The following is a 144,179-nucleotide window of genomic DNA, read 5'->3' on the forward strand; positions in this document are numbered from 1 at the left end:
ATCTGTCAACAAATGTCCTCAAGCTAAATATGAGGTCGAGTAGCAGTCTCTGGATCACAATCCGCACTCAAAAGAATACAGCAAGGTAGTATCAGTACAACCACTATGTACCGGTAGATATCATAGGCCGACTAAGATTAGTATCATGCATGAATCATAAAATCAATAAAATAAACAGACCAGTCAACAACACATAATCAGATAGCCCTCACCAAGTCAATCAATTATATTAACAATCAAGTCAACGGAAGCAAACAATGGAATAAACCTCCCAACAACCTCTTCACTTACTCAGCCACTGAGCACTCATGTACATACAGGTTAATTGGTGTCTTTTCCCAATAGCTATGACCTGCAGGGGACCTAGGGTGTCCATGTACCACTCATTCCGGAATGAACCTCGGACCACGAGCTCAAAATCTGGGTCACATCCTCACCCTCTGTCAAATGTATCCATAATCTAGGTCGCATCTTCACCCCCTGTCAAATGTGCCTTTTCATATATATATATATATATATATATATATATATATATATATATATATATATATATATATTGTCACATCACTTTCAATGATAGATTATCAAGTAGTATCTCATTTTCATCAAGATGATCATATTAACTTCTCACCACAATTGTCATGAAAAATATAGATCACAACACATCGAATAATGGCATTAAGCCCACATTATCACTCAATTAATAGCATAATAGGAATTCCAACCATACATTATGCCCGGAGACTAGACATGCTTTCTCCTATCAATCTCATAACGCATACAATCAACAAATCAAAGTCTAAATCAAGTAGACCGTAACCTACCTCAACTGCAGAGCTGGAACAATGCAAATCACTCCTCTATAGCCTTTCCCTTCCGTAATGCCTTGGAACGCTCAAAGTCTAGCAATTAAGATGCTAAATAAGTCACAATCACTTTAGTCAACAAAATCAATTCAACGAACACCCTTCCACTTTACCCCCTTCTAATAGGTGAATGCTTACTAGGTGTAAATCATCTTAACATTGGCCTTAGCAACCATAAACTATCAATTCATAAGGTTATTCAATTAAGTTATCTCTTATAAGCAATTTCTATGGTCAAGCTACCATCTTTATGAAACCCTAAGTCTTAATTCACTCAATTCATGTCTCTAATGGTTCAATTCTTGATTAGAAAGTGATAACCCAAGCCTTTAGATGATAATCACACAATAATGTCCATAACCCACCAACTATTAAAGGCCTATTAAGTTCTAGGGTTTCTAGTCTCAATTTACCATTGCAAATCCATTAGAATAATGATAGTCTTAGAGATAAAAGCGTAATGAAAGAAGGAATGGTTGAGACTTACCTCTCAAGATATTCTTACCCTAGCCTTAGAATTTCGCCATAGGTGCTCCTTGGAAACTGTGTTAGGGTTTTATGAATAAAGAATTCGGAACTAAGTGTTTAAAACCCGAAATTCTTTCCCCGTCGACCGCTGCGACAGTCGATCTGTTGTTGCAGCGGTCCCGCTATAGCGGGCAAGGGCCTGTTGTAGCAGACCTCCAACCTTCATCCACCTCCGCCATGGCAAGCATGGACCCGCCCATAGCGCAATCGCTACAGCGGTCCATTGTCCGCCATAGCGGACATCCCCGTTCCTTTAAGTCAATCGCCACGAGAGATCTGCCGCTACAGCGGCCTCGCCGCAGCGGTGCCACTGAACCAGTAAGGTCACTAATTTCCACAGTTTTTCACTCTACCACACAACACTTCATCCAAGGCCTCACAAACAAAAACAAAGCACGCACATTAATGTAAAAAAACCATACAGACTCGGCCACGGCCTCGGAATCCCCAACAGAGGCCTAATCTCCTACATCCCCCCCCCCCCTCCCAATGGACTCAACACAACTAAACAATAATCATAAACAAGCCAAGTTTTCAGTTCTTAGACATCTACATTTGAGTTTTCATTAGCTCGTTCTAACCTTGGAAGGGGTTCTATTTCGTCAGGTGATCCTAGGTTTTCCATAACGATTGGGAGGGTTGTTACACCATATCAGTCACTCCGCACACAGCCCAAAGATGACTCAATATCCAATATGTCTCGGAAGAAAATCAGGAACTCCACACACAGCCCAGAGTTGACTCAATATCCAATATGTCTCGGAAGAACACCATTCACTCTGCACACAGCCTAGAGATGACTCGTATCGATATGTCTTAATCATCTGTATTCCCTTCTCATTTTCCATTATCAGTACCATTTCAAAGAAATATCAATATATTATGGAAATGAGTATCAATACTATGCAAGTATAATATCAATAAACCAAATCAATCTCAAACAGTACCACACATGGGCACACAAGTAATATCATCAATAAGGCTATACAATAAGCCACAACAGATTCACAGCTCTCATCTCAATATCAACACGGTAAGGTGCCACAATATCATAATCATGATATATAACTAATCATCAATACCCAATATCTCAACATGGCGACGAACCAACAAGTACATAGAACAAATAGGTCAACAACGCAAGGGGGTGGCTAGCCCCCAAATCATCCAACAAGGCCCAACCTAAGACAATATCCAACCCAACTTCATACCCGAGCGTTTACATGCATTCTCCGACAATATCATCTAAACATACGCTTCACTAATCGAAGTCTCACCATAAGGTAAACCGTAACCTACCTGGAAAGCCGAACAGTAAACTCGAACGTTCAAACCTTAGTCTTGCCCTTCCTTTGTGCCTCGTGATAATGAAAGTCTAATCATATCCTAATTAGGGGATTAGAATCAAGAAGAATCATTATTTAAACCTTACTCTAATTCAAGACCCAAATCCCAACCTATGGAATAGGGTTTATGAACTAAAAAGAGAAAATTAGGAATCTATAAGTCTCAACATGGAATTAATACTCTAGGTGAGCAATTCCCATCAATTAGAAGCTAGATTAACTCATGGAATACTCAAATTCATATTCTAAGTGAAACCACCAATTTTGGTATAAACCCTAACTTTAAACCTCACAAATTGGTCACTAATAATGAAGGAATAATTCACCAACAAATTAAGGTTTTATAATTAACAACTTATTCAAGAAAGAAACCCAAAAATCCTCTCTTATTCTTCCAAGTTCTATGGATTTACTACCATGAATCCTTACTTAGAAAAGGTAAATGAAAGATATTAAGATTAGGGAACTTACCCTCATGAGAATCTGACCAAACCCTCCTCAAATCGCCTCCAAGATGCTAAGGAAATGTAATATAAGGAATGGGAGGAATAAGTGTTTTTATAAGGCTTTTAAATAAGAATCTGGTCCGCAGCCGCTTCCGCGATCAAGCCACCGCTATAGCGATCACCAGACACTAGAGATTTCTGGTCTCTTCCAAACTTGGAATCGACACCCAGAACCATGCTTCCTTGAACCTCCCGAACACAAACCAAATATGCAGATATACATAAAAGAAAAGAAAAAAGCGCTACGAACGCACTCATGGCCTCGAAATTCCCATCTGAAGTCTCGTTGACCAAGTCAACCCTCGATATCACAAAACTAACTTTTCAACCCAAGTCCCAAAATGCACCCAAGTGCATTGGAAACCGAACTGAATATACACACGAGTTCTAAACAACCATCCTGACCTCTCAGAATCGATGAATTTTCGATAAAGGTTCGTTTACTCAAAAGTCAACTTTGAGTCAACTCTTTTCACTTTAAGCCCAAATTTCCCACAAACTCACCCAAATCACGTCCAATGACCTCGAGAAGCGTGTCAACAGTCGTTTCGTGTTAAATGTGAGATAATCAAGCTCGGGAAAGGATCAAGAGCATCCAAAAGTAATAATGACCAAACGGGTCGTTACATTTGCACAAAAAGTCTGAATGCTTCCAAGCCTCGATAACCACGAAGCTCTCGTTGTTTGGTACTCCTTCTTTAGGAACTGGAGCATCTTCCCTTATGAAATTTTGCAAACTCAGGGTGGTCAAATAGAAAAACATTCTCTGTTGCCATCCTTTAAAATTAATTCCAGCAAATTTTCCGGGTTTCTTCGCCGGTTGCGGTGCCGGAGCAAAATGGCTAGAACTAGCAACATTGCTCGTAGAGCCAATGACCAGGGTTGTTGTGCCAGTACCGGTAGCAGACACACTTGCAGTTTGGTCTCCCATATTTGTTTGAAAAAACATAAACAGAATTAAAAAATCGGTAAAGTTTTTATATCATCAAACCGAATGCACAAACTTATATATACTCGATGAAGTTTTAATATATTCTACTCGAGTAAACAATTGAGTAGAAAGTTACGAAAACTTTAATCTCAATACCGGAGTAGAAAATCCGAAGATTTAATCTCCAAATGAGTAGAAAGTTACGAAAACTCTAATCTCAAAACCGGAGTAGAAAATCTAAAGATTTTAATCTCCAAGAAAGTAACTTTTATTCCTGAAAAAGTAGGGTTTTTTTTCCCCTTTCAGAATAGAGTACTTTTATTTCTGAAAAGAAAATACTGTTCTATCTTACAAACGACGAGAACCAGTGAAGAATTTATTTGTTCAAACCTACACAATTTCCTAACTTTGGCAAAGTTTTGATATTCTTTAAATCGAATTTATTAACTCGACAAAGTTTTTATATTCTTTAAATCGAACAATAACTTAGGAGTAGAAATTAACACAGAAAATATATAACTTAAAGTCCTTAAGATTGTTATCCAAACCTGTGTTCAAAATCAGAAACCAAAAACCAGAAAACGGAAATGAAAAATCAGAGTAAACCAGAAACGGAAAACGATAAGAAAATTTAGAAAGTAAATATCCGAGTCTACAGAATTCACTGTTTGTCCTGAAGGAATTTAATCCCTTCAAGTACCTGAGGTTAAGGATTACTTCCTCCCAGGATAGAACGGATAAACCTGTCAAAAGAGTAGCGGTACCTCAAACGCCTTTGACTTCACACGAACTCAAAGATGGCAACAAATCACACACGACACTAACTCAGTTTTTGTTTTGTAAAAATATGCAGAATGTAGAAAGTATGCAGAGAGTATTTTCAGAATTTCAGAATGCCGGAAAATGAGTCATTGCCTCTGTTTTTATAGCCACGAAATACTATTCTGTGGTGTCTGTTCGGAAAGGCACGGTGTCTATTCGGTAAGGTCATGCCTTTTCTGAAAATAAAAATATCTGAAAATAGAAATGTCTATTGGGAATTATTCCGCGAATTTCTAAATTAATTTTAGCGCAAAAATTTCAGAAATGGAAAAATGAACAAAAATAAATTGGGTCTAAAAAAATTATCAGTCAATCAGATCATTTGACTGAATCTGAGTGACGACGACGGCGCGAGGGGAGTCTCTCTTCTCAGCTCTTTAAAGAAGTGATTCTCTATTTAAGCACATTTACTTTCATTTCCACCACCTACGGTGGGACAAAGCTCCTTTCCAAAATGAACATGGGCTGAGATATCCCGCGGGACTAAAGAATCACAACAATAATTAATAACACGACCAAATGCGTATGCCGGGAGTTGAACCCGGGTCTATTGCTTGGAAGGCAAGTATCCTAACCGTTGGACTACAAATGCTTATTGGTGTCTTTTGCCAAGTTTTTTACTATTTGTGTTGCCCAAGTCCTCCTTTTTTCCTTGTGCATTGAATTATTATACAACTGCTCTTTCATCTTAGTTAGGATTCTTGCTTAATGAAAAGGTGAGAAAATTCTATTGTGATTTTCCTTTTCGCTTTGGACCTTTAAATTATATGTCATACTAAATTTGTTGATTTTTGCATATGACGCAATATTCTTTTCAAATTGTCAAGTCTGATTCTGATAACAGTTACTTCTTGTTTAGCTCGTAGAGCTAGTGTAACTCACTAGTTACTGAAATATCTCTTGTATAATCTACAAAAAGAAAATGCTCGAGGCATGATTTGATGATAGTATATTAAAAAAGATGCTATTTTCGTTTCTCATTCAGAATCAATTGGATTGCTTTGTATTAGTTATGGCTCCTTCAAAATTGGGTCATGACAAAAACTTGTATGTCCTTATGTGTTTAAGTCTTAACATCAGAACTGTAAATTCTGATTTTCATTTATCATGAAATGGTGATATACAGAACCTAATGCATTCACACGTTCTTTTAACTTCCAACAGGATCTTGCGCAAGCCTTGAGGTTTCACGCAAACACGTTTTCTATTTATCATATGAGACTGATTCTGTGAACATTTCTTGAATTAATAATAACCAAGAGAACTTGGGAGCTAGAGCAAAACATTTGTAACGAATAAAGAACAATTCAAAGTTCCCCACAACTAATTTATCAGACATTGCTATGCCTTCAAGTCATGGACGATCAATGGGAGTGACCTTTGCTGCGAAATACCTACGGAGGATTAAACTCAACTAGAAAGCTTAAAGCTAAAAACACTATCAAACTTTAATAAAACCACTTTGAGAAATCAAAATAGAGTCCTGACCTCATAGAAAATTACACGAACACTCATTGAAAAGTGTTAAAAAAATAATTATCTTACCTCTACAGAGCTTATACGACAGTGATTGTCCTTGTAAAGGGACAAGAATTATCGAGGAAGCAGATCATTTTCCTTTCTACTACTAACAAAAAAAATATAGGACCAAAGGGAGAAAAAAAAGAGTTAAACAATGTTTGCGGAAAAATGATAAATGCACCCTAACTGTCATTGGTTTCACCATCTCTTCACAGCATCTCAATGAGGTTTCAGGGGAACAACGGAAAGAAAAGAAGTATCACATGCCTGATTACATGCTTCATTCCATAGCATTCGCTCACACCACCGTAGCAGAAAGAACTATAAGTTCGTAGAAGGCTCGCGGCATATAAAGCAGTTAGCAGGACCACCTGCACAGAAATCAATAGGTGTGTGCACTTGCATCATAGGAAGTAGTCGGGTGTTCTTCGGGTTACATCTGGCTCCCCTCTCCTAGGAGCTGGTTCAAACTGCAAAAGAATATTTTTAGGCTTCATGACAGTACACTAATTAGCAAAATTACTTGCCTGACCTTGAAAAAAGAAGCTTGTACCAGGATGGGGAAAGAAAGACCAACAACAAAGAAAAGAAACGAGCAGAGACCTGAATGAATGTACGGTCCCTGGAATCATCCACTTCCAAGATGGAAGCCATATTACCGCAGCGGTAACAATAATTAGGTGCACTAAAGATGGTAACCACCTTTTGATCCTGCAAAGAGAGAATCACTCATGAATCCTTCTCTTGGATCAAACTAGCACATAAAGGAGGAGGATTTTAAAGATTAATTACATGGGCCCAATTGAATCCCTCCATAACCAGCTGGTGTGCTCTTGCAATTAGCTTCAAGTTGTTGGTGTGGTTAAATTGCTCAGAAATATCCTGTTGTGATTCAATTAACAAGATAGCGAAGCTTCATTTGCTGACAGGAACAAATACAAACTACTCATATACATCAAAAGAAAATGAAGGTGTAAGCAATATACAAGTTACCTGGCCAAACGTATATCCAGCACCCCTAGGTGAGATACCCCAACCACAACGATCATCAGGATCAGACCATAAAAGATCACACATGGCACCCTCATGTGGAACTTCTTGTACACGGTCGAAATTGCGTATATTATCAAGAGTTTCAATAGACGGAGACAAACCCCCATGGAGGCAAAATATTTCTGATTCAACCTTCAAAAAATCCCAAAAGAACCCATTAAGACTAGAATTCCATACCAAAGGCAACAATCGAAAATATTAACAAATCAGAAAATGCATTTAAGGCAGATTTTCCAGTTCTAGGAAATTATAAAGCAAGGTAACATCTGGTAATCCACACGGCTTTGAAAAGAATCACCAAGGTCTGAAGCTTGCTTCCTAATATACCCAACATTTTTTTGCTTATGTGGAATCACGTACACAGCCTTTAGGAACTCCGCACCATTACTCAAGGTTGCACAAAGAGTAGCTCTGATACCATATGTAACAATCCAACCCACAGAAATATAGTCCGTTTGAACTTAGGCCTATACGCCACTAAAACAAGCACTAGGGTCTAAGACTTGCTTCCTTACATAATCAAAGTTGTCTACCTAAACGACGACCAAATATAATAGCAGCAATAATGGTGATTCTTTAACATATTAATGGCTATGCTTTTTTTCTTTTATATATATACTAGATGGCTTATGCCCGTGCTGCGCACGGGCCCAACACTTCCGATTATAGTGTATCTATGTATATGTAGTTGTGTTTAGATAGTGATAATATATATATATATATACTATGTTCAAAATACGATTAATACAACATTTTAGTTTGTGCTCCGTATCTAAAACTTTATTTTATTTAAAAGTGTAAAATACTTATTATTTTTTATCAAATTTTGTTTTGGATAATTCTAATTCAAATTATTAAATTAATTTTACAGGTTTGAAATGAAACAAAGTAGAAATTAATTTTCTATTTAAACGAAGAAATGCTATTTTTTATTTTTTGGTAAATATTCTCGGTTTAACTCATTTTACTTGTCATGTTGTCTTTTGCATGGTTTTTTAAGGAAACGTGAATTAGAATTATAATTTGACTAATTTACCTTATTCATTATTTGATCTTCATTTGATATTAATCTCTTTTCACATTTATTAGAGTAAGAATAAAAATAAAAAAGTAATTAAATTTTATCTTATTTTTTAAATATATATATTTTAAGTATATTTATTTTAGTAAACATAACAAATAAATGACATGGCGGAATAGCAAATACAACAATTAAATATTTTGAAGAAAAGTAATAATATGAGGTCCATGTTTTTTGTTGTGCAATAATTTCATTTGCTCTCACTAATGGATTAATATGCATGTGGCAATGAATCCACTATTATTAACTTGATGGGGATACTTTGGGAATTACATGAATATTGTTTGATTTTTTAGTATATGGGGTGCACGTTTTTTTTTTTTTTTGACGTTGCCTTTTTCTTTTTTTTTTTCAATATTGGGTCCGTCTTTTTTTTTTTCATGGGTTTGGAGAGGGTGGGGTCCACTTTTTTTTCATGAGTTTGGGGAGGGTGGGGTCCAGTTTTTTTTTTTTTTTTTAAGAGTGACTGTCGACGAAGCATGGGTAAACTGATGCTTCTATATAGTAGAAAAATAGAAATATAATAAAGTATTTCTATCTACTTTTTAGAAGAGTTGGTAATATAAAGTATAAAACGTCATTTTTTTGCCCTTAAATAAAAAAGTGGGTGGGACCACAAAGGATTTTTTTTACTCTTAAATAAAAAAGTAGAACCGAACACGGACGACGATCTTGCCTTTATAAACCGGTTCTTCTATATAGTAGTAATAGTGAAGTAATACATATAATTTTTTTATCAAATTTTGATTTGGATAATTCTAATTCAAATTATTATATTAATTTTACATGTTTAAGATGGAACAAAGTAGAAATTTGATTTTTTATCTAAATGAAGAACTTCCATTTTTTAATTTTTAGTAAATATTTTTTGTTTAACTCATTTTACTTGTCATGTTGTTTTTTACACGATTTTTTAAGAAAATGTCAATTAGAATTATAATTTTACTAATTTAGCTTATTAATTATTTGATCTCCATTTAATATTATTTTTTCTTTTATGACATTAATCTCTTTTCACATTTATTAGAGTAAGAAAAAACTGAAAAAGTAATTAAATTCTATCTTATTTTAATATATAAGTATTTTAAGCAATTGTTGGATGTGGTGGGTTCCACTTTTTTTTTTTTTAATACTGGTTGGTGTTTAATATGGGGCCATGAAGAACTTCTATTTTTTAATTTTTAGTAAATATTTTTTGTTTATCTCATTTTACTTGTCATGTTGTTTTTTACACGGTTTTTTAAGGAAACATCAATTAGAATTATAATTTCACTAATTTAGCTTATTAATTATTTGATCTCCATTTAATATTATTTTTTGTTTTATGACATTAATCTCTTTTCACATTTATTAGAGTAAGGAAAAAATGAAAAAATAATTAAATTCTATCTTATTTTAATATATAAGTATTTTAAGTATGTTGTTGTACAATAATTTCATTTGCTCCCACTAATGGGTTGATACGCATGTGGCAATGAGTCCATCATTATTGATTTAATTATTTGATTTTCTAAGCATTTGCTTTTTAACATTGTTTGTTTTATTAATATGGGATTCAATTTTTTTTTTAATATTGCTTGATTCTGTTAATATGGGGTTCACTTTTTTTTTCCGTGAGTTTGGATGTGGTGGGTTCCACTTTTTTTTTCGTCTTTTTTTTTAATACTGGTTGGTGTTTAATATGGGGCCCACAATTTGTTTTTTAATATTATTTGTTTTTTTAATATGGGATTCACTTTTTTATTAATATTGCTTGATTTTGTTAATATGGGGTCCACTTTTTTTTCCCGTGAGTTTGGATGTGGTGGGTCCACTTTTTTTTTTTAATACTGGTTGGTGTTTAATATAGGGCCCACATTTTTTTTTAATATTAGTTGTTGTTTAATATATATGGGGCCCACAATTTTTTTTGCTTGATTCTGTTAATATGGGGTTCAAATTTTTTTTTTAACATTGTTTGTTTTTTTAATATGGGATTCACTTTTTTTTAATATTGCTTGATTTTGTTAATATGGGGTCCATTTATTTTCTTAATACTGGTTGATGTTTAATATGGGGCCCACATTTTTTTTTAAGAGTGACTGTCGACGAAGCATGGGTAAACCGATGCTTCTATATAGTAGAAAAATAGAAATATAATAAAGTATTTCTATCTACTTTTTAGAAGAGTTGGTAATATATAGTATAAAACGTCATTTTTTTGCCCTTAAATAAAATAGTGGGTGGGACCACAAAGAATTTTTTTACTCTTAAATAAAAAAGTAGGACCGAACACGGACGACGATCTTGCCTCTATAAACCGGCTCTTCTATATAGTAGTAATAGTGAAGTAATACATATAATTTTTTTATCAAATTTTGATTTAGATAATTCTAATTCAAATTCAAATTATTATATTAATTTTACATGTTTAAGATGAAACAAAGTAGAAATTTGATTTTTTATCTAAATGAAGAACTTCTATTTTTTAATTTTTAGTAAATATTTTTTGTTTAACTCATTTTACTTGTCATGTTTTTTTTACACTGTTTTTTAAGGAAACGTCAATTAGAATTATAATTTCACTAATTTAGCTTATTAATTATTTGATCTCCATTTAATATTATTTTTTCTTTTATGACATTAATCTCTTTTCACATTTATTAGAGTAAGGAAAAAATGAAAAAGTAATTAAATTCTATCTTATTTTAATATATAAGTATTTTAAGTATGTTGCTGTACAATAATTTCATTTGCTCCCACTAATGGATTGATACGCATGTGGCAATGAATCCATCATTATTGATTTAATTGTTTGATTTTTTAAGCATTTGTTTTTTAACATTGTTTGTTTTATTAATATGGGATTCATTTTTTTTTAATATTGCTTGATTCTGTTAATATGAGGTCCACTTTTTTTTCCCGTGAGTTTGGATGTGGTGGTTCCACTTTTTTTTTTTTAATACTGGTTGGTGTTTAATATGGGGCCCACAATTTTTTTTTTAACATTGTTTGTTTTTTTAATATGGGATTCACTTTTTTTTTTTTTAATATTGCTTGTTTTTGTTAATATGGGGTCCACTTTTTTTTCCCGTGAGTTTGGATGTGGTGGGTTCCACTTTTTTTTTTTAATACTGGTTGGTGTTTGATATGGGGTCCACAATTGTTTTTTTAATATTAGTTGTTGTTTAATATATTTGGGGCCCACAATTTTTTTTACTTGATTCTGTTAATATGGGGTTCAAATTTTTTTTTTTAACATTGTTTGTTTTTTTAATATGGGATTCACTTTTTTTTTTTTTTAAATATTGCTTGATTTTGTTAATATGAGATCCACTTTTTTTTTTTAATACTGGTTGGTGTTTAATATGAAGCCCACAATTTTTTTTAATATTAGTTGTTGTTTAATATATATGGGGCCCACATTTTTTTATGAGCCTGTTTAATATGGGGACCATATTAAGCAGGATCGTCGTCATCCTTCCAAGGGTAATTTCGGAATTGTATGATTTTCGTGCCTTCAGAATATTGTAATTAACTGCTTTATTAGGTGTACTTTTACCATTTTTGGACATAAAAACCGCCCATTATTTTGTTTTCAACTTTTTTGTCCAATGAAAAAGCTGCACCTTACTTCAACTTCCTATGCTATGGGGCCCATCTTCTTTTCCTATTTTCACGGCTCTTTGGTTCCTTACATTTTCTATAACATCAGTGGACCCACCTCTTTATTTTTAAAATGGAACGGACGACGAAAAAGGCTTGGAACGGACGACGAAAGGGAGCCAAACTGGCTCTTCTAAATAGTTAGAATTAATGGCTTTTTTCTATTAGATATAAGTATATTAGCGGCTATGCTAGCAAATTTAGAATTTTATGTCAAAGTGTAAGGTCAAATACAACAGTAACCTCCCTTTTCCCTTTAACCCCACCACCAGATAGATAGGAACATAAATCTCTGTCCCCCACACCGTGTCTCTCTGTGCAATTAGCCGCTGCCCGTTTGGCAACACTATGGACAAACCAGATTTCAATGTGAACTTAAAAAATGGCAATATGAAATTTTACGTTCACAAACCATAAGCCTAACAGGATTATTATTATTATAAACAATAGCCAGAAAAATATCCAAGTTGTAGCATTGAAAAAAGATTATTCTGATACACATATTTGATTCCAAGTCCAATGAAATCATGTTTGCACAAAAGCAACTTGATAAAGCTTCTAAGTGAACATGAGTGATTTAGTTATGCAAATTCTTTAAATCACTTTTTCACAATGATCAACAACACTTTAAACCACATCGAGTTCCAACTTTAATTCTGGGTTTTGCAAATATTCCCGCACAGGGTTTTCAGCATTGAGCACAAGTCCACTTGACACAATTTATGAAGTATTCAATATGTTACCCCTAGCATAAAGAGCTCTCTAGAGTCAGAATCTCAATACATTTTGGGTCCATTTTTAAAACATAAAGCATCAGCGCATTAAGCAAAAAGGAAGAACGAATCACATCATCAAAAGGAAAGGACTTGAATAACATCAGCAATATAAATATTTAAAGAAATAATTTTAAAAGACAAAGAAACATGTGTTACAGATAACGATCAATCAAAAAAAGAAAGGAAGAAACTAATTGCACAACATGTAATAAGTGATCCGCTAAAGACGGTTAAAAAGGAAGATATCATACTAACCAAAGCAGTCAGAGGAAAGTAGTCAAACAGATCCGTGAAAGTCTTCCACACATTGGCATTACCATATCTGTGAATTGTAAATACAGAAAATCACCAAACATTTGTTGCTATAAAACTTAATAATAAGATGAGTTAGAAGAGCATCCAAAGCAAGACCCAAAGTATGACAGAACAAGGGTGTTCAAGATGAGCTACTAATGCAAAATTATAAAAAAGTCAAAAGCGTTCTAACCTTTTCCTTTTGGAATAAATTAAATTCTAAGTTGCAAGTTTCAATAGTTGCTCTGCTGCGTGATTAATATTAAGGTTTCAGATTTGGGAGCTCTAGTTTAAAATTTATATAATTCATGAACATCAACATATGCTACATCGTTGACTTCTAACACAACTTACTCCAAGTGACTGCTTTTATGAACGACAGTACATCACACAGCTTGTGCCACTAATGTCAATAGGACCCAAAAACTTATGAAGTATCTCTTTATGTTCTGTCCTAGTTTAGCTAACTCCTAAATTAGAACTATTCCTCACGCCAAGAACTCTAATTAGTAAAACAAATATAGCTCCATATTGTGATTTCCATTGTACATGCCTTTTTTTAGGTAGGTAAAAGTTTTTATTAACATGGTCCAAGATGGTACAGGACCAAGTACAAAAAGTTACAACATCTCCACATGTACATGTCTTCATCTACCTGACCACTTTTGCACATTTCAACAATTACTTTAAGCACATACACCAATAACTCCAATAATATTTTGTCATTTTCAATCTTCGTACTATCCAACTGGATCATCTTAATAGGTAAAGAGGGAATATTGTTCTGAGTTACAAAATTAATCCGTCAGTATCATATAGGATTTGAGACATAGCTTTTTACTTTCTAAACTCATATTGACTCTGTAGGTTCACATGATAAGTTATATCATACATCATATGCATAGAGGAAATTGGGCACTATCCCATTAAAGAAACTGTAGCAACTACAACTTTAAAGAAGTTCAAATGACAAAAATGTTGATTATAACTTGAAAAGGTACTACCATCGTGTGAGACATAGCTTTTTACTTTCTAAACTCATATTGACTCTGTATGTTCACATGATAAGTTATATCATACATCATATGCATAGAGGAAATTGGGCACTATCCCATTAAAGAAACTCTAGCAGCTGCAACTTTAAAGAAGTTCAAATGGCAAAAATGTTGATTATAACTTGAAAAAGTACTACCATTGTGTGTATCTCTGGAACCTATCTATACGCATTGTGGAAACTTACATATAGTGAAATACGAAATCAAGGAATTTGTTTAATCCAGATATCCAAACACACCTCTCCCGGCTCCCCCAAGACCAAAGAAAAGAAAACAATGACACAAATGTAATCTACAAGAAGTAAGAATTAGGAGGACTTACTTTCGTAGACATTCATCATAAAACCCATAAACCTGAGTAATCTGCATGATACAGAGCCACAATCAATGTTCACCATCCAAATCTAAGCAAGATTATAATTCATACTGGAACAAAGGAATAAATACTTTTAACTCACTGAATGAAGGGATCCATTTCATGTGGTCTATGTAAAACGTAGAGAGATCAGATATTTAGTTCAGGAATGAAGTATACCTGGCGACTCTCATGATTTCCCCTCAGGATTGTAATTCGTTGGGGATAGCGCACTTTGAGAGCCACCAAAAGCTGGAAACGCGAAAACCAGATGAGATTAATGTCAAAATGAGACCATCACTAGCAACAGCTACACAACAGTAAGACAACAATAATCAAAAGCTCTTTCTTATGTCTGTAACTATGTAAACTCATGGTTTCAGACTTACAGGTTTCATACATTCCAGCATACCAAATTGCAAATCCAACAATGCCCCCATAATAATATCAAATAAGCCAAACCAGCCCATGTCAATTTTCATAAGTGAACTTTTTTTTTTAGGGTTCAATTTTTCATAGGTGAAGTATCATAGTAATGAAAAGCTTTGCACACTTCAGATAGCGAAGCACATAAGATATTTCTACAAGTCTAAGAGATCACAAAAGAGTGCTGTCCTGAAAAGGTGTAACACGAGAAGTACAGAAAGAGAGGCATTCAGGAGATGGGAAAGATTACAGCTTTTGCATGACTTGTCATAAACAACTGATATATCATTACTGCATCTACTTGTTTTAGAGGTAGAGGAGCTAAAATCTTACCGTAACTGTTTCGACAGAATAGTATCCACGATCCACATAATCTCCCATGAATAAATAATTAGTGTCAGGACACTGCCAATAAAACAAAAATAAGGATATGTAAGAATAACAAATCTGATGCCAATCACTTTCCCGGAAACGTTAGAACTACATGTTTGCATGTAAACATAGGAAAAAAATTTCACATTAATTGTCACAAGAAGCATGCATTATCTAGCTCATGTCCTTAACAATTAAGAGGTCCTCGGAGCTTGTTAATCAAGTGATTAAATATACCATACACCATTTCTGAATATTTCTTCTTTCCTTTTCTTTCAATTTCATATTGGTTTTGGTTGGCTCTATCGCAATTAAAAGAAGCGACATCTCTACCTCTCTTGAGTTAGTGAAATGGCTTATATCTAAATTGTATTGTGTTCACTTTCAGAATATTAACACAGCTTCAATAACAGCAACAAAACTATCATCAGTTGGATAACATTATATGCAGCGTTGCATATAGCTTCTAGAAGCATATTAAGAACAAATTCTCCTCCTTTCTGAAGAAGAGAGGAAGTCTTCCCCAACCAAAGGAGTAACCAAATGATTAATATATTCTGAAAATGTTAATTGCAACCACAAATGGATGTGACAAAAGACAATTAAGCAGTTCATCTTCCAGCAACAACAAATCCGTAAAGGAGAAAGAAAAGCATAAAAAAGTGTGATACCTTCCCACCAATTCGAAAAAGCTCAGCAAGATCATGGAACTGCCCATGAATATCACCACATATAGTCACAGGGCTTTTCACAGGCTGCAAAAGGAAAGTGGAAAGCAAATCAGACCTCCAATAATCAATCTATCCATGAAGTTGGAAATATTCACATCTAACATATTCAAACTGAATAATTCTGCAAAAGCTCTCACGGTCACTAAATAATATTCCAATTATTTAACATATTCCATCATAAAAGAAAAATTTTACTTCAGTACAGGCTATCATACACTGAATCAGTTCGTCTCTTACAAAGTACAGGCTATCATACACTAAATCAGTTCAAGTCTTACACTACCTTCTCATAGTAGAAGTTCTAAATTGAGTCCTCAGGGGAATGCTCTAGTGGCTGTGGCATGGGAAGAACAACCTAAAATCCCAGGTTTGAATCCCAGCTACGACTATTGGTACAGAGCAGGATTGCCCTGGCAACCTGTGCGTGTGGGTTGGACAGGCTGCTCAGTAAATCAGTGTAGGTACATGTACGCTGCCTCAGACATTATTGATATATAAAAAGGGAATTGACTACGCAAAGATTAATACATCCATAACTCTTTGTGGGAAAAAAGAAATTTATTAGATTGATATGTAGAGAAGTCCTCCCAAGACCTCACCTGTGAGATTACATTAGGTATGTTGTTATATATTGGTAGAGAAGTGTCAATTATAAGGATTTGAATTGTGAAAAGTAAAGAAATTAGTGGCAAAAATGCTTCATCAAATTGAAATAATATAATACTGGTAGATTTTGGATGCAAGGAATTGCCACTTATTTAAAGAGGTCAGCTTTTTCCCAATAGACCAGACAGACGATAGTTCAACTTTTAGGGACCTGGCGGAGTAATGAAGTGATTCATATTAACGTATGAGTACTGTAGCAAGTACAAAGTTGGCAGTATAAGTTTCAACAGCATGAAAAAAGGTATCATCAAAAGGATAAAGCATGGTAGGCCACCTATTTTTAAAAAAGAATTGTCTAGAATCAAACTACTTAACTATACCTGTTTTTTAAACTACACCTCATAATAGATAGCTATAAAAAGAATAAACAATCATAATAAAATATGGGTAAATTCATCCCACATCATTGGCATCCAAGCAGAAGAAAGATCACCCCATAATTGTCACAGTTCTAATTTCATTGAAAACTGATCAAGAACTTTTCACAGAAAAAGGGAAAAACATTGTTTCAACTAAAGCAAACAGTTTTTTTCTCTGTAGTAATAATCGAAATATACCCGCGGGCTAGTGGTGCACGGTTCAAAACTAGGTGAATAATGAGCCCGTCCGTCTACTCTTCTCCACTAAATACTAGGTTTTTGTCTGCGCCAGGATCCGAATACATGACGTGCCCCTAAACCCACACATCACATGTTGCACTCTTACCACCTATGTTGCTCGGATTCTTCAAAAATGTCAACGTTTGCTTGTCGGATTCTCCAAAAGTAGTGTATTTTTGGAGAATCCGACACGGGTGTGGCATCGAAAGTGAAGAGTCCCCGCATCTTTGCTTACCACTACATCAAAGTCTGGGGCAACTGAAGCAAACAGTTTATCTTCTTAACAAATTTAAATTAGATCAAAACGAAGTATTTCGTACATATGAAGAAGTCCTGACCAGGTAAGCCTCTACCTACCCTCCCAAAATGGAAAGAAATAAATAAATAATATTTTAAAATGAAAAAAACGGCCAGAAAACATAACCAACCATCAAGTAATCATACCTGCACATTGCTCTCTTCCATTAGAATCTCCTTTGCTTTCTCGCATAGTCCTCTTACCTATACAGCAAGCACCTTTATCAGGTAAGTAATTCCTTTACTAATACATGTGGGAGAATAAAACACGCGCACCATAACAAAATAGCCACATGAAGCAAGGCTACAAATAAGAGCCTAACATATGTTCAGACCTAAAACAACTTCAGTAGAGGACCCAAAGTATCGATAATATAGACCTGTTCTTTCTTTCTTATAAGCTTATTGACCACATCTTTCCCTGTATACAAGCTTCCTGTAATATATATACCACAACATTCTCAAAACGGTAACTTCCACTAGCTACCTTCTTGCCTATTGAAATTCATGTGAATGATCGTGACAGCTCTTCAAATAATATTTCAGTGGAGAAAAAAGTGATTCCATTTTATTTTTGGTTTCTTTTCTCATAGGAGGATGGGGAAACCCATTTATAACTCTGCAATCAGCCAATACCAATCCTTTCATGGATTCCATTTCTAATACTCCCTCCGTTTCAATATGTTTGTCTTAGTTTGACTCGGCATGGAGTTTAAGAAAATAAAGAAGACTTCTGAATTTTGTGGTCTTAAACTAAAGATGTGTGTAATGTACCAAAATGTCCTTTGAATTTTGCGGTCTTAGATATGCCATGTTGGATGTTGGGTCCAAAGAGTTGCTAAGTATAGAAAATGGCATTCGTTCTGAACCAGACTAAAAATGAAAGTGAGACAAAAAAATTGAAACTGCAGGAGTAACTATTACGAGGGTATTAGCAGATTCAATTACAAGCTCATTAACGATGAAGGAAGAGAGATGGAATGCCATCAAAAGACTAGGTTACCTAGTACAAACTAGTAAAAGATTCATAATACAATCGTTAGTGAACAAATTCCTGAAATGCACTCTTAGAGTTTGAGAACGATAGCAAGTCAGCTACTGAACCAAGGGGCAAAGCGGGGGTAAAATATGATATCACATCCAACTTGATTGAACTCACGGATTCAATAGACAATTCCATATGACAGCACATAATCTGAATTCCCGGAGCAGCCGAAAAACTACAAACTCATGAAGGAAGACAGGAATCCATTGATTATACTAGATGTCATAAACAAATTCAACTTCTTTTTCTTCAGCACATAATCTGAATTCCCAGAGCAGCCGAAAAACTACAAACTCGTGAAGGAAGACAGGAATCCATTGATTATACTAGATGTCATAAACAAATTCAACTTCTTTTTCTTCTAAAGTGGTCATCAGTAGCCCTTTTACACAAATCCCTAGGTTGGATGGAGGTCCTCAAATGTAGAAACAAGTTCGAGTTTTTAACTTAAAAAGATCAAGACTTCACTAATTTTCATTGGATCTTGGAATTTTTTGGAAAAAAAAAAAGGAAATGAAGACAACTAAAAGTAAAAATAACAGTAAGTGTACTGCATGTCTGCCTCACTACAACAATTCATAGGAAAATGATACTAAAGAAACACTAAGATGAACTTTTCCATGTTTTCCCTACATCCAAACTGAAAAGAAACTTGAAAACATTTCAAATCTTGAATTCAAGTGACCTATTTATATATTATATATATATATATATATATATATACACGCGTTTCCCTTCTTCTACCCATCTAATTTACTAAGAAGACATGGATCTGATCCCCACAAACTTGGCAAAGTACCCATAAATTTCGGAGCAGAAACTCATTAATCTGGAACTGAATCAAGAAAATGGCAGGAAATTTAAAAGAACACATACAAGACCAGCAAATCCAGATCCGTAAAAAGAAAAACGAAAAGAGAAATAGTAAGTACCTCGTGTTCGGACAAGGGTTTGCATTGCATAAGCTGAGCAATTTGTTCATCAAGATTTCCATTACCTGCACTCGATGGCACCATCGGATCCATACTGTTTCTGGAACTTTCTTCAACCTGATGCAGTGTAGAAGAATTACAGCTAGGAAATAAAAACTATACTATGTTAGAGAGAAAAGTCCATAAATAGTCCTCAACTATACAGTTATGACTTTTAGGCCTCTCACTGTCCAAAAACTTATCAAATTTAATTTCCATCTATTATTTCATGAGATTAATCCTTAAATCATTCCTCACACCTATATTTCACTCTTTATGCTTCTTTTTCCTCAAGTTCATTCTTTAACCTTCACTTTTTTCTTCAAGTTCTCTGTCGCGTTTTGTAACCGATGGAAAACCGACCCATTCCGTGTCGTTTTTTTTTTTAGAAAAACCGACGGTCTCACGTCGATTTTTTTTTTTTTTGAAAATTAAAGAATGAAATATAGGAACTTAGAATTGAACCCGGGTATGTTCCTTGGCATTAAAGAGCTTTACCACTAGACCACTGATATTTTTTGTTCATATACTTACATTGATCTAATTTATACTGTTTTTTCGCTCTAAAAACTAACGGAGTCTATCTCTGTCGGTTTTTTTAATAAAAAACCGACGGACTCCATCGGTTTATTTTAAAAAATAATATAAAAAATAATTATATTTTTTCGCACATTTTTGTGCAAAAAATTACCAACGCTTTCTTAAAAAACAGATTTAAAAAAATTATTGAAAAAACCGACGGAATCCGTCGGTCTTTCCGTCGGTTTTTTCCAGCGATTTTTTTCCGTCGGTTTTTACCAGTTTTTTAGTAGTGTTTATTTTATTTTATTTTTAGTAGTGTTTGAGAAGAATGGTTACAGAAATTTTGTGCCTGATATGTCTTTTCGAATTTTAGAGACTCGAGAGGGACACCAGTGCCAGAATGCTCTTTTTTTTTTAACAAGAGGAACTTGAGGAAAAAGAAGCAGGGAGAGAGAAATATAGGTCTCAGGAATGGTTTAACGATTAATCTTACGAAGGTTTATGAGTTTGTACGCTGTTTGTATAAAAAAATAGACGGAGACCAAATTTGATAAGTTTTTGGATAGTTAAAGGACTAAAACCGGTAAATGTATAGTTAAGGGACCATTTTAGACCTACTTCCATAGATAAAGGACTATTTATGGCCTTTTCTCCTATGCTAGAGATAACAATAATTTCATTGTCCCCTTGTGAATAAGACTGGTTATAGTATTTATCCTTGCCACTTAGCTAGAGGACAAAACTGTATAACTAACTCTTAGGGACTGAAAAACAAATAACAAAAGTAATATGGTAAAGACTAGGGATCTAACTGTGTATTCCAGAGTGGACCCCTATTAATTATACCTTTAACTAAATGACTACCAAGTACAAGAATACTCTAGCCTTGGTACAATCCTGTTAAGCAACTCTCCTTTAATTCGTATCAATCCTTCCCCCTTAAGAGCTTCCTTTTCCTCAAGGCATAAAAGAAGGGAACCTGATCAGCAAGGCTTGGTAATCTTCCCAGGTGGCCTGTTCCTCTGGTAACTGCTCCCACTGTACCTTCACTTGTGTGATTGCCTTGTTACCCTTTTGGATCATTCTTCTCTCAAGAATCTTGTTGGGTTTAGGGCAGTAAGGACTAGCTAGAGAGAGAACAGGAGGGTGAGAGATAGTGCTTGGTACTTGGTGGCAGGGTTTAAGTTGTGAGACATGGAAGGTAGGGTGCAATAGCAACTGTGCTGGTAGGGACAACTTATAGGCTACAACTCCTATTTTCTGAAGGACTTGATAGGGGTCTTAGTACTTAGCAGATAATTTAGTAAAATTGGCCCCAGACATTGTAACTTGTCTATATGGCTGAATTTTCAAATACACCCAATCTCCTTCTTGGAATTTCCTGTCAGATCTATGCTCGTTGGCTTGCCCCTCCATTCTTTGTTGTGCTCTCTATGATACTGCAACAACTGAAATTTGAATTCTCTAGTAATCAAGCTCCTATCAACTTCTTCAATAGCAGACTCCCCATATACATAAGGCAGGTGCAAAGGAGGTGGCTGGCCATAAAGGGCTTCATATGGGGTAGTTTGAATACAGTTGTGGAAAGTGGTGTTGTACCACCACTCAGCAGCAGCTAAGTAAGAAAACCAGTCACCTTGAGAGTCAGAACAAAAGCACCTCCAATAAGTCTTTAGACATCTGTTTACCACTTCTGTTTGGCCATCAGATTGGGGGTGGTAAGCAGTTGATGTATTAAGAGTGACACCCAATATTCCAAACAGCTCCTGCCACATTTTGCTAGTGAATATAGGGTCTCTGTCACTTACAATGTCTTCTGGAATACCATGGAGTTTGTAAATATTCTCCAAGAATAATTTGGCCACCTCAGCTGCTGAATAAGGATGTGATAAACCTACAAAATGAGCATATTTGGTTAGTCTGTCCACTACCACCCAAATGACAGCTTTCCCTTTTGACTTAGGAAGTCCTTCTATGAAGTCCATGCTTATGCTTCCCCAAGCAAATTCGGGAATTTTCAAGGGTTGTATTAATCCTGGATATGGAGCATTGTCATACTTATGCCTTTGACAAGTGTCACATTCCTTCACATGCTTCTGCACATCTTCTCTTAACTTCTTCCAGTAGAACAAGGAAGATAGCTTCCTGAATGTGTGGTCTATTCCACAGTGACCTCCCACTGGTGAATTGTGCCACAACTGCATAATTTCCTTTCTCAGTTGCTCATCAGGGCCTACAACCAACTTCCCATTTTTTCTAAGATGTTCATGAATGAAAGTGTATCCCTTGCCTTCATACTCTCCTGTTTTGATACTGATTATCATTTCCTTTAACTCAGGGTCTAAATCCCAACTTTTCATAATCAATTCCAACAAATCAGTTTTGATTGTAGAAAGGGTCATAGCAGCTAACTCTACTAATGGCATTCTAGATAGTGCATCAGCTGCCTTGTTTTCCTTCCCCTTTTTGTATTCTATGCAGAAATCATACTGCATAAGTTTAGTAATCCACTTCAGTTGAGTACCAGTATGCAACTTTTGTTCTAAAAGGAACTTGAGTGCCTTTTGATCAGTTTTGACAACAAAAGTTCTTCCGGTTAGATATTGAGCCCATTTGCCAATTGCCATCACCAATGCTAGCAGTTTTTGGTCATAAACTGACAACAATTGATGTTGAGTTGAGAGTCCCTTGCTAAGATAGGCAACAGGTTGCCCTTTTTGCATTAATACTGCTCCAACCCCCATATTGCAAGCATCAGTCTCTACCACAAATGTCACTGTAAAATCAGGAAGAATCAAGACTGGTGTTGTTGTGAGTGCCACTTTCAGCTTGTCAAAAGCTTCATTGGCTTTCTGATTCCATCCAAATCCATCCTTCTTTAACAGATCAGTTAGGGGTTTGCTTATGAGCCCATACCCCTTAATGAATCTTCTGTAATACCCTGTCAACCCGAGAAACCCTCTCAACTGCTTAATTGAGGTTGGTTCTTGCCATTTCCGCACAGCTTCAATTTTCTTTGGATCAGTTGCTACACCTTCTACTGAGATATAGAGCCCTAAATATTCTACTCTTGATGCAGCAAATACACATTTGCTCTTTTTAGCTAAGAGTTGGTTGTGTACTATCAATTCAAAGGTGATTCTTAAATGAACTAAGTGTTCCTCCAAGCTTTTACTATAAATTAGGATATCATCAAAGAAAACTAAAATAAATTTTCTAAGATGATTCTGAAATATGTGATTCATGAGACTTTGAAAGCTTGATGGGGCATTGGTTAACCCAAAGGGCATCACCAAATATTCATAATGCCCAGAGTGTGTCTTGAAAGCAGTTTTAGGGATATCAGCAGGTGTTATTCTAATCTGATGATAACTAGCTCTCAAGTCTATTTTTGAATATACCTTAGACCTCCCAAGTTCATCCAAGAGTTCCTCTATGATTGGAATTGGGAATTTGTCCTTCACAGTCACCTTGTTGAGAGCTCTGTAATCCACACACAATCTCCATGATCCATCCCTCTTTCCCACCAACACCACAGGTGAAGCATAAGGGCTAGAGTTATATTGAATTATACCCTGAGATAACATTTCCTGCACCATTTCTTCAATTACATCTTTTTGAATTGGAGAATACCTGTATGGCCTGGCATTTACAAGAGTGACTCCATCCAGTAGTGGGATATGATGATCAAACACACCTCTGGATGGGGGTAATGTCTTAGGTTCCCCAAAAATCCCGTGATATTCTGGCAAGAGCTCTTTCACTTCTACAGGCTCTGGTTCCTTCTCACCTTCTAGTTCCACCTCTGCACTTCTCACCTTAACCATAAAGAATTGGGAAGTGATCACATTCATCTTGCTAATGGCCTTGGGTTCTACAGTTTTAAACTTGGGTTGAATGCCATGTAGGGTCAACATTTTTCCCTGATATTCAAATTCCATCTCCAACTTCCTGAATTTGAATCTAATATCCTCTAAGGGATACAACCATTGGACCCCAAGTACCATATCACTTTTTCCTATTGGAAATATCAAGAAATCCCCTTCAAATACAGCTCCTTGCATTAGCCATTTGAAGCCTTTGCACATCTTGTCAGTCGGGATTTCTCTGCCATCAGCTACTTGCACCAGCTGAGGTTTAATTTGAATCACTTCACATTTTAGTCTTACTGCTGTACTTTCATCAATGAAGTTGTGTGTTGATCCAGATTCAATGAAGACTTCTACGGGACTTTGTTCGCTGAATCCCTTCAGCCTCAAAGTTCTGTATCCAGCTGTACCATTTAGGGCCTGTAATGATATAGCACAACTTTCCATGGTTTCCTTCAATACTTCCCCTGTCTCTTCCTTCAATTGCAATTCTTCCCCAATAACCTCCTCTTCAATTTGTTCTTTAATATTTTCCAGTTCTAAAGAGAACAATTGCCTCTTAGCATTTTTACATTTGTGCCCTGGGAAAAACTTCTCATCACAGAAAAAACACAATCCTTTAGCCCTTTTTTCATCCATCTCTGTTGGAGTCAAATTCCTTCTCTTAGAGCTGTCCATCCTAGCAGTAACAGGTGCAGCATTCCTGTATCCACCTGTGTTTCCCTTATAGACAGTATTAGAACCAGTTCCACCTACATTTCTGGGGTGAATTTGCCAGTTCCAGCATAACTCTTCATGGCCTTGCTTTGGGCAACAAAGTTAGATTCATGCAATCTTGCTAGGTAGTATTCTTGAGGCAAATTGCAAGGATTGCCTATCCTCACAGCATCACTAAGTTCAGGTTTGAGATTGTTCAAAAAAATACTGATAGCATGATCTGTAGATAAATTAATTGTAGTCGTCACACTGTCAAATGCAGCCTGATAATCCTTAACAGTTCCAGTGTGTTTGACTCTCACCAATTCAGTCATAGGGTCTGAATACTCAGCCCCGAATCTATCAGCCAAGGCACACAAATATTCTTCCCAAGTTGGAAGGGGCAAATGAGATCTGTTTCTCATATATCCCTGATGCCATTGCAAAGCATCCCCATCAAAGTGTATGGCTACCAACTTCAATCTTTGGTTCAAGGTTATCTCTTCTACCGAGAAAAATTGTTCCACCTTGTATAACCAAGTCCTTAAATCAGCACCATTAAATTTTGGGAACTCAATCTTTGTATATTTGGTAAAGGATGGGATATGTAAGGTCATATTGTTGTTGCTGTGGTTTTGTTGGTTCTGGAAATTATAATTAGGACTTTGGTTTTGGAATGATGGCTGAATATAGGGGTTTTGCACATAAGGGTTTTGGTGATATAAGGGTGGTGGAATATGAGTAGTTGGAGCTCCATATACATTATAGTACTGGTTACTTGGTGCAGAATAACTTGGCATGGTCCTTACCCCAAATGGAGAGGGGTGATAAGAGGGAAATTGAGTGGGTTGATATTGTGAAGCTTGGGAGTTTGAATTGAAATTAATTGGGGGAATTTGGTTTAACAGACTCGGGTTCAGGTGAGATTGGGGAAATGAATGCTGGAATGTAGGGGTTTGAAGGTTTTGGGGAGGGTTTATAGGTTGTGAGGTCACCGGAGCAAACATGGATGAAGATTGTGGGTACTGTGTTAGGTTAATTGAACTATTAACTGTGCTAATGACAGGTGTTTGTGATTGAATATTGCTATGCAAGACTTGTGATTGAAGATTACCTGCTCCATTACCCCATTGAGAATTAGGGATTTGTATTGAAGTTTCCCTAATTCGCAGAGGAGTGTCCGAAGGTGAGTACAACTCCTCCTCCGACACCGCGATACCCTTATCTCTTTCAAATCGCCTTTCACCAGTGACAACCTCTCGTATTTGTTGCACAGCTAATTCCTGTTCCCTTCTCGTTCGTTCTTGCCTTTCTTCCAACTGTGTTTGCCTACTCTGAAAATTTACCATATCTGCCGAAATTTTTTGCAGCAAACCCATCATCTCGGAATTAGAAGCCATTTTTCCACAGAGCCAAATCGTTGCTCTGATACCACTGATGCAGTGTAGAAGAATTACAGCTAGGAAGATAAAAACTATACTATGCTAGAGATAACAATAATTTCATTGTCCCCTTGTGAATAAGACTGGTTACAGTATTTATCCTTGCCACTTAGCTAGAGGACAAAACTGTATAACTAACTCTTAGGGACTGAAAAGCAAATAACAAAAGTAATATGGTAAAGACTAGGGATCTAACTATGTATTCCAGAGTGGACCCCTATTAATTCTACCTTTAACTAAATGACTACCAAGTACAAGCATACACTAGCCTTGGTACAATCCTGTTAAGCAACTCTCCTTTAATTCGTATCACAACCCTAGATTTTGTTGAGAGCGAAAAAGGGGGGACGAAAGAGAATCAAAATGGAGGTTTGGTTTGATTTGATTATTCCCTCAGCTCCGCACGGAGAGAGAGAGAGAGAGAAAGTGAAGGGAGTGGTGGTGGTGAAACCAAAGACGAGGAAAGAGAGGGGGCCAAATTGGAATAACTCACTCTTTTTGTCTTATTTTCAACACTTCTTCTCCTTTGTTTTCTTTTTCTTGTCCTTTATTTTGGGAAAATTACTGCTCATTGTCTATTTATTTTTTAAATATTTATGCCATTTAATCTATACTTTGTGTATAAATATTTCATTTTTAATGTATTTGTATATAAACATCTTTTATACATTATTATACACAATGTACAAGATTGATACATTATGTATAATGCTTTTTCTCAAATATAATAATATTGTATATTGGCACGTGAAGTAATAATTTATGTTGGGTCCTGTTATAAAATAATAAAGCAAGAACAAGAATATTTGTAGAGAAGGAGAGAAGAGAGCAATTCTTTTATTTCTCTTGTTAGGGATTCTATACAATGAGGAGAACATCTCTATTTATAGGAGAAAGTTAATTTAGTGTCAAAGTCACAAACCCTAAAGTTTCTCCTAAAGATAGACATCCATAATTAAATAATATTTATAACACTCCCCCCTTGGATGTCTATTTGGTAGATAATGCGTCTCGTTAAAACCTTACTAGAAAAAACCCAGTGGGAAAAAATCTAGTGAAGGAAAAAGAGTACACATTTCTAATAATACGTTATTTGGTTGCCTCATTAAAAACCTTACCAGGAAAACTCAATTGGGACAAAATCTTGGCTAAGGGAAAAAGAGTACAACGCATATTAACTCCCCCTGATGGGTACATCACTCCAAAACTTGAATCTTCGCATTCCAATCTTGTGCACCATCTTCTTGAAAGTTGTAGTTTGTAGAGACTTGGTGAATAAATCAGTCATATTATCGCTCGAACAAATCTCTTACACGTTGATATCACCATTCTTCTGGAGCTTGTGTGAGAAGAACAACTTTTGTGAAATAAGCTTTGTGCTTTTATGAATCCTCTCTTTAGTTGGGCTATGTATGCTGCTGCATCTTCAGTCTTTGAATAAAGTTGTATTGTTGAAATCACTCCAAGTGCATTCCTAACTTGCTTTATGAACAATCTTTATATGATTTGACTGTCATGTAGAACAACATCGTATGACAATAATCCCTCATAGTCATAGCAAAATATATAAATGCATCAATTGCATAAAGATATGGCACTTCAGGACCTAAAAATTCTGCAAGTTTCTCATTTCAACTTCTTGCAGCAGATAATCTATTTCTTTTGAAAACTCTTCAAGAGTTTCAATAATTCTCAAGTAATCAACTTGCACCAACAATATGACAGATTTTGATTACCACAATGGCGTAAGGATAAATAGAGTCATTTGTGCCCTTAGTCAGTAAATAATCATTGAGGTGATAAAATCGTGTTCACCTTGCTTAATTTAATTCATATAAAAATTATGAACAAATTTCTACAACTTGTATATGCTTCAGGCATTTAAAATTCTTCAGGAATTTTCATATAATTTTGTCAAGAAATTCATGTAGGCTGTGACAACATCTATTTCTTTTTAAATATGTGACATCTTCCGGTGTCTGGACAACAGGTCCAATAAGCTTTACGCCTACCAAGATGCGTCATTTTACTTGATAATAATTTTTACGTTAGCATGCTTTAATAGACGTAGAATTTAGATCCTCATAATCTTTTACAATATTGCGCTATATTGTACCAAAGATATCGTCGACGATATATTATCTTGTATCGGTTTGCAATAGGACATAACTTATTGAGATCTCATCACTTCCATTATTTTTAGGTACCTAACCTCTCATAAGGTTTCATGAAGTGTTATGTCGTAGGCTCTTCAAGAGCACACTGCCTCCTTATAATGATCATTGATCATTTGCTCCTCTTTCTTTTCAATGATTATTGCATTTGGAACCGATTAGTCTACCACGCTTCATGCATGCTATAGACTCTGTCCTTCAGGGACATGAATTTAATAGGAGCATTTTGCAGCTGAAATTAGAAATTAATTTTGGGTCAGCAAATGCTTCTAGCATTTGAGTTGAATTATCCTTTAAATGAGGATCATACTAATGATAATTCATAACATATTCCTCAGCTGCTTATTCTCTCCTCCTTATGTTAGAAAAATTAACATATATTCCATCTTCTTTGGGGGAATCCATCTTTGTGTATCATGGTAGATTAATTAATCATACACCACACATAAAAAACTGTTAGATGGAAATATTTGGTTCCTAACCCTGTACCAATTGTGAGGAGAGAATTTATCATAATTTGTTGGTCTGAAGCATACAAGTGATGTTGTATACAATACATCATATCTTAGACCGGCATATGAAGCTTTGTTCTCATAAGCAATGGTTTTGCTATTTATCGGAGGCATTCAACGCCAAACCAGCTTGGTATAAACTAGCATTAACAAGATTAATTATCTTGATTACATAATTTGAAAATTGCGCCTCAACTCAATCATTTTTTAGCAAGTAACTTTGCATATATCAAACTACAGGTTGACAATAAACACACATGTGACTGTCTTATCGATGCATCTATTTAAGATATCACATAACAGGTGAACGAGCCCATATTCACCTTTTATATTTTTTCAGAATTTAGGGAATTCAATCCCAACATAAGCCAGTATATTCAACTTATCATGAGAACAAGCAACAAAGATAAATTCTTGAAGAATCTTCTAGTTCTTCAATATATGTCAAATGCTCAATCATATTTGAATTGGAATGGCCGAACCGCTCATGCCGACTAATAAAATTATTTATACTAGTAAACTTCAAGTTTACCATGCCATGTGCTATTTGTTTTAGTAAACTTCTAGTTTACTATGACATAAATTATTATTTTTTGTACCAATAAACTTCTGGTTTACCGTAACATGTGATTTTATCATCGTTATATTTGCGTGGTACAATTTGGAGAATAAAGAGGGTAACCATTCACATACATATCTCTTACCCAATATGGCTTTGAAGATATTTAATACTCCAATCATTTATAGCTTCAATATGATAGCCATTTACTATAGTAAACTTCGGGTTTACTACAACTTGTGTTTCGATCATAACAACTTCGTATACTACAATCTAGAAAGAATGACACAATACTATATAAGCTCTTCAGGAGCCTTTAATTTATTCTCCATAATCACATATTTTTTGGACACCAACTAATGTCATGATCCTTGTAGAGAAATAGTTAGCTCTTCTGGAGCCTTGATTAATTTTGTACTACTAAGAATTGCTTAAATACTGCTGGTATCATAAAAGAAATTTTAGTTAAACACTGCTGGTGTCATGAGATAAACAATAGTAGACTTCAAAATTGCTACTTCGGGAGCAGATTTCTGAGTTTGCTACTTCGGGAGCAGATTTCTAGGTTTACTACTTCAGGAGTAAATTTCAGTTCTTACTACTTCGGGAGAAGAGTATTTAGAATATTTCTTCTCAATTATTCTATCTCTTCAGGAGGTGAGACGCGATATTTTCATAACCAATAGTATGTCTGTATTTATAATCTTTACTAAATATATCAGATTCACTTCTGGGAATGAATCTGTATTTGTAACATTTATAAAAAATTCTCATTCTTCGAGAATGGAACGTAATCATCGGAACATGTCTTAAGCATATCAAATTGTGATAGCATAGAACCTCTTTCGTGATATTGCTACTTCAGGAGCAAATCAAGACATACATATAATCTAGAGAATTTTCTCTAACATATCTTCTCAATTCATTGTGACCACTATATGTCTATATAAATATTAATACTTATCGTGATCATAAACATAAATAAATCTGTTATGATTAGACTAGGAACACATAGTAACTCTAGCGGTCAAATATCGTTTTATGCAAAATCTACTGAAACTTTGAGTGCTCCTTTCATTTAAAATACACTATAATATACGTATAGTAAAACGATACAAAGTAAATAGATTGATAGTGAAGCCAACACCTGCAATGTTTGCCACATAACAACTTACCAAAGCTACAAACCTCATGAAGAAGTGTAAACATACCTCTGTAATAATAAATTAATAGGATTTGTTTGATAGAAGATCCTAGCCCATAACTAACTTAGCATCACTTAATTCATTATCACTTAATTCCTTATCACTTAAAAAAAAACCGTCAACAAAAGAAAGTCTCTTTTCTTTGCTCTTTGTTGCTAAATATAGAATTTCATTCACTAAAACAATTAAGTTATCGCATGGAAATTCTAATCTAGTTAGTATAATATTATATACCATGAGAAAGTAAGGCTCATTAGATCATAACAGTCAGAATACATACCGTTAGTTTTCTTTGGAAGCAAAAGCACTTCGCATGTACCTTAAATTTTCTTTTCTCATCAAGGCAACCATCTTTAAAAATATGCATGATTATTCTTCAACCTTCTTATTTTCATATTGATATGGCAGACGAAATACCCAGGTTTCCATTGGCTCAACATAATGAATTCGAAGGTTGTCGGCTCACGTAGAAAAGATTAAAATATAACTCAGTTTTTTTCTTTTTCTAGATTTACTGCTTCAGGAGTAAATGTTAGATTTACTACTTCAAGAGTATTTCAAAATTTTACTATTTCAAGAGTATATTTCAAAGTTTACTACTTCAGGAGTAAATTTTAGCATTTACTACTTCGAGAGTAAAGTTTAGAGTATTCAGAATACTTTCCCAATTATTCTACCTCTTCTGGAGGTGAGACATGATATCTTCATGATCAAGTACATGTTCATGTTTATAGGCTTTATTAAATATCATTCACATTCACTTCAGGGAATGGATCTATATTTATAATATTGATAAAAAAAATTCTCATTCTTCAAAAATGGAACATAATCTTTTGAACGTGTCTTTATCATATAAAATTATGATAGCTTATAACCTTCTTAAGATATTATCACTTCAGAAGCAAATCGAGGCATGAATATAATATAAAGATTTTTCTCACCTGTATCTTCAATTCTAACCACAAAATCTAAGCCTATGCAAAGACCATCACTTTTGTTGATTCATGAATATAAATTTTAGTGATAACAAGACGTGATAAATATCAATGCTTCTGGTGGTCATTAGGAAGACAAGAACCAGAATAACAAACTGCATACCAATACATAAACGTAGCATGTAACGTTAACTAGTGAAATAAAAATATTGAACCAACAAATAAGCAAAAGGTTCAAATCACTTTACCTGAATGGCCACCAGTCCACCACAATCGTTTATCAAAATTTACTAAAGCTAGATTCTCATGAAAAATTGAACATACTTAATTACATGAATTGTTCTCAGTTTTACCATTATTTTCCCTCTTAATTTCGGATAAGCCACTGACGACACCGTCAAGCTTCCGATGACGGTAGTATTAACATGGACTAAACCCTACTAAAAGGTTAGAAACTCGTGCTGATAACGTGTTATAAAATAATAAAGCAAGAACAAGAATATTTGTAGAGAAGGAGAGAAGAGAGCAATTCTTTTATTTCTCTTGTTAGGGATTCTATACAATGAGGAGAACATCTCTATTTATAGGAGAAAGTTAAGTTGGTGCCAAAGTCACAAACCCTAAAGTTTCTCCTAAAGATAGACATCCATAATTAAATAATATTTATAACAGGTCCTATATTTTTGAAGATTTCCCCTTTATTTTTGCTTCTACTGCATTCTCTTTTTCTTTTCTCTCTTGATTTCTCATTTCTTTTCTTTTCTCTTTCTTTGAGGAAATGATAAAAAATGTTCTCTTATATTTGGAGGTGGGTCTAAAAAATTCTCTTTACGACAATAACATACCCAGTGTAATCTCACAAGTAGAGTCTGTAAAGGGTAAAATTAGGACCGACTCAATCATAAGGTTAGTAAAGCAATGGGTTGGGGCCCCAACTTTTTGAGGGCCCCATTTTTCCTAAAAAATTATCATGTAGTATATGTTATTAAATTTTAATTTCATCATTTTTACTATTCTTGTTATTAAATATTAAATATTAAATATTCTAATTCCGTACTATTTTAATATGTTTTTCCTTGCGTCGAGGGTCTACGAGAAATAACCTTTCTACCTCCCAAGGTAGGGGTAAGGTCTGAGTACACACTATCCTCCCCAAATCCCATTTACATATATTAAAAGCACGAATAATTTTGGCTAAATGTTGAACGATGATTATATCCTTTAAATGTTGATCGACTTTTATGTCCTTAAAAATTTATATAATAGTGGATACAATTGTCCCAAATATATAAAATTATTTTTGCAAGATGGCATTTCGATTGGACTTAATATTGGCTTGTACCCTAATTTGTTGGTATCCTGATTCATTTAGAGGAGTTTTAGACGATTATGCTAATTCATTTTTGACATCAATTCTTTTTCAGTTTCGATGGGAAATTCTCATAAAATTAGGACATGACTTTATGTCTAATTAAAACTATACCAGTTCTATATGGAGAAGAACACTTTGACTTGCTAAAGGATTTCATTGGCACAAATCTACTATTCTGAGATATACTTGAGTCGTCGATGATATGGGTATGTTAATCTCTTAACACTGGATTTGTTTTTTATTATTATTATTATTCATGTAGAGACAATATGGTTACATAATTTCTTTCGCAATTTCATCTTTTCAATTGTAAAGAGATTCTTGATTTTTACATTAGTAAATCATCTTACTACGAAACAAAAGATGTTAGAAGCAAGAAGTCATTTGACACTTGAATTTCAAGCTCTCAAAAATTAAGAAAATTGTTAATGGCCTCAAATAAGATTATGTTCTCTTTAACATTGGGTGTCCTTATCTATCTTTTCTAATATTTCTTCCTTGACGAGATGGTTTTCTTTCTTGCAATAATTACTTTGGTTCCCTTTCTCAATCTTTTTGTCCAGGCATATTTCTGTCATCGTGTGCTTCACTACTTTGCGATCTTTTGAGAGTAGCACAGCTCTTGACAAGAAATTACATTGAATTTCAAGATTTCAAGAAAATTACCATCAAGCTTAGAAGGGATTCCTTTTGGCTAGAATTTTCTCCATAAGGTAAGTTCTCTAATCCAATCTTAAGGTAATGCTAGATAGAAATTACGAGAGCTAGACTTCCATTAATGCTATAAAGATTAAAAATTGAACATAAACGAGGACTCTTGAAGGTTGAAAGAAGTATTTGTTGTTGATGTCATATTCACAGCCGATGCTCTTATTATGAAAATTAATTTATGAAAGCTAAGAGTTTTGTAATTAGTTAATGTAAAAACCTAAATTATTTGTTCTCAACATAAACAAAAAAAAATTGTTGATTCGATTCTTAGTATTAACTCATCCCAAGTGCCACATATTTAAGTTTAATCAATATAGTCGATAACAATTCTATTATAAGAAGATAACAGTTGAACTCGAAAATTAAAATAAATAACAACCAAATAGAGAATATTAAGAAACGAGAGAAATTAAATATGTTATGTGGAACAACAATGAATAAAACAGTGAAAAGTAGTGTAATGTTCCGCACAGACAAAAAATGCGTTATAGACAAAAATGTGTTTAATATACAAATGTTATTTGATTTCAATACAACTCTTGGTTTAACTGCACAGATAGCGGTGTCATGTGTTGAATTTTCTTTGTATGGTAAGATTTCCTTCAAAAAGATATCCTAATTCAACTAAAAGCATTTGCTATTGCGTGCATTTTCTAGTAAGATTGAATTCTATTTAAATACTACCGCGTGATTTGATGCCTAAACAAAGACTGACCACTAATTATCTATTCTACATGCTTGTTGTTACATGGAGTTTCTCCCCATTATGGCTGCTTGGGGTTAGATTATGTTAAATTAGATATTGGGTGATCACACCACATGCAGGTACAATTTATTAATTTAACATAAATGTTATCATAATCGATATGGGATATACATAGAGACTAGCACGAATGGGAAAACGCAAAATATTGAACAACGAAAATATCCTCTAAATATTGATCGAGTTTTATACCTTTACATATTTGTATGATTTAAGGATATAATTGCAAATCACCAAGGATGTAATTCTTTTCTAATTTAAACTACACCTAAGTCAACCCTACAAAGTTGATATTGCGTACAATTCTTTTAGGATATAATTGTTTGTGACTGTTACTCACTGCCACTATGCATGGCTTAGTTTTGGACAACAATATGCGCGGTTCATATATTTGATTCTGCAATTTGTATGTGATTTAGATTTGTTCGCTGAATCCAAGTAGAAAAAGAATAAGTGAAATATTACTATAAAAGAAGCCATTGTTCAACATATTTTATCTTAACTTTTTAGGGTTGGACGTAAATTGTGATTTTGCTATAGGAAAAAGCAAAGTTTTCCAAAGGTATTATTAGTTCGCTTATTTTTCCTTTTTCCAAAATTGAGTGATGCTTGGTTTAAGTCATATATATGAATTCGTCGAGGTGCGCCCAAGTTGGTCCAGACATCACACTTATAAAGAAAAGGTAAAATAGGCATTTAAAAAAGTTAATTCACATATGAGAGGAAAAATATCTATTGTTCAAAGTTGAGGGGGGATTTGATTTTTAAAAAGCAAAATTGAGGGGCGTAAATGATTTTCACACCTATTAGAATAATATGCTATTACAGTTGTACTATGTGATACTTGACTTAAGATATTCGTGCAATGCACGAGTGGAAAAAAACTAGTTACTGTAATATTCTAATTTCAAAAAGAGAATGTTTTTTTTTTTTTGAAGAATTAATAAAAATCCCAAAAAGGAGCTCTTGATAGCTATATTATCAATTGAAAAGGATTTGTGAGAACAAATGTATTATAAAACAGTAGTTGATGACTTCACATCTAAAACACCTAGAAACTGTAACACCCCGTACCTTTAACGAAAGTTTTGATCACGATCCTAGACTTAGAACATCAGATAAAGAATGTGGAAATTGAAATTTTTCTGTTCAGTTGTGATATGGTGGTTTACGCCCATGAACAGTGACCGTATTTCAATTTACGACCATGAACAGTGCCCGTAAACTGAAACCAAGAATTTCTGAACATTCTGGAATTTGACATTTTGAGGTCATATGGTTAAATACGGACCGTATTTCACTTTACGGCCCGTATTTCAAAACGTATTTCGAATTTGGGAAAACTTCCTTGATGAAAGTTGTAGAGCATTGAAATACCTTTCCAACGGTATCTTACGGGGGTCAAACGGACATCTGTGCAAGGAGTTATGGCCATTTTACTGAAGCGACACAGTGCAGTCCAAAGTGCAGAATACGGTCCGTAAATCAATTTACGGCCCGTAAACTGACTTTACGACCAGCAGTGTTCAGGTCGTAAATTTCACTTTCACAGAACAATATATATTCGTCCATATCAGTTCAACTCATTATTTTTCATTCCTTCAAACCCTAGAACGACCTCCTACTCTCCTCCAACATCAAGAACACCAAGGTAAGTCCATTCTAATTATTCCAACTCAATTCTAACATATATCCTTGTAATCTAAACAATAAATCATCATTCCTAATATAGGGTTTTCAAGAAAACCCATCTCAAGATTCAAGAATCAAGATTTGGGAAATCTTCTCCAAAATTCAAGTCTTTAATTCAGGTTTTGGAGCAATTAAGGGTTTGCAACATATTTCCTTCCAAAGTGATTCAAGCTAGGTTTTGGGTGTTCTTCAATAGAAAAGTGAATTGTTAAATCTTGTTTAACAAATTAAGGTATGCCTCTTTTGAACATACTCTTTTGATCGATTTTTTTTATAAACTCTTTGATTTTGATTCGTATGTCTCTTTTGAAAAATCTTATTTTGGAATGCATGACTTCTTTTCTTGAAGGTTCTTTATTGAATAGAAAGGGTGAACTTCTCATACAAAACCCTAATGTATGTCTAAGATTTTAATAATGTTCTTACCCTTATGATTGATAGATTTGACGGGTTAGAATAGAGAAAATGGCATTGAAAGCTCGGTTATGATTTTTGGATATCAAATGATTTGTGGGCTGTTTTGGTATGATTAAATGGATAGAATTAGTTGGATATTGATATAAAATAATTGTTGTGATTGTTGTTGATGTTGTTGTTCTTGAATTTGGAAGTATAAATATTATTCAAGATCCTTTAATGAATGAAAGGAAAAGAAATCTTTTCATGTTCCTTGAACTCTAATTCATGTTTAAATGGTGGTTAATGTGTGTGAGGGGACAAACCCACATTAAACCTAGATTGTAACAAACCCTATATATGTATGTGATATTATGAATGTTTTCCTCTATAAGATATGTTTAATAATGATGGTTAAGGGTTGGTAATGATATTCTCATTGATGATTTAAGACATGGAAATCTTTCGTAAAGAAGTTATACGTTTTCAATCATTGGTCGGAATAACTTATCCTTTCAATATGGCATAATGCTCCGTAATGATAATTTGACTACAAAGATGATTTCTTTTAGACAAGGTCATGCGTGTGTAGGGTCAAGCCCGCATCGAACCTTACACGAACTATACTACTTTGTGAAACTCGCTTTTCCCCATTATTGGATGATTGAACTTAAATCTTCTAAAGGTTAGACCTTCAACTTGTTTTGTTGTAAAATGGGTTTCTTAAACTTGAAATTTGAATAAGATATTTGAATAAGATTCTCAATCGGTGGTAACTTGAAATGCCTCTATTTGGGATGATGACTTGAGAAGTGAGGTTCGGCCCTAAGCCATAATTGATAATTTAGTAATATGACATTATTTGTATTTTTGTTTGTGTTTTTGTAACTGTATGGTAAAGTTGTGTTTGTCCAGAGGACGATTAGCCTCCGTGGTTTCCTAACCAGGAGTATCGATTGATTGATTAGTTTGCCTATGAGTGGCTTGCTTTCTATCTTGTTTCCTGTGAGTGGCTTGTAGTGATATAGAATTCGTAAGTGAAATTCTTGGCATGGTAAATGGTAAAGAGTTAAATTGATATGCCTTTCGTTGATCGATATGTGTAATGAACTTAAATGTTATTGACGGTATGACTGCTTTGAGACAATTGGTGAATCGGCTTCTATGCCATGGACTTTGTTGTTCTGTTTGCCTTGCTATTCGGGAGGAGGAGTAGCCACTATGGATCCTAGTGTATTAATTGCCTTGCCATTCGGGAGGAGGAGTGGCCACTCCCGGGTTCGCTACCTGGGGTGCATTAATGGCCTTGCTATTCGGGAGGAAGAGTAGCCACCGTGAATCTATATTTCGGTGTATTGCGCAGTGTGCCTAGCCATTCGGGAGGATGAGTGGTTACCGGGGATTTCATATCCCGGTGTGTTTATGCCTAGCCATTCGGGAGGATGAGTGGTCACCGAGACTTTATAATTCGGTGTGGTGAGTTGTGACAAGGGAACCCTACGGTCATTCCCTCGATGTGATTGATTCTTGGGCTTGTGTCAGTATGTAAAATATTCGTATATGTGTAATATTCGTAATCTCTCATGGAACCGTTGTTGACAATCATGATCAATTTGAAAGGCATAATTAAAAGTTGTAACTTAACAAAAGACTTCATAATCGATTTTTGATAATTCTTATGGAGATACACATGTTGAATACTTGTTTCTATATTGATTAATGGATTTGTAAACTGTTTAACAAATGATATTGAGAATCACAAAGTGGAATGGCTGTTTTTATGCTATCTTTTTCAGAACTGATTTCTTTATATATTATTATATTTTATTTTCATAATACTTGTTGTCCCCGAGGCACTCACTGAGTACAAAAGTACTCAGGCATACCATTGTTGTCTTTGATGGTATGTTAGGTAACGAAGAAGAGCAGATTCGTGATACTTTCGACGCTTAATAGGACTTGCTACTGCTGTGGATTTGGTGAGCCCACATCCTTGTTCGTGGGACACTTTCCGTTTCATTTATTATTCTAGATTTCCGGGCTGCGTCCCGAAGTTTGACGATTGTTATGTCTCTTAGAAGCTCCATAGATAGTTGTCAGAATTGTTGGTAGATTGTCAAAAGTCTCGTACGACTTAATGGGTGTTTGCCACGTTGATGGCCATTGCTTATAAAGACTTCCGCTGATTTAATTCATGTGTTACATTTAATTTATAAATTGTTGGAGGCGAATATTGAACCTGGCGGGTTCAAGTATTATTATTATGTCGTTTAGGTTCTTCCGATGTTGTTCATGACGTCGGATGCCGGTCACGTCTAGGGTGGGTTTTGGGGCGTGACAAGCTTGGTATCAGAGCCTAGGTTTAAATGTGTCCTAGGAGTTTTCTGTGTCTGTGGAGCTGTGTCTAGTGGAGTCTTCCTTGTGCAGCCTGATCACCTGCATGATCGAAACACTACCAGGGCATTTATAGGTGTTTCTCACTCCTCTTTTTTCTAGATTGTGCTATAGAGCCTGAACTTCCTTTAGGATCATTCTGACGTGTCCAATAATTCGTGCCCCGCAGAAATGGCTTTAACTCCTGCGAGGACTGGTAATCAGGGAAACAATGGTGCTTCTAAATCATCGCCTGGCGGACGAGCCACCAGGGTCACTAACCATACCACTGCTGGGGTCAAGAACGGTAATTCCTTGGTTGGGTTTGCCGAGCAACAAGAGAATTGGAAGGGAGAAGAGCGGCTAGACAGGGAACAAAGTAAGAAGGCCCGATCTGTGGGTGGTTTCACTGGTTCGTATGATGGAGGGCAACAAAAAGGAAATTATGCACCTCAACAGTTTGGTTCTCAGTCTAATATAGGCGTTCCATCTGGTGGACAAGGTCAGAGGAACAATGATCAGAACAGATATTCGCAAGGTAGTAACCGACAAACATTTAGATGGGAGGATCGTGTTTGTCACCATTGTGGGATTAGGGGTCATATCAAGAAATATTGTAGGAAGTGGATTCGTGAAATGGCTAACTCTTCAGGCCAAAGGAATAATCCGTCTGATGGTAATGCTAACAACACCCCTAATGCTCGTGGTAATAGGGCTGGTAAAACGGTTTCTAACACCGCTAATAGGGGACAAACTCGACATTATAGTTTGATTCGTAGGGATACGGCAGAAGATCCTGAAGCCGGGGCCACAGGTATTCTTACTATATGTTCTTTTAAAGCGTATTAGCTGATCAATTCGAGTTCGACTCTTTCTTATATAACTCAAAATCTTGCCCTTGATTTTGTGTGGAAGTCGAACAATGGTTGACACCCTTTTTCTATGAATACCCCTGCGTGCTTGTTATCGCTTTTATAATGTATAGAGACTGTGTCATTGTAGTTAAGGGTTGTGAGATTACTTTTAATGTGTTTGAATTAGAAATGATGAACTGTGATGTGATTTTTGGGGATGGACTAGCTTTCCGAGTGTTATGAAACTCTGGATTGTCAATCAGAAATGGTTAGGCTTGAATTTGCTGATGGACCCGTTATAGAGTGAAAAAATGATATTGTTAAAAATTCGGAGTAGACTTATGTCGTATCTTAAGACTTGCGGGGTGAAATAAAAAAGGGCTTAGTTCTATCTAGTTGTTGTGGTATTACTCAAGCCGTGTTACCTTGAATATTATTCCCTACTATAGGTATGTGTTGAACCTTTCGGATGTGTTTTCCTGTGAAAGTTTAGAGTGAAGTATAAATCTCACAATTGTGTTTAGGCCTTAATGATGCATTCGTTATATGGTTAGTCGTATATTATCTCTAAGGATGTTTCACCTTGCTAGAAGAATTCTTGAAAATTTGAAATTTGAGGTTTAGTGAAGAATCTTAAGCCACGACTTTCATTCGAGGACGAATGATCTTAAGGGGGGGATAATGTAACACCCAGTACCTTTAACGAAAGTTTTGATCACGATCCTAGACTTAGAACATCAGATAAATAATGTGGAAATTGAAATTTTTCTGTTCAGTTGTGATATGGTGGTTTACGCCCATGAACATTGACCGTATTTCAATTTACGACCATGAACAGTGCCCGTAAACTGAAACCAAGAATTTCTGAACATTCTGGAATTTGACATTTTGAGGTCATATGGTTAAATACGGACCGTATTTCACTTTACGGCCCGTATTTCAAAACGTATTTCGAATTTGGGAAAACTTCCTTGATGAAAGTTGTAGAGCATTGAAATACCTTTCCAACGGTATCTTACGGGGGTAAACGGACATCTGTGCAAGGAGTTCCTTATAAGAATAACGGGAAAATTCTTCTCCCTTTCATTCATCATAATGACTTTCTTATATACAAGTAAGGTCCTCCTTACCCTAGTCTAATAAGGTAACCCTATTCCAATAGAATTACAAATCCTATATTACTATAATTACAATTTCACCATAAATAAGACCAAACCTATTACAATTAGACTAGAATAGGGTTCCCACCGACTTAGGAATTTACCGATTTAACCAACGTGGCCGGACAAACTAGTTCGATCACACCCGGTCCTAATACCCCCCCCCCCCCCACCTCAAGTTGGAGCATGAGGGTCACGAATGCCCAATTTGGCCAGCAAATATTGATGCTACAATTTTCCCAAGGCCTTTTTAAACACATCAACCAATTGCTCATTGGTTGACACATGACTGGGAAGTATTATACTGGATTGTAGCGCGTCCCTGATGTAATGACAATCGACTTCAATGTGTTTAGTTCGTTCACGAAACACCAGATTTCACGCAATATATAACACCATTTGACTATCACAGTACATTTTCACTGGAGATTTATGCTCAACGTCCAGACTATGCAAAATTTCCTTCAACCATTTCAATTCACAGACTATCATTGCCATTAATCGGCATTCCGCCTTCGCTGACGAGCGAAAGACAATGTGCTGCTTCTTGGTTTTCCATGATACGGGTGAATTCCCGAGGGAGATAAACCAACCAGTAAGGGATTTTCGAGTCAACGGACATCCGGCTTAGTCCGAATCATATCATCCGTACAACTGGAGATCACAATCTCTTCTCGTTACAATGCCTTGTCTTGGGTTGTTCTTCAAGTAGCGCACCACACAGAGAGCCACCTTCCAGTGTGCTTCCTTCGGTTGTTGCATTAATTGGGATAAAACATGCACGCCATGTGACAACTCTGGTCGTGTAAAACTGAGGTATATTAATCTACCGACCAAACATCGGTATGATTCCGGATCTCCCAAATTGGCTCATTTGGCCAATGCCAAACTGTGTTTCTGTTCCATGGGTGTATTGATCTGTTTAGCTCCCAGTAACCTGGACTCAAAGATTATATCCGAGGTATATTTCCGTTGATAGAGAAATAGCTCAGTTGGTCTTCGTGCAACTTCAACCCCCAGAACTAGTAGAGTGCTAGGTTGCTTTGGCTAAGAATTTTCATGTATTTATGATCAAATTAAAGAACAAAGGCGCAATATATATGTCACGACCCAACCGGATGGCCATGACGGGCACCCAGAGCTGACCTACCGAGCACCTTAACATGCTTCTCATTATCATTCTAGGCGGACCATGCAAGATAAATTATGAATATTATAATCTATAAGGGCATGAGTTCACAATGGCTCACTTATATGATCATCATCAACTATGCCTATATATATATATATATATATATATATATATATATATATATATAAGCCGACAAGGCCTGCCAGAAATGATGTACAGAAATATGAACCGATAATGTTATGGGACATCTAACTATATACATCTGTCTACAAGCCTCTACAAGGAGTGCATAACATCATAAAGACGAGACAGGACCCCGTCGTACCCAAATATGTACACAAAAGAATATTACCGCTAGACTGCAGCTCCGAAGCAAGTGGAGCGCTCCTGAGAAACCGCTGATGAAGCACTTATGGGTCTGATTGGTCTCCCTACCTACCTGCGGGCATGAACGTAACGTCCACAAGCAAAAAGACGTCATTACGAATAATGCACTGAGTATGTAAGACATGAATAACAACATAATAAAGATATAGAAAATAACATGAGATAAGAGAGATCTGGATGCCTCTTAAGGCGGATGTCATGCATGCTTAGCTTTAAAAAAAAACATTTTTCATACATATATATATATATTGCTGTGGAACGTGCAACCCGATCCATATATCATATCATCCCGCGCCCGGGGCATCCCGCATACGGGGTAACATCATAATCTGCCCACTGCAGTGGTGTGCACATCTACGTGCCTGCCCAGCCGACTATAGCGCGGCACGGTGTGAGAAAATACATATATATATATATATATATATATATATATATATATATATATATATACATACATATATATATACATACATAATGTATATATATATAGCATGCATGAGAGCCCAAATAAAACCTATAAATCTGTTGGAGTGACATAAGGTCGGTAAACCTCCAATTTCTATTATGGAATCATTATCATCGCTATATCCCACCTTGAAAGAACAACTACCATAAGGCGAGATCAACAACAATGAATAAACTCAATAATCATAGAACAAGCTCAATAATATCATGAAAACATTAAGAACTATAAGCTTTGATATCTTTAGGAATGGAATCATCATCATCATCATCATCATGAAGAACTTTTATCAACAATACCATAAGAACCTTGAATATCATGAGTTTCTATCATTTCTAGGAAATAGGACATTAGGTTTATCATGTATGGGTTCACAATAAGAGAATCATGCCTTTAGGAAGAAAGAGACCTTAACATACCTTCACGTCTCCTTAATTACAGTACTTAACGTTCTCCTCCTAAGCCCGCAATCTACATTCAAGAGGATTTATACTAAAGTTAAGTCTTGAAAACACCCTTAAGTTCAAACTAGATTAATTAGCGAGCTAACGAAATTTGGGCAACACTTCCCCTATTTTATCGACTTCTACCAAACTCCAAAACAACTCCCAAACATCATTAATAACATCAACAATACCATAATCAAGGAATTATATTCAATTCAATCTCAAATTAATCCAAAATCCCCTTTCAAATTCACTTCATGATCATCAACTTCAATTCAACACTTTATGACTTCTCCACTTTAATTCTTTTCCTTTCCAAGAGTTACTTGTCACGACCCGACTAGGGGCCATAACGGGTACCCGGGGTTGGCCACCAAGAACCACTCATACTACTACTTATCATACTCATCCTGCGTTCATTCATTATTCTCATGCTTCTAATAATAGGGAAAACCATTTTCACTTTGAAACATTTTTACCTTTATATATACGAGCCCTTCGACTATCAAAATAACAATATATATATACACAATGAGGAAATCGTGAGACCATACTACCCACACATACGTATCTACGAGCCTCTACTAGAGTACTAGACATATAGACGGGACAGGACCCCGTCGTGCCCAAAATGTATGTACACAAAATAATAGATCAAATAGTGGTGCCCTCGTAAGTCTGCTGATCAGCTTCTATGAATCTAGGTTGCCTTCCTGTCTACCTGTGGGCACGAACACAGCGTCCAAAAAGAAAGGACGTTAGTACGAACATTACACTAAGTATGTAAGGCATGAATGAAATTAGCATAAAAAGAAATCATGAAACACAAGGTGAAGATATAACCTGCTTATGTTACGCCCCTTGTTTCCGTCATAGTAAGACTTATGATTTCCTAGTTGAGAGTGCCTTGGGAAGCGAGACTCGAGCCTGAGTTTTGGAGATAGAAAGTGTTTTACCCCGTGTGCAATGGTACCAGCAGGCATTCCTGGTGATTTACAGGATTAGGAGTCGAGCGAATTGAATCGACGTGATCTGAACTGAACCAGAAAAACTGCAGGACACCAGTCGTGATTGATGGGTCGTCGAACCTGTCGACGGGCTGTCATTGTGCGACGTCGACAGGGTTCCGCAGCCATACATTTTGCAGGCGCAGGACGACGAGCACGTCGACGGACCGTCAACACGTCGACAGGTCGTCGACCCGCTCGTCGAACCGGACTACTGAAACAGTTAATTCTCCGAGTATAAATACGTGGTCCAAGACTTTAAGTCTTATTTTCTCTCATTCCCAGATCAGAAAACCCTAATATTTTTCTCTCCCAACATTTATGGCATAGTAGTGAAGATTTGACAAGACCCGGACCCCGTAAACCCGAGCTTGTGAAGAAGAAGGTTGTTTCTAGGGTTTCTCCAAGAATGAGAAGCTTAGGGAGTTGAAGTTAAAGTGATTATTGGGATTCTTGACCCCTCAAGGTATGTAAATGATTCCTACCTTTATATTTAAGTTGACTACCGAGAGTTTGAGTGATTGTAGGTAAAGATAAGGTATTTGTAAGAGTGATAGATTGATTAAGGGCAAAGTAGTGACATGAGGCTACTTTAAGAAATGATTAGGAATGGATTTACATGTATTTTGATATGTATAGTTGTCATCATTGTATTGTGGGTATTGTAGTTGATATTGGATCGAATGAGAAGTTGAAGAGTGGTAAGCTTATAAAGGGGATGGTTGTCTATAGTTCTTTAAGCTTTATATGTGCTTGAGGATGATTAGTAAGCAAGGCAAGTAGCCTAATTAAGACTTATGTTACCTTAATTGTAGACTTACAAGTTCAAGAGATATGAGTTGGGCGACTTGATATACGTCAAGGTATGTTAAGGCTTTTCCTTTCTTTCACTTGGCATGATCCTATGATATGAACCAATAAACGAGTCAGAGAGTTTCCATATTACTCTATTCTTGTAAGCATTAAGAGAAATACAGTTTTAATGTTTCCATATCCCGGTTATGGTATTTCCCCATGTACAGATCTTGTGATTTTCTGGCCTAGTAGTACGAGTTCAGTAAGGCCCATGAAAGACCAATTGTCATTATATTGTTTGAAAATCCTTTTGTTCAGCTTTATTTGTGCTATGCCTTCACTTTTAGTTCTCAGGGTACATGAGAAAGGCACACTTGACAGGGGGTGAAGGTGTGACCTGTGATATTATATTTCATATGTGAAAGGCATGCTTGACAGGGGGTGAAAGTGTGGCCTATGAGTGGTCCATGAGTGGCCTATGATGTAGGAGTATATACATGAGAAAGGCACACTTGACAAGGGGTGAAGGTGTGGCCTGTGATGTGACAATGAGGCGTGTACCTACTATATATATATATATATATATATATATGCATGTCTATACTTATCCGACATACAGATTCGGTCAGTTGCAGACAAATACTAGTTCATACAGATTCATGCAAATAGTCATTTCAGCTTATGAGTCAGATCTTATTCATGATTTCTATATATATGTTCATACTTGTTGTCTTTATGCCTTACATATTCGGTACACTATCCGTACTGACTCCCCGTTGCTCGGGGGGCTGCGTTCATGGCCGCAGGTACATGTCACGCCCCGAACCATGGCCTGACGTAACACGGCACTCGGTGCCTGACTGCATGTGACCGAGCGAACCACATGGCTTGCTGAACTATCATGAGGCATACATGAGCGGAAATATAATGTGAATGCATAATGAGCCTTTATAAAACATGGTAAGTCATAATACTTAATAAAATACTTGTTTAAACATGAGTGAGCCAAAATGGCTATACGACTCCAAATGTCTGACATGACATAACTGACTTGCCTAGTCTATGAAACCTCTATCATGAATCTAACTGGAAAACATACTTACTGGGACAAGGCCCCCAGCATACCTTTACATGCAAAACTAAATAGAGAATACAATGCTTAAAACCCCGAATGAGATGGGGCTCACCAATAAGCTGGTACGAGTAAATCCTAATGATCAGAAGCGTCGTCCTGTAACTCCGTACCTGCATCGTGAAATACAGGCCCCCGGGCAATAAAAGGGGACGTCAGCACATTGAATGTACTGGTATGTAAAGCAACCGGAAGAAACAACATGGGACATGGAAGAACATGATAAGAGCTGAAATTGAAAACTTGGACATGAACATGAACATGAGCATGAGTACATATACATATATAACATGAGTAAAACATGATAAGTAGGGAGAGCATTTCATAAACCGACATATCATATCATAACATATCACCACGCGGTTACGTGGAGTCTGGTACCTCGCCGGACCAGCAGAGCCCCTATACCTTGCCAGGGTATAAGGTAGTAATTTACCACGTGGGTACGTGGAGTCTGGTACCTCGCCGGACCAGCAGAGCCCTCATACCTTGCCTGAGGTAGTAAGGTACCTGATGGATCCATTCAGTGTAAAATTAAGGTATCGTCTTATCCGGGCGGAGCGATCCTTGTCCTACGGTGGCTCCGTAGTTTCAGGCTATCTGAGCCTTCTCGGTAATTTGTGTAACTCCCAAAAACATGAACATAATATAGTTGGCTAAGAAGCCCATGATTTTCGTGAATTAACTTGTACTTGTCTTGAAATCATGATTTCACGAAATGACTTGTAAATATGGTTTCATGCAATAATCTTGTAAACATGTTCTTGATTCATAAGTAATACAATAGTTCAAAATCATATATTTGTAGTTGACTTGAAAACATGTTTATAACTTACAAAACAACTCATACAGTTTCATATGAACATAACGAGAAAACATGAGGAAGAATTCATGATTCATGGATAAAGCTAGGGTTCCTAATAACCGTAATGGAAGATTAGGAATACAATAACGAATATAGATACAAAATTCATGTACATAAATACGGGCTACCAATATGTTGGGTTTAATGCCCTAAGATTTGAACTTCATGGTTATCAAGGAAACAAAGCATGGGGAAGAACATAGAGATTCCCACATGTGGATGGAAGTTCTACATACCTTAATTGTTCCAAAACTTGAATTAAAGACTTGAGTTTTGAAGAAGATTTCCTAAATCTTGATTCTTGAATCTTGAGATGGGTTTTCTTGAAAACCCTAGATTAGGAATGATTATTTCTTGTTTAGATTACAAGGATATATGTTAGAATTGAGTTGGAATAATTGGAATGGACTTACCTTGGTGTTCTTGATGTTGGAGGAGAGTAGGAGGTCGTTCTAGGGTTTGAGGGAATGAAAAATAATGACTTGAACTGATATAAATGAACATATAATGTTCTGGAAAATGCAGTTTACGTCCAGCACTGTGCTGGCCGTATTTCAAGTTTACGGGCCGTAAACTGCAATACGGTTCGTATTCTGCCATATGGACTGCACTGCCTCTCTTCAGTAAAATGGCCATAACTCTTTGCACAGATGTCCGTTTGACCCCCATAAGATACCGTTGGAAAGGTATTTCAATGTTCTACAACTTTTATCAAGGAAGTTTTCCCAAATTCCAAACAAGTTTTGAAATACGGGCCGTATTTAACCATATGACCTCAAAATGTCAAATTCCAGAATGTTCAGAAATTTTTGGTTTCAGTTTACGGGCACTGTTCATGGTCATAAATTACAATACGACCACTGTTCATGGGCGTAAACCACCATATCACAACTTAACGGAAAAATTTCAATTCCCACATTCTTTATCTGATGTTCTAAGTCTAGGATCGTGGTCAAAACTTTCATTAAAGGTACGGGATGTTACAGTACAGGTAGACAAGGAGGTGGTCCAGCTTAGTAGGACCTTTATCCAGCAGAGATCAGCGCACTCCATTCGATCCGGAGTTGCAGTCTATTTTTGGTAGGGCAGCCTTTTGAGATGTATATAGATGGGTATGACGGGGCCCTGTCCCATCCTTTCTACAGCTTTCATTCCAGTAGAGGTTTGTAGACAGTTGTATGTAACAGTCAGACGATGTAGCCTTGTCGGCTTATATTTTTTTGTGTACAGTATATATAGCAGCCTAGCCGGCTTGCACTGTTCTTCCGCATGTTGTGTATATATATATGCAGGTTGTACAGAGTTCTGATGTTTCCTCTTATAAGATTAGTTTGTGCCATTTATGGGCTATTGATGTTCAGCATGTTTCGGATAAGTGTTTAGGGGTGTTTGGTCGCTAGAGGTCAGACTCCCGTCACGGCCCATCGGTTTGGGTCGTGACAGCTTAGCCTTTAAGAGTAAATGCATTTTATACTTATCACGTATATCAACGTCTCACATATACCATCGTCGTTAACCCGCGTCCGGGTAATCATCATACGCCGCCCACTAGTGGTGGTCATGTCCGGCCTTCTAGGTGCGGTGGAATCGTAAGCAGCTCGCATTAGCGGTGGTCATGTCCGGCCTTCTAGGCGCGGTGGAATCGTATCATTATATACATCTCATAGGCCTATTATAACCTTATCATCATCATACATTCATCATGAGACATGCATTAGAACTCATGGATTGTCTATAACTATGTTGGGGTGATGTAAGGTCGAGAAGCCCCGATTCCATTATGGGAAAATCATAATCATCATACCTCACCTTAAAGGAACTAGCATTGTAAGGTAGGTCTAGCAATAAATCAATAACATTAAAGGGGTAGTATAAGGATCATTAGCTTCGTAAGAGTATCGTATCATAAGCTTTAGGATCTCTAGGCTTTAAACTCATTATCATCATTATCATATTCATGACGTATTTCTCATCTTTATATCATAAAAAGCTCTTTATCAACATTGACTCATAGTTCATGGAACGTAAGAAAGTCATGGAGAATAAGGATAGTCATATCATAAGAATCATGCCTTAGAAGGAAGGGACTAGTCTTACATACCTTTTCGTTTAGCTACTCTATCGCTTGAACGTTCTCCTTCAATGCTCACGTTTCTACCTTTAATAGAGTTTGTACTAACATTAGCTAATCGATAGCTTAGCATACTTGACTAAAACTAGAGAAATTTTGGCAGCATTTCCTTTGTCTATAAAACTCTCTCCATATCATATATCAACTCCCAAACGTCTATAATAACGTTCACAACATTATACACAATAATCTTTATTCACCTACATTATCCATATTTCCCAATTTCACTTCAAATCATCCATAACCATGGTCATAGTACAATATTACATTCATCCTTATATAATGTTTATCCCGTGTTCCTAATGTCATTTATAACATATTTATAATCACAATATGTCAAGAATCAGGATTTATTCTAAGCTACTACTCAAGCATACCATTATTCTCATATTCATGATCCATTTTCTATCTTCTTCTACAATCTAAATCTTTTAACCTCTCAATATTTTAAACAACATGGAATGATCATAACACTTACCTTTGATAGTGTGGGAATGAGCTTTAAGTGGAAATACTTCACTTGAGCAAAACCCTAGTTCCACTTCCAATGAGATTCCTTGCCTTAGATGAACCCTGCTGAGTTTCTTGCACTTGTTTCTCTTGGTTGATGAAGTATGTAAAACACTCTAGAAGCCTTGAGAGAGATGGAGAAGTGGAAAGAATGAGAAAATGAGAGTGGGAACACATATTTATACTTACAACTTATTCAGCCCGTCGGGCATTATACGAACCACTTATAGGGTCCGTATAAAATTGTACGGTCCGTATAAGTGTCCGTGGTTCACCATCGGAGAAAACATTTCTTCTGTTGGGTTATACGACCCCTTATACGGACCGCATAATGTTATACGGACCGTATAAGTTGGTCGTATAACTCCATTTCCCTGAAACGATCTCCGTCATTCGTTTGATCTCCAATCCTTCTTAACACTTGTTTAACACTTCATTAACAATCTAAGGGACGTTATAACCCTTCTTCTAAGACATCATTAAACCATCATTAACTTGGTACTTTGTAAATCTTTTCCGATACACAACGTATATCTCGCCCTTCTTGATGGACTTTCTTCTCTTACTTGATGGACTTTCTTCTCTTACATCGAATGCCTTTGAAATCTCAATTAGAATCATTAAATACTATCTCTTACTTATTGAATCTCCGTACACTTCGTGCCCTTTGTTAGTCTATCCACTGTGCATCAACATGAAATTTTTCCGAGGTGTAACATTACTATACCTTTAAATCAACTCAATCATATAAATAAGATGAAGAACATTCCTTATAATAGAAGGACATCACCTCACTCAACTTCTCTCAAGACCAAGTTCATCACAACTTTGAAGAGAAGCAAGAGCGTCATCTTCCATGGATTAATTTTGAGGTTTTGATGTTTGATCTTCCCTTTTAATGGTGTGGAACGTTTTGGAATGTTGAAGAACTCTAAATAACTCTCTAGAAATGTGGGGAAATAAGTGTGGAAGGTTAATGTGAAAAATGGGGTCTTTTGGGATTAAAAAAGGTTTTAAAATCATCCACCAACTTGAGCTTGGGGCTGAGATGTGGCCTAGCATACTCAGTATGCGACCGCATCTCACTCAGCATAGTGAGGATGGTGTTGAGGCAGTGTGCACCTCAAAATGGGTTAGTTTTTGGCCAGTATACGGCTCAACATATTAAGAATGTGGCCACATATTGCCTCCTTTTCCCCGATTTTGCGAAAATGCGTTCTTTTCGATTTGTTTGACCTCCAATCCTTATGGAACCTTCTTGGTACTTGTATAAAACTTCATTAACCATCGAAGGGGATATATATCTCCCTCTCAAGGTGATTCTAAGCAATGTATAGCTCAAATGATACGCAATCGTCCCAAAACATGACCCTGATTCCAATTTCTTTAACGAACTTACTTCCACCGATTCATTTGACTCCAAAAACTTAAGGTACATAGTTAAAATTATTAAATACCTTCCTTAACCTTGTAATAGCTTCATGTACATTTTAGGATTGCGTTAGTTTACTCATAATGTAAACGACACGAAATTTCCAAAGTGTAACAATATATAATTTTTCAAACTTAAGGGCCAAATATTTTACCATTTTGAGACCTCACGGGTCAAAGTTAATAAATAAGTAATAATTACGCGCATATACAAAAATACTCAGCTTTATCTCAACTCTAAACGATTTCTAAAGCTTTAATCTGCTAAATCCGAGTGAGCTCTATTGCTAACGAATTGTGGGTCTGCTGGTTGGTGTCTAATTGGACTCTTTATTGTTGCGAATTGGAACTAACTTATTCTCAAATTCAAGTGCCAAACTAATAGCCCTGTAAATTATTTTTGGCTTGTGAATCCTAACATCAGATTTAAGTCCCTCCTTTAGCCCATTTAGAAATACCCCTAAGAGATAGTGATTTGGCCAGTTTGTGACCCTATACGAACATTTTGCAAATTCTTGACGATACTCCGCATAGAACCTGTTTGCTTAATGCTACAAAGATGCTCGTCCGGATTTTGCAATTCCGCTGGACCATAATTTTTTCCTGTAATGCTTTAACAAGCTCTTTCCAATAAAATAAAGTTTGCTAACAATTTATCCAAGAGAAGAGATCAAGAGCATCGCCTTCCAGATACATCGCTGCAATGTCAACTTTGTGTTTCTCTGAAGTTTGATAGTAGCAATTTTTTTTCTGCTTTCAAAATCCATCCCCTGGGATCACCTCCTTAAAATCCGGGGAATTCTATCTTTGTGTGTGGCCTTTGGGATGTGCAAAGTTATGGACAAGTAAAAGTGAACGGAGGGAGTATTAATTTATGGGGAAATTTCATAAATATACAATTTTCTCACTTACATTGCAAAAAAATAGCCCAAAACTTACATTGCAAAGCTTTAACCGAAAAGCACTTTTATACAATATTATACACTTATATACAAAAGACAAGTACATTATGTATTTGTTTGAAGGTGTATACATATTTATACGCCTATATACATAAACACCCATATACACCCGTATACAACATTATACAATATTATAACCCATATACACCCATATACACCCATAAACACCCATATACACTCATATAACCATATACACCCATCTACACCCATATATAATATTATAACCCATATACACTCATATATCCATACACACCCATAAACAATATTATACGTTCACTACCCCTGCCCCTCCCGATTTCTCCATTGCCAACCTCAACCACCTCCAGCGAACCCCACCATCATCACCTGCACTCCACAACCACCTCGATGAGTTTTTCGATAGGTCACAGATATAGATTTCTAATCAGACCTGAGCCACTGCAGGGAGGAGGCGGCCAGATCTGAGCCACCGGAAAATCGTTGTCGTCGGAGAAAGAGAGAGGAAGCGCGGTAGAGAGAGAAGAAGAGCGGTAGAGAGAGAGAAGAGGAGGAGGGCAGGAGAGAGAGCGAGAGAGGGAAGGGTGGCAAATTCTCTCTCTCTCTCTCTTTTCCGATGATGCCGACCGCCGGAGCCGTCGTCGGGATAGCGACGAAGCGAAGAAGAGAGAGGGAGGAGGAGGATGGAGTGGATGAAGAGATAGAGAGAGAGGAGGGGAAGAGGAGGGAGTGGGCCATTTTTTGAAAGGCAATTTTGGTAGCATTGCTACCCTAATTGACATAGGGTGTAATTTACTCTTAATTTATCTGTTAATACTATAAGTATCTTTTAACAAATTTTTATAAAGTATGTATTCTCTTATCTTTTGATATTTATTAAAAACATTTATTCTAATAAAAATTATTTACTCTTACTTCTTTAATAATTATCTTTTAACATTTTTTTTATCCTCTTGTTCATTGACTTGTTGTCCTTTTTTCTTAATTAATATTTGTTTTTGCCAATTCTAAAAAAAAATCGAAACTAAGATCTATTTACCGACAAAAGACATAATTTTTATTATCATTGACGGTTAATTACATTAAATACTAATGTAATAAGAATTAATTCGAGGTCCATAGCTTGTATTTTAAGATCGAACATTTACACCGCTTATACTATGAAAATCCTATCTTTGATTTAAACTACAAGGGTGTATCTCAAATTAATTCTTATTACATGAGTATTTAATGGAAAGATAACTAGAATTTTAACGTATTTTGAAAAAAAAAAATCTAAAAAAACTCAATTATAGTGTTGTATTCCCAAATTTTGAAACAAAAAATTCAACTTCTTAAGAAATCCTACATAGATAAATTTTTTATTGGAATAAGTAAATCTAAAATAATTTTAAATCGGAAGAATAAATAAAGAAACTAAAGATGAGGAATTCTTATATAATAAAATATTATAATTAAATAAAACTAAAATGACTTGCTTGCTTAATGTGTGAGAAAGCTAATAACAATATTTGGCATATTTTATTAAGTAATTTGTGTTATTTATAATTGTAATTTATTTTTAATAAATATATTTAGTTACGACTATACCCCATAGAGAGTGTATGTGCATGATTCTCATAGTATAAGTGACGTAAATGTTTGATCTTAAAAGACAAGGGATGTATCTCAAATTAGTTCTTATTACATGAGTATTTAAAATAATTAACCCTCAATTATAATAGAAAGTTATTTACTTTTGCCGGTAGTAAATATAGATCATAGACACGATTGTTTTTAGAGTTAGCTAAGCAAGTCAATGAACAAGAGGATAAATTTTTGGTTAAAAGATAATTATCAAAAAATAAGAGAATAAATACTTTTTATAAGAATGAATATTTTTTCATAAATATCAAAAGATAAGAGGATATAAATTTTTGATAAAAAATGTTGAAAGATTCTTATAGTATCAGAACAATAAATTAATATTAGAGATATTTTAGAAAAGAAATTAATATTATAAATATTTTAGAAAGTTTAAATTTGTTACCAATAAAAAATATTTTAGAAAATGGAAACTTTTGCATAGTTATGAAATGGATACATTTGGACTTAATTTCAAAAAGTTGCACTGGACTCCAAAAGAAGATAAATGTATCCTTTAAATCATTAAATGTGACTTTCCGTAATATCTTTTTTTTTCTTCATAATTTTCATCAAATCAAATAGACCTCTTCGATAAATATATTTAATGAAGACTTAAAAATATTACTAACTGTTAGCAAACTTAAATGATAAAAAATGTTCAGTGCATTAAGGGACTATTTTAAATCTAGCATCAAACATAAGTGACTATTTTTGTCATTTTCCCAAATTCTAGTGCTCATACATTTCCAGGAAAAGCCGCCTCCTCAAAGCATTTTCTCTTTTCTCAGCAATCGCTGTTTCAGAAATCAATCAATAAAGAATGGCCCAAGTATTGAAGAGTTTTAGGGTGCCACCAAACTCAGCCAGTTTAGAAGAAGCTCGGACTCGTACCTTTGAATTCTTCAGGACATGCTGCAGATCCATTCCACATGTGATGGATGTCTATAACTTGCACGACGTCGTTACCCCATCGCAACTCCGTTCTGCCGCCGCCGCCGAACTTCGCAAAAATGCCACTGTCACTAACCCTAAGGTATCAATCGAAATATGAATCTGTATTGACTACTTTTATGCTTGCCGTCAACATAGTGTAACCTGTTCCTTTTCGGATTTGTGACCCACTGTGCTGTGCAAACCTAGGTGGGGGAATTAGGTGCAGAGGCGAATCTAGTATTTCTATAACATGGGTGTACCACTAAAAAAAGGAGAAAAAAGAAAGTATCAAGTGTGAATTATTGATCCATATTCCTCTGAGTAAATAACTAAGCATTCAATCAAGTGCATTATTTAGCCTTTTTGTAGCATGGGTGCCAACTGATAATATTACATCAAATTTAGGGAATTTCGCAAAAATGCCATATCACTAACCCTAATGTATCAGTCTTCTATATTTGTCCAACCCTATGATGGTAACTAAAGTTGATACCTTTAACATCTAGTTTGATTTGTTAGTCAAAGATTGCATCTTTTTTCATAACATTGTGCCTCTATGCGGAGTATAGGGTAAAGGGTAAGTTTTGATTATGTTTTTTTCTTTTTTGTTTAATAGCATACTGATAGAGAAATGAGCTAATGATTTGATTTTGAGAAATGGGTTCTTGTTTCTTGTTGAGTATTTAAATTTACTCACTGAACTGCGTTGAATATTTTGGATATTGGGGAAATTGAGGTTTATTGATTTTGCATGTAATTTTTTTTTTTCCATTCATTTCCAAGCTATAGGAGATTTATTATAGTGCTCTGTCCAGTTACTTGATTTCGCCGAAGTTCTCAAGAATGACGGTTGACGACTTCTATAACCTATTGTAACCTGTTCCTTTTCGGATTTGTGACCTACTATACTGTGCGAACATAGGTGGTGGAGTTAGGCGATATCCGATTCAATTAGAGAAGATTTTGTTTGTTGTGAATTGGGTGTATAGAAATGGCCCGCTACTTGATTAGTTGATTTCGAGAAAGTTATTGCTGATGACTGATGGAGAGATATATAATATGATGCTTTCATTGGGTGATTGATTTGGTTGTGATAAGGCATTGCTTTACATTTTTATACTTTATTTGATTGGAAAATACACGCCCGGCATTGCTTCTGCTCCGTAAAGAGAAAGGCAGAATAAATTTGAATATGAGGACAAAAATTTCTTAGTTTACTTCTGATTTACTGTGGCATTCTGTTGACATTTACGGTTCTTGAGAAAGCTATGACCTTTTTGAGTCTTAATGTGTTTCTTTGAGTATAGTAATCTTTTATTTATTTATTTTTGTTGATTCAAGGAGGGAAAGGGGAATAAAGGGGGATGGAAGAGGATTTAGGAATACTTGCTGGAAGATGGATTTTGTGCTTGACTTTATTCGACCTTTAAGATACTATTGAAACGGACATTCCTCTTAACTTCTTTCTTGTAGTGGTTTTGGTGTGTGCTTGCTGAGACGAGCTTCATTTCTGTTTGCAGTAGTGCGTTTAATTAAATATGAATTCCCTAAAGGACATGCTAATTTGAAGTTGAGAATCATAATAATTTTGCTAATCTGAGATAACTTTAGTTTAAAGTTAAAAGTGATTGACCCTGGCTAGAAGAAAATTTGGAAATGTACCCTTGAATTCAATTCAAGTATAGGATTTAAATCTTAATCTTTTGTTTTGAGCTGATATTATGGGCAAAATTGTATCAGTTTTTGTTTTAACTGATAGATAGATGAATTAAGTGCATTTTAGTAGCTGTGCTGACACATCAAAAATTTGAAGATTATTCATTTGGATCAAAATCATGTTTGAGTTTTTTTTGACTCTTTTTTTTGAAACTGGTAACGTTGTATTCCTCAGCATTAAGGGTATGCTGGCCACCTCCAAAAAGTGAGTAACCAAAAGAAAGGAAAAAGACTTACAGAAAACCTAGTAAATCTACAATCTGATCTGTTTCCTCTATACAAAGTTGTTTACACCAAAAAAGTAAAGATGCAATCCAATCCCATTTAACTTTCTGAATAGAATTGGATCTATCTTCAAAACATCTCCCATTTCTTTCTCTCCACACAGTCCACCATATGTAGGCTAGTATTATCCTCCTTTTCTGACTTTTGCTCCCTCCCCTTCTAATCCAGCAACTGAACAGATCTGAAGTGTGCTCTGGCATGATCCATCTTGTATTAGAATGTTTGAGAAAGATTTCCCAAAGATGGGCAGTGAACTCACAATGAAGAAACAAATGTTTGTTAGTTTCCCCTGTTTTGTTGCAGAGAAAACATCTGGGCACTAACTGCATCCCTTTCTTTTGTAAAACTTCTTGAGTAAGACAGACTCTCTTTACCACTAACCATGTGAAACATTTCACCTTGGTAGGTACCAAGGTTTTCCAGATGGAATTCCATTGATATTGTGGCCTTCCAGGTCCACCTTGCATCTCTATCTTGTATGCACTGTTGACTGTGAAACAACCATCCTTGCTATGCTTCTATATAATCTTATCAGGTTCTGTTGTGATACCGCTGGAGCCTCCTAGTTTTCCAAGTAATGATGCCGCCCTCTCCACTTCCCAGTCATTTAGCAGCCTTCTAAAAGAAAGGTCCCACCCTTGAGGTGTCCAACAGTCACACACTCTTGCTTCGGGATTATTACAAATAATGAACAGATCTGGGAATGATTCCATTAGAGGAGTGTCAATCCATCCTTCTTTCTAGAATTTAATCTTGACCCCATTACCCACCTTAACTTTCAGATTTGCTTCCATCAATGGCCACAAAGCCCTGATAGTTCCCCACACTCCAACCCCAAAGGGTTCAGTGACTGTTTCTGTACACCAAGGACTAAGTTCACCAAATTTAGCCATGATCACTTCCTTCCATAGGGCATTTCCCTCTCCATTATATCTCTATAGCCACTTCATCATAAGACTATTGTTTTTGTAGTCTTAGATTTCTGATTCCCAATCCACCCCTTGCTTTGTTAAGTATTACTTTATCCCATTCCACCAAATTGTAACCCTTTCCTTCTTTGCAACCTTGCCATAGAAATTTTCTCCTTAGCTTGTCTAATTTTTTCACTACTGATGAAGGAATAGCAAATAAAGACATCACATATGTAGGGAGAGAATCTAGCACAGAGTTAATCAAGGTTAATCTTCCTCCAAGTGACAAATATCGTGCTTTCCACCTTGCAAGCTTCTTCTCAGTTTTCTCCACTATACCATCCTAGATCTCCAGTGCCTTATGCTTATTACCCAGTGGCATACCTAGATAAGTTGTAGGCAAATTCTCCACTCTGCACCTTAATATGCTTGCCAGATCTTGAATATGAGGGACTTCTTTGATAGGGAATAAACTGCTTTTCCCCTAATTGACCCTCAAACCTGCTACAACTTCAAAAACTATCAACATCAATCTGATATAGCAGATCTGTTCAGCCTTTGGTTCACAAAAAATAACAGTGTCATCAGCATACAATAAGTGACAGTTCTCCATTTCCTCCCCAGCTCTACCACCAATTTGAAATCCCCCAATCCATCTATTATGTATTGCAATTCTCATCATGCTGTCAAAATCCTTCCATTGCCAGAATGAAAAGGAAAGGAGATAGAGGGTCACCCTGTCTTAAACCCATCTCAGATGGAAAAAACCCCACGGGTTCTCCATTTACAAGAACAGAAAACCTGACAGTTTTAATACAAAACTCAATCCAGTTCAGCCATTTGTTACCAAACCCCATCTGCCTGAGAGTGTTTAATAAGAATTTCCAATTTACATGGTCATAGGCATTCTGAATATCAAGTTTGCAACATAACACCAGGTTCCACTCCCTTCATTCTTGAATCAATACATTCACTAGCTATGAGTGCAGCATCCATAATTTGTCTCCCTTTTATAAAAGCCATCTGATGTTTGTTGATCAACTTACTCACCACTTTCTTCAACCTTTCTGCTAGTAGCTTTGCAATAATTTTGTAGACTCCATAAGTTATCTTGCAGGAACTACACAAATTCAAAAAATGCTCCCAGACACAGATCCCGAGGTAAGCGGTAATAGACCTGGATCTGATTCTCTCTCCTCAAACCACCACCGCAGTCCTCACTCCAACATGACTCCAGCTTCCTCTCTCCTCCATAACCTCCACCGACTTCTTCCCCTTTATCCTTTTTCGTTTTCTCTCCTCCAAATCTTTTCAGATCTTCTTCTCAGCATCGGCGACCCTCTGTCAGTGCCAGAAACATAACCGGTGACTCAAACAGTGCCGGAAATACGTCGGCGACTCTGTCAGTGACGCTGACGACCTCTGTCAGTGACGCCGGCGACCTCTGTCAGTGCCAGAAACATCGCCGGCGACCTGAGTCAGTGTCGGAAACATCATCGGTGACCTCTGATAGTGCCGGCGAGCACCTCAATCAGCATAAAACTCCTTCAGTTGTCTCTTCAGTCTCTTTAGTGACTTTCCAGTAGATACATGCAGGGCTCTAACCTTTTTTTCATCAGTGGGGATAAATCCTTTGAACTCAGGAATACGGGGGACAAATATTATAACTGGTTTTCGTTAGTAGAAAGGGGCAAGAGATACATAAGCAAGATCAACATGGATATTCAGAACCTGAGATGGGTGTGCGAAGCGCTTATTCAAGCATCAAAAGATACTGGTCGATTATACAGAAGGTGGGGAAGGAAGCAACAACACAATCTTTTCAGAGTCTACCAAAACTTCAATGTTTATGGTAGATTTGTTCGCATAGAGGTTTGGCATGGCCATCTAAAACAGCAGTGATAATCCATGAGATCAGCCTCAACAGTGGATGGTCAGATATTGCGAAGAAAATTCTTCGATTTCTGGGAGAATTCAGCAAAGCAGAGCCACTGCTTCCTCCTCCCCCATTGACAAAATCTTATCGTGCAGCTACTAGCATTGAGAGATGGCAAGAAATAAGTCATGGAACGGACAAAGGAGAATTGAATGAAAAGCATCCTCTGCACAGAAGCTTGGTTGGCACCTTCAATGATCCATTTCATCACAGCCCCAATCCCGAAACTATTCAGAAATGGTTCATTAGTAGATGGAGAGTTACTGCTGGCATCAAAGTCATACCTTTAGACCACAATCGGTTCCTTTTTGAGCTTCCTTCCAGGCAAGAGGCAATAAGGGTAAAGGCAGGGAATTGGTTCTGGAACGGAAGACATCTTTCTTTATCTTGGTGGTCGCATGACATTTTCTCATTGCAATCTGGTAATCGCTCGAAAAACATCTGGCTAAAAGTTTTTGGAATCCCCCTAAATACTTGGTCAATGGACACTTTTGAACATATAGGGGCTCGTTGTGGGGGGTTTTATCGGTGTTGATGAAGATACGAAGAACAGAACCCACCTGATCTGGGCTCGTATCTGCGTCAAAAAATCAGTCATGAAGTTTCCGGCTAGTTTGAATTTTGAATTTGATGATAGGATCTTCGAATTGCCAATAATTAAGGAAATCTGGTCTTTTTCTTTACCTGCTTGTCCTTCAACTGGTTTGCCTGAGGTTGGTATTAAGGTGGGGTCAAATTCTTTCTCAGTTCCACGTGCTAATACCATTAATGATTCACGTGACACACATGTGGAAGAACCTGTGGAGAACAGAAGGAATTCGAAGGATTTAAACACAAATGGGCCGGCCTTATTCTCTTCTAATAGTCAAGTAATAAGAAACACTACAAAGGGAGAACTTCATTAGCTTTGAACAGCGGTTACTACACTAAAGGCCCACTTACAAGCAAACACTTCAAGCAACACAAAAAGAAGCAAGTGTGGAGATCATCTGTATCAAAGCTGGACCCATGCTGCTTCAGAGATTCATCTTCCTTGAATGCTTCATTCTCTTTTGATCTTTTTGAACTAGAAATTCAAGCTTCCAGTCTCAGGGATTTAGAACTCATGGAGGGGACACTCTCCGAGCCTGAAGCAGACCATGCAGGACACTCAATGGACCCTCATATACTCAAACCGATATTCTCAGTATTGTCAGTTCCAGATGAATCTGACTCTGGTATCTCATCTCAGTCCTTCAACAATTTTCTTCCTTTGCCTTGGCATGATCCTCAAATTCAAACTGTTGATATCCCTGATGTGGTGGAAACCTCAAAATGGGCGAAGTTGACAATGATGAAGGCTTGCAAAGTGTTGGGGGTAAATGTTGCTGGGTTTGAACATGAACTTCTGGGAATTATTCTGAGAATGGAGGAAAAAAGGAAAGCGCAAATTCTTGAGCAAAAAAATAAAACAGGGGGATTAAAGAAAGGGAAAAGCAAAGCAGTTACTGAACTTAAAAGATTGGATTGGGGTCTCCATGACGGGAGTAGGAAGAAAGAAAGGGGCAGGTCTCACAAGGCTCATTCCAGATGAGAGTTAAAACACTCAGTTGGAATGTGCAGGGTCTTAACAATAAAGATAAAAGAAGCACTTTGAAATCTCTTATTCACAAGTGGGTAGTTGATATTATTTGCCTGCAGGAAACCAAAATAGGGACATGGAATCCATCTCTAATCAGGCAAATTTGGGGAAACAGATGGATCTCTTGGGCAGAAGTCAAAGCAATTGGTACCAAAGGAGGGATATTAATAAAGTGGGACAAAAGAGCTTGGAAATATGTTGATTTTGAAGTAGGAGCCTTTTCTTTATCATGTAGATTTGAAAGTCTTGCTGAGGACTTCAAATGGGTTTTTACTAGTGTTTATGGCCCTCATACCAATCCAGAAAAGGAGGATCTTTGACTTGAGTTAGCATCTATCAGGGGATTGTGGTCTGACCTATGGGTCATAGGAGGGGATTTCAATGTGTGCAGATTTGTGGGGGGAAGATTGAACTGTGTTAGAAGATCAAGGGCGATGCTGGGCTTCTCCAACACTATTCTGGACCTGGATTTGATTGACCCTCCACTTCAGGGAGCACAATTTACCTGGTCAAGAGGGGAGGAGTCTCTCCAAGCCTCTAGAATTGACAGGTTCCTTATCTCGACAGAATGGAGTGAGATGTTCAATGCTATCAAACAGTACCCTTTGCTTAGAGTTTTTTCTGATCATAAACCAATTATCCTGGAAAGTGGGGATTGGGAAGCCACACCTTCTTATTTCAAATTTGAAAACATGTGGCTTCAAGCTGAGGGTTTCATGGACATGATAGAAGGATGGTGGATTTCTTACACTGTATTAGGCACTCCAGACTTTGTGCTAATGCAGAAACTAAGGAATCTCAAGAAAGACATTACTAAATGGAATAGGGAGGTCTGGAGGAATTGAGACTCAAAGGAACAAGGCACTCAAAGAACTTGGGAAGCTGGACCAGTTAGCTGAGCTCAGAACTCTCTCTACAGAAGAGAAAGGTCAGACATTGAATCTTAAGCTTGAACTTCAGCAAATAGCAACCGCTGAAGAGATCTCATGGAGACAAAAATCAAGATGTTTATGGTTGAAAGTGGGGGATAAGAATACAAAGTTTTTCCAAAGAATGACCAACTCTCATAGAAAGGGTAATACCATTGACAGACTCAAAATAGGGAATGAAGTAATTGAAGATAAAGGAAGGATCAAGGATGGTATTCTGGAGTACTATCAACAAATTTACAAAGAGACTGAATCTTGGAGACCCTCAGCTGTCTTTGAAGGTCTGTCAAGTCTCAACACAGTTGATAAAGAGGACCTTGAACTTCCTTTCACCGAATTGGAGATCTCAGAAGCTCTCATGATTTGTGCCCCTGACAAAGCTCCAGGCCCAGATGGTTTCACTATGGCCTTCTTTCAGAAATCATGGAACTTCATCAAAGCAGACCTGCTAGCAGCTTTTAATTTCTTTCATCAGAACTGCCAAATGGTGAGATCATGCAATGCCTCTTTCATTGCTCTTATCCCAAAGAAGAAAGGGGCCGCAGAGCTTAGAGATTATAGGCCTATAAGTCTTATAGGCAGTGTCTACAAATTGCTGGCCAAAATTCTAGCTAAGAGGCTGGGAAAAGTGGTGGATTCCTTAGTTTCTGGACAACAGAGTGCTTTTCTGAAGAATAGGCAGATCACTGATGCATCCATCATTGCCAATGAAGTGCTGGACTGGAAAATTAAAAGTGGAGAGACTGGGATCCTATGCAAATTGGATATTGAGAAAGCTTTTGATCAGCTTAACTGGGCTTATTTAGTCAACATTTTGAAGCAAATGGGTTTTGAGGAAAGGTGGATTTATTTCTGTATTTCGACAGTGAAGTTTTCAATTCTGGTGAACAGAAGTCCAGTGGGGTTTTTCTCTTCTCAAAAGGGACTCAGGCAGGGGGATCCATTGTCCCCTTTCCTCTTTATCATTGCGATGGAAGGATTATCTCAGCTGTTAGCAAAGGCCAAAGAACTTCAGTGGATTCAAGGATTCCAAGTGGGCAGAAATCCTTCCACCTCAGTCTCAGTCTCTCATCTACTATATGCAGATGACATCCTTATATTTTGTGGAGCTGATTGTTAGCAGGTCTCTAATCTCAACACCACCCTCATGATCTTTGAGGCCATCTCTGGACTTCATATCAATATGCTTAAGAGCACTATATATCCAGTGAATGAAGTGGCCAACCTAGAAGCTCTTGCTGATATTCTTAGCTGCAAAACAGGCTCCTTTCCCACCACCTATTTGGGACTTCCTTTGGGTGCTAAATTCAAATCATCTGGGATATGGAGTGGGGTCATTGAAAGAATGGAGAAAAGACTAGCCACTTGGCAGATGCAATACCTCTCATTGGGTGGTAGGCTCACCCTCATCAACAGTGTCCTAGACAGCATTCCCACTTACTGTATGTCACTCTTCCCTATGCCAAGCTCAGTTCTAAAGCAAATTGACAGGCTCAGAAGGAAATTCCTATGGGAAGGTAACAGTGTTACTCACAAATTCTCTTTGGTCAAATGGCAATCAGTTATTCAACCCAAAGGCCAAGGGGGGCTGGGAATCAGAAATCTTAAGCTTCATAACAATAGCCTACTCATGAAGTGGCTTTGGAGATATGGTCAAAATGAGGAAGGGTACTGGAAGGAAATCATCAAAGCTAAATATGGTATTCAAGACCACTGGACTGCAAAGAGAAGCAATGAACCACATGGTGTTGGAGTATGGAAACACATCAGTAGTCTCCAAGAGGAATTCTTCCAGGCTGTCTCATTCAAGGCTGGAAATGGGCTCAAGATCAGATTTTGGCAGGACAAGTGGCTTGGGGACACTTTAGTAAAAGACTCATTTCCTTCACTATTTCTGATAGCTTCTAACAAAGAAGCAACATTAGCTCAATATAGAGATAACAACTGTTGAACACCAATTTTAAGGAGAAACTTACAGGATTGGGAAGTTGATGATTTTCTTTCTCTATTAGAAAGAAGCAACATTAGCTCAATATAGAGATAACAACTGTTGAACACCAATTTTAAGGAGAAACTTACAGGATTGGGAAGTTGATGATTTTCTTTCTCTATTAGAAAGATTGGGACAAAGTACTTTGGTGGCAGAATCTCAGGACAGAATTCTCTGGGGCAATTTTAAGGAAAAGATTTTCACTGTGAAGGAATGTTACAACAACTGGAGTTCTCAAAATAGCCTTTTAGAGGTTTGGCCTTGGAAGCTTGTATGGAGAACCAGACAGCCTCTCAGAGTTACTTGCTTCACTTGGACTGCATTGAAGGAAGCATGCCTAACACAAGACAATCTTAGGAGGAGAGGTGTAATCGTCATTAACATGTGTGCCATGTGCAAGTAGACCAATGAAAGTGTCAACCATCTATTTTTGCACTGCCCTGCAGCAGCTAGCCTCTGGTATTTCTTCTACTCTATGCTTGGTCTCCAATGGGTAATGCCCTTCAACATCAAAGATGCCTATGCTAGCTGGATACTCTGGACAGTTGACAAATCCATTATAAGAATCTGGAGAATGATCCCAGCAGTAATTTTTTGGACCCTATGGAAGGAGAGAAACAGTAGATGCTTTGAAGGAATCTCAACTCCTATTTGCTCTCTAAAGTCTAGGTGTTTAGTTAGTCTTTTTAGTTGGCATCTTTTTGCCCCTGTAAACAGTGTGTATAACTTTCTAGATTTTGTTAGCTCCCTTTCTCTAGTTCAGTAGAGATGGGATATCTTTAGATTGTTCTACAGGTCTTTGCTAGGTTTTTGCTAAGTCTGCTTCATGTTTTTGTTTGAAGCAGCTTTTTGCCCATCTGTAACCTTGCATCTTCTTGATGCTTTACTAATGAAATTTTATTACTTTACCAAAAAAAAAAAAAATAATTTTGTAGACTCCACCTACCAAACTTATTGGCCTGTAGTCCTTCGGATCAGCAGCACCTATTTTCTTAGGGATCAAAGCTATGAAGGTAGCATTAAAGCTTTTTTCAAAAGTCTTGTTAGAGTGGAAGAACTGGACAGTGCTTATGATATCTTCCTTCAACATTTCCCAGAAAGAAAGAAAAAACAACACAGGAAAACCATCTGGTCCAGGAGCCTTCTCCATAGCACATAAATTGATACACTCCAGAATTTTCTCCTCCTCAAATTGTCTTTGTAACCATATCTGTTCTTCACTAGAGATCACTGAAGTTTCATGAAGCTACAAATCTGGTCTCCAAGATTCAGTCTCCTTATATAATTCTTGATAAAAATTCTGAGCAGCCTCCTTAATCTCCTCAGGGTCAGTGACATTAACCCATCCACGACTAGATGATCCATGGAATTAAATCTTTTGTGAGCTGTAGCAATTCTGTGGAAAAATTTGGTGTTCTTATCACCATATTTCAACCATTGAATCCTGGATCTTTGCTTCCATGCTATCTCTTCATTTTTTGCCACTTCCTCAAATTCCATAGCCAAATGTGCCTTTTGAAGTAATTCATCATCAGTGAGAATTCTCTGATCTTGAATACTTTCCCAGCTAGAGATCTGGCTGAGAATGTCCTCCTTCCTTTGCTTCCAATTTCCTCTATTGTTCTTGCTCCACTCCTTCAGCTTTGCCTTTAGTAGTTTCATCTTCTCAGCTAAAACATGTCCAGGTCTACCCATAACAATGAAAGAACTCCGCCATTCATTCACCTTGTCTTTGAAGCCTTCGACTTCCAACCACCAAGCCTCAACTACTACCTTAGGTTTTGGTGAAATAAATTCATTTAGCTGGTTGATGACATCTGAATTGGTTCTGTTTGTAGGATTACATAAACTTATGAAAGTAATAGTATTGTTGAATAGCATGAGATCAGCAGCTACTTATGAAGGAACAAGTGCATGTATGGGCTTCGACTGATGTAAGAACTGAAAAACCGTGGTTAGGGGACTGCTTTTAAGGTTTGGGAACTGTAAACTTTGCTGCCTTCTATAGATATGCAGCCAATGGTAAAAGTAAAAGTAAATATGCTTAGGCTATTCTTTTGTTAGATTAAGGCATTGTCACTACGCCAACAGAGAACTTCCGGCTACTCTTTATGAATCCTCGTGATGCCTTACTAAATGTTATCCTCTACGATTATTAATTACCTTTCAGTGCTTGGTTCATTCTTGCTTTATGATTGTATTGTATCTCTTGATTTTAGGATTTTATCATTTTCTCTTTGGGAAATGGACTCGAGCAAAATTGCTGGCAATGTTATATAATGATCACTCGCAACCTTGGATAAATAATCTATTCTTCCCACGGGACGAGAAAGTCAAATATTAAGGTGGCATTTGCTTCAAAAAATTTAAAGAAGAGTTTGCAAAATTTTTTACAATGTTTTGCAAAAACTGTTTTTCCAACCAAACAATCTGTCATGGATTTATTTACAAGGTTATCTTTTTTCCGGGTTAGAAGTGTTTTTCACTTTTTCTTTGAAAATTAAGAGGCATTTGGACAAAAGATGTTCTCTAAACAATTGAAGAAATTGTTTGGTGAAAGTCCTAAAAAATTATTTTCCAAAAAAATTTGAAGTTTCAACTTTTTTGTTTGAAGAGTCTACATTGCACTCACGACAACTATCTAAATACACTTCTCTTTTACGCGAACAATTGTTTTGTCCAAAACACTTTTTTAAACAAATTATCCAAATGGCTTAACATGTTGACATGCAAGAAGGAAGGAGGGTGAATGATTTCAGGCGCTGTGGAGGTGAAAGATTTCAGGCCCATTAGTCTGTTGGGAAATATATGTAAGACTATTGCAAAGCTGTTGGCTGAAAGACTTAATTTGGTAGTTGATAAAGTAGTATCAGTCAGCCATCTATTCCTAAACTGCAGGGTCACAGACATGTTTTGGAAGATCTTCATTAGCCTTAGAGGCATTGTTTGGACAATGAAGAAGATTATTGAAGTCTTGTTTTGCTGGGAAGAAGCAGGAGCAGGATTGATATACAGAGATAGATGGAGGAGTGTCCCAGCCTGTATTTGGTGGACAATCTGGAAAGAGAGGAATTCCAGATGTTTTGATGATATTAGCAATTCAGTTCAGAAGATTAAGTTGGATTGCTTTAGATTCTTTTGCTTTTGGTCCAATCAGAGATATATAGGAGATATTGCTTCAATGATAGACACCCTTGTTTTTTGTTAGGTTTCTGACTAAGTTACTCGGACCTGCCTAAAATGTTGTCGGGTGCGTGTCGGATCCTTCAAAAGTAGTGTATTTTTGGAGGATCCGACACGGGTGCGGCAACACTTTTGAAGAGTCCGAGTAACTTAGGTTTCTGAAGCAGTTTTTCTTCTTTCACTTGTAAATATGGTTTCAGCACAACCGCAGGTGCTGTTTATATAAATATAAACAATATGTTACCTTCTCAGAAAAAAAAAAAGGTAGTATCAGACAGTCAGAATACGTTTATTAAGGGTAGAAAGATAATTGATGTGCCATGGTAGCTAATGGAAGTTTTAACAATCTGTTAAGAATGAAAGGAAGGGGTGTTGCTTGCAAATTGGATCTTGAAAAGGCTTATGATCATGTTAATTGGTCATGTTTGTTAAACATTCTAAAGCAAATGAATTTTGGTGATAAATGGATCAATTACTGTATTTCCACTGTCAAGTTCTCTGTCTTAGTTAATGGTGACCCTCAGAGTTATTTCAAATGTCATATAGGGATGAGACAAGGGGATCCATTATATTACCTGTTTACGTTGGTATGGAGGTTCTCAGTAGGATGTTAATGAAAGCATAAAATATGGGGTGGATTAAAGGCATGAATTATAGCAGGAATGATGAGGATTCAGTTAAAGTATCTCGTACTTATATTCGGATGACACCCTTCTTTTTGGCGAGGCAGAGAAAGAGCAAATACTCTGTCGTAAAGGAGTTCCGTTGATATTTGAAGCAGAGTTGAAGGATAAATTTGGCTAAGAGCAGTATTTTTAGTATAGATGCTGATGATAATAATGAGGAGTTGGCTAAGAGCCCGTTTGGATTGGCTTATAAGTTGCTTATAAGCTGTTTTCAGCTTTTTTGAGTGTTTGGCTGGCCAGCTTAAAGTCATTTTGTGCTTAAAATAAACTCAAAAAAATAATTGGGCCCATTTGACTTAGCTTATCTAAAGCAGCTTATAAGCTGTTTTCAGCTTATAAGCCAAAAAAAATAAGTTAGACTACCCCAACTTATTTTCATAAGCCCATCCAAACAGGCTCTAACATTCTAGGGTGTAAGGTGGAGAAATTTCCTACAGTATATCTAGGACTTCCTTTGGGTGCAAAGAGAAATGGTCAGAAAATTTGGCAAGGAGTTCTGGACAGGTGTGCTAATAAGCTTATTCCATGGAAGAAACAATACCTATCTATGGGGGGCAAACTCACACTAACAAATAGTGTGTTAGATGGAATGCCAACCTATCTGATGTCTCTATTCTCTATGGCTGTAGCAATTGAGAAGAAAATAAACTCTATAAGAATTAAGAAATTGGTTTCTCTGGGAAGGTAATGCTGAGTAGAAGAAAGATGCATTTAATCAAATGGCAAGTGGTGCTGAATGACAAAAAAGGTGGAGGCATAGGAGTGAGAAATCTGAAAATGCACAATAAGAGAAGAAACAACAACAACTACAACAACATACCCAGTGGGGTCTGGGGAGGGTAGAGTGTACGCAGACCTTACCCTTACCTTGTTAGGTAGGGAGGCTGTTTCCAAAAGATACCAATTAACGAAAGTAAAGAAGCAATGGGAAAATACTATAGCTAAGCATTTTAAAGAAAAGGAACAATAACTGCAAACTAATACGATAAATGTAGTACAAGCGACAACAAATGGTTGAAATACAAAAACAACAGAGCAGAGATTAATGGACATGAAACTATAAGAATAATACTACGACTACTAGTATGAAACCATAACCACCTATCTAATGGTTATGGAGATACATGTTGGAAGAAGATGAAGTTTGGAAGAGATTGATCAATGCTACTTGTAGCAATAAGGATAGGTGGATACCCTCTTCTTTTGCTGAGGGAGGCATATGGAAGTGCATTAGCAAACTCGGGGAATAATTTCTAATATATACTAAATTAGAAGTTGGAAATGGACAAAAAATGAAATTCTGGACAGATCTATGGATAGGGGAGGAATGTTTGAAATCTAAATTCTCTAATCTGTTGAATTACTCTATTAACAAAGCTGGAAATATAGCTGACCTTTTCCTGCAAAGGTGGCTCAGTTGGTGAGCACGGGACTTCCATAGTGGAGATCTCAGGTTCGAAACCCCCTGCCTACGACAACAGAGGATTGTCCTTTTGGGTCGAGCTCGTCGCACGGGGCTTGCCTAGTGCTAGGGGTGTCAATGATTTTCAAAAAACCGACTTAACCGACCGAACCATAGTGGAGATCTCAGGTTCGAAACCCCCTGCCTACGACAACAGAGGATTGTCCTTTTGGGTCGAGCTCATCGCACGGGGCTTGCCTAGTGCTAGGGGTGTCAATGATTTTCAAAAAACCGACTTAACCGACCGAACCGTACTATACCGAACCGATTTTTAAGTTTCTTTTAATAAAACCGACGGTTTTTGTATAAATTTATAACAGTACCGAATAATTATGTTGGTTTTTAATTATATAAAAATAAACCGAAAAAATACCGAACTGAACCGAATAAGTTTATATATGCAAAATATATTTTACATATAAAATTTAAATATAATAAAATATTAAAATGTTCGCCTTGGGTTTGGGATGATGAAAAAGACTACAAGCCGACAACGTAATTAACACCTAAAGTTCCAACTCTGAAACCTATTATATTACTCCTATTGAAATTAAATTAGTTCTAGCATCTCGAGTAATAACTAGTAAGCTACAAGGTATTACAACGATCTTGGATAGAAAGCTACAAAGTATTAGATATCTTTCCTCCCGTATGATTTTAACTTCTCTCGTTGGATACTCAATCTTAGTAGTCTTAGTTCTTGAGTCTCAACTAGATTGATTTTTTCCCCCTCGATCTAAATTTTTTTTTTTGTTTTTGCTTAACATTATTTTACGCAACCATAGAATAGTAGGATCAATCTCTATTCTTGTCGTATTTCATGTTTTCTTGATTCATCACCTTTTAACCAGTAAAAATATCTAGAGAGTGTTTGTCAAAGTCCTATAGAAGTATGTATGATCTTGTGTCTTTAACTTTTACTAGTGACTATAACATGATGTTCTTTTAAAAAATAAAATAAAAAAATTAATCGAACCGTACCGATACCGAAGAGAAACCGACATGATGGGACAATTTCGAAAAGTCTAATTTTGGTTCTACAAAATGAAATAACCGAAAAATTGGTACGGTATAAATTTTATAAAATACCCGCCTGAACCGTACCATTGACGCCCCTACCTAGTGCGGGTTATCTCTTCTGTGTGGTTTGCGGGCCATTGCACAAGAGCGGGGTTTACCCTGTGCGCACCCAAATGGTAGCGGCTACGGGTTCCCTTGTCAGAAAAAAATAAATATAGCTGACTTTTATTCAGATTCAGGATGGCAGATTGTACTTAACAGAAACTTGAATGATGGGGAGGTTGAAGACTACTGTATTTTACTCCAGCAGTTAAATTTAGTCTCAATTGATCAAAGGTCGATGCAGTGATCTGGGTAAGTGGTTATGGAAAGAATTTTCAGTCAAAGTTTAATATGTTAATTAAGAAGTCAAGCCATGAAGTTGTCAATTGGCCCTGGAAAATGATTTGGACGACAAAAACTCCGGTAAAGGTAGCATGCTTTGGCTGGATAGCAACTTGGGAGGCTTGTTTGACTAGATAATTTGCAGAAAAAGGGATTTAAGTTATGTAACAGTTGCTGTCTTTGTGAAGGAAATCAGGAAACAGTGAATCGTCTTTTCCCCCATTGCAGAGTATCTAGACAATGCTAGGATTTATTCTTAAATGTGTGACATCTCTTGGGTGATGCCACAGACTATCAGGTGATTGTTGGTAGAGTGCAGTCCCAAAGAGTATCCAAAAAGCTGAAGTAGATTTTGGAGGACCATTCCATTGTGGTATATTTTGGACTTTACGGTGGAAAGGAACAAAACTTGCTTCAAAGGGCATAGGGATCACATCTCTAGAATTTTTTTGATATCGTAACGACTTGTATTCACAGTAAAATTCAGCTGCAACTGAAGCTGAATTGTAATCTTTACAGCAAAAGTATAAGGAGCACCCAACAAAAGCTTACACTTGTCCTATTAAATCTACCAGGCCTCCTATCTTCCCCCACAAATTTTGTTTACACCAAAAATAGAAGAGATTTAGACAATTCATCCTAATTTTCTGGATAGAGCTACTAGTGCCTTAAAAAATTCTAGCGTTCCTTTCCTTCCATATTGTCCACCAAACACAAGCTGGGATGATCTGCCACCAATCTTCTTCTCCACCTCTCTTCCCTATACTCTTCCAGCATCTGAGAAGCTCAACAGTAGTATTAGGCATAGTCCAATTGATACCAAGGATACAAAAGAACATGTTCCACAGATTTGTAGTTGTCTTGAAGTGTAAGAAAAGGTGCTTATTGGTTTCATCATCTTGGCCACATAAGAAACATCTTGAACAAATCTGAAAACCTCTTCATCAGGGTGGTACTATGGTTGAGGTTCCAGTAAACAGACTTAACAGAGAAAGTTCCTTTGTTGTTTAATTTCCATCTTAGACTGTCAGGATAAGCTGAAGTTCCTCCAAAAGAGGCTAGGAGCTGGAGCATATTGATTAAGCTTTCAATTTCCCGATCATTGAGAGCTTTTCTGAAAATAAGATCCCATCCTTGAGTAGGGCTGGGCGTTCGGTATTCGGTTCGGTATTTTTAAAGTTCGGGTTCGGTAATTCGGTATTCGGTAATTGAAAGTATATACCAAATACCGAACTTTCAAACTTCGGTTCGGTAATTCGGGAATCGGTAAATTAAATTTCGGTTCGGTACGGTATTCGGTAATACCATTTTTTTGCTCATCAATACTCAAGATTTTCCTCTCTTTTATAAGTATGCATCGATTATAGGATGAAAGGAATTGACAAGAAAACCAAGCAACTAGGAGCAACATAATACAAAGAAGTAATTGGATTTAAGCTAATACCCTTTGAAGTCAACAAGATCTGGATCATAACAAGCCTAGTAGCCTCAAACAAAACAGCAAGTAACTGAAGTAAAACACCCCAAGAATCATACTTTGCTTCACCATACGCAGCAATAGCAACACCAACTGAAATAGCAAGCATATTCCCCATAGTTGAGTTTTTGAAACCATCCTTTTTAAACAAGATCCCAATAGTATAAACAACAACAGGCATAAGGGCTTTCAACATTTGAATAAAGGAAACAGAAAGATAGATATAAGCAGAGTTTGAAAGCCAAAGGGAAACAGAATAAAGAGCACCAATAGGGAGTATACAAGTGAGGTAGATTTTACGAGATAAAGAAACAGGCTCAACAACTTTGAAGACACGAACAAGACAGAAACCTAAAGATGAACAAAAGGTCATGTGGATCACTGTAAGAGAGATTTGGGCTGGACTACTGCACTTCAAATGTTTTTACAATTGGCCTTTATTTCGGATTTGGGCTGGACTACTCACTAGTGGACTTAATTTCGGTATTCGGTATTTACCGAATTACCGAATGGTATAATTATAAATACCGAATACCGATCCCAAAATACTAAATTTTATAGTTCAGTACCGAATATCGAACCGAATTCCCGAATACCGAAATACCGAAATAGCCGGTTCGGTTCGATAATTCGGTTTTCGATATTTTATGCCCAGCCCTATCCTTGAGGGCTCCAAACTTGACTGATTTGTGCTTGAGCTTGGAGGCTTATAGAGTATAAGTCAGGGAAAGTCGATTGAAGGTTGTTATGGCCAATTCACTGATCTGCCCAAAAAGTAGTTTTTCTGCCATCGCCAACTATGATATTTACATTAGCCCAAAATTCATTCCAGTGGAACCTAATAGATTTCCATACACTAGTACCATATGGCAATTAACTTCTTTAGTAATCCATTGATCTAGCATCCCATATTTCTGGGAAATGAATCTTTTCCATAAAGCATTGTCCTCTGAATTGAATCTCCATAGCCATTTCTGCAACAAACTTTTGTTGTGCAACCCCAAGTTCTTAATGCCCAGCCCACTCTCCTTCTTGTTCAAAATGATTGAGTTCCATTTGACCAGGTTCTTGCATCTCCTTTCATCATCAACTTTATTACCTTGCCAAAGAAAGTCTCGTCTCAGTTTGTCAATCTTTTTCTCTACTCCTCTGGGGAGTGGGAAGAGAGACATCATGTATGTAGGGAGGGCATCCAAGACACAATTAATTAGTGTAACTCTGCCACCCAAAGAGAGGTATTGGGTTTTCCACCTTGCCAACTTCTTGTTACATCTCTCCAAAACTTCATCCCAGATTTCTTTGGATTTGTTTTTGGCACCTAGAGGCATCCCTAGGTACTTAGTGGGGAGGGAGCCCACTTGACAGCCTAGGTTCCATGCTAGATTCTAAAGATCATCAACTTGATTAATTGGATAGAGTGAACTTTTGCTCCAGTTGACATGAAGACCAGACAGGGCTTCAAAAATGGTCAGGATTGCTCTGAGATGTCTAATCTGCTTCACTTCAGCATCACAAAAAACTAGTGAATCGTTAGCATATAGTAAATGAGTGATCTCCAGGTGGTTGCTAATGGTGGACTGAGAGTCAAAGCCCCTAATCCAACCATTAGATTTAGCTGTCCTAACCATGTGATTAAGACCTTCCATAGCAATCAAAAATAAGAAAGGTGACAATGGGTCACCCTGTCTGAGACCCCTTTGAGATTGAAAGAAACCTGCTGGACAACCATTTTTTAGAACAAAACATCTGACACTAGAGATGCAAAATTTGATCCAGTTTATCCACTTGTGCCCAAAGCCCATGTCTTCCAGGATCTTCAGCAGATAGCCCCAATTTACATGGTCAAAAGCTTTTTCGATATCCAATTTACATAGAATTCCCGGCCTTCCTTGTTTGAATCTGGAGTCCACTAGCTCATTAGCTAGTAAGGCTGCATCCATAATCTGTCTCCCTTTCAAGAAGGCCATTTGGTGTTCATCAATCAACTTCCCCATGACTGTCTTCAGTCTTTCTGTGATGATTTTAGAGATGATCTTGTAAACTCCTCCGATAAGGCTTATAGGTCTGAAATCTTTAAGTTCTTCTGCCCCATTCTTCTTTGGTATCAATGCAATGAAAGTAGCATTGAAGGATCTCTCAAAGAATTCATTGTGATGAAAATTAAGAATGGTTTGCATTAAGTCTTCCTTTAGAATATCCCAACATTCTTTAAAGAAACCCATTGTAAAGCCGTCGGGGCCCGGAGCCTTGTCGATTGCACATAAATTGATGGTATTTAGCACTTCTTCTTCTTCTTCTTCTTCTTCTTCTTCTTCTTCAGAAAAAGGTCTTTGCAACCATTGACTTTTCTCCTCAGTTATCTTGGGACAGCTAACATAATTCAGAGAAGGCCTCCATGATTCAGTTTCTGAATACAGCTTCTCATAATAATCAACCATAACTTCCTTGATATCAGCCTCAAGTACCACTTCTTGACCTCCAACTATTAATCTGCCAATTGTGTTGTATCTTTTGTGTAATGTTGCCATTCTTTGGAAGAATCTAGTATTTCTATCACCTTGTTTTAACCACAAGACCCTGGATTTTTGTCTCCAACTTGCTTCTTCATTTTTGGCTAGATCTTCCAATTCAGCCATAACAGTTGCCCTGATCATCTTTTCCTCTTCATTAAGCTCCCTATTATCCTGAATATGGTCTACATCAGCTAGTTCATTTGATAGGCTGTTCTTCTTATTGACTAGATCCCCAAAGTTTTGCCTGCTCCATTCTTTAAGCTTGTACTTCAGCATCTTTAGCTTGCTGCTGAGTTTGAAATCTGGATAGCCATGGACCTCAAATTCAGTCCACCATTTTGAAACGAGTTCTTTGAAACCATCAACCCCAAGCCACCAATTTTCGAACTTAAAGTAAGAACCTTTGCGTTCCCAGATACCGCACTCGAGAGAGATTGGAGTGTGATCAGATTCAGTTCTGGGCAATAGTCTTTGCCTTATATCCCTGAAGGCCTCCTACCATTCCTTAGAAAAAAGGAACCTATCAATTCTGGCAGCACTGTTGTGATTTAGCCCCCTGAACCAAGTATATTTTCCTCCGTTTAAAGGAGGATCATGAAGTTCCATGTCCTCTATCCAGCTTGAGAAATCAGTCATCACATTGGTGATTCTGTGACAGAACCTTCTTTCAACCATGAGTGTGCTTGTGTAAAAATCCCCGCAAGTGACCCAAGGGCCATCCTATAACCCTCTGATTGCTGAAATTTCCTCCCAGCATTCTGCCTTAGCCATTCTGGTGTGGGGAGCATAGACCCCTGTAAGACACCAATTGAAAGAATGATGAACGGAAGCAAAGCTGTAAGTGATTGAGTAGGAGCCCTTTTCAACTAATACACCAGTCCACACTCTACTATCCCAAAGGATCATAATACCACCACTGTTGCCTTGAGCTTCAAGAATTCCACACTTCATCCATCTACATGCCCATAATTGTTTGGCAATTAGATCCCCCTCTTTTTCAATTTTGGTCTCCTGAAAATAATACTTTCCAGTTCAGCATCAAGCTCTTAACAAGATTTCTTTTTGGTAGCTTGTTAAGTCCTCTAACATTCCAAGATAAAAGTTTGACTTTCATTGATGAGTCAAACTTAAATTCTTCCCCCTGTTTCTCACCCCTACCACCTCTTTATTGAGCTTTGATTGCAAATTCTTCAATTCATTTCTGCTAATCCCCTTGTTCCTAGGTGTTTTGATTTTGCTTGGTGTTCCTTCCTTTTCCAGGATCTGTTTCCTTTTGTCGAGTTTAATGAATAGTGCCAGTGCCTCTTCCGACACCCTTCGAAAGCAGCCCCATATATGTTGCTTAACTCGAAAATATTGGACTTCACCCAATTGGAGGCCCTAGTTTCAGCCTCAGAATGTTCCAGAGGCTGCATGCTCACTGGTTCCGCTTCGTGAACTTGCATAAACTTGCAAATTTGTGCCATCTTGTTCTGCTGAAATTACTTGGTCCGTCTCATTCTCGATAATTGTCATTGCATCAATATCCTTTTCTTTTCCAGTTTCTTGGGGTTCCTTGTATTCTTCCTGGTGATTCAGAAAAGAAGAAGAGGGATGAGATGATGGGGTGACTTTCTTGCACGTCGTATTGGCAGACTCCCAAATTGCAAAGCTTTCCAAGAATTTAGAAGCAGTGTCTTTCAATTCTGAGAGAGGTGAGGTATTCATATCTTCTAAAAGGTTCTTTTCAGTAAGTGGAGCCTCACGTGCTGCCTCACTTAAAGGCTGAGGGAAAGTTTCTACTTCATCAGTCTCCTTTAGGCCCAAACAATTAAATTGATTTGGGCCCAACATAATATGGGCCTTTTCCCTATTAATTTTCAGGTCCCAGTTTGAATTTGAAATTTCCACTTGAACAGCTGTCTCTTGGGGCCCACGTGACGTGCCCAAAAGGAGTTCGAAATCAAAATGCCCCCAAAAAAAACATTTTGAACCAAAATACCCCAACAAAAAAAAAAGTTACCAAAGTACCCATAGCGCAGTAAAATACTGCGCTATAGCACTAACGGAGGCGGAGCCGTTAAGTGCTATAGCGCAGTATTTTACTGCATTATAGAAGTACCAATTTTTTTTTTCTTTCTATAACGCAGTAAAATATTGCTTTATAGAAGTACCAATTTTTTTTTTTTTTTTTGTATAACGCAGTAAAATACTGCGTTATATAAACAGTACAAAAAAAAAATTGGCCAACTTTATTTTTTGCAACACTTAGTGTTATTTTCCATACTTTGACCAATAATTAGTCGTGTGTCAAGATTCCGAAACGTCAATATTTTATATAGAACCTGATATTTTTTTCTGCGTACAATAATGTAGGCCCAATACATCAAGGATACGTAGACGTTCGAATCGTCATTTTAGGGGTTGAAAAGGTGCCCGAAGTAAGTTTTGTTTGAAAAAACTTAGTGTTTTTTTCATACTTTGACCAATGATTAGTCGTGTGTCAAGACTCCGAAACGTCAATATTTTATATAGAACCTGATATTTTTTTTCTGCGTACAATAATGTAGGCCCAATACATCAAGGATACGTAGACGTTCGGATCGTCATTTTAGGGGTTGAAAAGGTGCTCGAAGTAAGTTTTGTTTGAAAAAATTTAGTGTTTTTTCCATACTTTGACCAATGATTAGTCGTGTGTCAAGACTTCAACAATTTTAAACCATGCTCAAAAGTCAAGGGTAAAATTTGACCTTCTATCCTCTCTCTAACTTTCTCTCTCCTCTCTCTCCTCTTCCCTTCACCATTAGATCTGAGATTTAGATCAGATTAGATCTGCTATCTGATATTTCAGATCCTTTTCCGGCCACTATCACATTCAGGTAATACCGGCGACCAGGTAACGCCGGCGACTTTTCCGGCTACATTTACTTTGCTTTCGCTTTTTCCTTTTTCTTCTCCTCTTCTTCTCTTCTACTTTTTTCCCTTTTTATCTGCCGGATAGCAGCTGCTCAGTCGCCGGCGAATTTTTCCGGCAACTTTTCTGGTTTTTTCGCTGTGAACAGTACCCCTGACGTGAACAGTACCCCGGTGTGAACAGTACTCCGCGTGAACAGTACTCCCGACGTTAACAGTACTCCGCGTGAACAGTACCCCCGACGTGAACAGTATTTTCCGGCGGCGAACAGGTTCATTTCGACTGGAGTTGGTACCTCCGGTTCTCATATCTATGCTTTGTTCATACATTTGTAGCTACATTTGCTGACTTTAGACCTTTGACTAATTTATTAGTTCAAATGCGTTTTCGTGGCTTTGGTTATTGATGGTAGACTAGGGTCATGTTCTCGTTCAGGGACGGGGACGGGGACGAGGGTTAGGAGGAGTAAGTGGGTTAAAGGAGCATCTAGACTGAGAGTAGGTTCTTGGAACATTGGGACGTTAACGGGAAAGTCCATAGAGCTAGTTAAGACCCTTAAGAGGAGGAAGATTAATATAGCTTGTGTCCAAGAGACCAAATGGGTAGGACCTAAAGCTAAGGAGGTAGACGGGTATAAGCTTTGGTTCTCTGGTAGATCGAAGTATAGGAATGGGGTAGGCATTTTAGTAGATAGTGATTTAAGGGATCAGGTGGTGGAGGTTAGGAGAGTCAACGATAGGATGATGTCGATTAAGGTGATCGTTGAAGGGACCACTTTGAACATTATTAGTGCTTATGCGCCGCAAGCGGGCTTACGCGAGGAGGAGAAGAGGCGCTTTTGGGAGGATTTGGACGAGTTAGTGGGAGGCATACCGCCTACTGAGAAACTTTTCGTGGGAGGGGATTTCAATGGGCACATCGGGTCTATTTCGGGAGGTTATAATGATGTGCATGGAGGCTTTGGCTTCGGGGACAGAAATGGAGGAGGAGTTTCACTTTTGGATTTCGCAAGAGCTTTTGGGTTGGTGATAGCCAATTCGAGTTTTCCAAAGAAGGAAGAGCACTTGGTAACCTTCCGTAGTTCGGCGGCTAAGACTCAGATAGATTTTTTACTTCTTAGGAAGGATGATAAAGGTTTGTGTAAAGATTGTAAGGTCATTCCGAGGGACAACCTTACAACCCGACATAAGCTCTTGGTGATGGATTTAGGGATTAAGATGACGAGGAAGAAGAGGGTCGGGGATGATCGACCTAGGATCAGATGGGGGAGTTTGACCACGGCTAGTGCCCTGGAGATGGAAGAGAAATTGAAGGATATGGGGGCCTGGGATAGTAGTGGGGATGCGACCAGTATGTGGGATAGGACGGCTAGTTGTATTAGGGTTGTAGCAAGGGAAGTGTTGGGAGTCTCGACAGGTAGTCGTGGTCGGCATCGAGGGGACTGGTGGTGGAATGGAGAAGTGCAAGGGAAGGTGGAAGCAAAGAAGATGGCGTATGCGAAGCTGATAGAAAGCAAGGATGAGGTGGAGATGTGGACGAATAGGGAACTTTATAAGATAGCGAGGAAGGAGGCGAAGTCGGCGGTTTCGACGGCAAAAATGGCAGCTTTTGAACCCCTCTATGCTGAACTAGAAGAGAAAGGCGGGGATAGGAAATTGTTCAGGCTAGCCAGGGTGCGGGAGAGAAGGGCGCGCGATGTGGATCAAGTGAAGTGCATTAAAAATGAGCATGGAAAAGTATTGGTAGAGGAGACTCTCATTAAACAGAGATGGTAGTCATTTTCACAAACTCTTGAATGAAGAAGGGGAGAGAGACATCGTGTTGGGAGATTTGGAGCATACAGGGAGGCGTCACGATTTTGGGTATTGCAGGAGTATTAAGGTTGAGGAGGTTAAGGGTGCTGTCCGTAGGATGCGCAGGGGAAGAGCGACCGGACCTGACGAGATCCCTGGGGAATTTTGGAAGAGCGCGAGCTCGGCAGGTTTGGAGTGGCTGACTAGGTTGTTTAATGTCATCTTTAAGACGGCAACGATGCCCGAAGAATGGAGGTCGAGCGTAATGATCCCTCTATACAAAAACAAGGGGGATGTCCAGAGTTGCGAAAACTATAGAGGTATCAAGCTACTAAGCCATACTATGAAAGTGTGGGAAAGAGTGGTGGAGATGAGGGTGAGGAGAGGCGTGTCTATTTCAGAGAACCAGTTCGGATTTATGCCGGGACGCTCAACTACAGAAGCCATTCATCTTGTGAGGAGACTGGTGGAGCAGTATAGGGAGAGGAAGAGGGACTTGCATATGGTATTCATCGACCTAGAAAAGGCTTACGATAAAGTTCCAAGAGAAATCCTATGGAGATGTTTGGAGGCTAAAGGTGTACCTGTAGCATACATTAGGGTGATCAAGGACATGTATGAGGAAGCCAAAACTAGAGTAAGGACAGTAGGAGGGGACTCAGAGCACTTTCCAGTTGTGATGGGGTTGCATCAAGGATCAGCTATTAGTCCGTTTTTATTTGCCTTGGTGATGGATAGATTGACGCGACAAATTCAAGGTGAGGTGCCATGGTGTATGCTTTTCGCGGACGACATAGTCCTGATCGATGAGACTCGTAGCGGAGTTAACGCTAAGCTGGAGGATTGGAGACATACCTTGGAGTCTAAAGGATTTAAGCTGAGTAGGACCAAGACAGAGTACTTAGAGTGTAAGTTCAGTGAGACACCCCAGGAGGTTGGCGTGGAAGTTAGGCTTGGTGCTCAGGCCATCCAAAAGAAAAGTAGTTTCAAGTACCTTGGGTCTATCATGCAAGGCAGCGGGGAGATTGACGATGATGTCACACATCGTATTGGGGTAGGGTGGATGAAATGGAGGCTAGCTTCAGGAGTGCTATGTGACAAGAAGGTGCCACCACAACTGAAGGGCAAGTTCTACAGAGTGGTGGTTAGACCGGCTATGTTGTATGGGGCGGAGTGTTGGCCAGTTAAGATCTCTCACGTTCAAAAGATGAAAGTTGCCGAGATGAGAATGTTGAGATGGATGTGTGGGCACACTAGGAGCGACAGGATTAGAAATGAGGCTATTCGGGATAAGGTGGGAGTGGCCTCGGTGGAAGACAAGATGCGGGAAATGCGACTGAGATGGTTTGGGCATGTGAAGAGGAGAGACATAGATGCCCCAGTGCGGAGGTGTGAGAGGTTAGCCATGGATGGTTTCAGAAGAGGTAGGGGTAGGCCAAAGAAATATTGGGGAGAGGTGATTAGACAGGACATGACGCAATTACAGCTTACCGAGGACATGACCTTAGATAGGAAGGTGTGGAGGACCCACATTAGGGTAGAAGGCTAGTATATAAGTCTCGTTATCTTTCCTTATTAGTAGGCGCATTAGCGCATTATAATTTCTTGTGCTTTGATTTATGTTATTATTTGCTACTTTCTGTACTTTGATTACTCTATTTTATCTGTGCCGCTTTCGTGATTTGCATTTCCATATCGCTTTGAATTCCTTCATTATCCTGTTTTACTGTGTCGCTTGCATTATTTCATTGTAATATCGTTTTAAATCTTTTAACCTTATCTGACCCTCTTTTTATGCTTCTATTGAGCCGAGGGTCTCTCGGAAACAGCCATCCTACCTTGGTAGGAGTAAGGTCTGCGTACATTATACCCTCCCCAGACCCCAAGATGTGGGATTTCACTGGGCTGTTGTTGTTGTTAACCTGATATTTTTTTCTGCGTACAATAATGTAGGTCCAATACATCAAGGATACGTAGACGTTCGGATCGTCATTTAGGGGTTGAAAAGGTGCCTGAAGTAAGTTTTGTTTGAAAAAACTTAGTGTTTTTTCCATACTTTGACCAATGATTAGTCGTGTGTCAAGACTCTGAAATGTCAATATTTTATATAGAACCTGATATTGTTTTCTGCGTACAATAATGTAGGCTCAATACATCAAGGATATGTAGACGTTCAGATAGTCATTTTAGGGGTTGAAAAGGTACCCGAAGTAAGTTTTGTTTGGAAACTTTAGGGTGTTTTATTTTTTAAGATTTTGATTTAAGCGTGTTATTTTTTAATCAAGACAACTTTATTTTGAATATAAATATAATTCTAAAAAATATAGGGACAAAAAAACTAGTTGTAGAGTCGTCAAACTTTAGATGGTCATAACTTTGCGCTCGGACGTCCGTTTTACGCGTTTTTTTTTTGAACTTGCGTATTTTTTCAAAATCTATGCGGACAAACGGCCGCAAGGCGGTTTGGCCAAGCCGATTTTTAAAAAAATGCCTTTTATCCCATTCAATTTCGATTTTCCCCCAAATTGGCATGAAATTTTCAGTTTTATTTACTTATAAGATGGTGATACGCAATAAATTTCAACGTAAAAATCCCGCGGTAATGTAGCTGTGAATGTCAATTTCACTTCTACGGTTTCAATTTTTGAAAATAAAGCTGACTAATTTTCTCGACACATAAAGCTGACTAAACTAACCTTACAGTAAAACGCTAAGTTTTATCAAACAAAACTTACTTCGGGCACCTTTTCAACCCCTAAAATGACGATCCGAACGTCTACGTATCCTTGATGTATTGGGCTTACATTATTGTACGTAGAAAAAAATATCAGGTTATATATAAAATATTGACGTTTCGGAGTCTTGACACACGACTAATCATTGGTCAAAGTATGAAAAAAACACTAAGTTTTTTCAAACAAAACTTACTTCGGGCACCTTTTCAACCCCTAAAATGACGATCCGAACGTTTACGTATCCTTGATGTATTGAGCCTACATTATTGTACGCAGAAAAAAATATCAGGTTCTATATAAAATATTGACGTTTCGGAATCTTGACACACGACTAATTATTGGTCAAAGTATGGAAAATAACACTAAGTGTTGCAAAAAATAAAGTTGGCCAATTTTTTTTTTTTGTACTGTTTATATAACGCAGTATTTTACTGCGTTATACAAAAAAAATAAAAAAATTGGTACTTCTATAACGCAGTATTTTACTGCGTTATAGAAAGAATTTTTTTTTTTTGGTTCTTCTATAACGCAGTATTTTACTGCGTTATAGAAGTACCAAAAAAAATATTTTTTTCTATAACGCAGTAAAATACTGCGCTATAGCACTTAACGACTCCGTCTCCGTTAGTGCTATAGCGCAGTATTTTACTGCGCTATGGGTACTTTGGTAACTTTTTTTTTTTGTTGGGGTATTTTGGTTCAAAATATTTTTTTTGGGGGCATTTTGGTTCCGGACTCCTTGGTCAAAGCAAATCCCCCTTTTCTGCATCATATCTGCACATGTACCCTTTGTCAGGGTTTTAGATATCTGCTGGACAAAACCTTGTACTCCTTTACCTTCTCTGATGGAAAAACTTGCCGGAATATCAACCCAAATTTGGATGGTGAAGAGGATGCCCCCTTGCTCCAAGGTTACTTCTCTGGGAATCTCTTTCCCCTTTCCTCTAATTTTGATTCTAGCCCATTTCAAATGATTACGGAGTTGTCTCTTCTTCCGTCTCAATCCAACCCCCACAGTAGTCTCCGATGGCCTTGAAGACATTTTGAGACCAAAATTGAAGTGGTAAACCAACTAGTTTGGCCCAGACCGAGTTGGGCAACTCAACGTGGTCAACAGCTCCGGACAATGGTGTCCACCACTGAAAGTTGACCGGTGATTTCTTCCAACACCATTCCCCCTCCATGATCTGTTTAGCACATCTCTAGAATTAAGAATAGATATAATTCATAAACTATATTATTGGTGTAAATGTAGTTCTTTAGTGGATCTGCATCAGTTTATGGATTTCCTGAACTTGTTAGGAGGGTTGTAGGATGTTTTTGTTTGTTCTGGGTTGTTGTTCTTTGTACTTTCCTGTACCTTCTTGATACCTTTTTAATAAACCCTTACCTTTTCGGAAAAAATGTTGACATGCAAGAAATCAATCGTGTCAACACTCTATCAAAGTACGCAGTGCTCCTATATCAACATATACAAAGTCAGCAGGCTTATACACTTGGCTTTTGTTGATAGATAAGGAGCTGTGTCTGAAATGATTTTATGTGCCATCAACCATTACAATGTCCTTGATTCCTAAGTGGTGTCACATTGAAGAAGCTCTTTGATTGCATAATCTGAACATTGATATGAACTTCTGCACCCATACCATACAAGGTACAATGGCCTTGGAGACAAATTTGGAAGACAAACATACCATACAAGGTGGCATGCTTTGTTTGGTTGGTAGTAGTGTTTGTTTAACAAAAGACAGACTACAAAGAAGGGGAATATAAGTTGGCTCTATCTGTCACTTATGTGGATTGTATGCAGAAACGAACAGTCACCTTTTTTTGCATTGTAGGGTGACTACTCAATTGTGGGACATATTTCTTGCTAATATTGGTTTGAGTTAGCAATGCCAGTTCATACATTAGGTATGATATCTAGTTGGAACAGAAGTGGAGGGACTAAAGCTCAAAGAAAATATTGGAGTATGATCCCAGGATGCATATGGTGGGCTATCTGGAAGGAAAGGAATTCAAGCTGTTTTGATAAAAAAAGCAACCCTATCCAGAAGATGAAGCTTAATTGTATTCGACATTTGTATTTTTGGTGTAAAGAAAAGTACATAGATGACACAGACGCTCATACAATTTCTAGTCTCTTTAGTTGCTAGTTTATAATTTTTGTGCAGTTTTAGCTAGACTCCCTGTAACTATGGCCTCTCACTGGCACTTTGATTCAATACAGTTTGTTACCATCTCAAAAAATAAAAAATAAAAAATATGAACTTCTGCACCCTTGGTTTCCCTTATAACAATATCCGCCTTCTCAACCCCCAACCTGAAAAGGTAAAATAAGGAAAGCAAAACCAGAGATGTCCCAGGAACAGTTTACACCTGTAACTCATAAGTTGATATTTCTGGAAGTTGTCCACAGAGTAGGGTGTATAAGAATAGGGTGTATTGGTAATTCTGGGATAGTAATGTTGGGATTAGTTATAGTGTCATTATTGTTTATTGACTGTTTGATTTGTTGTATTAAATTAACATGAATTGCATAATTTCCCAATAGTACTGAATAGGGTGTATTAGAATGGGAGTAGTACTGGTATTGTTAATGCCATGGTTTACTATGTATAAGAATAGTACTGAATAGGTTGTATAACTAGTACAAGTATTTGTTATACATTGGTTGAAAACACTTCCAAAGTTAATACTAGTTATCTAATACTTCATACCGAATGACTCCTTAGTGCTACTTATCATACTTTCACGTGAATCCACTTTTATCCTTAATACAGTTTCATTCATATTACTATTAGCGAGGCAGTTCCATACATTTTCCTCATTACTCATCTTTATACAGGTAATTGACATGCTGCTGTTCAAGGGCATGGAGGAGTTGATGAACATTGTGAACCAATCGAAGCAGAGGCACCACATTGTTGGCAAATACGTTGTAGGCAACCAAGGTCTTGTGCAGGACCTTGCAGCCAAAGATCACGATAAATCCAATTTCCTGAAAAGTTTCTATAGCAGCAACTACTCATAGATCACCTTTCTATGAACTATGCCATGTGGTCTTTTCTGGTGGGTAAAATTCACAATAATGATGACATGTACTTGCATTCTACACCTGGATGCACATTTGGCTGTTTTTCCCCCTTTTTTTGATTGGAGATGATGCTCTGAGTCAAGAACCACCAACTGATAATTTCTTTTTGATTGGGAATAGCCACATTACATAATGTTTAATGAGCTCAATCAATCATGGCTTCTGTATCACCAATTGACAAATTTTAGATTCCTAATGTAAGATTCAATTGCATTTGCTCACTATGTTATGTTGCATGCTTTGTTAGGGGTCTGCCTTTATAACCGAACACTTAATAGCTGTGGCATTGCTGCACCAAAGGGTGTAAAGCCTAGTGGTCACTAAAGTGGGTGAAAGTAATGTGAGATCAGGGTTCAAATCTTAACAGAAATGAAAAGCACTAAGCGTTCTCATTTCCATGTGCTAAGCCTTGGAGGATAAAGTTATCCGATACCTATGTTGGCGGAGGTAGCAAGCACACTGTAAAAATCGCGATTTGCTCAAGCATCATTGCTGTCAAAAAGAGGAAAAAAGAAAGCTGTTTCATTACTGTCATAATCCCAAAGGTAACACTTACCCTGTTGCACAGGGTAGACTTCTATGATAAGAACTCACCTACACAACATTCAATCAAAAGTACGAGTTCAGTAATAGGTATAATAACTCGATCATTTGTCTTTTGATCTTCGATACTTTGTTGCGTTTATGAAACCTCGGAAGTTTATCAATGCTTTGAAACAAAAAATAACGTTGATGTACAACATATATTATTAACTAACATAAAAAAGAGAGGTCGCTTAGGGCCGGTCAAAATCAAACCACAACTGATAAGCCAAATGTCAAAATGTGTTATTGGTTTATTAGTATCGGGTTATCATATTAACAGCCGGAAAAAGGTTTAGAATTTTATAGTCAATGGTTGACAGTGTAGGTTTTTGTTTATTCATTTTCCTTATCGGTTTAACCATTGACCCGTCAAGAATTATTAAAATTTGTACATATACCTCAATACAAGAATTATCTTCAGGCATACACAGATTCTCATTTTTACTTCAGGTCAAGGACCGTTGGTGACCCTCCCATGGAGCTACAAGTGCTTACTATTTTTGTTATCATAACATACTGGATGGTAACCCTCAAAGTGCCGAACTACTTCTTCTTCTTTTTCTTCTTTTTTGGCGGGGATTACCCTTCAAAGTGTTTACCCCGGATTGTGAGCAACAATTAAATTTGTAAATGGTGACTAGGATATGTGGATGAACTTAATCTTTTATGATATGAGATCCTATAGTATATTTATTATGTGAACTAGTAAGTGATAGCAAATATTATTGAGCAGTAATGAGAAAAAATGGAAAGGAAGAGTTAGCCAATGTAGCGGATTGGTTCGGCTTGGAGATATTTCTTATATCAGGACCAAAATGCTTAAGGAAATCTTTATAACACTTTTCTGATTACAATGTTGTTGAATGATGAAAAGCCAAACTAAAAAAGGAAGGGGTGGCCCTCTACTTATAGGTAATCATAAATAGGGCTGGGCATAAATACTAAAAATCAAAAAATCGAACCGAACCGAAACTTCAACAAACCAAACCGAACCGAACCGAACTAGTTTGGTTCGGTGTTTGGTGTCCACCGTAAAAAAATCGAAACCGAAATAGCCGAATCGAAGTTTGAAAAAACCGAATCGAAAAATCGAACGCGCACCGAAATTTAATACATTACCCCAAAAAAATTAAAATAGTCCAGGCCCATTAAGTTTAAAGCAAAAAAAACCCAATTGTAATAAGTCCTCTTTTGCATTTGTATCCCTAATTTTCCACTTCAATTGAGAAAATCAAATATCCTTAACAAAGAAAGGTAACTAAGACGTGTCTTTAGGATTAATGTATGTCCTTTATGTTTTTTCTTAATTATTCTTACGGTATGTATATAACACCTAGTAATCCTATATCATGATTATAGTTTTCTGTTCTTGTGTATCCTGTTTGTTTGATTTTGATTTCAATTTATCAATTTTATGTTTTATTGCTTTTGAGAATATGAATTAGTGTCAATGGAATCGCTTCTAATATTATATCAAAAAAACCGAATTGAAAAAACCGAAACCGAACCGAACTTTAAAAAATCAAAACCGAAAGAACCGAACCGAACTAGTTTGGTTCGGTGTTCGGTGTCCACCTTCGAAAAACCGAACCCGAAATAGCCAAACCGAAGTTTGATAAAACCGAACCGAAAAACCGAACGCCTACCCCTAATCATAAATGGGCCTTAATACAATGCCAAAAAAACCTTTCAAGAAAAACCCTAAAATGGATAAGGCTGTTCGTATGGTCTGACACCCGTACCGTTGTCAGCGCAGATGGCGGAATGGTTTGGTGACGCGTGGCTGCTCCATAACAGATTATCCAGACCTACATCGGATATGCTCATTTAGGTTCGGGTCTACCGTGTCCGGTAAAATACCTTCGATGTTAAAACAGAGTTGAACGCGTTCGCGCTAATTCGGACCTGTCTTTTACCCCGATTTTTCCCGTATACAGTTAGTCCCCACACTTTCCGGATAAGAGTTTCACCGAAGTGACGGGAAGTGGTAAAGACTCTTCCGGTGACTTCCTTAATAAGTTTATTCTTGCCTCTAAAATAAGCGGGAATCGTAATGTCTCTTCACGTCACGTCCTCCTGACTTCGTCCACGTGTCTCATTCTGAATGGCCAACTTCGGTAACCGCCTCAGGGTCACGTCGCTTCAAATCACATCTCATTAAATTTCAGACACGTGTCCTTTCTCGATTGGTCGGCTTCAATAACTGTCATGGTTATCCATCTATATAAGGGAGTTACAGTTGCGTTTTTCACTTTTCACATTTCACTTTCATCTTTTCATAACTCTGCTTCTTTGCTTTATCTGCTTCGTGATCTCGAAATCTCTTTATCTTCAACCATCAAATCTTCATCCCTTTTAAAACAAACCTTCATATCTTCAAGCCCAGGCCTTCATATCTTCATCCCAGCATTCAAATATTCATTCCAAGCCTTCATATCTTCATCCAAGCTTTCAAATCTTCATATTTACTCTTCATAAATTCATACTTGATCAAAATGTCAACGAACATCGACTTTGCTTCCCAGAACATACCCTCGGTTTCTTCTCCGAATGCCGAACCTGCTTCCAAACCCGGGAGTAAAGCACCTCTTCAACCGACAACTAAAGACATAATACCGTCGAAGCCTAATTATAGCCACGAATTTTCTGTTGAAAAAGCAGTGCAGACATCGGACCGGGATTTCGACGTGAGGCGTTACCTCTCGTCAATCAAAGAAGATCGCCTTCCTCGGGTTCGAGCCGAGTGTGGATGGGACAAACATCAGGTACAAGTTTTTGCTCCTGGTGATGACGAATCCATCACCGACTATAGAGAAGGGTTTCTATATGTTTATACGTATCCGTTTACTCTCAAGCTTGACCCCCCGATTGATCCGATCATTCTCGAAATGTGCCGGACGCATAATGTATGCCTCGCCTAAATTGGCCCGATTATCTGGAGGATCGTGGCCTGTCTTTGTCTTTTGGCAAACAACGTCAATAAAGAGTTTACGTTGGCGTATTTATTCAGTTGTATTGCCCGAGGATCTTTCACGGGGGTGTGATAAAGGTCTCCAAACGAGGCTGAAACCCGATCCTTTCCAGTGTCGACGAGGACAGAGACCGAGGGTGGCATGAGCGTTTTGTCCGGGTTAGGACCGCGGATATCATTCCTGCTGAGTACATGCCTTTTCCTGAAAAATGGAATGACAAACGTGAGTTTCTTAGATGTGTTTCATTCGCGTGTATTCGAGCATTTTTTCTCTTCCTTTTTTGACTTTTTCAATATTACAGCCGAAGCATGGATTCCTAGTGCCATTCCAGGGTTCCTCGAATGGATTGAAGCAATCATCGGCCAATATAGGCACGAAGAACGGACATGGGCGGATCTGTCCCGCGACCGGTGGGTTGCGCAGAACCACGGTGACCTTTCCTTTCCCTTGGTCCTTGTCACATTTTTCTGTTCCGTCTTTTCTTCATTTAACCTTTCGATTCCCAGGTTTGGGAAAAGGTTTCGTGGACCCTCGACCCGCACCAACGGATGACCTCGAAACACCAGGCTCAGATTTTGACATATCAGGGTCATCTCGGCTCATTGCCCTCGCTGAAAAGAGAACGAGAAAACCCTCAACCAAGGGCCAAAAGAAGAAGAAGAAAAGGTCGAGGGATGATGTTCGGGGTCTGAGGGACCAGCCCAAACCCGACATTATGATTCGAAGAGTCGAGTCGAGACCCTTCATTGCTGCTACTACCGGGTTCGAGACTGCTTCGGTCGAGGTTTCGACTCCGATTACAGGTGGGGAGGATGAGGTTCCTTTTGCTCCAATAACTGAGTATATCCAAGCTCCGATTCCACTAAGGTCCATTGAGTTTATTGATATTTCAGGTGACGCTTCACCCGAGGTGGCGCCCTTGGTAAAAAAAACCTAGAAGGACTGGCCCAACTTCAGGGACCGAGACGGACCAAAGGGTTGAAACGGCTCAAGAGGTCGAGATTACTGAGGCTACCGACCCGCCTCTAAGTGTTGAGTCAGCTACTGCGGCTGAGGTACCGACAACTGCTGACGCCACTCCGGTTTCTCCTCCTGCTCCTTCTTCGGGACCGAAGAACCTTGATGATATGCTTGCCGGTACTCCTCCTGTTACGGTGGAAGATTCGGGGTTTGGTCACATCCGTATTCCTCGAGCTACGAGGGTTGCCAGTCGGTCTACTGAATCAGGTTTGAGATCAAAACTTGTAGATATTTTCCCAGCCTGGAGTGTAGAACTGAGGAGGACTAGGTCGGCCGTGGTCACCGTCCCCGAGAACTGTAGCTTTTTATCACGTCCCGTGGGGATTGTAAGTTATCTAAGGCCTCTTGCTTTATATTCGGACAAAGAGAAGATGGAAGGACCCCCATGGCAATGTCTTATAAACGAAGGCATGCATGCTGGCAATCGTGTAAGCATTTTTACAGCACCGATGTATGATTCTTTATTTTTGTTTATCGATTTTTATATCTTCGTTTGTTTTACTTTTGTAGAGTTTCGTGCTCGTAAATTAAGGCTTCGTCTGAGCCCAACACTTAGTGGATGATTTGAAGGCCTAACTAGATGCTCAGGGTCAGGAGACCGAGAAGTTCAAACTTCTCTTAGAGGAAAAAGAGGATCAACTGAGCCGGGCAGTCACTCCCTCGAATCTTCAATTCGAGCTTAAGGCAGCCAAAGCTGAGAACCTATGTTTAAAGGCCGAACTCGACGATGCAGTCGAACAGAACAAGTTCCTGGACGGAGATAATAAAAACCTTAGCCGAGAGAATGCTAATTTTGCTACCAAACTCGGTGAGTTTGAGGCTACTATCGCCCAACTAAGAGGAGAGCTTAACTCGGTCAAGGTCGATGTTGAGAAAGCGATAGAAAGGTCCGGGCATCTCGAAGCCGAAAGAACCATCAAGAAGGAGAAACTGAGGATAATTGAACAAAAGGCCGAGACTCGTGCCCGAATCAGTGATGAACTTAAGAGTTAGCTCGAGGATACTATTACGGCCAACGATGCTCTTCATAACAAGCTAGCATCTGTCAATGAGGTTCGAATTACTCTAATTGATGTGAAGTCCGAGTTAGAGGAGAAGCTGAAGAAAGCTCAGGCCGACCTGGATGAAGCTCTTAATGATATAGTGGCCGCTGAGGCTCGTTCTATACTCTTAGCTGAGCATGAATGGTGGAAATCCCGGAGGATGACCCTCGAGCAAGTTGAACGGGGTATGGAAAATATCTCGGCTCGTATACTCGATGCAAGGATGATCGAGGACAAGGCTAAGAAAGCTCTCGAACATAGTTCCGAGGATGATTCAGAAGAGACCATTTCTGAGAACTCGGGTTCCTCTAATACCGAGTAAAATAGGGCCTGTACGAGCCTTTTTTATTTTTTGTTTGTGATCATGTAAAAATCCTAAGTGTAAAGCTTCGGTTTGCTATTCCATATATGAAATGCATATTTCCTTTTTGCCATCATTTTCTTCTATCTTTGAGTTGAATATAATTTATGATATTTGCTTTGAGCGTTTGCTTCGTAATGAGTGACCGGGGCTTGGCCCTAAGCTTTTTATCCGAATTGAGCCAATCTTAACTCATCGATTATGGGCTTCGTTTTGTTCAATTTTCCTCTGATCGAAGGTTTATATATGGCTTACCCACGGGGCCTTTTTATGCTCTGTGAATTCAGACGTCTCCGAATCACCTAGGGCATTTAAGTCGAGGTTTTTAATTATTTGACCTTCTTCCGACTATTTGTTTTTAGTAGGTTAGGTTCGGGTACCATAACCTTTGTGCCTTTATCAATTTTATGACGGCAGTCCCCATTCGTGTGTTAAAAGAAAATTAGGCTCGGTTAACTATAACCTTTTGCCTTTGTCGATCTTATGATGACAGTCCCCAGTCGAGGGTTATATTTAACAAAAAGAACGAATTTAGGACATACTTTTCGGAAGTATTTATTTTCATATTTCAAATGCTTATCTCATACAAAATTACGGATTTCACCTGATCTCTTCTGCTTTTTTCCATAGCAACACTACCCGGGCACGATTCGTTCGATCGTTTGGCCCTTACATTGAAACCTAATACAAAAAGTTCGGGTATTAAAAAAACAAAAATTGTTCGAATCTTGACTTCGTTTCTTATTTTGCTTCGGTGAGCTCTTCTTCGGTCTTGGTGGGGGCATAGTAGTCCCCTAGTGTTTGTTCGAGAAGTATGAACGGGGAAACACTATCCAGTCCCCGGTGTTTATCTGGCCTCAGATTTATGGGCACTTAGCCTCATCTTTACAGGGTAACACGTTGTGCTTGTTGCCTCATTAAAAGCCTTGCCGAAAAACCCACTTCGGGACAAAACCGGGCTAAGGAAAAGAGTGCAACACGTGTTTTCAGACCTAGTTCTAATACCTTCAGAGTTTATCTCGATATGAATTCTGCCAAAAAGGATAAGTTAGAATTTTTAAAATAATCACAAGGGTTAACGGGTCATACCTCAGCAATAGTATTTCTTCAAATGCGCCACGTTCCAATTGTTGTGTAGTCGTTGACCGTCTACGGTTTCCAACTGATACGACCCTTTGCCCGTTATTCCGGTTACCTTATACGGTCCTTCCCAGTTTGGGCCCAATTTTCCATCATTGGGGTTCTTAGTGTGCAGGGTAATTTTTCGGAGTACTAAAATGCCCAACTTGGAAATGTCGAAGGTTTGTCCTTCGGTTGTAGTACCTCTCCATTCGCTGCTAAACAGACCAATATATTTTCGTGTAGTTTGTCCGTTAAGTTAAGTTTTACGGCCATAGCCTCTTCGTTTGACCCGTTGGTGGCGTACCGGAACCGTACACTCAGTTCACCAACTTCTACAGGGTTTAGAGCCTCGGCCCCATGGACTAATGAAAATGGCGTTTCTCCCATGCTTGACTTTGACGTCGTTTTGTAGGCCCATAATACATCCGGTAACACTTCCTTCCATTTGTGCTTTGACGTCTTTAACTGTTTCCTTATATTTTGAATTATGGTTTTGTTCATGGATTCTGCCTGTCCGTTTGCACTCAGGTGATATAGAGTTGACATAATCTTTTTGATCTTCAACCCTTCGAGGAAGTTATTAACTTTATTGCCAATGAACTGAGGACCGTTATCACAAGTTATCTCGACCGGGATGCCGAACCGACAAATGATATGATCCCATATGAAGTTAATAACCTCCTTTTCTCTAACTTTCTCAAAATCCTGCGCTTCAACCCATTTTGAAAAGTAATCAGTCATAAATAAAATAAAACGAGCTTTATCTGGGGCCCATAGCAGAGGACCGACTATATCCATTCCCCACTTCATAAATGGCCAAGGGGACAAGACCGGGTGCGGTAACTCCCCCGGATGGTGTATCATCGGCGCATGCTTTTGGCACCCATCACATTTACGGACAAAGCTTTTCGCGTCCTCCTCCATCCGGTTCTAATAATACCCTGCTCTGACGATCTTCCGAACCAAGGCTTCGGCACCAGAGTGGTTATCGCAGGTTCCTTCGTGAACTTCTCTCATCACATAGTCCATTTCTCCAGGTCCCAAGCATTTAGCCAGAGGTCCGAAAAAATACCGGCGATATAACTGATCGTCTACCAAACAGAATTGGGCCACTTTGGTTCAAAGAGACCTCCATTCTTTTGGGCCGTTTGGGAGTTTTCCATCGCGCAAGTAGTCGATGTATTTGTTGCGCCAATCCCATGTCAGACCCATTGCATTTATCTCGGCATGACCATTTTCCATTGCTGAGTTCATTAATTGGACGACCGTGCCAGAATTGAACTTTTCCGCTTTAACCGACGAGCCTAAGTTGGCCAATGCATCTGCCTCGTTGTTCTGCTCCCTCGGTACGTGTTGCGTGGTCCATTCTTTAAACCGATGCAATATTACTTGAGTTTTTTCCAAGTATCTTTGCATTCGTTCATCCTTGACCTCGAAGACGCCATTGACTTGGTTCACGACTAGGAGAGAGTCATATTTTGTTTCGATCATTTCGCCCCCCAAACTCCGAGCCAATTCTAAACCTGCAATCATCGCCTCATACTCGGCTTCATTGTTAGCCAATTTCATAGTTCTGATTGATTGTGTAATGACGTCACCGGCAGGGGCCTTAAGAACAATGCCCAACCCGGTACCTTTCAGGTTCGATGCCCCGTCTGTATGTAGGGACCAGATACTCGAAGCCTTTTTCGAGGTTAACAAAAGCTCTTTCTCTACCTTGGGAATCATGGCGGGGGTAAAGTCTGCTACAAAATCAGCTAAGATTTGAGATTTAATAGCCATTCTAGGCTTATACTCGATATCATAACCGCTAATCTCTACGACCCATTTGGTCGACCTACCCGATAGCTCCGGTTTATGCATGACATTTTTAACGGGTAAGTAGTTACTACACATATGGGATGGCATTGAAAGTAAAGTTTTAGCTTTCTCGAAGCACTTACCAACGCCAAAGCTAACTTTTCAAGGTGCAGATAACGGGTCTCCGCATCTCCTAATGTCTTACTCACATAATAGATTGGAAATTGCGTACCTAGTTCCTCTCGGACCAGAACACCGCTTACCGCCACCTCGGATACTGCTAAGTATAGAAATAGTTGTTCATCTGCCTTCGGTGTGTGTAGCAAGGGCGGGATGGACAAGTACCGCTTCAATTCTTGCAAGGCCTTTTGACATTCCAGTGTCCAAACGAAGTCATTCTTCTTTCTTAGCAGGGAGAAGAAACAATGACTTTTATCTGATGACCTCGAGATGAACCGGCTCAGAGCTGCTATCCTTCCGGTCAGTCTTTGTACTGCCTTGACATTGTTTACCACTTCGATGTCCTCAATGGATTTATTTTTTCCGGGTTAATTCAATCCCCCGGTTTAATACCATGAAAACAAAACATTTGCCCGATCGGACCCCGAAGGCACACTTCTCCGGGTTCAGCTTCATGTTGTATTTGCGAAGTACATCAAAGGTATCCTGTAAATGTTTTAAATGGTCCTCTATTTCCAGGGACTTGACTGACATGTCATCAATATAAACGTCCATTCGGTTAACTAGGCGTTGGTAAGTTGCTCCGACATTTTTTAACCCAAATGGCATGACATTGTAACAATAAGTCCCATACCGGGTAATAAAAGAAGTTTTCTCTTGATCCTTCGGGTGCATTCAGATTTGGTTGTACCCGGAGTAGGCATCGAGGAAACTTAATATCTCATGCCCGGCCGTCGCATCAATCATTCGATCGATGTGAGGCATAGGGAACGAATCCTTCGGGCATGCTTTGCTTAAATCTTTATAATCAACACACATTCTAAATTTATTACCTTTCTTCGGCACCACGACGTCGTTAGCTAGCCAGTCCGGGTAATTTACCTCCCGGATAGAGCCTATTTTTAAAAGCTTTGTTACCTCATCTTTTATGAAGGCATGTTTTGACTTGGCCATTGGTCTTCTTTTTTGTTTCACTGGAGTGAACTTCCTATCGAGGCTGAGCTTATGCGTTGTTACTTCCGGTGGCACACTCGTCATGTCTATATGGGACCACGCAAAACAATCGGTATTAGTTTGAAGAAATTTAATTAACTTGTTCCTGAGCTCCGAGGTAAACCCCGTGCCCAGGTATACCTTTCTATCTGATAGATGTACGAACAAAATGATCCGCTCCAACTCCTTCAGGTTAGATTTGGTTACATCCGAATCATCCGGTAATACGAACGATCTGGGCACACCGAAATCATCCTCTTCACTACCTAGGTCTGATTCTTTCTGCTCATCATTCGAGCTCGCATTCTTTAATTGATATTTGGCGTTCTTATCTTTGATTGGCTCGCTATCCCTTTGAACCAGTTTCTTTGAAACGAAAGGAGCTTCTTCGACCGCGAACATTTCCCTTGCTGCGGGTTGCTTGCCATAGACAGTTTTTATCCCTTCCGGGGTGGGAAACTTCAACAACTGGTGTAATGTCGATGGTACTGCCCTCATGCTATGAATCCACGGTCTGCCAAGTAAAGCATTGTATTTCATATCCCCCTCGATGACGTAGAACACTGTCTGCTGTATAGTCCCGTCGACGTTGACCGGTAAAGAATTTCTCCCTTTGTAGTTTCACTTGTCATATTGAATTCGCTGAGCACCCGAGCTACCGGAATGATCTGGTCTAGTAATTTCAATTGCTCCACCACTTTCCATCGGATAATGTTGTCGAAACTACCTGGGTCAATCAAAATATGTTTAACCTAAGATTTAAAAACAAGAATAGAAATTACTAATGCATCATTGTGCAGCTGAATGATGCCTTCTGCATCCTCATCGTTGAAGGAGATGGAACCTCGGGCGTGTAATCCCGAGCGCGTTTTTCTCTCACAATCGAGACCTTTGTTCTTTTCATCACCGGTCCTCGTGGTGTATCCGTTCCTCCGATTATCATATTGATTACATGCTGAGGCTCTTCGGGCTCGGGATTTTTGTGATTTTCCCTTTCTTTATAGTGGCTTTTGGCTCGCTCACTCAGGAATTCTCGAAGGTGACCATTTTTGAACAACCGAGCCACGTCTTCCCTTAGTTGGAGAGAGTCCTTGGTCCTATGACCATGAGTCTCATGATACTCACACATACGTTCGAATTCCTTTGGACTGGGTCAGATCTCGACGGTCTTAGCCACCTGGCTTTTGTGATACGACCGATAGCCGAGATAAGGTCTGATGTGTTGAAGTTGAAGTTGTACTCTGATAACCTCGGTATATCTCCGTTGTTGATCGAACTACCGGCATCACTTCTAAATAACAACCCTCGGCTGTTTGACCCACGATCAGCTCGCTTATCGCCTTTACTCGAGAGATGGATGGGGTCGTTTCTTGTTTTATCCGACCTAAAGCTAGATTTCTCCGGTTGAGAATATGGTCGATATCTTTCCCTCGATGGCCTTATCTCCAGTTCATAATTTCTTCTCGACCTTTCAGAGTTCCTGCTTCCATTTATTGAACTAGGCGGGAGTTCAAGTTGATCATCCTCTACCTGAATCTTGGACTCGTACCTGTTATGGACATCTGCCCAAGTTACTGCCTCGTATTCTAGCAAGTTCTCCTTTAATTTGAATGAGGCAGTTGAGCTTCATTATCTCTTTGGGCGATCCTAAAAATATCCGCCTTTCTGGCCTGTACCTTCTTGGCCCCGACATGGGTTTGATAAACGCATTTGCGAGCACCTCGAAGGAGGTGATGGAATGCTCGGGCAGATGGTCGTACCAAGTCAATGCCCCTTTGGACAATGTTTCACCAAACTTTTTTAGCAATACCAACTCTATTTCATCCGCCTCGACATCGTTGCCTTTTATGGCACAAGTGTACGAGGTCACGTGCTCCTGCGGGTCTATTGTCCCATCATACTTTAGAATATCCGGCATCGTAAACCTCTTCGGAATCAACTTTGGGGCCGCGCTCGGAGGGAAATGTTATGTCCCGTGTTCTCGTATAATTGGAAATCGAGAAATAATTACGACTTGTGTGTTATAAGGAAATATTTTGATTTTGGTGAATATGACTAGGTTGGTTATGGAATCATTGATGTTAAGACATCGGGGAAGGCCGAGGGTAAATTTGGAATTTCGGAAATTAGTTTCGGGAATTGCAAAATGAGATTTTTACAAATTGGGCCAAGAAAAATTTGAAGAAAATGGAAGCCCAAGTTTGAGGGGTGGCCGGCCAAAGGCCTTGGCCCAAGCCCCATTTAAATGGTCATGTGAATTACATGTGACCATTTAATCAAGATATATATCCATGTATATCCTTAGAATTTTCAAGAAAAAAATCAAACACACCTTTGGGAGCAAAAACCCCCTCTCGGCCGAAACCCCATTCCCCAACAAAAATAATTTTTCTAGCTTTGTTTCCAATCCAAAAATCTTGGTCTTCTTGTATTTGTAGTAAGTTCAAGACGCTCTCCAACGTGATACAATTGGTTTGGCGAAAGAGCGACGTTTGCGACAAGTCGGGTTTTCAAGAAAAGGTGAGAATTCTTACACTTTTGTGTTATAGAATTGATATGAATGTGTTAAGGATTGAGAATAGACGAGAATTCCGTAACTTTGATATATGTAGAAAGCCGTGGGTGTGTGTGTGTTTGGTGTTGGAGCCGTGGCACTTATGAAGTGCAAAGTAATGTGAATTGATCTTGTTTAGCTTGTTTAATGTGTCGTTGTGACCTTTATGTCGTAAATGAACGTTTAAAGAATTGAATTGGCGTTGGAAAAGGATTTCGGATCACTACGGGAAAGTGTATACCTTTTGTATATTTGCGTATATCATTGTATATCTTTGATGCCAAAGACTTTAAATATGACTTATGGTTGATGTTAATGAATTCGGAATGAAACGACGCAAGTTAGAACGTTCGTTGTAAGTTTTGATGTTTGAAAGAATTATGGAAAGTAATGAATTTTGGGCAATTTCGTATATGGCTTGGAATATATTTGGGATGTGATTGCATAATCTTGAATGGGTGAATGAATACAATAATGTGGATATAGATTTGGAATTGTGAAGTTTGAATGAAAAATTGTCAACTTGTGTAGTAAGGTAGAACTTTGAAGTTAGAATGATTTGATTGTGATTTTTGTTGTTTGTGATGTTTGGGTTGTTGTTGTTGATGTATTTGGAGCCGAGCTAAGTCTCGGGGATGTTAGATTTATAGGGGAAATGCTGCCGAAATTTCGGTAAGCAAAAATCAAGTTAATGGAAACTTTAAGCCTAAGAATCTCAAATTGGTAACTTTGACCATTTGCAGATTTCGGACGAAACGGGATTTGATTTTAAGGAGAGCATAAGACGTCTATAAGGTATGTAAAGCTTCCCACTTCTTCATTTGGCATGTCTTAGTACGTTAGGTGAATATCGGAACTTCCGGAGCAATTCTGCTCCTCGAAACCCGATCTATAAAACGACTACTATTCATTCAATTCGATTGAAGCCTAAAGGCTCTATTTTGGCTAGAATGCGACCAAATGTCCGAAACCTATCGAAATGTGATCGGGTCACTTTGAAATCATTATGTATGACCATTTTGCCTCTAAATGTTCGTAAATTATGTCCGCCACCTCGATTTGACCCGAGGTGGACCCGCTAACCCCGAGACGCCCTATTTGTCCTATTGGGCTCTCCTTTTGAATAAAGTTTGATATGAAACCTTCGGTTTTGGAACTTCCTCCTAAGAGACATGTTTTGAATATTATGATATGCTAAGTTACATTTTGAGCCATACGTACCATTTTGGAAACATTTTGTGAAATGAAACTTCGTATCGACTAAGTATTCGATTATGTTGTACTATGAAATGACTTATGACATCATTATGTTTTGGAAAGGCTATTTTGAAATATATTTTGCATTTGCTCGCTCACGACTCCGCTCGTGCCCTATTATGACTTCGTTCACCGGTTCCCGGGCCGGTTATGATTCGTGCGCCTTATGATAATTCGGCTGTATGCTGTGTTGCGGTTCCCGAGGCTTCGCCATAGGGCCGGGTTCCGTTTGGAGTTATGCTGTGATATGGCTCGTGATGCGATACGCTCACCTATGTTTGTGTTTGTGATCGGGGATGTACGGAGATTTGAAACCTTCTGGTGTTATGCTGTGTGTGGCGCCAGCGTCGGAGTGGCGACCACGTTCTTAAGCGTTTGCATGATTTCGTTTGCATTATGTATACGTATATGATTTTGATACGGATTTTGACATACTGATTTGTACTCCACTTTGTCATCTGATTTGCTTTCGGTTTTGGCCCATATTTCTGTACTCCGTGCTTTACATACTCAGTACATATTTCGTACTGACCCCCTTTCTTCGGGGGCTGCGTTTCATGCCCGCAGGTGCAGATATTGGTGATCCTCCACTGTAGGCTTCACTCTTTGCTACTTCGGAGTACTCCTTCTTGACTCGGAGTCCACTTTTGGTACAGACTCTCTTTTGCTATGTATATTCTGTACGTTTGACTATTTGGGTACGGCGGGGCCCTGTCTCGCCATATGTCTTTGTTTTGAGTTCGTAGAGGCCTGTAGTCATATATGTGGGGCGAGGGTCCTATATATGTTCGTTTGATTTTGTTTTCTGGTCTTAAAGCGGTCCGTTTGTTTTGATGGCCCTGAATGGCCCTTATGCTTATATTTGCATTTTTGACCGGCGATGTCTATTCCGCCGCGCAGTTTGGATCCGATATGACATTTTGATTTGTGCGACCGCTTAAGACATATTTTGATATAAACTATGTTTGATATGATTTTTATGAAATTTTGAAATAAGTATGGATTTGGCAATGAATACGTAATTTGGTCTGGGTACCCAAGTAGGGTGCCAGTCGCGGTCCACGGGGCTGGGTCGTGACAGGAAATGCCTTTGAATGTATCTCTTTGAATCCGATCCCTTCAAGATCGGGGGTGCTGCTAGGATCTGATCCACCCGAGAGTTATATGTTTCCACTCTTTTCTCCGTTCAATCAACCCGTTTTGACAAAGTCTCGAGCATCTTCAAAATCTCGATAGACGAACCGGCTCCGAATCCGTTGCTCTCGACTATCCGTGCTTCCTCTCGCCTTGGTTCGGTAACCCCTTTTGGCTTTGCCGAAGCTACTTTGTCGTCTTTGCTTTGAAACTGAGCTATAGCAACCCCTTCTTCGGCTATGGCGGCCCCTTGTTCCTGCAACATTTCAAATATTAAACGTAAGTTAATCTCATCCGGTATATCCGGTGTTTTCCGGCCTTGAGCACGAGACAAAGTAATTGGGTTATGGGTATTCAAAGGATTTGTGACCAGATTGGCGGCATTCTCCTGATTGACGTTATTCTGCCGGTTAAGGCCTTCTCTTGAGTTGACAGCATTTGGGTCGGCTGGATCCGCAGGCGGGTTCCGTAACCCACTATTTTTTTCGTTTTCAGCAACTATGTCGTTGTTGTTCATATGCCCGGAATGACGACTGCTTGCCATTTCGTACATTTTCTATGCAGATCTGCAAATTCTCAAACAACAAATGAGAAAAGAAGTAGTAAAAGATTAAACTACCACTATTATCCTGGGCCACACAGTGGGCGCCAAACTGTTTACCCCGGATTGTGAGCAACAATTAAATTTATAAATGGTGACTAGGATATGTGGATGAACTTAATCTTTTATGATATGAGATCCTATAGAATGCATATATATATATATATATATATATATATATATATATATATATATATATATATATATAATGTGAACTAGTAAGTGATAGCAAATATTATTGAGCAGTAATGAGAAAAACTGGAAAGGAAGAGTTAGCCAATGTAGCAGATTGGTTCGGCTTGAAGATATTTCTTATATCCGGACCAAAATGCTTAAGGAAATCTTTATAACACTTTTTTGATTACAATGTTGTTGAATGATGAAAAGCCAAACTAAAAAAGGAAGGGGTAACCCTCTATTTATAGGTAATCATAAATGGGCCTTAGTACAATGCCAAAAAACCTTTCTAAAAAAACCCTAAAATGGATAAGGCTGTCCGTACGGTCTGACACCCGTATCATTGTCAGCGCATATGGCGGAATGGTTTGGTGACGCGTGGCCGCTCTATAACGGATTATCCGGACCTACATTGGATATGCTCATGTAGGTTCGGGTCTACCGTGTCCGGTAAAATACCTTCGATGTTGAAGCAGAGTTGAACGCGTTCGCACCAATTCAGACCTGTCTTTTACCCCGGTTTTTACCGTATACACAAAGGCACTGGTCTTTAATTTTTGTATTTCGCCTAAAAAAGTGGTCGAAAATACCCCGAGGTTTTGGGTTTGCACGCCAGCTCAGTATAAAAAAAATACTTTGCAAGGCAAGGTTTTGCAAAAGTTCTGCCTTATAAGGCAGAATTTAGTTATGCCTTGTGACAAATTATGCCTTATAAGATAGAATTTAGTTATGCCTTATAAGATAGAATTTAGTTATGCCTTAAGGGAAACGTTTGTAGAATTTAGAATTATGTCTTAAGACATAACTATAGGCATAGTTTGCTATAGAACCTTGCCTTACGTTTTTTTTTTACTCTGCTGGGATACTACAAAAGTTATGCCTTAAGGCATAATTTTTGCATGAATAGGCAGAATTCGCTATGATTTTTTTTTCTTTTTGCTTCTGCTGGGGTATTTTCGGCCACTTAAAGTGTCGAAGGGCAAAAATTAAAGACCAACAGTTTGAGGGACAAAAATTAGAGACCACCCCCGAAACAGGGCATTTGTGCGAATCCCAAACTTCTTTACTACCTTATTTACTCTCCCGTTTAGTGTATTAGTTTTACAAGGCCTTAGATTTGCTCTTGGTGCATTTTTTATGGACCAAAATCAGCTACTTCCTCGATACCATTTTATATGAAGGTATTATTTAGGGAGACAAATGGTGATTTGTTTTTTTACTATAATTTTATTAATTTTTTAAAAATATTTTAAATCATTAGCTATGCTAATTTGTATTACTTTTGATATAGCTTTTAAATATGTTAATGTAATTTAAAATCAAAATTAAGCACTTTAACCCTTGTACTCCGAACTCCTTCATATAAATTGGGATTGAGGAAATTTTTTATTTGGTTCAATAATCACAGTATCACACTCATTCTAGCAAGACTATGTTGGGAGATTTTCCATCAATGAAGTCGGTACTAGAAGATAAAACTATATCAATTATTACTCTGTTTACTTTCCTGTACTTTACTTTTTAAGTTATAAAATTTCCTCCTTTCGCAAGCAAAAAAAAAAAAGCCTTCTGTCTTGCATGTTCCTGAGATACGTTGCTCTTATGAGGATTCTTGTGATCGTGTGACAGAGAAATACTACATATTAATTTTGCTTCACATATAGCTTGTTGATTAACTGACAAATTAACCGATAATCGCTAAATTTATATTGAACCAACCAATATCTTATTGATTAAGTTAGCGAGTTACTCCCCTGTCCCAATTTGTGTGACACTTTTCGCTTTTCCAGAGTCAATTTGATTGAACTTTGAAGCTAAAGTGGATTAGATTAACTTAATATTTTAAGATAAAAATTTATATACTTGAAAACTACATGAAAAGTAGTATAATTTGCAACTTTTCACATATTTGGTGAAAAAATACATCTTAAAATATTGGTCAAAGTGCATGTAGTTTGAATCTCGGAAAACGAAAAGTGCCACATAAATTGGGACAGAGGGAATAATATATTTAAAAAGTACTCCCTCCGTCCTATAATAAGTGTCATCTTAGCCAAAAAATTTTATCCCATAATAAGTGTCACCTTAGAAAATCAAGACATAAATTAACTAGTTTTTTCCAATTCTATCCTTAGAAGCCACATAGTAACTTGGTATTATTGGATTCCCAATATCAAAAGGTTTATTTTTTGTGCATGCTCTAATCAAAAGGTAAAAGTAATTTATTTTTATTATATAAAAGTAATTTGGTAAACTTCACATTTCATTATTGGTTTCTTAATATGCATGTTTTTGGACAAAGTGACACTTATTATGAGACGAAGGGAGTATAACAATGTTATACGTGATCTCGAGGGAGGACCATGGATTTACGTCAATCAATACCCAACCAATAGATACGCCCCTGGATTGTTGTGAATGTGTGACAACGAAGTCTATCTATTAATTTTGCGTCACATATGCCTTGTTGATTAACCGTTAAATTCATACTGAATCAACTAATATCATATTGATTAGGCTAACAAATTAGTATATTTAAAAATCGATAAGTTTAACCGTTAAACATAAAGATCCAACGAGCCACCCGACAAACATTTCCCAAAAAACTTTAGCCAAATCAAATATTGAAATATATATTGTATTAAAAAAATAGGGTTGTGAAAGGTATACCACTAGTGTTTTTTAGTGTAATGACATCCCCGTCTTCCGCGCCACAAACTGGCATGTCTTTCTCCATTCTCTTCCACATACACACACACAAAACAAAGAAAGGTTTAGATTTGACCCAATAAATTAAATGCGACCATTAAAAAAAAATGTGGTACACTCTTTTGTCCAGAGGCAAGAACTGATATTAATTTTTCAAGATTACTGCAATAATTTACTCCCTCCTTCCATTGTTATTTATCCTTGTTTGATTGACGCACTCCTTAAAAAGTACTCTCTCCATCTTAATTTATGTAATATAATTTGACTGAAACGAAATTTAAGAAATAAAAAAAGACTTTTAAATTTTGTAGTTTAAAATAAGTCAAAAATATTTTTGTGGTTATAATCATCTAATTAAGTGTAAAAGATAAAGTTTAAAGTTAAATTGTTGCTAAATAAAAAAATATATAATTTTTTTTGAGACGATTTAAAAAGAAAATTGTATCATATGAATTGAGATCTAATTCGTACATCGGCTATTAATAATTTCTTGAAGTTCCAATCTAATAAATACTAAGAATAAAATAAGTATAAAATAGTACTATAAATTATTTTTTAATTTTTCAAACTAGATAAATAAAAGTGCATAACTATTTTTAATATGCAGACAAGGAAAAGTAAAAATAAACAAGACTGAATATTGATTATCAAAATCTGCAAAGAAAATTTAAGACAATATCTCCAGCTGTTATCTTCAGTTATGTTCGCTCATTTATAAGAAGAAGGGGAAAGAGTTTATTTACAGAGAGACTGAAAGACACTTCTCACCTTCTGTAGTCCTTTGCTTATTTGTTTCTTGTTTGCAATTCAAGTGTATAAAGTCAAAAAGGAGCTCCAAAAAGGTCTTTTTAAACTATGGTTTGCTACATTTTTTATTAAATCTTAATGTTCAATTGTTTTTGGATCAGAAAGGTGTTGATCTGAAGTGTGGAGGGTTGAATCGTTGATTCTTGATTTATGATGGACCAAACAATTGAAAGCTCTTCAAATGCACAAAGGGGTTTTCGAGTTCAACCTCCACTGGTGAGTGCTCTTCATCTTTGTTTGTTTGTTTGTTTGTTAATCTCTTTGATTAATGCCTTTTTCTAGATACCCTTATGAAAAGTTTCTGGTAAAAGAGCAACCTTTGGAGGAATTTTGGTGCTTGGGTTGTTTGAATTTGGTCTTTTGGGGGTTTTATAAGCACCAGAATTCCTGTTGAATCTGCAACATTTCTCCTTAGAATTAAGCTATGGTCCTTCTTCAACATGACTTTTGGGGTTTACGTTTTCCTGAACTTGAAACATATTATTTACTTATGTAGTTTCATAAAATGAGAAATAAGGGGTCGTTTCGTTACCGGGCTGAGATAGACAAGGATATCCCATGGGATTAGCTATACCTCCATTTTAGTACAAAATGGTTCCCGGGACTAATTAATACTCATGACCGAACACGGGATAAAATAACCCCGCATTTTATCCCTTATCACACCAACCAAACAACCCCTAAGTACATCTTAGAGGTTATCTTTCCGCATATACACTGCTTCTACTTTTGTTCAGTGGGCAATATTGTCCAAATTTTATTGCCTAAAGAGGATGTTTAAGCTTGGTTTTCGTATCTGCTAGTCACTACTACCTTGTTTTAATAAATTTCACTGGCTATGGCGAGGATAATTGCTAGAATATTTGTTTTTTGATAGTGGTGGCGTCCCAGGTAGCTTGGGTAAACCTGGACAATTCCAATGGGTACTTGCTACTCTGTCCACGATACTTAGGCAAATGGAAAGAAATCACCAACTTTTTTTTCCTTGACTAGGAGTTTGAATTCTAATATCTGTGATCTTCATCCACTTCATTGACTGCTAATCCATACACTTGATAGATTCCTGCAATTAACGTGATGAATACGATTAAGAAGGAACATCCACAAGATATCAACCAGTCTTGCTTTTAAAAAATAACCTTGGGTCTAGCTCAACCCCAAAAAGTAGCTCATGAGAGGATTGCTGAAAATCATATAAATAGACCAATTTCCCCATCTACAACCGATCTGGGACTTTTAACAACCCCCCTCCCACCAAGGACTGGATACAGTATAACATAGGGGTACATAGGGTAAATTGAGAATTGAGATGGGTCTGGCTTGAATACCATATTAAGAAAATGGACCTTGAGTGTAACTCAACCCAAAAGCTAGCTCATGAGGAGAAAATTGCGCAAGATCATATAAAGAGACCAATTATCCCATCCACAACCATGTGGTACTCTAACAACGACAACATATGTAGTGAAATCTGACAAGTGGGGGGTCTGGGGAGGGTAGAGTGCATGCAGACCTTACCTCTACCTCGTAGAGGTAGAGAGGTTGTTTCCGGAAGACCCTCGGGTCAATGTGGAACTCTAACTCTTGCTTCTTAAATCAAAATTTTTGCTACTAGCCGACTTTGACTATAGAGAATCTAAATGTGAATCGTATATGTGCGATATATATATTCTTAGTCTAGTTAGATTCATATTCTACATATTGAAAATTTGTACATCGGATTCATAAACTGCTATAGATGAAGCCAATAGGTGTATTGTACGACGTGATTCGTCTTAAGATCTAAGAGTACCTCATTTTTCTATATTGGACTAAAGCTGGTTAGAAATAGCAGTTTACTCTATGTGCGCATAAAGCTGCAGAAGACTATGTCTTCACGTAATGGATGTTAACAGTATTATGATTTTCGCAGAATGATCGAAAATAAGTAGCATTCTGAGAGCTCTGTAGTGAATGAGGTGGTAGTTCTTTTCTCTGAAATAGCTGCAAAAAGTGGTGGTTAAATGAGGTAAAGTAAAGACGATGAAACATATAAGATTGATTTTTTCTAGGACTAATGGGGAAAATTGAAGATAAAAGCAATACAATCAACATTAGAAACTAAGGACAAAGCAGAGAATATTCAGCAACGAGGTACATCAATAATACTGGTGCTAACTTTATGGAGGTGCCTTTCTGTCAGGTGCTATCTCTTTATTCATACTGTTTCAATGATGATGACGCCTTACACATAAATGGAGCTCTGCTGAAGCAACAAATATGGATTTATAAAGGATAATAGAACACACTACAGAATGAGGTAGTAGTTCTTTTCTCTGAAGTAGCTGCAAAAAGTGGTGGTTAAATGAGGTAAAGTAAAGACGACGAAACATATAAGATTGATTTTTTCTAGGACTAACGGTGAAAAACTGAAGATAAAAGCAATACAATCAACAGTAGAAACTGAAGAAAAAGGAGAGAATGTTCAGCAACAACGAGGTACATCAATAATACTGGTGCTAACTTTATGGAGGTGCCTTTCTGTCAGGTGCTATCTCTTTATTCATACTGTTTCAATGATGATGACGCCTTACATATAAGTGGAGCTATGCTGACGGAACGAATATGGCTTTATAAAGGATAATAGAACACACTATAGATCAGGAGACATCAGTGTAATTACCTTTTACTGGGACATAATTTGTCATCAAACTAGCCAACTTTAATGTGGTTAGCATCTGAACTGACTTTTGGCATTTAGCATTTCCAGAATTGGATTAGGCTACCTAGCTCTAGTATGCATTAAGGGTGCTAAAAGTCATCTGGTTAAGGTTAGGCTTCCTAGCTCTAGAATTGGAAGCTGCAAAGATGCAGAGCATGGATTGATTGATTAGGCTACGTAGCTCTAATATGTACTAATGATGCAAAAGTCATATGGTTAAGGTTAATATTGGGGAGATATCGTCTTATAGCAATAGATTGTCTGAAAAATCAATAAGTGAAATATAAATTTCCTTTCAATTATTTCTTGCGAAATATAAGTTATATGCATGCCACATTGTGCAAATAGCTCCAAAAAGTATGATTTTTTAAGTGGTCTACATCTCATTGCGGTATCACATTTAGTATTAAGGGCTGCTTGACTTTATTTTTTCTCTCTGTTAATGAAGGTTGTTGGCAGGGAGACAGTTTAGTTAGTTATATATGTAGAAGACCATCTTTTACTTGCGTAATTCACCGAACTGAGTATCTTGCTATTATAAGCATATGGGGCAGTCTTGTGCGCTGTTGATCGATTTGTCGAGTTATGATCAGTAAGACTCTGACCTCCACATCCCCCCACCACCACCACAAAGGAAGAAGAAAGAGACAGTAAAAGAACAAAAATAGACAAAAAACAATTTGGTGTATTAGCTGGCAGGGCTTATGTGAAAAGCTTATAGCTAGTAGAATTATGCTCTTCAATTTTCAAACTCGCGTATATAACTTGCTCAGGCTTTTTGAGTTTTCGAAAAGCAGATTGAGCACCCAAGGGTGTGGGCTAGTGGTCAATGAATTGGGTTGAGCACCATGAGGTCTCACATTCAAATCCCAACAGAGACAAAACACTAGGTGATTTTTTTCCATCTGTTCTAGCCTTGGTGGACAGAGTTACCTGGTACCTGTTACTAGTGGGAGGTGGCAGGTATTTGTGGAATTAGTTGAAGTGCGCGCAACCTGGTCCGGACACCACGGTTATCAAAAAAAAAAATCAGATTGAAATACGTACCTAAACTTTTTATCGATTTTTGTGTTCATAGCTAAGAGTAAAAATTTGTCTTTCTTGTTGTTATGGTGTTTTTGAAGAAACTTCCCATGCTGCTAAATTTTTCTGGTTGTTAGAGAAATTAGAATAATCCTGCATTTCCTAATTTGCAAACAATTTGCAGGTTGATTCTGTATCATGCTATTGCAATGTTGATTCGGGATTAAAGACAGTCGCCGGGGCAAGAAAATTTGTGCCAGGATCAAAACTTTGTATCCAGTCCGACATCAGTTCTCATGCACACAAGACTAAAAACTCTCGCAGGGAGAGATCAAGAGTACAGTCACCTCTTCTGCCTGGCCTACCAGATGATCTTGCAATTGCTTGTCTAGTACGTGTTCCTCGTGTTGAACATAGCAAGCTCCGTCTAGTTTGCAAAAGATGGTATCGGCTTCTTGCTGGTAACTTCTTTTACTCTCAAAGGAAGATTCTTGGAATGGCTGAAGAGTGGGTATATGTGGTTAAAAGAGATCGTGATGGACGGATTTCATGGCATGCATTTGACCCAACTTCCCAACTTTGGCAGCCACTTCCACCTGTTCCAGGTGAATATTGCAGTGCCCTTGGATTTGGTTGCGCTGTTCTTAGTGGTTGCCATCTTTATTTGTTTGGAGGAAAAGATCCAATCAAGGGGTCTATGCGACGGGTAATCTTTTATAATGCTCGAACAAATAAATGGCACAGGGCACCAGACATGCTCCGCAGACGCCATTTCTTTGGCTCTTGTGTAATTAATAATTGTCTTTATGTTGCTGGTGGCGAATGTGAAGGAATACAGAGGACTCTTCGTTCAGCTGAAGTTTATGACCCAAACCGGAAGCGCTGGAGTTTTATAGCTGATATGAGCACAGCTATGGTGCCTTTTATTGGGGTAGTGTATGACGGGAAGTGGTTTGTAAAAGGTTTGGGGTCCCACAGAGAAGTTCTTAGTGAAGCTTATAACCCTGCTGTAAATGCATGGACCCCAGTCAACAACAGGATGATTGCTGGTTGGCGCAACCCAAGCATCTCCATGAATGGTCGTCTATATGCTTTGGACTGTCGTGATGGGTGTAAACTTAGAGTATATGATGAATCTACACATTCATGGATTAGATTTATTGATAGCAAAATCCACCTTGGAAGCTCTCGTGCTTTGGAGGCAGCTGCTGTGGTTCCCCTTAATGGTAAACTTTGTATAATTCGTAACAACATGAGCATCAGCATCGTTGATGTGTCGAGTCCTGATAAGTGTGTGGAAACCAACCCACCTCTTTGGGAGAACATTGCTGGTAAAGGCCACATCAGAACTATGTTTACAAATTTATGGTCAAGTATTGCAGGGCGAGCAGGTTTGAAGAGTCATATTGTGCACTGTCAGGTGTTACAAGTTTGAGCATTAAAAGTCTTGGCCACTCTTCCTTCGTGATGAGAAAATGAGAACTGCTTCAACTTTTCTAATCTCAAGAACAAATTTTTTGTGGAGAAGCAGTTTTGACATCATCAATGCGCTCCTGCATTGGTTATGAATCAAATAATTCTGTTGTTTTTTTACACTTCCGAATGACCTTTAGCAGCCTCAGCACCTATTGCTTGCCTTGAAGTGCATGTAGATGGATGTCTTCTGGAATTGTGATGTCTTGTGGGATTGTTTGGATTGGCTCGAAGAGAAGACGGTTGAGGTTATTCATTAATAGCTCATGCATGAATTCCTATTGTGAATTCATACTTGACAACTCATCAATTGGCAGAAAATTGTTCAAATCCAGAGCTACCTTGCTGATGATTTTGGCAGTAAAATTGGGGCTTATGTATGACATTCAAAAAGAGATGGATAGCTATATGTCTGTACATCCTTTTGGCCTGTAGTCTTGTACCAATAGCTTCTAGTCTTAGGTACCCTTTTGTGCATATAATGACAATGACATGAAGGAGATATAGCTGGAATCTTCACTTCCTACCTTCTTCCCCATGCTTGATTTCAAGATTTGTATTTTATAAGATTGGGTAAAGTTGCATTGAATTATCAAAATGTGATTACACTATGCAGATTGGCAACTGAAGTCTTGGTAGGCAGAGTTACGCGATATCAATGTTGCTGAGAGGTAGTAGGTACATGGTGGACAATCGAGGTGCGTGCAAACTGGTTGTATAAGTCCAGTTTCAATTATCGGTTGTTGCATTACAACTCAAAAGAATTTCCTTCCACAAAAAAACATATATATGACATCCAGTCTGAATTGAACTCAAAAGTTTTTTCATGGAAAATATGCTGCAGGATGTTCTAATATTTGCAGCTGTGTGAAAAGGAATAGTAAAAAAAACTTACATGCAAGATGCAACCTTGTACATTCAGATTACCCGACAAGGATTAGTTGACATACAAGTTCACATTACTGAAATTCAAGAAAGCAAGGTATTGGATTTACGTTATCATATTAGGTTGACTTAATTTTTGAGTCAATTTAGCAAAATCTATGATATCACAAGATCACAGTGAAAATAGTGACGGCTACCAGGAATAGAGATCAGTTATAATAAGAATGGACCCTCAGCTAACAAAATGATTCAAACTCTATTACTATTTTTATTAGTAATAAATGGAGACGATTACTCAATTATTTATTTGAATGATGGGAGGTACACTTCAAAAAAAGTTGCATCCTTTGATAAATTTCTCTTTTTATAAGCCTAGTTTTAAGCACAATTATTATGGGATAACCCTTGACTAATTGCTATTAGGAGAATAAAAATCTATCACATAATAATATAAATTGTCCAATATGTTCAATTTTGGGTGAGTTAGGGGGTTGGCATGATTGACCTATATATAAACAAACCGAAACTTTTCAGTTTTATGTATATATATATATATATATATATATATATATATATATATATATATATATATATATATATATATATATATATTAGGGAGAATATCAATTTTTTGTAGTCCTCATATGGAATTTTTGTCTCTTTTTACCCCTAAATAAAGTTTTTATTACTTTGTGAACTCTTACAAATTTTGGTAAATTTTGAGAATCTTAAGGGCTTTTTTTATGCCACTAAAGATGATGATGTCATGGAAAAGATTAGTGGTCCATACAAAACATGCTTATACATATTTGAGTCTTTTATGAGAAATATGTTAAATTTGTTTAAAATTATATATTTTCTTAAGAATTTATTATAGACACTTAAAGAATATAATTATCATGTCAATCAAATTCTATAATATAGGCTTAATTATTGAATTAAAATATTATTTTTATAATACTATTTATTATTTTTGATGTTAATTACCAATTATCATTTGCTATTTAAAAATTTCTTCGTCCAGTTATAGATAAAATTTTTTATTTTCTCCTGTAATTTTGTGTCGTACATGCTGGAAAAAATAAGTAATTAAAAAAGATTTCACTTAAGGTAAAATTAGATTTAAAATCAAAAGAATAAATACAAATAGACTATCATTGTTAAATATACTTAAAAATGAATCGAAATTGTAAAGTATCGTCTGAAGCATGTTTGTTAATTATGAAAATTTTGCATGCGCACGCTTTCAACATAAAACTTATCTAATAAATTAATATATTAAAAGAGGAACTATAAAATATTATAGTTATGAAAACACTGTAGTTAAAGAAACCAAACAGTAATAATACTAAACAATTGCAAAAAGTGGAGTATAATTTTTACCTTTTTAATATTAAAATATTTTGCAAAATACCGCACAATGAAAGACAAAATAGTTAAATTCAACATGAAAAATTATTATAATGTGAATTTCATAAAATGATTTATTAAATTAAGAAAAAGAAAAAGATGTTATTTTTTAACATGCATCTTTTGGAAGGAAAATGAAAGCTTAAAGTAAGAACAATTTAATTTTATGGACTTTTCAATATTTCTTTCCTGTGTTTAATCTGAGAAAACATCTACAAAAATATTTTGTAATATCAAGGGTCTTAATTATTTATAAGTTAACTTTAATGATCTCATTATACAACAATATTTTTTTGCAGTAAATATTTTTGACATTAATTGAATATTGTAATATATTTTGGTAAAAAATAATTAAGTTTAATTCAAAAAATAAATGAAATTAATTTAACATATGAAAAGCCAAATTTGGATCATCGGAGATTTTAGTCTAAAAATATTTAAGTAAAATAGCAATTAGAAAAGCCAATGTTTGATTTTTTTTTTAAAATCTAATATATAAACTAAAAAAATGTTTTCCCTTAACTTTCGGATAGAAGTCTATTGAAAGTATAAAATTGATGTTAGAAAAACAAAGAAACAATAGTAGAAAAAATTTACAAAATGTCTGCAAATTGTTTGTAAGATCGGTTTGGGCCCGGGCTTAACACAGGCCAAATGACAGTAGTGTAGAAGTATAATTTGTATCATATATTTTTACTCCATAATTAATATAATTCGGTGACACGTTAAATATGTATTGTTGGTATGCCTTCATAAGTATTAAAGTTCTTAGTCACCTAATTAGATAATTCTAAACAAAATATTGTTTGTGAGGAAAGATGTTTGGCAGGAGAATTAACAAATACCAAAGAGACACTAATGACTCAACATTTTGTAAAGTAACATGATTTAAATTATATAAATAGTTACAAGTTAGTGAAAAATATAAATTGAAATAAAAGAAATGTAGCGTGTTTATGGATTTGTGAGCATATAATTTCTTTATTTATAGCTAGAAATAGATTTTTTTTTAATATTTTATAATTTTCAATTTCACTCATGATATTTCATGTGGGAAGAGTTTGTGCTAGTTAAAGTGATGATTTAAGTTTTGTATTAGAAAGAATTAAGGAAAAAACTAAATTTATTAAATGTCTAAATTTTAATTTTAAAATATTAAGTTGATTTGATTTAATTTAGCTTCAAACTTTTGTCAAATTTACTCTCGAAAAACTGAAATTTTCACATAAGTTAACACAGAAGAGTAATTAGCAAGATCTAACAAATCTCCAGTTGAATACGAAAATGTGGCTCCAAAGTTGCCTAATTTTACCAAAATATATAAAGACAAATAATGTAAAGATTAATTCAATACTTCCTCCAATCCACATTATATGGTGTTTTTTGGTTGGGCACTTTTTCTTTCAACTATATAATATGAACCGGTGAAAGTAATGGCAAGAAAAGATTCACAAAAGTTACTCCCTCCGTCTCAATTTATGTGGCACCTTTTAGATTTCAAGATTCAAACAAGGTCTTTCTTTTATCGTAATTTTTTCACATATGTTCTAAATATTTTGAACTATCAATTGTTATGACTTACAATACTTTTTACGTAATTTCTGAATATGTAAATATTATTTCAAAAAATTTAAAAATTATAGGTCCAAATTCACTGTCAAAATTAAACTGTTTGACTCTCAAAATTTGAACTATGGCGTCCAAATTCACGATCTAAATTAAATTGTTTGGCTCTCAAAATTTGAACTGTGGCGTCCAAATTCAGTGTCAAAATTAAATTGTTTGACTCTTAGAATTTAAACAGTGGCACATAAATTGATACCAAGGAGCACGACAGTATCAACATCCACCAATAATAAAGGTCCACGTAAGAATGAAGCTAAAACAAAAGAAAGGATGTGAGTGAACAAATTGAAACAGACAAGACATAGACAAGAAAGGCAGCCACGTGTAGCTAATGTCATCAATTTATCAAAATTCCTATCGTGCCCCTGTGAGGACGACAACTCTTTTGGATTCGCGTTTATATATATTACTAGTTATCAGAGGCCCGTGCTAAAATATGAAATAATATGTAATTTTTATTAAACAAGTATAATTTGTATTATATTTAATTTAATGTAATTGTATGTTAATCATAGCCCCACAAATGTAGAGTTCAGGTTTGCGTACATGTCACGCCCCGAACCTGGGCCTAGACGTAACACGGCACCCGGTGCCTAACTGCATGTGACCGAGCGAACCAACTGGCTGGCTGAATCAACATGTGATACCAAAACATAACTAATTTATAAAATAAAACTAACACATGCTGATTAACTAAAAGTCTCACTGAAATATCATAATGCGGAAATACTTAGACAATCTGAAATATATCTGACAATAGCCGGCATGACTAAACCAAAACGATTGAACAACTGCCAACAAGGCTAACATAATAAATATCTGACTGTCTGGGTTGTGTCTATGAAGCCTCTAAGAGTACTGAATGATAGAGCTGTCTATAAACTGAAATAACTGGATAGCTGACAACGCCCCGAAGGAAGGTGGGGCTCACCAGTAGCTGATACTTGCACTCCTAATTAGCTGGGTCGTCAACCTGTGTATCGTTACCTGCATCGTGAGATGCAGGCCCCCAAGCAATAAAAAGGGACATCAGTACATTTGAATTGTACTGGTATGTAAAGCAACTAAAGCAATAAAATACTGGAACTGAAACTGAAAACTGAAACTGAACTAAACAGGAAAGCAAGAAGCTGAAGTACTCCCTGTTCTGGATGAAGAATCACCTGTAAAACTGTAAATATAATTGTGGCCTGGGGCCCAAATAATGTGCACAAAAACTGTGGCCTCTGGCCCAAGCAATACGTATGCATAAACTGTGGCCTAGGGCCCAAAAGTACAGATACAGGTGTTCAACATTGATATTTTACAAAACTGAGACGGGCTATAGCTGATAGCATGATAACTGTTTCTGATTCTGGGACTCTTGTAGTTAACTGGTTATACACTGACTGAGACTCATGTGATAATAATGCATAAGTCTATAAGGATTACGTGCTGGGTTCATGATGTTCAAAGTGACAACCATGAACGAATTCTGTAACTGCAACCCTAGAAGATAACAGTTCTATATCATTTCATTAAACTAGAGTTAACTATATTCTGAGTCAAATTTCTAACAAGTATGAAGAATGAGGCGTAGGGAGAATCATGAACATTCCCTAACGTAGATAGTTAGTCTCACATACCTCAATTCCAGCCTTTGAGCGTAATACAATGTTCGTCAACCCTCTCAACTTTGATCTATATCAATACAAGTCAAAGGGATTCTATATTAGCAATAATATTCATGCTTTGGTCATCTAAGCATTTTATCAAACACTTGGTGGGCATGAAGCTCCACAACCTTCATTAATGGTGTTTTCTTCACCCAATCCCATTCTATTACTTCTAGATGATTCTACAATCTCAATTAGATGTAATTAACATCATTCTTCATCACTCATATGAATACAACAAATCCCAAGTCAACAATCCAACAACTCTAGCATAGTTCATATAATTCCCTTCATCAAACCCAATTATTATTCTCCCAAGAATACATCAACACTTTAATCATCATGAGAAAGTCATGAAACTTACCTTAGATAGTGGTTGAACAAGTCTTGAGTGGAGTTACTCCTTTAGCACCAAAACCCTACTTCACTTCCCTTGGGTTTTCTTGAATTAGATGAACTTTGGCTAGGTTTCATACATTTGGGTTCATGGATTTGGTGTTATTGATCATGGATTTCCCTTGAATTTTCTTGTGGATGAAATGTTGAGAGGGTTCTAGAGGGTTTTCGGACCAAAAATGGTGAGAAAATGGGTTAAAAACGAAGTTGGGTCTATATATAATTGTCCAGAAGGTTCGGAACTGGCACAACATGCGACACCATATGCGAGTCGCATGTCGAACATGCGAGTCGCATGTTGTGTCGCAAATCATGCCAGCAGCCTAACTCTCACTGGCACAACATGCGACACCAAATGCGAGTCGCATGTCGAACATGCGAGTCGCATGTTGCGCCAGAACGTGATGAACTATCTGCCGTAAAATGGCCATAACTTTTGATCCCGATATGCTGTGAGGGCCCACGACCTATGGTTGGAAATATCTTTCAATTATCTACAACTTTCAGCCTGTGGTGTTTTTCCCAAATTCCAACTTTATAATAGCGTTTTGTCCCCTTCAAATCAGATCATCCGAAAACGTTTTCCTTAACTCGCCCTTTTGGATGGCTTATGCCCATATTTGGCTTATGGGTCCTTCTTGAAACTTACTTAACACTTCATTACCAATATAAGGGACATTATAACTCTTCTCCAAAATTTCATTAAGCCATCATTAATTCGATACTCGAAATTCTTTCCCGATACACAACATATACCTTGCTTTCCTTAACAACTTTCGTCTCCTACCTCCAATATCTTTGAAACCTCATTTAGAATCATTAAATATTATTCCTTACTTATCGAAACATCATATGCATCATGCCCTTCGTCAGTCAATTCACTGTGCATGAACGGACAAAGTTACGAGGTGTTACAATATCTCCCCCTTGGGATCATTCGTCCTCGAATGATAACCATTCGGGATTCTACAAAAATTTCGCCAGAGTTTCCCCCTGTAATAAGGCACTACCAACCTGTCACAACAACCCATAATATCATTGCCTCACAGGGCTACATCACAATAGCATTATAAATTGGCCACACACGACTAATAGCATGAAAAGAAAACTTACATACCTCAAAATCTTGGTGCTTCATCATAAATCTCTTCTGCAGGCTGAAACAAGTGTGGGTACCTAGATTTCATATCCTCCTCGGCTTCCCATGTAGCTTCCTCAACTTTCTGACTCCTCCACAGGACTTTCACTGAGGCTACTTCCTTAGTTCTTAACTTGCGAACTTGACGATCAAGAATGGCTACAGGGATCTCCTCATAGGTCAGGCCATCCTTAACTGTTATAGTATTTGCAGGAATAACCAACGATGGGTCTCCTACACACTTCCTCAACATGGATACATGAAACACTGGGTGAACAGCAACCAAATCTTGTGGCAACTCAAGTTCATAAGCTACTAGACCAACCTTTCGTAGAATTCTGTAAGGTCCAATATATCTGGGACTGAGCTTCCCCTTCTTGCCAAATCTCATGACACCCTTCATGGGTGAGACTTTAAGGAACACCCAATCATCGACTGAAAATTCCAAGTCCCTTCGCCTCACATCTGTGTAAGACTTCTGGCGACTCTGAGCAGTTTTCAAACGCTCCTGTATTAACTTGACTTTCTCCATAGCTTGATAAACTAAGTCTGGTCCTAACAACTCCGCTTCACCAACTTCGAACCAACCAATTGGTGATCTACACCTTCGCCCATACAGAGCTTCAAATGGTGCCATCCCAATTCTAGCATGATAACTATTATTATAGGAAAACTCGATAAGAGGTAAGTGATCATCCCAATTACCCTTGAAATCCAAAATGCATGCTCTTAACATGTCCTCTAGAGTCTGAATAGTACGCTCTGCCTGGCCATCTGTTTGTGGATGAAAAGCTGTGCTGAGGTTCACCTTGGTTCCCAATCCTTTCTGAAAGGATTTCCAGAAGTTCGCTGTAAACTGAGCACCACGATCTGAAATAATGGACACTGGTGTCCCATGCAATCTGACAATCTCACTAACATACAGCTTGGCATAATCTTCTGCTGAATCTGTGGTCTTGACTGGCAAAAAGTGCGCTGACTTAGTAAGCCGGTCAATGATCACCCAAATAGAGTCATGTCTCCTAGCTGAACGAGGTAGACCTGATACAAAGTCCATATTGATCATTTCCCATTTCCAGACAGGAATATCAATGTTCTGAGCTAAGCCACCAGGCCTCTGGTGTTCGGCTTTCATTTGCTGACAATTCGAGCACTTAGCTACAAAATCTGCCACATTCTTCTTCATATCGTTCCACCAGTAAATCTCCTTAAGATCATGATACATCTTAGTGGAACCTGGGTGAATGGAATACCTGGAATTGTGAGCTTCTGTCATGATTCGCTCTCTGAGCCCATCTACATCTGGAACACACAATCTACCTCGGTACCTCAAGGTACCATCATCTCCTCCCTGTTCGAAAGCCGTTGTCTTATGCTTGTGAATTCCCTCTTTTAGCTGCAACAAGTAGGGATCATTAAACTGTTTCTCCTTGACTTCCACGACTAAAGAGGAAAGGGCCATGTTCTGAACAACCACACCACCATTCTCGGAGTCCAAATGTCGAACTCCAAGATTGGCCAAACGGTGAACTTCCTTCGTCATAACTCTCTTATCCACGTCCACGTGGGCTAAACTTCCCATGGAACACCGACTAAGAGCATCAGCTACAACATTCGCTTTCCCCGGATGATAAAGAATATCCACATCATAATCCTTAAGCAATTCGAGCCATCTTCTCTGCCTAAGATTCAACTCTCTTTGCTTGAAAATATATTGCAAGCTTTTATGATCGGTGAAAATATCCACATGTACTCCATATAAGTAGTGCCGCCATATCTTGAGTGCAAAAATCACAGCTGCTAACTCTAAGTCATGGGTTGGATAATTCTTCTCATGAGTCTTAAGCTGTCTGGACGCATAAGCAACAACCTTACCATGCTGCATTAAAACACATCCGAGACCAACTCCCGAAGCATCGCAATAGACGACGAATCCCTCGGTTCCATCTGGTAGTGTCAAAACTGGAGCAGAAGTCAATCTCTTCTTCAACTCTTCGAAACTCTGCTCACATACCTCTGACCATTGGAATTTGACTTTCTTCTGAGTCAGCTTAGTCAGCGGAGCTGAGATAGAGGAAAATCCCTCAACAAAACGCCTATAATAACCTGCCAGACCCAAGAAACTTCTTATGTCTGTTGCTGAGGTGGGTCTGGGCCAGTTCTTGACAGCGTCAATTTTCTGAAGGTCCACCTTAATACCTTCACCTGAAATTACATGGCCTAGGAATGCCACTGACTTGAGCCAAAACTCACACTTTGAGAATTTTGCATAAAGCTCACGATCCTTGAGAGTCTGCAACACTATTCTGAGATGCTCTGCATGATCTGTCTCACTACGGGAATACACCAATATGTCATCAATAAACACAATGACGAATAAATCAAGATAAGGCTTGAATACTCTGTTCATAAGATCCATGAAAGCTGCTGGTGCATTCGTCAACCCAAACAACATGACAAGAAATTCAAAATGACCATAACGGGTTCTGAAAGCGGTCTTCGGAATGTCAACTTCCTTAACCTTTAACTGATGGTAGCCTGATCTGAGGTCAATCTTGGAATAACACTGAGCACCCTGAAGTTGATCAAATAGGTCGTCTATTCTGGGAAGAGGATACCTATTTTTAATGGTGACCTTGTTCAACTGGCGGTAGTCTATACACATACGCAAGGATCCATCCTTCTTTCGGACAAACAAGACCGGTGCGCCCCAAGGTGAGACACTTGGCCTTATAAATCCCTTATCAAGAAGATCCTTCAACTGAACTTTTAACTCCTTTAACTCTGCTGGGGCCATCCTATACGGTGGAATAGATATCGGTTTAGTGCTGGGAAGTAGGTCAATTCCAAAATCAATTTCCCTATCGGGAGGGACTCCAGGTAGGTCATCTGGAAATACTTCTGGAAATTCACTGACAACTGGCACTGACTGAAGAGCTGGAGTCTGGGAATCTGCATCCCTGACTCGAACTAAGTGATAAATACACCCCTTGGAGATCATCTTTCTGGCTCTAAGGTAGGAAATAAATCTACCCCTAGGTGCTACTGAATTACCTTTCCATTCTATAAGTTCATCGGGAAAATCAAATGTCACAGTTTTGGTTCTACAACCCACAGAGGCATAACAGGACTCTAACCAATCCATACCCATAATTACGTCAAAATCTACCATCTCCAATTCTATTAAGTTTGCTGTGGTGCTGCGATGGTAGATTAACACTGGACAACCTCTATAGATACGCCTAGCTATAACTGATTCCCCAACCGGTGTGGATACTTCGAAAGGTTCTTGCAACTTTTCGGGTTCTATCCCAAATTTCTTAGCAATATACGGGGTTACATAAGATAGAGTGGATCCTGGGTCCATAAGAGCGAATACATCGAAGGTGAAGACTGTTAGTATACCTGTGACAACATCTCCACGAGCCTCTGTATCCTGGCGACCTGACAGTGCATACAGACGATTCTGACCACCACTCGTATTACCGGGCTTTGGTGCTCCGCGCCCCTGCTGGGCTTGGAAATTTCGCGGAGTTGCTGAATTTGTGGATTGAGCTGCATTATTGTTACCTCCGGTATTCCGTCTTGCGGACGGACAATCCCGCAGAAAATGACCCGGCTGACCACACCCAAAACAACCATCCATGCCTAAACGGCATACTCCTGAATGTTTCTTACCACAAGTGTTGCATGTAGGGTGTTGAAAACCACGGTTGGTCACGCTGGCCTGTGAATGTGAGCGTGCCGTTCCGAAGTTCCGGTCTTTCTGGTTAAACTTGGACTTTTGAAATGGAGCACTAGCTGTTGAGGGAGTAGGTCTTGATGACCTATTCTTAAAAAACTGACGGTTGCCATCACCTTGAGATCCCCCATGACTGAAATTACCTGCAGACTTAGCCCTCTTGCTGAACTCCCTATCTTTTTGCTTTTGTAGGGCTTCTTCTTCCTTCATTCTTGTCTCGTTACCCTGCACAAATGCCAGTATCTTGTAAATAGTCATCTCGTCGTTCTGAGCAACTGTGTTGGCATCCCTGTGCAACTCGGGTTTAAGCCCAAGTACAAATCTCCTAACCACGACTCTCATATCAGGAACCATGTGAGGAGCATGTCTGGACAATGACACGAACTTGAGGTAATAGTCCTGAACAGTCATGTCCTTTTGCCTTAGATTCTCAAACTCTATAGCCTTGGCTTCTCTAACCTCAATTGGCATGAAGTGTTCAATAAAAGCGTCTGCAAATTCGTCCCAAGTAGCAGAAGGTGCATCCTCCCCTCGGGACTGTTCCCATGTCTCATACCAAATATGGGCCACATCTTGCAGCTGGAAAGCCCCGAATTCTGCTGCCTCTGTATCAGTAGCATGCATCACACGAAATATTTTCTGGAGTCCATCAATGAAATTCTGGGGGTCTTCCTCCTTCTTTAACCCTATGAATACTGGCGGCTTCATCCGCATAAACTCCTGAGTCCTAGAACTGTTTGACCCACTACTAGCGCCTGAGCTAGGGGCCGTTTCCTGTCGCTAGGCCTGATTTGCCAAAATTTGAGTGAGCAGCTGAATAGCTCCTCTAACATCTGCATCAGAAGTATTGGAAGGCGTAGCAGCGACATTAGCTGTGGCGGCTGCCTGGGCCTGAGTGCCCCCTTCTGTTGCTGCATAAACGGTAGCCCTCTGGCTAGTAGTCATATTTTTCTTGTTGTACTTCCTTTTTGGAGCCATTTCTGAAATACGTAATTCGAACGAGTTAGAAGAATACCTAAAAGCATTACTCTATCTTGCACGATCTAGAGTATGAAGGAAGTGAAACAAATTCTGAATGTCTTGGTGGTCAACTGTTTATATGTGTGGGGCCCTCACACATATAAAAGAGACCCCACTAGACACGGCTTCATAGACTCCCTAAGAAACATGAACCTAGGGCTCTGATACCAAGCTTTGTCACGCCCCGAACCTGGGCATGGACGTAACACGACACCCGGTGCCTGACTGCATGTGACCGAGCGAACCAACTGGCTGGCTGAATCAACATGTGATACCAAAACATAACTAATTTATAAAATAAAACTAACACATGCTGATTAACTAAAAGTCTCACTGAAATATCATAATGCGGAAATACTTAGACAATCTGAAATATATCTGACAGTAGCCGGCATGGCTAAACCAAAACGATTGAACAACTGCCAACAAGGCTAACATAATAAATATCTGACTGTCTAGGCTGTGTCTATGAAGCCTCTAAGAGTACTGAATGATAGAGCTGTCTATAAACTGAAATAACTGGATAGCTGACAACGCCCCGAAGGAAGGTGGGGCTCACCAGTAGCTGATACTTGCACTCCTAATTAGCTGGGTCGTCAACCTGTGTATCGTTACCTGCATCGTGAGATGCAGGCCCCCAAGCAATAAAAAGGGACATCAGTACATTTGAATTGTACTGGTATGTAAAGCAACTGAAGCAATAAAATACTGGAACTGAAACTGAAAACGGAAACTGAACTAAACAGGAAAGCAAGAAGCTGAAGTACTCCCTGTTCTGGATGAAGAATCACCTGTAAAACTGTAAATATAACTGTGGCCTGGGGCCCAAATAATGTGCACAAAAACTGTGGCCTCTGGCCCAAGCAATACGTATGCATAAACTGTGGCCTAGGGACCAAAAGTACAGATACAGGTGTTCAACATTGATATTTTACAAAACTGAGACGGGCTATAGCTGATAGCATGATAACTGTTTCTGATTCTGGGACTCTTGTAGTTAACTGGTTATACACTGACTGAGACTCATGTGATAATAATGCATAAGTCTATAAAGATTACGTGTTGGGTTCATGATGTTCAAAGTGACAACCATGAACGAATTCTGTAACTGCAACCCTAGAAGATAACAGTTCTATATCATTTCATGAAACTAGAGTTAACTATATTCTGAGTCAAATTTCTAACAAGTATGAAGAATGAGGCGTAGGGAGAATCATGAACATTCCCTAACGTAGATAGTTAGCCTCACATACCTCAATTCCAGCCTTTGAGCGTAATACAATGTTCGTCAACCCTCTCAACTTTGATCTATATCAATACAAGTCAAAGGGATTCTATATTAGCAATAATATTCATGCTTTGGTCATCTAAGCATTTTATCAAACACTTGGTGGGCATGAAGCTCCACAACCTTCATTAATGGTGTATTCTTCACCCAATCCCATTCTATTACTTCTAGATGATTCTACAATCTCAATTAGATGTAATTAACATCATTCTTCATCACTCATATGAATACAACAAATCCCAAGTCAACAATCCAACAACTCTAGCATAGTTCATATAATTCCCTTCATCAAACCCAATTATTATTCTCCCAAGAATACATCAACACTTTAATCATCATGAGAAAGTCATGAAACTTACCTTAGATAGTGGTTGAACAAGTCTTGAGTGGAGTTACTCCTTTAGCACCAAAACCCTACTTCACTTCCCTTGGGTTTTCTTGAATTAGATGAACTTTGGCTAGGTTTCATACATTTGGGTTCATGGATTTGGTGTTATTGATCATGGATTTCCCTTGAATTTTCTTGTGGATGAAATGTTGAGAGGGTTCTAGAGGGTTTTCGGACCAAAAATGGTGAGAAAATGGGTTAAAAACGAAGTTGGGTCTATATATAATTGTCCAGAAGGTTCGGAACTGGCACAACATGCGACACCATATGCGAGTCGCATGTCGAACATGCGAGTCGCATGTTGTGTCGCAAATCATGCCAGCAGCCTAACTCTCACTGGCACAACATGCGACACCAAATGCGAGTCGCATGTTGCGCCAGAACGTGATGAACTATCTGCCGTAAAATGGCCATAACTTTTGATCCCGATATGCTGTAAGGGCCCACGACCTATGGTTGGAAATATCTTTCAATTATCTACAACTTTCATCCTGTGGTGTTTTTCCCAAATTCCAACTTTATAATAGCGGTTTGGCCCCTTCAAATCAGATCATCCGAAAACGTTTTCCTTAACTCGCCCTTTTGGATGGCTTATGCCCATATTTGGCTTATGGGTCCTTCTTGAAACTTACTTAACACTTCATTACCAATATAAGAGACATTATAACTCTTCTCCAAAATTTCATTAAGCCATCATTAATTCGATACTCGAAATTCTTTCCCGATACACAACATATACCTTGCTTTCCTTAACAACTTTTGTCTCCTACCTCCAATATCTTTGAAACCTCATTTAGAATCATTAAATATTATTCCTTACTTATCGAAACATCATATGCATCATTCCCTTCGTCAGTCAATTCACTGTGCATGAACGGACAAAGTTACGAGGTGTTACAGTACATCTTACCTTTCACAAGCGCACTTGTGAGATTACACTGGGTATGTTGTTCATGTAGGTTAATCATATCTTGTTGATAATTTTTCATAATTATTAAGTCACTTCGTTATATAATTCGATAATTTTTAAAAACAATATATTTATAAGGAAGAATGTTTAGTAGGAAAAGCAGCAAATATCAAAAGGAGTGGCGGATCCAGAAATTTTATATAATGGGTGCTCAATTTTTTTTAGTTTGGAAATTGTTACATCAAGTGGGTGCTCAGTTAATATATTTGAATTAATTACTAGATTTTGCATGTAAATAATAGTGTTTGTCACAAAAAGCAATGGGTGCTTAAGCACCCATAGTACACTACATAGGTCTGCCACTGATCAAAAGGATGCAAGTGATTCGATATTATATAAACTAACATGATAGAGTATGAAAATTATAAGTCGGCAAAGATTATAAATAAAAATTATTTTTGTATTTTTATTAATTTATGTGTCAAGTATTTATGCTAGTTAAATGGGGGTTTTAACATTAGTTTTAGATGAAATTCAAGAAATAACTTAAATTCATTAAAATGAACCTCAAGAATCGATTTAGCTCTTTATTTATTTTTTATGCTTAAAAAGTTTAATTCTTAGTTAACCAAATAAGAAATTTTAAAGACAATCCGATCTTGATTGATTACACTACCTTCATTTTCAACACCATATGATATCATGCAATATTGTTTTTTACTTTCTATAGTTGTAAGCACATATGAGCTTACGAAAGAAGCAAAATTTTGGAGGTTTAAAACAAATTAGAAAGTAGAATATGGAGAAGAACATATGATGTGAGACATATTTAAATGTAAAGTAAGACCGTATAATGCATCAGTTAAAAAACATTTTGCTCCAAAGTTATCTAAATTAATGTATAAGGACAAATAACGTAAAAAGGGTACTCTCCGCCCGGTTCCTATTATAGGTGTTTTTAGCATGGACACACTACTTAAAAATCACTCATCACTAAAAAGTAAGAAGTGTTTTCACTAAATTATTCTTAATGAAATATAACAAATTTAATGTGGGTTCTTGGTTGTGTAAAACTTTACTTATCTAAATGATAACTTTTTTTTAAAAAAAATAATTAATACTTTCTTGATTATGTTAAAAGTCATTTATTATGACCTAAATATAATAGTTAAAAACACCATATATTCCCAAATAAACTTATACTTGAGAAGATGAGAAATAAGACTGAAGCAAATTTCTGAAGGATTAGAAAAATTTTTAAGCTTTTAAATGTAATTCGAAAATTGTTGATTATAAAAAAGAAGAAGCTATATTTAGGTCAAGAATACTTTAGAAAGAAATTTAAGGTTGCTGGTCACTGGTTGCTGAATCGCCTCTACTGTCAAACAATTTAAAAGAAGGCTTAAAAGAAAACCTGATGTCAGAAATCCCCGAATGTCATACCACAGTTCTCGCATGTCATCTCTTACATGAAAATTTTATTTTGTTAGGGGTTACAGAAAGGCATGTAACGATGGTCTTATTTACAAAAATATATTCCCTCCTGTTAAAAAAGAGTGTCAACTTAGCTATTTTCACACCTCTTAAGAAAATACAAACTCCTATGTAAGAATAGGTAATTTGACTAAATTATCTCCAATTAAATAAGTATTGAGATTTTGTCACTTAACATTAATAAGGACAAATCTACAAAAATAAAATTAGTTCTTTTTTTATTTGATAACTGAACACTCTTTTTAATAAAAATAAATAAATAGAGGTTAAATCGACACTCCTTTTGAAGAGGGAGTCCAAGACAATTGAAGTAATAAATGAAAAGCAAGGACAATAAATAACGTGCAAAAGTTGAACTGGACGTGGGACCCAATTATGTAGGTCTCTGCCGGTCTGGTCTCCAGAAATGAATGAGGCAATGCAAGGAAAAGTCAAATTATAGCAACCACATGTTAGCATAAAAGGATTTGAAATTGTACCAATTAAAACAATAGTCAATTACTTAAAGACCCCTGTGAGGACGACCAAAAGCAACCATCCTCACTTATATTAAGTAGGAAATATATAATTTTTAAAAACTTCAATTATTTTTTTCGCTCACGGCAAAAATCGTTTAAAATGTTGTGTATGAAAATTGTATGAAAAATATATGAAATGTGTATATCTCGTTCAAAGCTAAAAAGTTCGCTCAAAATTGTGTATGAAAAATGTATGAAATGTGTATATTTGGTTCAACGTTTTAAAATGTGCATAAAAACAATATAAAATATGTGTATCTCGCACGGGGCTTAAATTTCGCTCACATTTTTCGTGTATAAAGTTCATGTTTGGTTTCTGGAAATTAATACAACTACAACACTGTATAAAACTTTCAAACGATACTTAAGGCTTCAAAATAATCGCTCAAAATCTTATATATGAAAATTATATGAAATGTGTATATCTCGCTAAAGGGTTAAAAAGTTCGCTAAAAAGTTTGTATGAAAACTATATTAAAAATTTCGCTCACATATACACAATTCATACACAAAATTTGAGTGAAATTTAAGTCGAGCGGAAAAAAATTAAAATTTTTTTTTTAAAAATAATTGATAAAACATAAAAAATAAAAAAGTCTGAAAAATAAAGATCCGTTATATTTTATAAATTTACTGTTATATTTTGTAAATAGGATAAAATATAATTATGTTTTATAATAAAGAGTGTCAAGTAGATAGCGTATGCCATTTTCCCTTATTTGAACCGTATGAACGCTTTTTGGGCCACTCTTTAAATTCCGTCAAAGACAGCCTAACTGACTAAATTTCGCCTTTATAAATTAAAAATAGTAGGATACTTTTTTGGGATTCTTACACAGCCCAATAGGGATTTTCAATCACTATAGCCTAATGCTAAAAAATTGGGGAAACAACGCGTGTTCCCTCAAACAAAAATAATTACCCGCTCATAATCTCATTAGTTTTTGTATCCCCAAAAAAAATTAAAATTATTTATCTGAGATGCCTTCAAATTATGATATCAACATGTTATGTAAATATACTGAGATGGTATCATCGAAGACTGCTTCAGTCCTTCTCTTAGACTTCCATGATACCATCATGGTATATAAATATACAAAGATGGTATCATCGAAGACTGCTTCAGTCATTCTCTTAGTCCTTCATGATACCATCATGGTATATAAATATACTGATATGGTATTATGGATGATCATGTTCATTTTTTAAAAAGACACACTTTTCTAAAAAAAAAAAACTCTATGATACCATCGTCTTATATACATATACTGTGATGGTATCATGGAGGACTGCTTCAGTCCTTCAATGAGACACTCCTTAGTACATGGTACCATCGTGGTATATAAATATACTGAGATGGTAACATGGAGGACTACTTCAGTCGTTCTCTTAGTCCTCTATGATACCATCATGATATATAAATATACTGCGATGATATCATGGAGGTAGGGGTTTGGGCGAGGGGGCACGTTGGGTAATTAGTTTGGGCTGGCTGAGTAGAAGCAAAAATAGTTTGGGAGTGGCATGGACGGATACTTAGTTTGGGTTAGGCGGGCAATTAGTGATGTTTTCCCTAAAAAATTCAACGTCACTCATTCACTTTGTTTCTGTACTTATATCATTAATGGCTCCTCCTTGCATCCAACCTAAATCTCCACTTAAATAAATCTAAATGACTGCAAAGCACTATTAATATTATTCTATTTCAGATCCAAAAATAAGACAATCGCTGTCTCAATTTCATCCTTCCTCTATTTCTTAATCAAATTTTATTTTCATTTTACTGTATAAGTTCATCAAAAAGAAAAAGAAACACATCACCAGCCTTCCACAACTCATTACTATGAAAATTTATCATTAAACTACCAACATCATTGTACAATGTATAAACATTATATAATAATGGATTAGAGATGTGTATACATTCATATGCAATGAAAATTTGTCATCAAACTACCAGTATCACTATAGAATGATTGAAAAGACAAAGTCACGTGGAAGAGAGAAAAGAGAGTGGTGATCATGTTTAAAAAAAAGGCTGCCTAATTTGTTATCTGGGCTAAAACGAATAATGCTAACCAAATTCTAATGCTAAAAAAACATAAAATAAAATAATTAATTTTCTTTTCCATATTAAAATATGATTTAATATTTACAGTCAGCAGACCTAGAGTAGGTGTAATTTATTTCTCCTGACATGTATGTTCCACGTATATGCTAGCGCTCTATATACTTCGTCTTCTAAATTGTATTTTAGATTGTGTGGCATCCAAAACAGACTTCTTCTATTTTTTTTTTTTAATTCTACAGAATTCACTTAATATTTCTTGATGACCCTTGGATTTTAGTGATTTGGGATCAAGTTACGTAGCAAGAATGGAAAAGACCAAAACAAGAAAGATTATGGTTGTTAGAACATAGAAATTTTAACATTTAATTCATATCTAGAACCGTTTGGACAATACTTAAAGATATTTTTTAGAAAAGATTTAGCGCAAAACGAGTTCGAATAGTTATTTTCGTTTCTTAAATTTATGAGCGATATATGAGATTTTTTTTTTTTTAATGAAAAATACATGGAGAATTTCGTATTCATAAATGTTCTATTTTTAAGGAAAAAGAAGATTTTTTTAAACTAAAATACGTTACAGAAAAATGCCTTTTATATTCAGAAAAGTTTCAACAAACAAATACAATTAATAGCCTATTGGTTGAGGGTATGCATTTTTCTAGGAGTTTAACTTTTGTTATTTTCGTATGGCGCGTGATGATCACCCTCTGGGTTCGATCAAGCTCCTCTGTCAGCACGGGTTGGACTTTGAAAAGACGCGTGACCGTGGTGCTGATACCACCAGGTTTGCTGAGTTAATGATGACGTATGTATTGGCTTGTAATGATGCTTTTAGTTACGCCACTTTCATAGCGTTTATGATTTCTAGTACCTGATTAAGGCCTTTACCGGTTGCGAACTGTTAAGAGAATTGAGAGTTTTTGTAATGATCCGTTTGGTCGTTTAGGCTTTTTGACTTTTTTACCCCTGTTGACCCTTCCCCTAACCCCGTTAGAGTGTTTTGACTCACGAGGATTGGGGTACGGTTCTCGAGAGAGAGAGAGAGTCATGTTGAAAATTGAGGATTTTAGAGCCCTTAAGTTGAATAAGTGAAAATGGTTGACCAATTGTTGACTTATGGATAAACAAACCTTTTTGGGAATTCCAACGATTCCATGAGGTTTGGAGAGTCGTTTGTAACTTGGTGGGGTGATTGGTTTGGTTCTTGAGGCACTCAGGAGCATTTTGGTTCCTTGGTCGGAAACTTGACTTTGGTGATTTTGGGGGTTAACTGGGTCAAAATGACCTTCGTTGGGAATTCCGAGGTCACTGGTGGTTTTGTAGCATGTTTTTATGTTGATATGCATATTTGATTTTTTCCGAGGGGACTCAGATGAGTGTCGGGTTTTGAGTTGAACTTGGTGAAAAACCAGATTTTGCTGGTTTCTGATGTCTCGCTTCTGTGGGTATGTGTTCACATCTGCAGGTTCGCCTATGCGACAATTAACCCGCAGACACAAAGGGTTGATGTGGTAAGTGACTCCGCAGATGTGAAGTCCCTTTCGCATAGGCGAGTCTGCATTTGCGAACAGGTGTCCCCGGATGCGGAAATTGCTGAACATAAAACCTTTCTTATTTCCCAACTTCGAACCATTCCTTCCATTCACCAAATTCTTAACTTAGAGAGTTTCATGGGAGAAATTGAAGAGCTTTTGGTTGATTACATCTTGCGTAAGTTCCTTTGCACTCTCTTGTAATTTATTTATGATTTATGATTGGATTATATTTTAGTCTTCATTTGGTAAGTTGGGGAATATGGGTAGAAACCCTAGATTGTATCTTTATGATTCTTGTCTATTTCTATGACTTTATGGAAGAGTTCCTTAATTTCTAAGCTTCTAATCATCGGGGAATTAGATTGCTAAGTTTAATCTCTTTTAATTGCTAGGGTTGTATTATGGAAATTGGGGCTTGTCTTTTATTGATGAAATTAATGCTAATTGGGGACTAATTGGTGTTGATGATTAGTATTTGGACCTCTTGAACTTCTGATTGAGCTTTTCCAACTTGTAGGCTTCCCATTACCCTTGCGGGCCCGGTATTTCTTTTAGGATTATTTCGGGTTTTTTCCGAAAGCATAGCAATATGTATATCGTTAGATTCGCAGTCTAATGTGGAGTATTTAATTGATTAGACTTTGAGTGTTCAGAGGCTATCCGGAAGGGGAAGCCCCAGGTTTGAGGAGTTCAAGGCTCGTGTTCGGATTGTAGGTAGGCTACAGCTTACCTTTGTTAGATTTTGATTAGTGAATCACATGTGTTGTGTAGTTATTGACTGGGAAAGCATGATAGGACTTCGGGCATGGTTGTGGCGTTAAATCCACTGGCTTGGTATGATTTCTGATTATTTGGGGATGTCGCCGTATGTGGTTGAGGTTATATGGGTTGTACTAGTTCTATTGTTGTTATTAGGATTGAGTATCTAATACATTTCCATGGTAGTTGTGATGATTCATGTAAGGATAGAATTAGCATTATAGTGCTTGTGAATTCAATATCTTATTTATTGGCATTGTTTACATACGATTCCTCATTCTTGCATTCATACATTTATGCATGATGAAAGAGTTGTGGAAACGGACTAGAAATGGAAAGAAGGAGAAAGATGAAAGAAACAGTGTTAGTGCTATCAATCATTGGTTTGTACCGAAAGTATAATGGCAGAGTCACGATCTGAGGTCTGTTCCGGAGTGGCTAGTACATGGATGTTGCGGGTCTCTTATGGGTCATGACTATTGAAGCGATAAATGCTTATAGCATGTGTGTATAGGTTTGATTTATTGGCCATTGCATTGCACGACATTGCATCTCGTTGCATTGCACTTCTCATTTCGCATCATATACCATTTCATTGGATTCTTGTTGATGTTTTGTTGTGTTGTTGCCTATGGTTGAGGGATTTTTTAGAACTTGGTAGACCCTTGGAATAGAAGCTTAAACCTGGGCTATGACTTGACTATTTGGGACATTCTATGCCTGTTAATTATTGTTGATTGGCTTATCTTTTTACTTGTTGATTTTTGTATTTCATGCGCATTAACTAATATTAGTCGGCCTATGATTCTTACTAATACGCGTGTTGTATTAATACTACTCTTGTTGCACTTTTTCTGAGTGCAGAGTTTGAGATAGGATTTCGTATACGGTTGTGAAAAGTTAAGTTGGGCTTCAACATGACAGAATGGTAGTGGTGCAGTAAGAACTAGTGGTTTGTGGGTTCTTTTAGGAAAATGGTTATCGGTTCTAGATCAGAAGGCAAGATTATTTGCTATTAGTGGGAACTTAAGGTATTGGGAAGATTTGGTCCTTCAGTAAGGGGTGTGTTCGCAGGGTCGTGTGTGGAGAGGATTGGTGAGGGAATCGTTTGAAACAAGAGCTTGTTGATTTGAGAGTTATATTGCAGTTATACTATGTAGAGTGGATGTAAGGGTTCATGGATGAGTTGGTATGTTCGGTTATGTCGTAGGCTAATGGGGCCAATGGTTGACTAATAGAAACGACTCTAGTGATGGGCAAGTGTAATGTTTTAGTACTCAAAGATGTTATCGGGTGTTGTATCTAATCTTGAGCATGGAGAATGGGCATTGTATCTGTTGTGCAAATTTCGGCTAGTTCCTACTACTATTGATGTTATGACTCTGTGGAATTGATCGAACGAGAGGGATAATCGCATGATTTGATTAGAGGTGTTCTGTTCAACAATTAACGATCTCCCTATGGATTATGAATCGGTTCAGTGGTGGTTTGGGATATTGCATCGACAATGACTGATTCTTATTAGGATAACTGGGGTTGGTCAGTGATTTCTAGTAGAAGACTTCTTGAAGAATGATTTATGTGATACACCGGATTTAGAACGGTTCTCAGTTTAAAGTTCGAGTGAGGCAAAGGAAACTCTGGTTGTTTTAGTATGTGGCATAATACTTACTCCAAGATTGACTCAGCTACTTTGCAAGACTTACGATATTGTGGTGCACCCTTTAACGGGTTTGAGTGAAGTTTCAGTGGATAGCGGTGAATGTGATTTGGAACATAATACGAAATTGAAGAATGAAGATAGATGCATGGTTGATCTAGAATCAGAGCGAGTAAAATACATTCTCGAAAAAGAAAGGGATTGAATGCGAAGCAATGGGCTTACTTGGGTCAGGTGTGGATTATGGTGGTGTTATTTTACATCGTTCAGATGGGGTGTGACTGTTAAGTAAGCTTTACGAAGAAAGTCTACAGAATTTGACTAAGTGTTATGACAAGGTTCTGTGAGGTTTCGTGATCAACAACTGGTGAGAAACAAGTTTAAGGTGACTAACGTGTTAAGATTGACGGAAAGGTGGCTTACGTCGTAGCAAGTTGGGTGATTTCGTAGCACTTTTCAAGGGATGAGCTAGAGTTTTTTAACAAGAGGGAATCTTGGAAATCTCTATAGTTTGATAGTTAAAGTTAATTTATTAAGGTGAGACTGAGTTTTGTGGTAGTAGATTATGTTCAAGTATTGATTAACTGGATAGCATGGGTGAGTATTTTGGATATTAAACACCGGGGGAACCTTGCCCAGGGTATGGTACATGGATTCTAAGGGTGATATGTGGGAACTTGATAAGGGAATAACTGGGTATTACAATTGGAACATGTACTAGCGAAGGTTTATATACAAGGCTGTGCCTTGCATTAAGTATTCAGAATTGCAAGCGAGTTAAGGTAAGTACAAGGGAAATTTGGTGGATTTAGATTTCATAGAGCTTCTATTAGCGTTGCGTATCGGGTATGAGTTGAGGATCGTGAGGATTTAGTCTAAGGTATAGCTTCTCGATACTAAGTTAATGAGTTGGGTGAAATTCAGCAGTTGGAGACGAGGGTGACAACACAGGATTGATTATTTATGAGAAAAGGATTAGAATCGATCGCACAGATGTGTGAAAGGACTATGATTTGTTTTGTGAAGGTTTGGAGTAGGTTTGGGTGATCATGATATTCGGGAGGTTGTGCATTTATTTCGAGGTCAAAATTGTGTAAATAACAGCTGAGGGACTATGCGTATATTGCCGGAAGGACTTATGCGTATCATAGTAAATCACCATTATGGATTCGATGGATTTAATTTCAATATGAGATATGGTAGCGTTACCAAGTGTTGTTGAAGGTGCAAGTGAGATTAATGATACGTTGCTAATGGCAACTTTCAAAAAATTATAATGGTTTACACTGGGACTTGGCGTTGTATTGAGGAGGTACAAATGGTTATTGCAAGTCCTTGGGATGCTCAGTTGATTTTCTACGGATTTGGCACGGGAAGGTAATCACTAGGGTGATGTGCATATTTGTTGTTTGAAGATTTATGAGGAAAGGGATGATGGGCGTCAACTTAGTAGATCCAGCTTGATGAAACGAAACTCAAGGAATTTGAAATTAGCACAATCGGCTTGGGCAAGATCAGTTTTGATGGAATCGCTTAGAATTTCCTCATATAAAGCAAGGATTCTTTTCTAGGGAAAGGAGGTCACGAATTGGACTTGTGGCATATGACGATGTGTTACTAAGTAATCTTGGTGCGAAGGACGACCTTGGAAGGTGTGAAAGAAGGATTAGTAGAATATTTTTTTTTTACTTGTATAGAGTGGGCAATGATTTGTGGCTAAGTCATAAGGGTTGTGTTGTTTAGGGGATATTTGTGGAACCAATCAATTGCATTCAGAGGTGTGGTTATAATTAAATCAGGGAATTCGAGTAGAGTCAGTTCAAATATATGAGGATCATTAGTGGAATACATTTCGGGTATGGAAAGATGGAAAATTGGGTCGTTGAGTTAAGTTAAAGGAAGTTGTGACTTATAAGGTGAACAAGCGGTACTATCGGTGTATTTCTTGCTTGTGGGGGCTTTCATGAGGCTTATCGTCATTTTTCGGACTCTTGTTTATCGTTCGAGGGCGAACAATTATTTAATTACTATATGATATAACGACCCATTTGGTCGTTTAGGATTTTTGACCTTTTTCCCTCCGTTGACCCTTCCCCTAGCTCCATTAGAGTGTTTTGTCCCGTGGGGATGGGGTTACGGTTCCCGAAAGAGAGTCGTGTTGAAAGTTGAGGATTTTAGAGCCCTTCAGTTGAATAAATGAAAAATGGTTGACCAATAGTTGACTTTTGGGTAAACAAACCTTTTTGAGAATTCCTTCCATTCCATGAGGTTCAGAGAGTCGTTAGTTACTTGGTGGGGTGATTGGTTCAGTTCCCGAGGCACTCGGGAGAGTTTTGGGTACTCTGTTGGAAACTTGACTTTGGGGATTTTGGGGGTTAATCGGGTCAAAATGGCCTCCGTTGGAAATTTTGAGGTAAGGGGTGGTCTCATAGCCTGTTTTTATGTTGATATGCATATTTGATTTTTACCCCTCGGATGGGTGTCGGGTTTTGGGTTGGACTTGGTGAAAAACCATACTTTGCTGGTTTCTGATGTCCCACTTTTGCGGTTATGTGTTCGTATCTGCGGGTCCGCCCATGCTCGACTTGGCCGCAAACGCGAAGGGTTGACGTGGTAAGTGACTCTACGGATGTAAAATCCCCTTCACGGAGGCGAGTCTGCATCTGGACAAAAACCTTTCTTATTTTCCAACTTCGAACAATTCATTCCTTTCACCAAATTCTTAACTTAGAGAGTGTTGTGGGCGATATTGAAGAGCTTTTGAGTGAGTACATCTTGGGTAAGTTCCTTTGCTCTCTCTTGTAATTTATTTATGATTTAGGATTGGATTATATGCTAGTCTTCATTTGATAAGTTGGGGAAGGTGGGTAGAAACCCTAGATTGTCTCTTTATGATTCTTGTCTATTTCCATGAGTTTGTGGGAGGGTTCCTTAATTTCTAAGATTCTAATCATTGGGGAATTAGATTGCTAAGTTGAATCTCTTCTAATTGGTAGGGTTGTATTATGGAAATTGGGGGTTTTCTTTTATTGATGAAACTAAGGCTAATTGGTGTTGATGATTCGTATTTGGACCTCTTGAACTTCTGATTGACCTTTTCCAACTTGTAGCATAGCAATATATATATAACGTTAGATTCTTAGTGTAACATAAATTATTTAATTGATAAGACTTTGAGCATTCAGAGGCTATCAGGAAAGGGAAGGCCCAGGTTTTTGGAGTTCGAGGCTCGTGTTCGGTTTGAGGTATGTTACGGCTTACCTTTGTTATACTTTAATTAGTGAATTTCATGTGTTGTGTAGTTATTGAGGGGGAAAGCATGATAGGCCTTCGGGCATGGTTGTGGTGTTAAATCCACTGGCTTGGTATGATTTCTGATTATTTGGGCTTATCGCTGTACTTTATGCAATTTTTCACATGTTTTGTACTTGATAACGTGGTTGAGGTTATGTGGGTTGTACTAGTTCTATTGTTATGATTGGGATTGAGTGTCAGATAAGTTTCCATGATAGTTGTGATGATTCGTGCAAGGATTGAATTGGCATTATGGTGCTTGTGAATTTCATATCATTTTTATTGGCATTATTTTCATGTGATTCCTTATTCATGCATGATGAAAGAGTTTTGGAAACAGATTAGAAATGGAAAAAAAAAAAAGAGAAAGATGAAAGACACAGTGGTAGTACTATCGATCAGAGGTCTGTACCGGACATATAGTGGCGGAGTCACAATCTGAGGTCTGTTCCGGAGTGGCTAGTACCTGGACGCTGTAGGTCCCCCATGGGTCATGAATATTGAAGCGACAAATGCTTATTGCATGTGTGTACGGGTTTGAGTTATTAGCCATTGCTCTGCACGACATAGCGTCTCATTGCATTGCACTTCTCATTATCGCATCATATACCATTTCATTGGATTCTTGTTGTTGTTGTGTTGTTGTTTCCTATGGTTGATGGATTTCTTTGAACTTGGCAGACTTGTGGAATAGAAGCTTAAACCCAGGCTATCATTTGACTATTTGGGACATTCTATGCCTGTTAATTGTCGTTGATTAGCTTATCTGTTTACTTGTTAATTATTTATTTCAAATGCGTTAACTAATCTTAGTTGGCATATGATGCTTATCAGTACGTGTGTTGTAGTGATACTACTCTTGCTGCACTTTTTCTGAGTGCAGAGTTTGAGACATGATCTTTTTCACGGCCTCTAGTCTTGCTCCGAGGCTTCTTACTTGAGATTTGAGGGTGAGCCACTAGCCAGCTTGCAGTCCTGGATATTATCTATCGCTGTCTATTATTCTATCCGTTAGCAGTATTTTCTTATGTTCAGACTATTGTTATATTCCTAGACTTGTATTGGATTAGTCGTTACCAGTGACTTCACGTCCTTGGGGAGATGTATTTGACTTCGTATTCTGCACTTTATGATTATGTATGGTTAAATACTTATTAATGTGTTATGTCCCGTATTTTTATACATTGGGACATTTTAAACTAAATGCGACAAGTTAAAGACAAGACTATTTTAAGATACGAAGTAGAGACTCTAACTTCCGGTTTCGTTTCAAGTCACAAGTTGCCTATAAATTTCGTTTGGTATAGAAGTATTAATGGAAAATTGGGATTAAATTAACCATGATTAGATTAGTAAGTGGGATTAAAAAACTAAATTAGTCCATTAAAATAGCCATAAGTGGCCGTGTAAGTTATATTGAGGTGGTCAATGATAATTGACTCAAATATTGAGTGGGACACATGTCCAAATCATGGACTACATATATATAACAAGAATGCTGATTCATTCTACACTAACTAAATCATTTGCATCTTCACAAAGTTTAGAAACTTAGAGATAGAGTGAGAGGGTCTCGGCTAGAGCTGGCCGAGAATAGGGCTGCTCCAAGTTGATCAAAAATTCAGTTTCTCAAGCAATTTAACCCCTTTGAAGGTGTACAATAACGTGTAGCATTCATTGGAATAGCAAGAACAAGTGTTGAAATTCAAGAAGTGAATTTGAAGGGCTAGCCGATTGAAGGATTGAGTGACAAGGTAAGAGTTGATCATCTTTCATATGTTTTGTGGTGAATTGAATGTATATGATTGTGCATGTTGGTATTGGACTGTTGTTGTTGAAGTTGAAGTGGGCCGTGTGCTATAGGTCTATAGGAAATAACGTGTAATCTCCTTGTACATGTATTGGAAATGAATGGAATGTGTTGTAGTACGAATAAACGAATGAAATTCATGAAGTTGTTGTAGTTGTGTTGAAGCCGTGTAGGGGCTGGTTTAGAGGAATTAATGGACTGTTTTGTGTCATGCTTTGATTGTTGTTGTTATGGACATTGTGGTGTATTGTATGCATTATGAATATGTGAATTGAGGTGTAAAAGAAATGATTTATGTTGAAGTAGAAAAACAGTCCAAACCGTGGACTGTTTTAATGAAAGGGATAGATTAGTTTATTTTGAACGTTGCTTGTTGTTATGGACGTATAGTGAAGATGAAGTTTAATGATTCAAGTTGAATTGAGATGGTTTGTGGGCTGTTGTAGGAGTTAATATGATGCTAAAACAGGTCCAATAATCGTATAAGTAATGTTGTTAAACGTGTTGTTGTCGTTATAGTTGAAGTTGGAAAATTTCGAATTGAAAATGGTAATGTTGTGTGGGCTGTTTGGCCGTGAATAGGGGACTGTTTTGAATAATGTACGGGCTGTCCGAAGCTCCCTTAAGTCATGTTTTAAATAATCCCGGGTTGGTACTTGAAAGTATGACTTGCAATATTAGCTTGGAGTACTAGTTGGGTTGAATGCGAACGAAACGTCGTCTAAATGTTAGAAAGGGATTATTAACGTTAAAATACGTATTGAATTCCCTCGTGGACTAATCGTAACTCTTGATATCTTGATATAGGATAAGGTACTATTGGGCAGCGAGTACGAGTTATAATACGACTAAACGCTAAAGGTATGTAAAGCCTAATCCCTCCTTCTTTTGGCATGTCCTAGACGTAAGTAAGAAATGATATGAGCCTTGGGGTAAACTCTACTCTCTAGTTCCAAGCATGACTTATGATTCTATTCATTCCTTAATGTTATTGTCACGAGCCTACTATATGATTGACTAACAAATGATGTATGGAAATTCCTACTCTTAAAGAATTGCATAATTAGAGTCATACTTGACCTTCAAAAGCTATATCATGTTAAATTGATACATGTAAATCGTGAAACGTTCCTTGCTATGGTTTGTAATAAGATTTAGAAAGAACTGAATATGATTATTATCCTGACACTTGAAAGCTGATTAGTTACTTATCTATTGAGTCTCCAAAGATGATTTGCATGTATGTGGTTGCTTATTATTCTGCTCATGCTTACCGTTACATCCTTCACTGAGTCCCGGGCCAGGACACATTTTCGTGCGCATATTTACTATATTACTCACCGAGTCCCTCACTAGAGGGCTGGGACACGTTATATATATACATGATGATATGATGACATGATGATATGATGTTATGATGATATGGGGATGGCGGCCAGGAGGGCATATGATCATTATTTCACTGAGTCCCTCACTAGAGGGCCGGGACACGTATATGTACATGTTTATGATGCTATGATTTTAATTACCGAGCCCCTCACTAGAGGGCCGGGACACGTTATATATGTTATGTACAGAATGATTACTCAGCTTTGACTACTAAACTCTATATTGATATTGGTATGAGGTTGATAAATATGAATTATGTTCAAAGGTAAGTTTTATGGATTTCTGTTTGTTGCATTAGATCCTACACTCCTTGTCTCAGTATGATTCTATTTACTATATTTCACACTTTACATGCTCAGTACATATTCCGTACTGACCCCCTTTCTTCGGGGGGCTGCGTTCATGCCGGCAGGTATAGACGCTCGTTTTGGAGATCCGCCATCCTAGGATATCTATCCAGCTACTTTGGGAAGCTCCTTTGTTCCGGAGCCTAGCTTGTGGTATAAATCCCTTTTGTTGTATATATATGTGTTTGTTCGGGGTACGGCGGGGCCCTGTCCCGTCATATGACACTGTCATTACTCTTAGAGGTCTGTGGACATTTGTGTGGGTCTGTATATAGTTGTTGTTTCGTTGTATGGATATGACTTATGTTTGGGATGTTGCGTGTAGTGGCAGCCTTGTCGACTTGCGTAGATATATATATGTTTGCTATTGGAAATTGTAACTCCTCAGGAGACAGGTGGCTATGACATGCATATATGTGACAGCTTTAAAATAACGTCTTGCCTTTTTATACAAATAAGTTCTCGATATGCTAGCTGTAGATGATTATAGTTAACAGGTGATATGAGTGTCCAACTTGGGCACTAGTCACGGCCTACGGGGTTGGGTCGTGACATAATGTTACTTGTGTTATTTATGCTTGATTCTTAAATTGATTAATCGTTGATTAAGGGGATGGTTTGTCCACTTGGGTGGGTTAGTGTGGGTGCCATCATGACCGTGATTTGGGTCGTGACAGTTTCTCAAGTTCCTGAGGATACTTTTTGATAGGTTTATAGTGTGAAACATTTGTTGTTTTTTTTGCTAGAACCTTTAAAGTGGATTAGATCGGGTCACAGTTACTCTCATGGTTAACCAGTTGGCGAGGAAGAGTCATCAGGCTGGTCCAATAGCTTGTTGGCTTGGCATGTGTCTTAGAAATTGAGGGAGGTCTACTTTGAGGACAATATTTGTGCACTGACCGAAAAAAAAAATGAATCCTCACATAACCTAATTCTAATGCTAAAAAAAACATAAAATAAAACAACTAGCTTTCTTTTCCATATAAAAATATGATTTCAAGTTTACAGTCATGTAACGACCCGTTTGGTCGTTTTTAGAATTTTTATCTTTTTTACCCAGATTACCCTTCCCGTAGTTTCTTTTTGGAGTTTATGGCTTGTGGGAGGGGTGATGCGGTTTTCAAGGGAACCGACTGAGTTTTGGTTTATTTTGAGGATTTTAGAGATTTCCAAGTTGAAGTAGTGAAAAGAGTTGACCAATAGTTGAGTTGTGGGTGATCGTGTCTGAAATTGAATTCTGATTGTTCGGTTAGGTATAAAATGTGATTTTTGACTTGGTAGGATATTTGGTTTGGGTCCCGAGACATCCGTTTATTTTTGAGCCATTGGTTGGAAGTGTTGGTTTTGGTTGGGTTGGAGTTGGCTTGGGTCAACACTAGGTCAAGACGACCTCTCTGGGAAATCTGAATGCACGAGTGACGTCGTAGCGTGTTTTATGAAAAGTTTGCATATTTAGGTCGTATCTGGGAGGTCTCGGATGAGTTTCGGGTATCTAATCTAAATTTTTGAAGTGGCTTCATTTTCTGGAGTTGGTGTACGCGACCTGCAGATAGGAAGCAGCACGTGCGTGCCTGCTTCTGCAAAATTTGGTGCACAGGTGCGAGGACTCGTGGGGGGAGGACGCATCTGCGGAGGGTGGAGCGTAGGTGCGAGGTGTAACGACCCATTTGGTCGTTATTGCTTTTTTTGATGGTTTTAACCCTTACCGAGCTTTGTTAGCTCACATTTGACCCGAAAGGACCGTCGATACGCTTCTCGAGGTCTTTGGATATAATTTGGGTAATTTTTGTGGAAAATTTGGGCTTAAAGCGAAAAAGATTTGTCTCAAAGTTGACTTTTGGGTGAACGAACCTTTTTCGGGAATTCTTCGATTCCGAAAGGCCCGTATGGTCTTTTAGGACTTGTGTGTATATTCCGTACGATTCCCCATGCACTGGGGTGCATTTTAGGACTTAGGTTGGGAAGTTAGTTTTGAGGTATTGGGGGTTGACTCGATCAACGAGACCTCCGTTGGGAATTTTGAGGCCACGAGTGTAGTCGTAGCACGTTTTTATGTATAAATGCATGTCTGGTTTGTGAGTAGGTGATTTCGGGTGATAGTCGATTTTTCGAGTTGAGTTCATGAAATTTGAATTACTTTTCTGGTTTCTGGTGTCCGCTTCTGTGACACCAGGGCCGCGGCAGTGGTACCGCATTAAAGGTGGCCCGCTGCTATAGCGGCCTTGTGTATTTTCTGGTGGACATCAGAAGCAGTCAAGGGACCGCTAAAGCGGGACAGCTATAGCGGTTCATCGATCGCTATAGCGGGTAACGGGTAGTAGCTGACATTAAATGAGTGTTAAAACCCTAAGTCCTTGATTCATTTCCTATTCCGCAACTAAAGCCATTTGGGAGAATTTCATGGTATATCTTGGAGGAACATTATTGTGATTAGTCATTCCACCTTCATTACTAATTCATTATCCTTTAATCATCATAGAAATCCACAAATTCATGCTAGAATGCCTAAGAACTTGAGGATTAAAAGAGGGTTTAATGGGTTCTTTCCCAAATGATTTCTAGATTATACCACATTGGATTATGGATTTGGTTAGCTTCATTGAGCATGGAAATGATGATTAAAAGCTATTGTAGCATGTTTCCTTCATTATTAGTGGCTAATTTATGAATTGGGAGTTAGGGTTTATACCCAAATTTGGGCGTTTCTTCTAGAATCCGAATTTCCCTTTTATACGAGTTTAATTGGCTAATTTTTGATGGGAATTGATCATCTAGAGTAATAATTTCATGTTCAGACCTATAGATTCCTAACTTCATCTTGCTAGTTCATAAACCCTATTCCATGGGTTGAGATTTGGGAGCTAAAAAGGAGTGTTTTTTTTTGGATACTTTCTTCTATATTCTAATTCCATATTCAGATATAACTAGACTTTCATTACTTTGAGGCGTAATGAAAGGGCAAGGCTTACGATTGACATTTGAGTTTGCTATTCGTCCTTCCAGATAGGTTACGGTTTACCTTATGGACTTCGATTAGCGAAGCGTATATTTAGATGATATTGTCGGAGAGTGAATGTAAACCTTCGGGTATGAAGTTTAGGATGGATATTGCCTTAGGTTGGGCTTTGCCGTATGATTTGGGGCTAGCAGCTTCGTTGCGTTGTTGACTTATTTGCTCTATGTACTTGTTGGCTGGTCGCCACGTTGAAATATTGGATATTGGTGATTAGTTATTTTTCATGATTATGATATTGTAGTACCTTACTATGCTGACATTGAGTTGAGAACTGTGAATTTGTTGTGGCTTATTTTTTAGCCTTGTTGATGATATTACTTGTGTGCCCATGTGTGGTACTGTTTGGGATTGATTTGTTTGTTGACATTACACTTGCATATTATTCATATGCATCTCCATGATATATTGATATTGCCTTGATATGGTACCGATGATGGGAAATGAGAAGGAAATATAGAGGCATTGGGTCATAGCGATACGAGTCAACTCTGGGCTATGTGCGGAGTGACCGGTACTCTTCCGAGACATATTGGATATTAAGTCATCTCTAGGATGTGTGCGGCATGACTGATATGGAAAACTTATCTTCTGAGACATGTTGGATATTGAGTCATCTCTGGTCTATGTGCGGAGAGACTAGTGCATGGACTTCGCTGGTCCCCCATGGCTTGTGGTGCCGATGATGTGATGTTCCATCGTCGGAGTACATGTGTATGAGCATATGCATTGCACTTCATACATTATTGCATGGGATTGGATCTCTTGGTTATTTGTTTTGTGGATTGTGATTAGATATTTTTGTTGGATGAATTGGGACTTTATGCTATGGTTAGGAGATGTTCCCGGATTGTACTCTTGAAACTTGGCACAATTGGGTTTAGATGCTATAACCTAGGCTGAGACTCGCTTTGTTGATACTTGGACATTGGTGACCTGCACTTTATTATTTATTTGCATTCTTGCTTTATTGTCTTTATATACTACAACTAATATTAGTCGGCCTATGATATCTACCAGCACTTGTTGTTTGTACTGACCTACGCTTGCTACATTCTTTTATGGATGCAGAGTATTTGACAGGTTCCCCCTCTTCTCCTTGTGGCCGATTATCGAGGTTTCTACGAAGTCTATTCAGGGTGAGCATGATGACAATCGCTGCCCGAAGACTCTTCCTATTATCATGTCTTAATTTTACTTCGAGATATCATTTGAGACTTATGTATTATTCAGACTTGTAGTATTTGGTAGAGCCCTTGTATGACCAGACCAGATACTGGGGTTGGATTTTCATTACTTCTGCATTTCTTTGTATTATTATCATGAGACTTACGTTATCCTATTTTCTTCCACTTTACTTAAGGTTTCATGATTATTGGGATAAAGGTTCACCTACCGAGGTGGGGAAGGTAGGTGCCCCCATGACTTAGTCAAATTGGGTCATGACACGAGGCCACATCTGCGAAATCCTCCCCGCCCCTATGCATTGTTGCTGGGTAAGTGAATAACGCTCTTACGGCCTTTTCTCCGCCGGTGTGAGCCTGTACTTGCGAGGATAGGTCCGAAGAAGCGGAAATCGCTAAACCAGAATCCCTTTAATATATCTTCTTCTCAAATTCAAACCCTATTATTCACAAACAACATTTTAAGACCTACGGGGCTCAGTATACGACGATTTTGAGGGTTTTTTCATGAATCTTCATTTGGGTAAGTTTCTTATCATCTTATTATGGTTATATCTTTGATTAGTTAAAAGGTTCATGCTAGAAAT

The 144,179-nt window shown here is 37.6% G+C and overlaps 3 protein-coding genes across 5 annotated transcripts; 2 read left to right on the plus strand and 1 right to left on the minus strand.

The window, feature by feature from the left end:
- Window positions 1-6,446: 6,446 nt before the first annotated feature.
- LOC132626416 (serine/threonine-protein phosphatase PP2A catalytic subunit) lies at window positions 6,447-26,897 on the minus strand. The gene is made up of 12 exons (XM_060341279.1): window positions 26,732-26,897; window positions 19,848-19,964; window positions 18,018-18,074; window positions 16,249-16,332; window positions 15,539-15,610; window positions 14,960-15,031; window positions 14,747-14,787; window positions 13,331-13,397; window positions 7,514-7,705; window positions 7,313-7,402; window positions 7,124-7,231; window positions 6,447-6,990 (listed from the first exon to the last, which is right to left on the minus strand). Exons 2-12 carry the CDS (start codon window positions 19,938-19,940, stop codon window positions 6,925-6,927), a joined length of 942 nt encoding a protein of 313 aa, XP_060197262.1. The 5' UTR covers window positions 19,941-19,964; window positions 26,732-26,897; the 3' UTR covers window positions 6,447-6,924.
- Window positions 26,898-54,707: 27,810 nt separating this feature from the next.
- On the plus strand, window positions 54,708-85,772 carry LOC132626417 (NADH dehydrogenase [ubiquinone] 1 alpha subcomplex subunit 6-like). Its single transcript, XM_060341281.1, has 2 exons — window positions 54,708-55,017; window positions 85,300-85,772. Exons 1-2 carry the CDS (start codon window positions 54,805-54,807, stop codon window positions 85,483-85,485), a joined length of 399 nt encoding a protein of 132 aa, XP_060197264.1. The 5' UTR covers window positions 54,708-54,804; the 3' UTR covers window positions 85,486-85,772.
- An 18,893-nt stretch (window positions 85,773-104,665) lies between these two features.
- LOC132626418 (F-box/kelch-repeat protein At1g55270-like) lies at window positions 104,666-110,671 on the plus strand. 3 transcript variants are annotated; one of them, XM_060341283.1, is made up of 4 exons: window positions 104,666-105,079; window positions 107,046-107,162; window positions 107,256-107,390; window positions 108,772-110,671. In XM_060341283.1, exons 3-4 carry the CDS (start codon window positions 107,370-107,372, stop codon window positions 110,020-110,022), a joined length of 1,272 nt encoding a protein of 423 aa, XP_060197266.1. In that variant the 5' UTR covers window positions 104,666-105,079; window positions 107,046-107,162; window positions 107,256-107,369; the 3' UTR covers window positions 110,023-110,671. The 3 variants fall into 3 exon arrangements, with proteins under 3 accessions (XP_060197266.1, XP_060197267.1, XP_060197265.1); XM_060341284.1 differs by having other exon boundaries at window positions 107,256-107,341; XM_060341282.1 differs by lacking the exons at window positions 107,046-107,162; window positions 107,256-107,390 and having other exon boundaries at window positions 104,668-105,079.
- Window positions 110,672-144,179: the final 33,508 nt, after the last annotated feature.

The sequence above is a fragment of the Lycium barbarum genome, chromosome 2 (genome assembly GCF_019175385.1).
Source record: "Lycium barbarum isolate Lr01 chromosome 2, ASM1917538v2, whole genome shotgun sequence".
NCBI lineage: Eukaryota > Viridiplantae > Streptophyta > Magnoliopsida > Solanales > Solanaceae > Lycium > Lycium barbarum.

Excerpts from the sequence above, each read along its gene's own strand:
- LOC132626416 (XM_060341279.1), bottom strand. The coding sequence starts at position 19,940 with ATGGATCCGATGGTGCCATCGAGTGCAGGTAATGGAAATCTTGATGAA. Across the intron at positions 14,788-14,959 it reads GAAATCATGAGAGTCGCCAG|ATTACTCAGGTTTATGGGTT; the intron begins GTATACTTCATT and ends TGTATCATGCAG. Across the intron at positions 6,991-7,123 it reads GGGACCGTACATTCATTCAG|TTTGAACCAGCTCCTAGGAG; the intron begins GTCTCTGCTCGT and ends ATTCTTTTGCAG.
- LOC132626417 (XM_060341281.1), top strand. The coding sequence starts at position 54,805 with ATGGCCCAAGTATTGAAGAGTTTTAGGGTGCCACCAAACTCAGCCAGT. Across the intron at positions 55,018-85,299 it reads CCACTGTCACTAACCCTAAG|GTAATTGACATGCTGCTGTT; the intron begins GTATCAATCGAA and ends ATCTTTATACAG.
- LOC132626418 (XM_060341282.1), top strand. The coding sequence starts at position 105,014 with ATGATGGACCAAACAATTGAAAGCTCTTCAAATGCACAAAGGGGTTTT. Across the intron at positions 105,080-108,771 it reads TTCGAGTTCAACCTCCACTG|GTTGATTCTGTATCATGCTA; the intron begins GTGAGTGCTCTT and ends AACAATTTGCAG.